General features: G+C 40.0%; 5 protein-coding genes and 1 long non-coding RNA gene across 20 annotated transcripts in view; 4 read left to right on the forward strand and 2 right to left on the reverse strand.

The window, feature by feature from the left end:
* Window positions 1-3,042: 3,042 nt before the first annotated feature.
* si:dkeyp-34c12.1 (uncharacterized protein LOC570187 homolog) lies at window positions 3,043-5,062 on the forward strand. Its single transcript, XM_047822687.1, has 5 exons — window positions 3,043-3,543; window positions 4,213-4,297; window positions 4,506-4,627; window positions 4,730-4,828; window positions 4,928-5,062. Exons 1-5 carry the CDS (start codon window positions 3,391-3,393, stop codon window positions 5,060-5,062), a joined length of 594 nt encoding a protein of 197 aa, XP_047678643.1. The 5' UTR covers window positions 3,043-3,390.
* A 21,947-nt stretch (window positions 5,063-27,009) lies between these two features.
* On the forward strand, window positions 27,010-46,281 carry col8a1b (collagen, type VIII, alpha 1b). The gene is made up of 5 exons (XM_027168419.2): window positions 27,010-27,155; window positions 40,468-40,762; window positions 42,725-42,760; window positions 42,857-42,892; window positions 43,034-46,281. The coding sequence occupies exons 1-5, from the start codon at window positions 27,021-27,023 to the stop codon at window positions 44,932-44,934; spliced, it is 2,403 nt and encodes an 800-aa protein (XP_027024220.1). The 5' UTR covers window positions 27,010-27,020; the 3' UTR covers window positions 44,935-46,281.
* Window positions 46,282-47,323: 1,042 nt separating this feature from the next.
* On the forward strand, window positions 47,324-50,219 carry jagn1b (jagunal homolog 1b). Of its 2 annotated transcripts, none has more exons than XM_027168423.2 (3): window positions 47,324-47,430; window positions 48,000-48,097; window positions 49,461-50,219. In XM_027168423.2, exons 2-3 carry the CDS (start codon window positions 48,009-48,011, stop codon window positions 49,918-49,920), a joined length of 549 nt encoding a protein of 182 aa, XP_027024224.1. In that variant the 5' UTR covers window positions 47,324-47,430; window positions 48,000-48,008; the 3' UTR covers window positions 49,921-50,219. The 2 variants fall into 2 exon arrangements, with proteins under 2 accessions (XP_027024224.1, XP_027024225.1); XM_027168424.2 differs by having other exon boundaries at window positions 47,390-47,439.
* Window positions 50,220-82,934: 32,715 nt separating this feature from the next.
* abi3bpb (ABI family, member 3 (NESH) binding protein b) lies at window positions 82,935-109,307 on the reverse strand. Of its 13 annotated transcripts, none has more exons than XM_027168754.2 (22): window positions 109,084-109,307; window positions 104,101-104,280; window positions 101,292-101,360; window positions 101,061-101,193; window positions 99,689-99,870; window positions 99,290-99,336; window positions 98,852-98,897; window positions 98,621-98,701; window positions 98,391-98,465; window positions 97,260-97,454; window positions 95,935-96,111; window positions 94,086-94,151; window positions 90,861-90,929; window positions 89,955-90,062; window positions 89,770-89,859; window positions 89,479-89,688; window positions 88,990-89,095; window positions 88,391-88,470; window positions 86,899-86,928; window positions 86,003-86,161; window positions 85,418-85,540; window positions 82,935-84,024 (listed from the first exon to the last, which is right to left on the reverse strand). In XM_027168754.2, the coding sequence occupies exons 1-22, from the start codon at window positions 109,172-109,174 to the stop codon at window positions 83,909-83,911; spliced, it is 2,433 nt and encodes an 810-aa protein (XP_027024555.2). In that variant the 5' UTR covers window positions 109,175-109,307; the 3' UTR covers window positions 82,935-83,908. The 13 variants fall into 13 exon arrangements, with proteins under 13 accessions (XP_027024555.2, XP_047656688.1, XP_027024557.2 ...); XM_047800732.1 differs by having other exon boundaries at window positions 97,251-97,454; XM_027168756.2 differs by lacking the exon at window positions 98,391-98,465 and having other exon boundaries at window positions 97,251-97,454.
* A 20,046-nt stretch (window positions 109,308-129,353) lies between these two features.
* Window positions 129,354-131,989, forward strand: LOC113656978. 2 transcript variants are annotated; one of them, XR_007144254.1, is made up of 3 exons: window positions 129,354-129,520; window positions 130,305-130,999; window positions 131,098-131,989. It is a non-coding gene; the product is annotated as an uncharacterized LOC113656978 (long non-coding RNA). The 2 variants fall into 2 exon arrangements; XR_003444038.2 differs by having other exon boundaries at window positions 129,355-130,207.
* Window positions 131,990-132,379: 390 nt separating this feature from the next.
* LOC113656957 (interphotoreceptor matrix proteoglycan 2-like) overlaps window positions 132,380-144,179 on the reverse strand; it is a 20,226-nt gene continuing 8,426 nt past the window's right edge. Inside the window, exons 10-18 of the mRNA XM_027168443.2 lie at window positions 143,204-143,463; window positions 142,440-142,498; window positions 140,426-140,702; window positions 138,551-140,262; window positions 138,061-138,280; window positions 136,254-136,464; window positions 135,718-135,906; window positions 134,484-134,640; window positions 132,380-133,590 (exon numbers count right to left, since the gene is read on the reverse strand). Coding sequence (XP_027024244.2) covers window positions 133,507-133,590; window positions 134,484-134,640; window positions 135,718-135,906; window positions 136,254-136,464; window positions 138,061-138,280; window positions 138,551-140,262; window positions 140,426-140,702; window positions 142,440-142,498; window positions 143,204-143,463 — 3,169 coding nt within the window. The 3' untranslated portion in view covers window positions 132,380-133,506. The remainder of the gene's footprint in view (window positions 133,591-134,483; window positions 134,641-135,717; window positions 135,907-136,253; window positions 136,465-138,060; window positions 138,281-138,550; window positions 140,263-140,425; window positions 140,703-142,439; window positions 142,499-143,203; window positions 143,464-144,179) is intronic.

The following is a 144,179-nucleotide window of genomic DNA, read 5'->3' on the forward strand; positions in this document are numbered from 1 at the left end:
TGAACAACGGGTTTGATTGGAGGAAGAAATCTTTTAGGTACATTAGCTTCTAGTGCGAAAGCTAAAGAAGGAAAAGTCAGCTGATTGACAACAAAACCTTTAACAAAACACTTCATGCTTTTGATTAATTTTGGCAAAAGTGGCTCTCAGTCTCTCTCTCCGTCTCTCTCTCCCTCAGTGTGTATGGAGGGATGATCACAGTGGATGCTTGGACAATACAACTCAGCGTACTTCTGTTCCTACCATGGCAACTGGAGGGTGGAGGATAGAAGTGTGTGTGTTTCAGGGGCCACACGACAGATGCCATGGGGTGACTCCTTATAGCTCAGCAGCTGCAGGAACCTCTGCACACACACACACACACACACACACACACACACACACACACACACACACACACACACACACACACACACACACAAACACACACACACGAGAGCGCTGGTGTAATCTCTGCAGGCAACTGTGATGTGCTTGTGATGCTCACGTTCACCTGCAGGGGTTGCGCTGTCAACCTCACTCTTACACACACACACAAATATGAAGTCGCACTGTGACGTGTACGTGTGTGAGGCTGAGCGCTGGCATAATCTCAGCTGGCAACTGTGAGTGTGAGACAGCCTCGCAGGGGCTGCTGGGATTCTGCCAAGCCCAGCGTTTCCGCCCCTTCATGCCCCGCCCACAAACATTACCTACTGTGGTTTGTATGACATTCAGCATTTGGTCAAACAGCAGCAACACAAAGGCATGTTCTCACACCGTGCAAATCAAGTAATGTGACAGAACCAGATGAGTGGCTTGAACGATTCTTCAGAAGGCTCTTGTGGGTTGGCATTTTCACAAAAAGCGATTTCACACTGATTAGTGTGTTACTTAATTAGCGTTTAACTACGGACCTTTAGAAGATATAAAATTACTGTGGTTACTTCTTGGAAAGAGAACAATAGTCTGCAGCTCAAATTATTTAATAAACGAAAAGGAAAAGAGTAGGTACATTTTTAGGTGACCAGTTTGTGTAAGCCTCTGAGGTCTTCTGCTGATGTAGATCAATGTGTTGTGTGTTGCAATGCTTTTCTGTGCACCGTGGTAGCAACAGCAGTTACATGAAATAGTGTAGCTTTCTGTCAGCTTGTACAAGTCTGGCCATTCCTCTCCAACATCTCATTAACCAGGTGTTCCTAATAAAGTGGACGGTGTGTGTTTATGAAGCAGAATATTACACAAGTCTTTTCTGAATAACAACTGATTTAAAATGCTTCTTTGGATGTGCCTTTGACTCTTAGCTGTGTGTACTGTGAAAGTCGACTCAGAGTCAAACAAATTGATTCAGATGAACTGATTTGTTAGAAAGAGCCAGAATTGCTACAGCTGCTACCTCTAGAAATGAGCTGAATCAGGTTCAGGAGGCAAACCTTCAAGCTATACCGTGCTCCAACGATCGCCCTGGATTCATTTATACATCTGTGTGTCTAATCTGTTCACCTATTAGTCCAAATACTAATCATATTACTTACCGCAGGGCAAATCTGACGCACATTTCGCACTGTAGCTACAAGCTATGAGAAGAAATAGGTTAGAACAGGTAAGAAGCCACGACACTGTTTGCTACAGTTACATACTTTCTGTCATAAAAATCACAAAAAATAAAATAAAAAATCAACATCATTTTCATCATCACGACACTTCACGTGAAACTCCGCCTACACACATTAGGCCACGCCTCCTAGACAGATCTGCAAGTCTGAGATATTTCTTTTTTTATTCTGTGACTTTAAAACCACAAGTCTGCTTGAGACACTGTACGACTCCATAGAGCCGTTTTAGTCGACATTTACTGTGTGATTATTTATTTGCACAATGTCAAACAAGTTAAAGGTAAAATTAAAGAAACAACCCGAAACAAGTTTTTGCTCAACATTTACCTTTGAGGGTTTATTGTCATTAACCAAGGACGACTCTCGCAACTGGTGTGCGGCGAAGCTTTCTGATGTTGATGATACTGCATCAGGAACTGATTGGATGATATCGAGGAGCCAACGGTTCCTGATGCACCCCCTTCAGCATCGAAAGATACACTGTGACTTCAGCTCGTTCTGCTGCGTTTTACACCAGACAGGTGGAGCGCCGACAGGTGGAGCAGAGACTCCTCCTGTAAATGTTAAATAAACGGCTCCTCAAGGAACGCTTCACAAGAGCAAAGTCTAGAAGTTTTTCTTTGTTAAATAATGACAGATAAATTATTTCAGATAATTAAAAAAAGATATTATATTTATACATAAAAAGCTGTTTATCATCTGAAGTAAATTATGTAGATGGTCTGTGCTGTTTAATGTGTTGTTACTATAGAAACAGTAGTACACCAATCAATGTTCTGACCAATCAGAGTGGAGAATACAAAAGTGCTAATCACTGATTTCAATAATAAAAAAAATGTATATTTAATGATTCAGAGTTTGTAGGTTGTACATTTGATGTGTTTCATACTGTACATACATACATAAATAAATAAAATACATTTGTAGCTTAAATCAGAACACTGTCATGTTTCATGGGCTGGAAGCACAGGAGGAATCTTCACCTCATCAACACCCCACATGTCCTCTCCACACAGGTCAGCACGGTACTGCAGGAAAGGAAAGAGGTTTTAATTGTACTCGTGCCCCCTAATGGATGATGCTTCACACTACACCAAAAAAAAAAAATACAGAAATACTATTAAAAATTGACTATAATGAACTTCTTAAAAATTATTAAAAAACCCCGAAGAAATAATTTATAATAATAAATGTATATTTAAAAAAAATACAAAATGTGTTACTGTATCTAAAAATCTGTATGAGTAGAAAAATAGTGTGTTGGATTTTTTTTTTTCACACTCTCACACACACACGGGATGTAATTTATTGTTAATCGTTTATGTACGAAAACACTAAGTAGACTTTTCATTTTTTCCTTTATTTACTATTTTTAATCTGCCTAACACAAACCGCTTTGACTAATTGGGCAAATCCTAGTTCTGCATCCCAAATTGCTCCCTCTATTGGACAAACAGTGCACTAAATAGGGCGTGAAGTGCGCAAGTGTAAGGCGCATAGAGGGATTTGGGCACCTGGCGTTAATTGAGGAACCTGCAGCATTTAATTGCAGTAACCTTGTGCTATTCTTTGGGATAATGGTGTAATATTAGAATTTCAGTGTGTTTGTGTTATTCTTTGGGATAATATTGTAACGTTAGAACTTCAGTGTGTTTGTGTTATTAGTTTAGAGCTTGCGAATAGTGACAGAATCGAATAACAAGGAGTTAGTAAACGCGATGTAAGCTCGCTGGTGCGCATGCGCGACGAGCCTGGCTATTAACGCTTCTCTTAAGAAATTTCCTCTTAAAGCACCATGAGTTCTAGAATTCATTCTCAGTCCCCTTTAGAAAACAAACGCTTAAATCTCATACCTATTGGACGACAGCTCCAGAGAACTCCTCCGAATAAGAGCCAGACTACGCGTCTGTCAGAAGAACCAGCAAACGAGGAGAAAGAAGACTCACAGGTTGGTTTCTAATGCTGATATAGAACATGTCGGCATCCAGAATGACACACTTTCGTTTATAAAAGGCGCCACAAGCTACAGTAAGTCTGTTAATCGAGTAGAAGATGAGGTAAAGTACCCGGATGGAACACAAACTAATTCCGTGACATCTCGATAGAGATTTTAAATCTAGAAGCAAACTATCACTTTTTTTTTTTTTTTTTTTTTTTTACAAATGTACAAAAAAGTTCTCTCTGATTTGTGAAAATGTTTCAGTGAAATAAACTCACAAAGGCTAATCTCTCAAGAAATAAGGAATAAAACACTTATGCTGTTTTATTCTTCTTGTACTACAGTAATTTGGTGGCAGTGTTGAACTTCCTTAACTTAATGTGTCTGAAGCCTTGGGTTTATAGCGTCACCTCTGATTGTTCCAAAACACTGTTTCCTTTCATATATATTTTAGTCTTACAATTTAAAACAACGTGTGCGTGAGTGAATGAGAGTGTGTGTGTGCGCCCTGTGATGGGTTGGCACTCCGTCCAGGGTGTATCCTGCCTTGATGCCCGATGACACCTGAGATAGGCACAGGCTCCCCGTGACCCGAGAGTTCGGATAAGCGGTAGAAAATGAATGAGTGAGAGAATTTAAAACAACCTTCAAACGTTTCCTCTGTTCTCTTGTTGTAAGGATGTAGTGCAGGATAACACAACGTACCCCTCTGTGGAAGAGGAGAGTAAGTCATCTCGCAGGTCCAGCATCACGCCAGCCACCGGTGCGTCTTTTGCATAATCTGCATTGTCTAAATTTTCTTGTTCACGTTTCTGTAGTTCTGAGTAAACTTAAATCAGACTGCATTACTGAACCACCTTAAGTTATATAAAAAGTTCCAGCTGAAATTAAAAAGATGCCTTTTAATTTCATTCCTTAGGCGCAATGTAGTTTATTAAATACGACTCTTGGTTTTTTTTTTTGGTGTTTAGCGAAGATGGGGAACGCCGAACCTGATGCTTTTATTCAGGGCATGCAGGGCTACCAGTGGACTGATGCAGACCTGGAGTTTGTCTATCAGGCCAAGCAGCAGAAACAAGCTCGACAGCTGAAGGTAAACATGTACTGTAAGCCATGACGGTCTTGACTAAGTCTTTGAGCTCTATATGTTCGATCTATTGTTAATTCTATTAATATGAATTTGTTCTATCTGTAGCAAGAGTTGAGTGAAATTGAGAAAACTCTGCAGACCGAGACTCAGAGGTTGGAGCTGGCCACCACCTCTCGAGACCGACTGCAGTCTGAACTGTCTAAGGTGATGCAGCTCAATAAGACACAAACATCTATGCTCATGTCTTTGTACCTTTCTATATTGTACAGCAACATTGTAGTGATGTCGAATCATGTGCCACAGACTCTATCCTGCGACACGCTGCTGCAGCTGTGCAAAAGTGTCCTGTCCTGTTCTCGGACTTCTGATCAGCTGGATGGTTTGGGAAACAAAGACAAACAAAGGAGTCGTTTTCAGAGGTCCTGCCCACAAAGGTAAAGGCAAAACCATCAACCAAAACCGTCAAGGTCTTAAAGAAGACAGCTCTGAAAGAGATGGGTGAGACTCAAACAGCTCAGGTTGAGACAGATGAGAAAGTCCGAAAGGTAAAGGCCCCAAAAAAGGCGGCTTCAAAGAATACTGCTGAGAAGAAAATGACCCCACATGAGATGCCCTCACAAGTAAAGACCCTGAATGAAAATGTCTTAAAGGAGATGGCCTCAAAGATTGGAGCCCAAAAGATGAAGACTTCAAAGAAATCTGATGAGGTGGAGATGGCCCTGAAGGAGAAGGCCCCAGAGGAAACGTCACCGGAGAGGACTGCCCCAAAAGTAAGGGCATCAAAGCTAAAAGCCCCAAAGAAGACAGTTTCAAAGACAGTTGCTGACATGAAGGTGCCTGCAGATTTGACAGTTGAGGGGACAATTGTTACTAAGAAGATATCCTCGAAAGTAAGGGCCCTGAAGAAGACTACCTCAAAACAGAAAGACCTGAAGGAGATGGCCATGAAGGAGATACCTGAGGATGAGAATGCCCTGAAGGGCCTGAAAGAGGCATCTAAAAAGGAGACATCTGTGAAAAACAAGGTTAAAAAGGAAACCGATCCAGAGGAGACCGCTTCAGAAAAGGTGGCCCTAAAGGAAGCGGGTGAGAAGACGGTTTCGACAAAAATAGTCTCAAAAATAAAGGCCTCAATGGAAATACCTGAGAAAGAAAGAGTGATGAAAGAGAGAGTTACGAGGAAAAGGGTCTCAAAAGAAAAATTGCCCAAGCAGAATGCTGAGAAGAGCCCAAGTGAAGATGAGGTGCGTGTGCTTTCGAACCTTTTACAGCATGATACTCAATTCGCACACATAGTATAAATAATTTCTTCTTTTCTGTAGATACGTTTAGACGAACGTTGTCAACAGCCGTCAGTAACAAAGGTTTCTCTTCGTTATTTCCGTTTCCTGTTATGCCTCACGTCCATCAATCAAATTATTAATTCATTACATGGTCTACTGTACTCGTCTGGTTTTTCTCAGAATACCTCAGATGCATCACAAGCACCAGGAAGAGCCCAAAAGTCTGCCAAACCTCCAGAATCTCCAGCAGAGAGTGATGATATTAAAACAATACGTCGCTCGAAAAGGAACACTGTAAAGAATCTGACTCCGAGCAACACGATCCCCGAGAGAACAACCCGCTCTAGGCGGAGATGATCCTCCAAGGTACTGAAAAAACAAAACTTTTAGATCACTGTTAAATACTTATTTCTATTGTAACTCAGGTACTAGACATATTTTGGACGATTGACAACATTTCAGGATATTTTATTTTTAGTTGATTATTCATTTATTGACTTTTTTGAGACCTTGCTCAATTACCTCACGGGTAGAGCGGAAAAGACAGGATTTTCAGTTTTTTAGTGTTGATTTTCAGCTCTCCGTGAGCATTTACCGCCATCTAGTGGACATCGGTTCAAAATGGCGTGTGGGATTCATTTCACAATACATTTCACCTTCATAGATTTAGATTTTTTTTTTTCCTGTTTATGGTGTTTTTGTCCAGAAAGTTAGACGGATAACCATACAGACTATGTCCATCTTTTCTTATCTACTTTGGCTTTTCCTCTATGCTGTAAAAAAAAAAATCCTTTCAGCTTCTCAAAAATGCCGACACCCAATTTTCAAGGACGTGCACAATTCCAAGATGTGTATCATCATGCTGCCAAAACAAGCAAAAATGTATAGAATTTCATTTTGTATTTATTTCTAGTTGGTCCACCGTGTTCGTGCTTGTCCTCGTTTCTCTCAAATATCCGTGATTTTCAGCCGATCACACCGCATTTCCTTCGCACGCTCAGCAGGACTACACAGAGTGGTAAATACAGTGTAGAACATCATGCCAGACACGGAAAGCGAGTGTGAGAGATCAGAGCGTTCATGCCATAATCAAATCCTGTGTGATTTTATTAGACGGGCGGAACCAGCTTAAGTCAACATTTCTGTTGGATGGGAAAAGATTGGTGTTAAAATCGCTAACACTTTCAGAATGACCTTTTAAACTTCAGCTCAAATTGTCTCCATTGTAATGTCTTCCAGACTTTGCACGTCTGACTCGGCGCTATCCGAAGCTACCACACGTCCGCTTTTAGCGTGAAAGTTTATCGAGTTTTTGTTGTTTTAAATTTTCAGTGTTTATGTTGTACTCCAAAACGTTTTTGACTCGAACATCAGGACATATTCCAGCACTTCACTTTTGTAATGACTTACTGATGAGATGGAATCATTTCGCAGGCCACAACAATTACGCATACATGTGTACGCTCACATCTTCAACATGAATATCTTTTAAACAGAAACTTTCCCATAACTATAAGGAACATAAATGATTGAAGGTTAATTATTACATTAATGGTTTGTACTAATTAATCAATGACTTAATCAATGACAGTAATCCTGTCATTTGTTATATTCCTATATTAGCCTTATCACATAAGGCACATTAGATATTTATCTTAATTTATTCCTACTACTATATGATTTCTATTCTACCACATTTCTGAATAAATATAAATTAAATACAATAAATCCATACCATCTAGGATGTTCATAACTGTAGCAGGTTCTCTGAGAAATTGAAAGTACAAACATGTTGTCTTGCTAGCGTCAGTAGAAAAGAAATCTGTAACAACTTTTTTTACGTAATGTATTTTTAGAATAAAAAAAAAATTCAAAACGTTTTCATTTTCCTGAGAGAAATTTATGCATGCTGAATTGATTTCTTTTTTTTTTCTTTGCTGTTGGACTATTCAAGATTAAGTCCAGCTAGAGAGATGAACCCCCAGTCCTTGATTCTTCAGCTTGATCAACATGCTTACTGCTCGTAGACAAATACCTACATGGACAGCACCATAACTCCTAAGTGGCATCTTGGACCCTACCGTAACTCGTCCTTCATGATGAATTGTCCTCCCACACACAATAAAACATGTCTCTACCTGCCTTAATTAAGAAAAATCTCAGATATGGCTCTGATGACCTTGTGATCAAGGAAGATGTGTGGGTTTTTTTTCCCCCCGTCGTTCGCACATCTGGTAACCAGACAGATTTCATTACTGGAAGGAGAAAACGACATCAAAGGGGAGTGCACGAATTCCACGGCTTTGAGCGCCGCTCTGAAGAGGAACTCAATGCCTTCTGTTGGAGGTGCAAAATAATTTGCAGAATCAGATCAACATGTAGTCATAGCTTTGTGGGTTTAAGCACATCTGCTTCTCAGTTGTATATAAAAACCCAATTTGTTGTATTTAACAGGTCTAGATATTTCATAAGAAGATGGATTACATTCCAGCTTTTAAACACCATCTTAAAATCGAAACCTGCAGGGTTTGACCTCTGCTAATAACATGATACAAGAAGTTCCTTGTAATTTTACAGAATTTTGTATTGAGACAACCTACACAGAACTACAGTGTTGGTTGGTTGGTTGGTGTGTGACAGCTTTATAGTAATCTATCAATAAATCAAGATCAAATCAAGATTTTATCAAATCGGTGCTATGATGACCATCATTATGTTATTCCTAAGATGGTATGGATGAAGTGTTTTCTGGCATATCTACTGTATAGTACGTCTTTAGCGGTGACTCTGAGATCGCCTCACAGTTGGCCTTGCGCTAGAGGAAAGCAATAAATGAGTTTCAGGAGATGGAAGGATTGTAAAATGATGAGTTCACTACCTCAGAGATGCCAGAGATGATCTGTCTCCGGTCTTATTTTTTTTTAGAGGTGTGCTCGCTTTTGTAGTTTCGGAACAAAGTTTGGAGTGTGTAACCCTGACTTGCGCAGCCTTGAATTTTGAAGTGTTTGTGGATCTTGGAGATCATGAACTTTTTGTCTGCCCAAGGTTGTCTGTCTAGGCCAGGCTCGGCCTTTCTATTTGATGGAATTGAAGCCTGTGATTCTGGAATGTTTGCGTTTACATCATTCGTGCAAGACTTGGACAAGTCTTGCCTTTGCCTTGACCTCTAAATGAAATTTTGAACCTGAAGCTGTTAGAAATAACAGTGAATTTGTCCGCTTTTTTTTTTTTTTTTTCAAGCTACAGTGTATATTTTCGAGACATGATGTACTTTGGGGGTGATGAGGTTTGGGGTTCGAGTCTCGGGCCGGCCACGACTGAGGTGCCCTTGAGCAAGGCACCGAACCCCCACCAACGGCTCCAGACAGAGTTCTGTTTAACACTCTCCACCAGAAAGACACTCTAGCTCCAGGAAGGATAAAAAACATAGGAGAAAAATATCCGTCCTGATGTGCAACTGACGTGTGGTATCCATTCCCTGCTGACCTTAAAAGTCCCTGAAGGTCTGGTGTGTCCACTCATTCATCAGCTCAATCCCGATCTTGATCCCTTGATATAAAAGGTCTTGTGAAAGACCATTATTATGATGATGAATGGGCAACAGTTTGAACGGTGTGTTGCTATAAGGATTAGCTTCTGTTTTCCTAGCATTAGTGGTGAGTACTCAGCCAGCAGCCATCCTAGAGATCTCAGGAAACCAGCGCCCCTCCTTTCCAGTGAATGTGGAATCATCAGAAGTGATTTGAAGGTCATGGTAACTCTCTGCTGAACTCATTGGCTTGGATCAGCTTCTTTTGAAAAGAGGGGCATGCATTCAGGTTAACTTGTGTTCATGCATTCACAAGGAATTTTGGATATGAGTGATTTCCTCCCAGACATGCCTTTTGGTTCAGGATGGAAGCTTCAAACTCTGCTGAACCCCTGATTTGGAAAAACGCCAAAGGGTCAGCAGAATTGTGGCTCAAATCAGATTTCAACCTCATTTATGCTTTTCTTAATGGAGCTCCTGTCAGTTCACACCAAGTCGCTGCCACTAGAGGGCAGTGTCACATCCAGGAGCCATCTGTGTAAACCTCAAGAAACAGCGGAGAAGAGAATGCATGCTGGTACAGCGTCAAGTTTGAGAAGGATACGAGATGACACAACTGTCTCTGTGATGTTTGCCCATTTTTTTTGGAGACATCTGTATGTCGCTGTTCGAGCCAAGGAAAACCCCATAAAAGTACATTAGCAACAAGAAACAGCTTCACACTAGTATGTGCAAAATGTGCCACATGTAACTGCAACCATGCCAAGTCTAAACCCAGCCAGCTCGATGTGTGAAACCAGATCCTGCAGCCTTAACTTTCTGTGTCCTGCCAGCATGGATTCAAAGAAAGCTTTGGCCATGAGAAATAGCGCAACATTGGTTTTTGATTATCTCCTTAAGTCTCACAGAATTACAGCGCCATTAAGCCTGTTTCAGACCACAATAAGTTTGCCAAATACACAAGGTGTGACAAGATTTTGTGAGTATCTAATTGTCTGGTTCAAGGCTTAAGATATTCCCTTTTAATTCATAATTTTAGTTGTGCAAGCTGATGGTTTATTCATTCATTCATTCGTTTTCTACCGTTTATCCAAACTATTCTCTAAAATGGAGTGAATGTTGCTGTGATATGGATTTTCTCCAAACAAACAGCATAGTATACTTCCCTCATCCTTGCCAAATAATTCACTGTATTTGACATGAGGTTGCAAAATACAGTATAATAATTCACAGGGTCGAGTTAGACAATCTGACAACGTGTGGTAAAAGCATACAGAGAAAAGTCACCTCAGTGGCTCAAGTTCATTCATTCATTCATTCATTCATTTTCTACCGCTTATCCGAACTTCCCGGGTCACGGGGAGCCTGTGCCTATCTCAGGCGTCATCGGGCATCGAGGCAGGATACACCCTGGACGGAGTGCCAACCCATCACAAGGCACACACACTCTCATTCACTCACACACACACTACGGACAATTTTCCAGAGATGCCAATCAACCTACCATGCATGTCTTTGGACCGGGGGAGGAAACCGGAGTACGCGGAGGAAGCCCCCGAGGCACGGGGAGAACATGCAAACTCCACACACACAAGGCGGAGGCGGGAATCGAACCCCCAACACTGGAGGTGTGAGGCAAACATGCTAACCACTATGCCACCGTGCCCCCCGGCTGATGGTTTAACCTTTTTAAATTTAAAAACTTAATGTCAGTGATCTACAAGTCATAATTAATAAGATCGATAATGAAAATTGTACACCGTCTAAGGAACAGGTAGGTTATTGGTTATTTATTCCACAGTGTAAATTTGATGTTCAACATACAGTATAATACACGTCACACCCGTCAAACTTGTGAGCTGTAAATCCTTCAGGAAATATCGGTGAATGTGTAGAAATTGCAGCTGAAGTCATTTATTTTTGCTTCTGGACAAAGAATGCCTTGATGAAGCGGGTGGTTCAGCTGGAAAGCAGAAAAAAACTGGGGTTTGTTGAGTGAGCATTTGATCTGGCACTGACTCTGTGGAGAAGTATTCAAATAAAAAATAGGAGACTAAACATTTAGACACAGTCTATGTACACACACCCTCTAGTCTAAAAGGGAATGAGGAGAGGGGTGACTTTCTTACATTCCCAAGTACCTTTGGCAGGCGAGGGTTGATGATGGTATGGTTGAGTTTATCTTTAAACTAAAAAAACATAAAGAAATTTAAAAGAGCCATAGTATATGTCGTCAGGTTTTTAGACATGTTTTGTTTGTTTAGAGCTTTTCACATTTAATAGACTTTGATTTGGTTGTTGAGATGTTAATGGGCAGAATATTACTGAATATAGGTGGTACCCAAATGAAATTATTTGCGTTAGCGTGAGTGAAGGACTGTCTTGGCTGACGGTACTTGGCTGCTGGCAGCTGTGATGGAAAAGGACATAGCAAGCCTCAATGTCCTGAGGTTGCAAGCTTGTAAACCTTCTGGACCGTTCTCTTGGTTTTGTCAATATTTCCGATTATAAAATTTCACCGTGGGCCTTTAAATGGGGATCCCACAGGAGCGAGCAGGCAATTAGCCACAATCAGAGGTTCTTGTTTAAATTGTCCCTTTTGATTTAGAATTGCAATGTTTTTTTAAGAACCTGATCAGTTTGTTATTGACAAGGGTCTGCTCTTGTGTAATCTGAAATTGGACATTTGTTAGCCTTGGCATCATACTTTCAACACACAAGTGCTAGTTCTTGGGTAATATTGGTTCAGGGGTTTAAGCTTGCGACTTGAAGTCGCGGCACTTCCAGGATGCCACAGTTGGGTCCTCGGGCATCTTAAAATTCAGCGCTGTATGGACACAGCATGTCATGGCTGATTCTGCACTCTGTGCCCAGCTTCTTTTTGATCTTGTCCATAAGAATCCAGTGAAGTGTATTAGGATCATCATTAGCATGAGCAGCTGAGGCTTGGTGCACATTTCATGGCTTGGTGACTAACCCTAAAGATTATAAAATCAGTTCATCTTCTAGTGTTTGCGAATTCTGCTTACGACCGTGTCCATGAAGCAACTGACTGTATGAGAATAAAGTTGTGTAGTGCAGGAGGTTGAGCAATTCTAAGATTTTGAATCTCGTGTAATTCATGCGCTCAGAGGTTGTGGGTGCATACCGTGACGGTAGCTGGCGCCTCACTTCCCTGCCTCACTCCCCATGGAGGTGTTTTGATGCTCTGTGGGGCCTCTTTAACATCTGTGTGGGGTTTCTTGAACACTGTAAATCCCAATGCCATGCTGTGAAGCTCTCAAGGTTGATAGACACTAGGGTAACTGGGCGATGTATACACTGGCATAGGCCCTCTGCGAATATTTGCCCAATATGGAATATTTGCAGAGTTAAGACGCCTAAGTGCTGTCTGGAGCACTCATGGGTTTGGTATTCTAAAGTAAACCTTTGGGGGGGGGCTGAGGAAACTGGGTGCACCAGACTTTGATGGGGTTCTGGTATTTTTTTGTTTGCTTTTGTGAGAAATGTTAGTTTCAATTATTACTTTTACTATTTCTTTACTTTATCATCCTTGTTCTATTGCTGTGAAGTGAATTGATCGAGGCTTGACAGGCCAAGGTTTGCATAGATGTGTTTTGCTGATTTTTCTCACCCTCTGTGGACCGTTCTCCTGATTTACAGTGAATGTCAAAAATGCTTGGGATTGCTTAGGCCTGTTATTTCTACAAGCATTTTCCACTCACCATTTTTCCCTAGTCTTTGTTGTGCCCATTTTCCAACGAGTCTATCCACAGCATCATTTAATCATTGTTCGGCTATTAGAATATTTGAATAAAATTAGATTTGCATTAGTTGATAAAGACACGTACTGTACATATTCCATTTGTGAAACCTTTGGATGGAAGCATATCTAGAGGTTCATGCTACACATCATTGGTCTTAAGCCCTTCCAAGAAGTTCAGCACAAATAAAACACATCTCATCTCATGATATGATCTTATACAATCTCACCTGTAAGTGGTAATGTGATGTTCTCTGAATCATCTTGTGGCGGACACCAGATTTTGATGAAGACCATCGCCATTGTCCTTCCTATGTAAAATCCTAACCCTAACCCACATGCACCCAATTCTGCACTTTTAAAAACTCCTTAGTTGGTTCTGACTCCTAAATCAGAATAATACTTAAAAAAAAAATCATAATCTTTTAATGTAGGATTGTATGGCTTACTTAGTAATGAACAAAATGCTACAGTAGTTAGGGCAAATGAGGTCATGCTAACTGTTTAATGCTAGGTCTAATGAGAGAAAAAAATGTTACTGAAAATCACCAACATGCTAATGAACTGTGTGTGTGTGTGTGTGTGTGTGTGTGTGTGTGTGTGTGTGTGTGTGTGTGTGTGTGTGTGTGTGTGTGTGATTTCAGGATGGAATTATGTGTTCCAAACAATGTAAAGACTGCCAGGACATTCCAAGGTCAAAGAGAGAAGTGTGTGTGTTTAGTTATTCTGTGTTTTTGTAATCTAACACACTGACTATTTTGGCCATCCTGAAAGTTGTGTTTAAAGTTGTACAAAGCAGGCAAGCAATAATAATAAATGAATATACTTCAACATGTTTGAACATGTATATGAAAAGATGGTCTGAGTTCATGCGATGCTTTGTGTATCATCTTGCCCAGACAGAATCCAGCATGTAGTCTGGTTTATAATAAAGCTGTGTTTTATAATAAAAGGGCCTCATACCTTAAAAGTATCAACAGCTATGTGTGTGTGTGTGTGTGTGTGTTTCAGTATTTGAGTTCTTGCAAAGGAGGAAAATAAAATAAGAGTGCTTGACGTCAGAAACGCTGGAATGACACGGTGGTTAAATTTTTAATAAATAATGTGACCATGATTTTATATATTGAAGCCACAAGTTAATATTTGTAAAGATCTTTTTCATGGCAATCACTTTAATCTGAGTCAGACAGAGAAATCAACTAAACCACTGTGGTGACAGGAACCTAAACATGGAGATCATCTTTAAATGATATTAGACTTTACTCTAATCTTGGAATGAGTGTTGTGGTACTCGAGAACAACCATGAGACCACACATCAACGAGCTCGATCCTGTTATAAACCCGGCTGAAATTTTACTATCGGCCTCTGCCTTCATTGTTTCCAATGACAAAATGGAGTGAATGTTGCTGTGACATGGATTTTCTCCAAACAAACAGCACACTTCCCTCATCCTTGCCAAATAATTCACTGTATTTGACATGAGGTTGCAAAATACAGTATAATAATTCACAGGGATGAGTTAGACAATCTGACAACTTGTGGTAAAAGCATACAGATAAAAGTCACCTCAGTGGCTCAAGTTCATTCATTCATTCATTTTCTACCGCTTATCCGTACTTCTCGGGTCATGGGGAGCCTGTGCCTATCTCAGGTGTCATTGTGCATGGAGGCAGCCTGTGCCTATCTCAGGCATCATTGGGCATCGAGGCAGGATACACCCTGGACGGTGTGCCAACCCATCACAGGGCACACACACACTCTCATTCACTCACACACTCCGGACAATTTTCCAGAGATGCCAATCAACCTACCATGCATGTCTTTGGACCGGGGGAGGAAACCGGAGTACCCGGAGGAAACCCCCGAGGCACGGGGAGAACATGCAAACTCCACACACACAAGGTGGTGGCGGGAATCGAACCCCCAACCCTGGAGGTGTGAGGCGAACATGCTAACCACTAAGCCACCGTGCCCCCTGGCTCAAGTTTATTTTGGTTAAATGTTGGGTCTTGACCCCTACTCACATTTTCTTTTACCAATTTACATTTCCACTGGTCTTAACACGGGATAAGGGTCTGGGAGCAAAGTGGTGGTCAAACAGTGGGTCGTTAAACATCTTTCGCTGTCTCTCATCAGTCTTTCTGTGTCCAAAGACCAACTTTCACAAGTCACAGGAATTTGGAAAACAAACGGTTGTGGTGTATCTGAGCATGGAATCAGGGACATCCAGACTCTGGGACAACAGGCGAAATGGAAAAGACCAGGAATCGTGTTGTTCATTCTTTTGGGCACACATTTGGCCTGACAGGCGTTGAATGATCAGACAGTGAGTCAGTGGTGTTCAGGTCTGGACCTGTGATCTCCACATCTTCTTCTGATTCAAATGGAAAGCGAAGCTGCAGTCAAAACAAGCCAGCGCTGCCATGTCTCCTTGACCGCAGTGCAACAGGATCCCCGCTATGCAGGCTGGCCAAATAAACAGGCCGCAAATAGTCTCTCTGAATGCTACGGTAGTCCGTCATAAATCATGTAATTATCACAAGGGGGACGGATTCTCAGGATGTTTTTTACTCTAAATTACCTCCAAAATCAAGCCCAGTTGAGAGAACGGCACCCTGGAATATTGGACGCAGTTCTTTCCTAACCTTTCTCATTCCAGAGGGTTTGTGGTTTTCGCTGTATTATCGTCCTGTAAACTAGTCACACATCCATGAAACTATGGATCTTGATGACTGTGCCAATATAAAAACAGTAAAACAGGCCCTTAAAAAAAACCTCAACCTTACAGCGTCAAGCTGGAGCCAGGATTTGAGCAGTGCTTCTGTTAAACGTTTGCATGTCGTATGACGAAGAAAATGATTATGAAGCTTGGAATGTGCCCAGATGTTCTGGAGCACCGTCTCGAGAAGTGTACAGCAGGCTTGTGGTTTTCATGCACTAAACGAATGCAGCAGGAAATGTACAGACATTGCTGGCTAAGAAACAGACTTCTCCTTTCCAAACACTGCTTTATTTCTTCCCATGTCTTGCTAAGATGTACATTATTCTCTGCTGTGATTTCAGACTGGACAAGCACAGCTGGAGCAGCTGACGCTGGGACTTGACTATAAATGGACAAAAAGTAAAATGATGTTGTTCTTTCATTAATAAAAAAATGCAATACATTTCAAGCAGCCATTACTCTCTTGGGGGGGGGGGGTGTTTCTTTGGAGTTCTAGCTTCCAAAAATGGTTCTGCTTATTACCATTTCAAGTAAAGTTCACTGAGATTATTTATCATGCAAGTTAAAAATGAACTTCAGTATAGGATTTTAGGATTTAAAGAAAACATGTTGAACACTATAACATTTAGTTATCACTCAGTAGTTCAAAGATTTCAAGCATTATATCTTAGAAGCCAATAAATGTAAACTAGATTTATAAAGTTCGTCGTGACAAACTTTGATGTTGGATTTGACGATGTGAGTATTCACAAAGGCCGGTGGCGAGTGGACATAAGGGTCGGTGGTACTTTTGGAAGCAAGTAGACAGAAAGCTAGGGTGCCAAAACATTTGGAGGTAAGTGGAGACGAGCATGTGACATCATCCGAATACTCTTGAGGAAGTTCTCAGTGTTTTGATATGTCACAAGTCCATGTTGTGCTAATTTTTAATTTTCACCCGACATCACGTGACGTCATCAGAATACCCGTGAGGAAGTTCCCCTCATTGTTCTGAGTGTTTTGATATGTCACATGTCCATGTTGTAAAAAGTTTTTTGATTTTGCATATTTTGGGGGCGGGGCTGGGGCACAACCGAAAGGACAGTCCATACACCAATTTAAACCTTTGTTCAGAGTATCACCCTAAAGATGCTGGCCGAGTTTGGTGTTGATAGTTCGAAAGCTTGCCGAGTTATAAACCTCCAAAGTTTATAATGGGAGTCTATGGGAAAAAAGGCCATTTTGAGACCCGGTACCGGAAGTACCGGTACTCGGATTGCTTAGAAAAGTAATAGCAACAAACTTCAGACCAGGGTCTACAACATACCCGAATTTGGTGCATGTGGCTCGAAAGCTCTAGGAGGAGTTACTCTTGATAAATTTTTGTCTAAGCTTAAATAGGAAAACAGAATGTTGGCTTATACAAAGCGACATAATAACAAGAAAATGCATCATGATTTACAACAATCCTTGTTTCAGAAGTCCTAATAGGCCTCTAGTTGGGCTAAAAATGTTCCAGGTGTCAGGTTTGTGTGTGTGGGGTTAGGGCTTCTGTTCACATTTTGTGTTATGTTACGTATGACATCATGAGCCATATTGTGACTCAATTCTCACTGTGATGATTTAATGAAGGCCTACCACACACACACACACACACACACACTCCACCTGAACAGTGCTCACATTCACCTCAGTCAGGTTCCTGTGAAGCAGCAGTTCTCAAATTTAATGGTCCAGTGAGAGCCCATTTATGGCTCTTTCTCGTTGTTTTTCTTATTTTTGCCTGTTTTCAGGCATGAGTGCCGTGCCACTTTACTTTCTAACCCTGCAGCAATTTAGCACAGACGACAGCTCAACAAAAATGACTCTGACGAAAACAGGGCCTGTGAAGCGGTTTTGTTCTTCACAGGATGTCAGACTTGCTGCCCAGAACCATTTAGGAAAGTAAGCGAAGAAAATAAAATGTGCTACTTGTAGCGTGCTTATTACTCAAATCGGAATTGCCCACGCGCCAGGTTAATGAGCCGCTACATGACGGAGTGCGATAGTTCCTTTTAGCCCAAGAGAGCCTGAAATTCTGAGCTAATTTGAGCTACGATGTGACAGACAGCCTGTTTATAGTAACAGCTCATTCACAGGGGCTTCCAAACCCCAACGAATCTATATCTACTAATTAACAGATGTTAAAAACAGATGTGTCATCGTTTAAGACATGTTTCTTTTAACATTTATGGAAGGAGTCTCCAGTGTCAAAGCCTTTGTACCAGTCAAGAGGTAAAGCTGAGAGAGAGGTCTGAGGAAACGACTGTTCACAGCTGCTACAATGCGTAACTCAATGTAACTATAAATAGATAAAAATGTCCTCACTTTGGTTTAATACTCCAATACCACGGTAATTTCCCAACAGTAATGTGCCCTAACTGAGAAAAGAAAAATCCACTCTAATTGGGACAGGCTGCTCGGCATTGTTGGAAAGGCCTGAATCTCAGCTGTAAGCCTGGATTATTTTCTGCCTAGATTCTTAAGTCGATTTGGATGCGAGCATCTGCCAAAAGAATAAACGTGGTAATAAATGTCTAGGTCTCGTTAGACACTCACCGTTCCACATATTAACGTAACTAAAGCCAAAAATCTCTCTCCAAAGTCCACTTTGCCCATACAGATCTTGGCCTAGCTCAGGGAGAAATCACCACAGGAAGCTGCTTCGACAGGTAATGACCCACTTCCTGCCAGCTGGGTTTGTTTTTGTGCTGCTGTTTCTGAGCTGTCGTAATGTTTTTGAAATCCTTCACTTTTTCTCTCGCACAACAGGCCACTAAGCCGCTGCACCGAGGTCTTTAGCGAAGCCACAAAAGTGGCAGAAATAGACGGAGACTGACAGCTTGATAGCGAGTAAATGTGGACGTGATTAGACCCATTTTAGTGAAAACACAAAGCCTGTCGCGGCGCTTGTTAGCATCCGTCTGGAGGAACCCGAGTGCGGAATGACGGGAAGGGTGAAAGATTTCTGATGTTGATTCATGTCACATTCTGTCTGACTATATTTAGGATGTCATCCCTGTTATTTGGAGGATGAGAAATTAGCATTTCTTTTAGGCATCTTAGCGTCAAGACTGTCTACAATTCTTGAACGCGTAGTTGACGTCTGGAAAACACCATAAGTAGCGTCCTTTTTTTTAAAAAATCAGGTAAAGTTTCAATAATCAATCTGATCCTACACTATACACTGATATCGATCTTTAACAGTGTACAAGATTTACATTAACATTTACATTTACAGCATTTGGCAGACGCCCTTATCCAGAGCGACGTACATAAGTGCTAAAATCTCTAACACTGAATACATTAATGCTGGCTCACTAGGTTACATACTTAAGATACCATGAGTTTAAAACTTTTGTTCAAAGTTACAATGAAAAAGTGTCAAAGGTTTTTTTTTTAATTTATTTTTTTATATCACTTCCTCAACAGATTTCACATCCGCAACATTCATGCTATTTCTACCTTCAACGCTCTTCATACTCTTCAGCTCGGACATCATGAATGGTGAAATATATCATTCTGTGCCACAAATTTCTGATATATGTTCCCTGTATCACTGTACAGACAACCATAAAGATACCAATATGATCAGGTCGAACGGCATTGTGGGTAATATTGGACAATATTGGATATTCACACAGAATGCAAAAAAGTTAAAGATTAATATGTGAGTCAAGGTGGATTTTTTTCAGGATGAGTGCAAATCAAAAATCATAATCCATATCAAAATCTGGAAATCACAAGGCTAGATGTTGTGAGTGAGTGAGTGTGTGTGTGTGTGTGTGTGTGTGTGTGTGTGTGTGTGTGTGTGTTTGTGTGTGAGAGCAAGTCCAGCTTATTTCCGTGCAGGTGTCTGCGATTAGTTACTGTGACCGGAGACGTGACATCTTTTTGCATGAATGTGTGCAATGTCACTGCTTTTCTGAATCTGTGTAAAAGTCAGTTCTGTGAATTTGACTCTAGGCAAGAAAGGGATCAGTTCGAGCACAGAACGGGGATCATCGAGATTTCTATTGATGTCAATCTGGTTAAAAAAAAAGATGGCCAAATAACACTCTGGACATATGCAGAAGTTTGTCCTTAATGTTTGGTATAAAAACCAAGTGATTGAAATCTTCTGGACATTCAGTAGTTCATCCCATTTTAATTTGTACTCATACAAATCTTGTGAATTTTACACTATTATACATCAATTGTGTAGTTTTTTTGAATTGTGTGATTTCTTACAGTATATCAAAATTCTTGGTTTCTTGGTGACAAATACTAACTATACTGTACAGTAATTGGAGTGTCATTTTAGCCACATGGTGTCATTTGTAAACAGATCTGAGAAAAATGTTCACATTATCCATGTAAATCTTTTTACTTTTAGGACATCAATTATATCTAAACTGTTCATATTTTCAGTAATGTTCACATGACATTTTGCCCAACTGTTGAAAGCATAAATTCATGTTTTATTTGAATAAATCTTATCTTTTGGTACTGCAATAAACCTTCAGAAGACAGGAATACACCAACTACAGTGTTCCTCCTGTACGATTTTGATCGTGTTACATTTCTCAGAAACTTTCTTTGTTGACATTCTTTAAAAAAAATAGATAAAATTCAGCCGATTAGCCAATATGCATTTAATGTCCGATAGTTTTGTTAGTTTCGATTGTGATATACCACTAATCTGAAGTTCATTTATTAATTTATTTATTCTAAACAGTGTGTCAAAACCATAGACACATGCATTAGAATTTGAATACATACTAGCTAATAGCATGAACCTGGCATTTTTCCTCTGAAGCTTTGACAGATTTATAGTATAATATTATAGCTCCATGTTTTGCTCTTCATTCTAAACACCATCCTGGTTATGGCAACATCTGTCCTCAGATCAGTGTTAGGAGAAATGCTGCAAGTCCTAAACCCAGTGGTCCAGCTGTGCCTGGTGTGAGTGGCCAGTACAAGTTTACAAGTTTTACAAGTTTAATAGTGGTGTGAGGCCATGGAAACTCTGAATGAACAAGTGAACAGTCTCAGTCTGTTTTTATCTTGTCATTTTTTGTTCTTCTGAAACACTTGATAATGATTTGTACTTAATGATGGTGTGAGAATGGTATTATAAATTAAAGGCATGTATTCGACGTCTGGAAGACGTTTCACATAATAAAAATATATTGTCATTGCTGTGGTATAAGAGAAATAAAACACTTTATGATGTGCTGGTACAGGAAATGAATAATGATTTCTTTTTTTGGAAGAAAAAATCTCCCCCAACACTTGAAATGAACCTATTTAAGGACTTGGCAGTTTTTATGTCTATTTTTCAGAAACGTTACAAACCTCCTGTTTTTGTTATTCATTAGAACGACAAGAAACTTTTGTTGTGTGTGAGATTTGACAAAGTGGTGATCGTGGAAAACTGTTCTTGAACTCCAACAAACCCCGAGTATGTTGCCGGCCTACAGCACACAGCTAAATCTTAACGGACCGTTTTAATGCCGGCTCTGAGGAATCTGGCTTGTTTTTAAGGAATTGGACTGAAACTGAGCCACAATTCACAATGACAGCGTGACACTTTTCTTTCATCTTGTTTTTTTTTTTTTTTCTGCACCAAAAATTCCTGGTTTTAAGTTGATTTTTTTAAAGTTACTTAATAGCAGTATATTGTGCTTCTTAAGAACAAATACAGTTGAAAATAAAATGTGTTTTGTTTTAGTACTTAATCTTGTATTTCCTTGTCAGTCCTGATAGGATTGGAAGGTAAGGAGTCGCACAGATGGTACAACAAGCTTTTGAACCCTTAATCTGAGAGGCAGTGACTCTATGATGCAATTATATTTATGCAAAAAATAGTTGTTGTTTTTTTTTATAAAATATTTATGCATCGTACGATGAGAAAGGTGACGGACAAGTTTGCCACTGTCCCAGATCTAACCAATAAAGTGATAATCAAGACTCTGCAGTTTGTGTTCAAACCTTGGACATTACTTTAAACTGACTGTTGAAAACCTTAACCTGATTGAAACTAAAAGCTCAGCACTCATTGGTTGTTTATTTAAGTGTGCATTTATGTCATTTACGTACTTAGCATATTTATTCAGGGATAGTTGTAGCAGAGGAGTGATGAAAGATCCATAAACATCCCCTCCTTGGAAAAAAAATTTAAAATGAACGCCAGCATTGTGATAACTTACACCATCCAGTGACTGTTTGCACGAATGCACAAGTGTTTAATTATGAGCCCGGTTACGTGATGTAGACTTTCCGGAACCGTCTGTAATGTCTGCAGTGGCCATGACTGTGTGTTGAATTGTGAATGGGGCCGTGTGACAGACTTGGACTCCTGCCTTCTGTCTCTGATCGCCAAAGCTAAGACAAAATGGGTTGCAGTGTGTGTGTGTGTGTGTGTGTATGGCTAGACTGAGTTGGTTCTGGCCAAGCCGGAGCATTAAGGGCTATAAAGGATTTTGGAAATAGTTCTGTCTGAATTTTTGAGGGAAGCGATGTGATACTGCTGATAAAAGGTTCTCACCAAGAAAGACCAACATTCCTGTATTATAGCCAAACCTGACAGCTGCAATACCAACTACAGAAGGCAGAGGGCTCTCTTACACAGAGAGGACAAAATATAGCAGAGATGTGATCCATGTGCACATTCACACGCCATAATTGATTATGTGAAAAATGACCAGATTTTATATTTTACCATTTTCTTTCTTTTTTTTTTTTTAAGGACTGGCCTCTGGACAACCCCCATAACATCTGATAAACCTGCAGTCTTGGACAACAACAAAACAACTACTTGATTTAAATAGTTCAGAGCATTTTGCAGTTCCTGCTCTCTTGATGAAATGACTGGAACTTGGTTGTAATTGCTGAAAATTGCTGACCCCAAGTGAACGGACCACTCTGCTAAACCTAACAACCTCATGTCTAGGTTCTCTTGCATTCTTAGGCTTCAGCACATGGACTGCCATGCTCGTTACTCCGTAGAATGACTACGGTGAGCCGCACGTGAGTGTAAACCGTCTAGTGCAGAGTCCATTTTGGTGCTAGCATGTTAGTGGATTAATGTGATGTTTACAGAACAGTTATGGTTTCATGCTGGTTTGTATTAAAACAAACATTTGAAGACGATCCCATCTGGGCTTGCACGGAATCTGAATTTCATAACATTACTACTCTGTGGCTTATAGCTATACAACTGATGACAGACAAATTAGTACCATTAACGTAGCGCTCAGAGCACTGATGTTAAGGGAATAGTGAGCCTCCCAGACAGAATGTTTTCTCGTGCAAGTCAATATTGTATTTTAATAATGAACAGATGAGTTTTGGCCAGTTGCATTAAAGCAGGCCGGTAAGACAAGTAAATAACCCTTCTTTTATTCTGTGGGGAACATTTCTGACTGTCCTTACAGAAACCACACAGTTTACGTATAAAGCAAATGTTCTTAATAGTCAGTAGAAAAATGCAGTGGCCACAATCACCCGTCCATTTTTACATCCTCAAACGACTGCTGTTTTGTTCTGCTTTTGTGAGACTAAAAGGAGGAACTGCTTCTGCAAATGGCTGCTTGCACGAGTCACCGATGCTACCTGCCAATCTTCAGATCAAACAACAGGAAGTTTTAGAAGCCCGCAAAATAACTGCAGTTTGGATTTTGTCTGGATTCATTTCATTCATTCATTCATTTTCTACCGCTTATCCGAACTTCTCGGGTCACGGGGAGCCTGTGCCTATCTCAGGCGTCATCGGGCATCGAGGCAGGATACACCCTGGACGGAGTGCCAACCCATCACAGGGCGCACACACACTCTCATTCACTCACACACTACGGATAATTTTCCAGAGATGCCAATCAACCTACCATGCATGTCTTTGGACCGGGGGAGGAAACCGGAGTACCCGGAGGAAACCCCAGAGGCATGGGGAGAACATGCAAACTCTACACACACAAGGCGGAGGTGGGAATCGAACCCCCAACCCTGGAGGTTTGAGGCGAACATGCTAACCACTAAGCCACCGTGCCCCCTCCGGATTAATTTCTCCTGCTTTAATTAATGGTAACTTTTACTGTGTTTGGAAAACTCTGACAGCAGGTGTTGTAGCAGGACTGGAAATTATTGAGAATGATAGTACAGTAGGTCTTATGGTAGAATGTAGTGGGCATAAAGGCAGGTCTGGGAGGTGTAATGGATAGCAGGTGATTGGGTTTGGACTTGGAGGTATGTAGGTTTTGGGGTATGACTGGGAGCTGTAGATAATGAAAGCTGGTGTTGAGGTGATACTTGGAGGTGTAGAGGATAGCAGGGGCTTGGGTAGGTCTGGGAGGTGTAAGGAATAATAGGAGGTGTTTAGGTAGCATCTTAGAAAGGTTCTAGTTTGGAATTGTTTCTGATATGTAAAAAGTCTCTTGTGTAATATCGGGTCATGCTGGGATACAGGAATTGTAGGAGTTGTTCGGTTAATATATAAATCAGTAGAAAAAAAGTTGATCTAGCATGGAGAGAATCTAGATTATGGGTTGAAGGTGTTGGTGTCTGAAAATTTGGAAAGTGGAAAGAAAAGCATACAAGAACTGAGAGACAGCTGATTATATGTACATGTATATATATATATATATATATATATATATATATATATATATATATATATATATATATATATATATATATGTGTGTGTGTGTGTGTGTGTGTGTGTGTGTGTGTGTGTGTGTGTGTGTGTGTGTGTGTGTGTTTGTGTGTATAGTGAAGAAAGCCAATGATTCCTCCCTGTCTCCTCAAATTCAATTCAATTCAATTCTCCTCTTCAATTCATCCTGTAACATTTTACAATAGTGCCGAAACTGAAAGACTGAGAAAAATCCAGGGACAGATTAGACCCCCACCCACTCCACCCACTATCCCTCTCTCTCGCTCTTGTGTTTCCCCTGAAATCAGCCGTTAACCCTTGAGTTTCCCTGCCCATCCTTCTCCCACGGTGTCTCACATTGTCAATGTTCCACCATTCACAGCAACATGTACAGTACAGCATGTTCAAGAAAGACTTTCCAATACGATTGGCTGGGATGAACCTCCCACGAGCCAAAACTGTCTCGCAACCCCTGACGTCCAGTCTATACTCTAAAGCTGGGTCTAGGGCAATACATATCCAAGTAACTTCTAGTATATTCTGTATAATGGTAGGAAAGCACTGAAATAGAAAAGGGAGGTTTCAAATATAAGGCCAGAAAGTGTTGAGACAGTTGGTAGGTACTCAGTTGACATAAGTGCTCTTGGCAGAAATGTTAATGGCCCAGGGAAGTCATGGCTTAATGGTTAGAGAGTTTGACTCCTAACCCTAAGGTTGTGGGTTCGAGTCTCGGGCTGGCAATACCACGACTGAAGCAAGGGCACCGAACCCCGGGAGCCGCAGCATAAATGGCAGATGAACAAGCAGGGATATGCTGTGGAGCTTCATTGCGTGAGCTGGAAACTGAAATGCTTCAGGCTTGTGATGTTTTATTCTCATGAACAGGTCCAGGGCTGAGAATAAGATGGCAGGTGGTAACATTACAACACAAACAAAAACAGATTTTTGATACCGACTGGAAATGGGAAGCAGCTGCTGGACACAGATCCCAGACAGATCCTCCTTGTCCTCCTGTTCATGGCAGTTGTGTGCTGCAGTGTTCTTAATATTCTTCTTCTTCTTCTTCTTCTTCTTCTTCTTCTTCTTCTTCTTATTATTATTATACAGACTATTACACTGTTTCTTCGATAAGAAGAAACAAGTCTATGACAAGTGTCCAATCAAGCTGTCTTTCTACGACACAATGATAGAATTAAACCTTGTGTTTTAGAAGGTATTACATCTGAGCAGTGTTGTATAAAGTACTAGAAAGCAATACTTGAGTAAAAGTACAAGTATCGTACTAGAAAAAGACTTTGGTAGAAGTGAAAGTTGCCTTTTAGAATATTACTCAAGTAAAAGTCTTAAAGTATCTGATATTTAATGTACTTAAGTATTTGAAGTAAAAGTAAAAAGTACAATTTCAGTGATTTTCGGTAGGCATAAGAGCAGGGGCGGTTCTAGGATTTCACCTTTAGGGGTTTTAATGAGAATTTAAAACAAGAAGAGTTATATATTATATATTATATGACTACATAGTAAGCCAAACGTTATGGTGTTATTAAATGGCAAAAGTGGACACCAAAATTTTATGCATGATGTAATGATGCCAGTCTCGAATCAAATCAGTTCATGTATGTGTGAATTCTCTACAAACAGTGTGTCCAATGAATGCAGTCACTCACTCACTCTTTTTCTTCTGCTTATCCACAAACTACCTCGGGTCACGGGGAGCCTGTGCCTATCTCAGGCTTCAAGACCAAATCAATAAATGTTATTTTTATTTAGTATTGAATGGAATGTTTGCATTAATATTTTGTTTGTGCTACAACTCTGGTAATAAGCATAGCGAAATTTCACTGCTTTTGGTCGCCGTATTTGCGGCTTTCAGCCGATTAACGTTATACATTAACGGCTCCAGCTCTGACTACGCGTGCACGCTGCACGTACCTGTGCTTCTCCGTAGAGCGTGCGGAGCGCGTAATGCAATCTAGGAGCAGTGATTCGCCAAACCTCCCTTATTGCAGTCGCACACATTTCTTCTGATTTTATTTTGTAGTAACGAGTAACGAAGATGCTTATTGGAAATATAACGGAGTAAAAGTATACATTTTATCTAGAAAATGTAGTGGAGTAAAAGTAAAAGTTGACATAAATTTAAATAGCGAAGTAAAGTACAGATACGTGAAATTTCTACTTAAGTACAGTAACGAAGTATTTTTACTTCGTTACATTACAACACTGCATCTGAGTCTCTCACTCAGTCTCTATCGCCATTTTCCATATTTACTCAAATCAATCTATCTATCTATCTATCTATCTATCTATCTATCTATCTATCTATCTATCTATCTATCTATCTATCTATCTATCTTTCTTTTCCATATTTACTTTTCTCCATCTTTCTCTCTCCTCCTTCTCTGTGAATGGGCCAGATCCCTCCCACCTGCCCATAAAAGTCTCCAGCATGCTGAGTGCGGTTTATAACCACAGTTTGGTTTTTGCATCCTTCTGCTGCAGTTCAACTTCACAGAGAGGAAAAAGAAAGAGTGAGAGAGAAAGTGAGAAGAAAGAGCGAGGGACAGCGATAGAGAAGAAAGAGGTAAGCAGAACCTGATGCATGTACTGTATAAACTGAAAACATGAGTGAAGGGAATTCTTCCTGTTTGCGATTCGGCCGGCTGTGGTTCGGATTGTCTGGCTCCTCGGAATAGTTGTGTAACACGGACACAGCCATGGGAAGCCGGAGATGCTCGGAATGCTTTGCCTGTTAGATCTATTTTGGATTCATAACCAAGGTGTTTATACAGTAGCTGCACAGGAAGCTTAGTTCCGAATTTGAGAATCAGGCCGACGTTGGCTTGTTGGTTAGATGTCATATTTGACATATTTTCCTGTCTGATTCGTTGTATATGACATAACTGATGTCTCCTTTAATCCTCTTTATGGAAAGTCAAAACACTTATTAAGACCATTATTAAAGATTTCTTAGCTGATCTGCATCAGATGCCGACTTCCATATTTGCTGCATCAATTAGCGCCAATATGGCTGATTACTAGGTAAAAACTAATTGTGAAATAGTGCCACAGTTAATGTTATAAAGGAAAAAAGAATGTAGGTTAAACCAAGGTGCAGCAGGATATATGTACTGTACAACATAAGCCCCCTCCCAGCATGTATGATGGTCAGTTCACCTCTTGGATAACCCAATAGATAAAATGTTTAAAATCCAAGCTCAGGGGTGGCCCTGGCAGTGAATGGAGCACTGCTCAGTTTCTGTCCTCTGTGTCTACGTGACTCATTTATAACAGGTGTTTTTAATAAAGCCATATTTTTATGTAAATTAAACCTGCTGGTAGCTTAATTCCTGCGAATTACATTTGTCTACAAGTAGCAAGTAGATCTTGTCTAGTTTCATTTGAAAATATGTTTTGAATTTTTAAACTTCTGTTGCTAAGGGTATGTGGAGACACAGGGATTGTATCCGAATAACCAAAGCTATTTCAGTCCTGGGAACCGACCAGCATTTTACAGTGCAGAGAAGTATCCTGAACCGCAGTTCCTAATGGAATATTTTGCAAATTAGAAATGAATCTTAAACTAACACGAGATCACCAACATTCCACCACAACATTAGCTAGCAGTCTAGCACTAAATGTTCTCCATAAAGAATTCTAGCTTTTTTTGCTATATACAGTTACTGTAGCTCACATTAGTAGGAAAAATCCAAACTTTAACAAACTCTTCAGAATCTTCAATAGCTAGTTAACATTAGAAAAGGTAAAAAAAAAAAAAAGTGTTAGAGCTAATTATAGAGTAAATCCTGAAACAAAAGCAAGCTTAGATTAGATTATATCTCCAAAACATCTCTTGTTGAAAAGTCCCACATTGGCTAATGTTAGAAATACGTTCCTCAACATACAAAAAAATATATGAACAAAGCTAACCATATACGTAATATTAGAGATGATAATTATTCGATCACGAGTAAAGTGTCTTCAAATTAAATTATCATTAAAAAAAACATTTCGAAAAGATCCATGAATGAGGCCAGGAAGCTAAAATTAGAACTTATATTAGAACTAATAAGGTCATCGAAAGAATGCTTATGGAAAAAAACCCTAACATAAAAGAGAGAATATTGCCAATGAAAGATTCCTAGCTTTAGCTCATGTAAGAAAACAATTCCTCAAATCTAGCCAGCTAATTATACAGATAATATTTTAATAATTCAGCTGTACTATCCTTAAACGAAAGCTAGTGAATAGGAAAAAATAAAACATTCTCAAACAATGCTAGTTACTGTAGCTAATTATACAGAAATCCCAGTAGAACGGTAGAAGCTGGTCCTCATATAAAATAAGTTAGGTTTATGGAAGATTCCTGAACAATGCTAGAAACTTCATGACATTAAAAGCCAGTGTAGAAAGATTTATAGGAGACATTTTGGCTGAGATGGTCAACCATCAGTGCTAAATTCTGCAGGAAATATAGGCATACATATATATATATATATATATATATATATATATATATAATTTATTTATTTTTCCCGAATCAATAACATCATGGATGCTTGGCAATTTTTTAAAATATACAGTATAAAGCACACATAATGGTTGAGGGTTAAATACTTGTTTTCCCTCTCTATCATTCTCCCTCTCCCCTGTTTTCTGTCTCTCTCGTATTTATATTTATGACAGTTGTAGTTGTTTGTACAGAACTAAACACAGGCCATAGGGGTGAAAAGCATGTGCTTATTCAACCACATGGCAAGCGTTCCTTCAGGTTCCATACCAAATAAATCTGTCACTATGTGTTTGTCCAGTAGAGTAGCCTTTGCCCCGAGAATGATTTATGACGAATAGCTGAAATATCTGTGGGATTTTTTTTATGCAACATGAAATGCGTCAGTATCCTCTAAAGTAGGTACAACTAAGCTGCCATGCTCTCCTTCTTTCCTCCATTTATCCATTTTCCAGAGGAAACACCTGTAAAATGTTTGTGTGCACGTGTTCGGGATTTTAGTGAGAGGTTCTGGATTATTATTTAGTTTGGAAAATGGGCTTGTCCTTGTTTGTTCTCTGGCTGGTGAAGAAACTTGACCCTATTCATAATGAGAATGAAAAAAAAATCCTCACCCAACTCTTATTATTTACAAAAGTACTGATGGTGGAGATTCCTTCCTTAAAGGTTCAGTCAGCATCTCTTTACATAGAATTTCACGATATTTTCAATAGATTAACAGATTAATGTAATGTATTAACCTGCTGACCAATCATCATCGAGCACCAGGGTGACAGTGAAATAACAGTCACAGGATATAACAAGACAAAATTGAACATTCTGGAACAGAAATAGAGAGAGAGAGAGAGAGAGCACAACATAGAGAGACAGATAAGCAGACAAAAAGAAAGAAAGAGATAAACTGGTAGATACATTAAGATTAGGCAAGAAAGATACAGAAAGAAAAAAGACAATTGGATATAGAGCAAGAAAGCAAAAGTGAGTATAAGAAAAATAAGGGTAAAAAGAGAGACAGGTAGGCAAAGAGAGATAGAGAGTGATAAAGAGAGGCAAAAACTGTGAGCAAGAAAGAGACAGATGGGAGAAAGAAAAGGGCACAAAAGAGAGACAGAAAGAAGAAAGAGAAGGAGCGAATAAGACAGAGCCAGACAGAAAAAAGAGAAAGAGACAGACAGACATAGAGATAGACATATATAGAGAATGCAGAAGAGACGGATAGACAAAGAGAGAATTAGACAGAGTAAAAAAAATAGATAAAGTCAGAAAGAGACAGATAGACAGACAGATGCAGAGAGAGAGAATGTTTTTTACGGCTCCAGTCGTGTCGTTGGCCCATGGTCAATTTCCGTCAGCTGATTCTACATTCCTGCACTGTCAGGATGATCACACACACACACACACACACACACACACACACACACACACACACACACACACACTGAAATATGTGCACACACAAAATGACGCTTGCTGAAGATTGTGGGTCTTGCAAAATAAAGAGAGAGAGAGAGAGAGAGAGAGAGAGAGAGAGAGAGAGAGAGAGAGAGAGAGAGTATGTGCTAAGAAGTTAAGTTTATAAAGTTGAGATGTTCTGTGCAAGTATTCTCTCAACCTCTTGCTTGCACACTCCCATTGTGTCCAGTGGTCTGGCTTAAGGTGTGTGTATATGTGTGTTTGTGTGTGTGTGTGTGTGTGTGTGTGTGTGTGTGTGTGTGTGTGGTTTTTTCCATGTTTTCCAGGTTTGTCATTATGGTCATTTTTATTCATGCTTGTTTTCTAGTAGGTCTGGTGTTCACACGGTTGTGTGGCTGTTTCCACACTATGCAGCTCTATTATGCAGAATTTCATTTCAAGTATATTTGAGTTGCACACGACACACACACACACGTACACACACAGTAGCCTAGTTTTGCACTCTGCTGACCTCTGTAGGAAAGTCTGCTTGTGTGCATGTGTATGAATGTACGTGTGTGTGTGAACCAGTTTATAGCAGTTCTCTCAAAAAATGCACTCAGATATGTTGACCAGTTGGTTCATTTTGTTGAAAGGATTTGAGTCCAGAGACACAGATTCAGTATATTATGATGTTTAAAAAAACATAAATGAAAAAAAAAAGATTAAAAAAATAAATAGTATTAAATACTAGCCTAATAAAGGGAGGGTTCAAATATTATTCAAATATTAACAAAGTATGGTAATAAAGTATTTTTACTTTTTATAAGTGAGGATAATTGAAATGAAATATTTCGACTCATACATAATTATATTTACAAAAAAATAACTTCTAGACATATCTTGTTATCTATAGTTACAGAAAACTAGTTAGCTCATATTAGTGGGGAAAAATCCACAAATTTAATATTTAACACTAGCTAGTTACCATTAGAAATAGTTTCCAATCAGTGCTAGAGCTATTTACAGCTAAACTTAGATTAGATACCATCTCCCAAAAAAAAAAAACAAAAAAAAAACTAGCTAACTAATGTTTAAAATCCCCACAGTGGCTAATATTTGAAACAAGTTCCTTGAAATACTAAAGATATGTGAACAAAGCTAACAAGCTAATATTAGAGATAACACTTAAATTATTTAATTATAAGAAATATCTAAGAAAGATAGCTAGCAATAGTGAAAATCCCCAAGCTACCTACCATAAGAAAAGTGTCTTTAAATAAAATGACTATTTTAGAAAAGGTCCATGAATGAAGCTAGCCACAGTAGCTAATATTATAACTAATATTATCACTATTTAGTTAATAGAAAAAAAATCCTAATAGAAAAAGTTAGCATACAAGTGAAAATATTTGGACTCATACATAATTTTATTTCCAAGAAAAAAAAAACATTTTTACTATTTCAGTATATTTTACTATATCATAAAGTTACTGTAACATGTAATTGCTTAACAGTAAGTTTACTTGTTAAGACACAACACAGATAAAGAGAACTATTGAGCAAATAGTGAATGTCTTTTGATAACTGTATGTCCATCAGTACTTGATAATATGTTTGGAAATGTACACCAGTTAATTTTCATCCGTCCACAACAAGAATGTTCAGTGACCGATTCATTCATGATTCTAATGGGTTTATAAGCTTTGTTTGGTCATAAATTTAAAGAGTTCCGAATGTGTGTTTCAGGAAACTGTTCCCAGTGAGTTTTTCAGTAAACTGTAAACTGTTCCCAGTAAGAGTTTCAGTAAATGTTCCCAGTGTGTTTCAGTAAACAGTGAACTATTCTCAGTCAGTGTTACACTAAACTGTTCCCAGTGAGTGTTTCACTAAACTGTTCCTAGTGTTTCAGCAAACTGTTCCCAGTGAGTGTTTCAGTAAACTGTAAACTGTTCCCAGTAAATGTTTCTGTGAAAAATAAACTGTTCCAAGTGAGTTACACTAAACTGTTTTTAGTGAGTGTTTCACTAAACTGTTCCTAGTGTTTCACTAAACTGCTCCCAGTGACTGTTTCACTAAACTGCTCCCCAGTGAGTGTTTCACTAAACTATTCTTAGTGTTTCATTAAACTGTTCCCAGTGAGTGTTTCACTAAACTGTTCCTAGTGTTTCAGCAAACTGTTCCCAGTGAGTGTTTCAGTAAACTGTTCCCAGTGAGTGTTTCACTAAACTTCCTAGTGTCCTAGTGTTTCAGTAAACTGTTCCTAGTGTTTCAGTAAACTGTTCCCAGTGAGTGTTTCACTGAACAGTAAACTGTTCCCAGTGAGTGTTTCACTGAACAGTAAACTGTTCCCAGTGAGTGTTTCAGGAAACTGTAAACTGTTCCCAGTAAATGTGTAGGTGAACAACAAAACTGTTCCCAGTGTGTTTCAGTAAACAGTGAACTATTCCCAGTGAGTTACACTAAACTGTTCCCAGTGAGTTACACTAAACTGTTCCCAGTGAGTGTTACACTAAACTGTTCCCAGTGAGTGTTACACTAAACTGTTCCCAGTGTTTCACTAAACTGTTCCCAGTGAGTGTTTCACTGAACAGTAAACTGTTCCCAGTGAGTGTTTCACTAAACTGTTCCCAGTGAGTGTTTCACTAAACTGTTCCTAGTGTTTCAGTAAACTGTTCCCAGTGATTGTTTCACTGAACTGTTCCTAGTGTGTTTTAGTAAACGGTAAACTCTTCCCAGTAAAAGTTTCAGTAAACTGTTCCCTGAAAGAAAGCTTCTGCTTTCATGTAAGCTGCTAATTCAAACCTTGCTTATAATTATAAGGCTGATAATGGTGTTTTTTTTAAAAACCTAATCGTGGAAAGTTTGGGTAAAAGAGAGTTTTTATTTGGGAATTAGGCTACAGGGTGGATCATATCGCAGATAATTATGGGTGAAATTGTTGCGCATGTTTTCCTCTGGCTAGCTCCAGTGGATTTGATGTCAAACCCCAAGAACACGAAGTAACAAAAGCTCCTCTTTTCATTTTTGGATTTGTGTCTTGGCTACTTAACTCCACCTTTGGCTCACAGTAAATAAGACCTTTAAACGATTCAGATAAATATGTTAATGAACAGACCATGAATATGACATGACTAGGCATAAACAGGCATTTTATTAAAAAAATATTACGAATTGATTTGAAAAAAAAAAGATTTAGTTCATTATGTATATATTTATTTATTTATAAAGCAATAAAAATAAGTTTAATCGTGATCATAAGCACAGACACTTGCTATCCAGCTCATCACTTCAAGAAAAAAACTATTTAATTCTGCTCAATTCTAGTGAATTTTAGTGTGTACTCACTGTTTGAAAGTCCTAGTACTATTTCAAAGGTTTGACTATTCGGAAGTTGTGGCCTAATGGTTAGAGAGTCTGACTCTCAACCCTAAGGTTGTGGGTTTGAGTCTCGGGCTGGCCACGACTGAGGATGGGTTAAATGCAGAGAACAAATTCTGAGTATGGGTCACTGTATAGTACTTAGCCGTACGTCCTTTCACTTGAACTGATGTGCTATCAGTCACCCCATGTAATGTTATTTATATTTTAATGTAATTTATTTTTTTAATTACTTCAGCATTGGATATTATAAAGCAAAAATATATATACAGTATTTTAGTATTTAAGGAGTGTTTTATTCCTTAGGTAATACAGCATAAATTGTTTTTACTACCAAATCTATAACCCTGCAGATGTACCAGTGTGAAAAGTTTGTTTTATTTTCTATTAAACACAGAGTTATGAATATTCATTGGTGATTTGAGATGTTTTGGCTTTTGCTTCATATTTTCCAGCAAACCCTTATTTATTTATTTATTTATTTATTTATTGACATGGTGCTAGTGATGCAGGAAGGATGTGCGATTCGGTTTAACAGTGTGTGTGAGATTATTTGGATTAGGATCATTTTACTTACACACACACACACACACACACACACACACACACACACACACACACACACACACACTGTGCTGCTGTGTTAAGCAATTGAACTACAGTCACACCACCATATGTTATTTGCTTGCATCTGTAATACGAATAATTCACTAACAAATTTTTCATTCTTTAAAATGTCTGCTATGAATTTATATGAAAATACTATACGAGCATAACCTACAAACACATCGTATGCTTCAACTGAACTATGATCTGATTTGTGACATATCATTGCTTTTTATAAAATTAGTGTGTCTCCAAAATTGTTAGTGTGTTAACCTTTTTATACGTTCTAAAGCTAATAGTTAAATATTATTTACAGCCATGGAACAAGGTTTAGAGATTTTTTTCAGTATGAGCTTTTTATTAATAAAACACAACATTGGTTTGTAACAGTTAATGTAGCTGAATTTGTTTCAACCGAATAATATTTTAGAAATGAATCATAAATTAACAATTAAATTAAAACTTTTACATTTTTTAAATTTCTTTATCGAACAATTAAAAAAATTAGAGAGCAAAATGTCTTCAATATATTAAATGTGTTAACTTGGAATTTCAAATAAGATAGTGATGGGGATTTCCAGCTGTTCAGTGAGTCAGATCATTTGGCTTAGCTAACTAAGAGTTGACTCTTAAATGACTCCTTACCACATTTCTTCTTCTGAACTGGAGAATATATATATATATAAAACTTTTTTTTTTTATTTAAAGGTTTAGTAAGAGTTCATGTGGAAATAAATGCAACATGATAAATTTATCATGTTGCATTTATTTCCACATGAACTCTTACTAAACCTTTAAATTAAAAAAAAAAGTTTTAAAAAACATATGGAGATGCATATATCTTGCTAATATGACTCAATCACACAGCTGAGAGTCAAACACTTGATAACAAATGACATCACTATAGTACACTATTCACGTATGTGCACAAGCAATAGAATTGCTTTTACTGTGCTATCGTGATACTGCAGTCTAAACTGTCTCTTAACTTTGTTGGTTTACAAGCTTCTTCACTAACAGTAAAATCTTGAACGTGATGACACCACGTATGCTGAATCACCATGTTCAACAACTCATGGAATTGAACTGCAGTCAAATTTGAAAGCCACATAAAAGTATTTTTCTTGGTAGTACTGTATGTACAACTACTGGAATACTTTCCTGCTCATTCACTATGCTAATTCTTTACTGCATACTGTAGTTCTGCATTTTAGTGTGGAAATGTTTTCTATCATCCCCAGACCCTCAGTGCCACTTTTGAAGTCATAAATGTGGCCTTGGATCTCTACATTATGAAAGTGGTGATCTCAAATCTCTTCATTTTCTCATATTCATCTTTAGAAATCATGCCAAGCACAAGTGATTAGCACGCTGTCTAATCGCCCAAACACTTCGTCTGTCCTCCTCTATGTATTAAACGAAGAAATCAGATCACACGTATGGCTTTAATAAATCAAACAAATTGGCAGTTGTCCGCTGTTCTGACAAGCGAGCTGAGATTTCTCCGTCATACGTAGCTGCTCTGTGGTTTAACAGCACTCATATTTTTCGTTTTTGTGCATAATGTGGTGGCTGTGGTCATGTCTGCTCCGGTGAGTGTTACATTTTGGTGAAAGCACCTACATAAGGCCTTCATAAAACATGTATCATTAATGCCATATTCGGGAAGTCATAGTACGTGACATGGTCAGATCAGTACCACACTGGGAAAATTTTATAGCTATTAATATAAGTTCTCATAGCAATAAAAGTATATCTATCTATCTATCTATCTATCTATCTATCTATCTATCTATCTATCTATCTATCTATCTATCTATTTAAAAGTAGATATAAAGTAGGTATTAGTGTTCAAAAGTTACACAGGCACAATATAAATATCTTAACTAAATATACAATCCAAAGAGCAAAACCATCTATAAAAGCTCTCAGGATTTACACACAACACAAGGTAATATGAAAGCTTTGCATATTAGAAAATATCCCTGAGCAGTTTATATAGAGAACAACAAAGACGTTTACAGTACGGTAAGTGTGTGTGTGTGTGTGTGTGTGTGTGTGTGTGTGTGTGTGTGTGTGTGTGTGAGACTAAAACCCCAAAGATTGTGACTCTCTTGACTGGGTCTCTCTTACAATTTACTGTATACTTGCTATGAAATATGAAGGAAGATTCTAACTTAAAACTGAATTGTTTAAATATTTTAAGTGTTCAATCAATCTAAATCCAGGGGTTAGGTTTAGGGTTAGGGTTATCTTAGGGTTAGGGCTAGGGTTAGGGTTAGATTAGGGTTGGGTTAGGGTTAGATTAGGGTTAGGGTTAGATCAGGGCTAGGGTTAGGGTTAGATTAGGGTGAGGGTTAGATTAGAGTTAGGGTTAAGGTTAGATTAGGGTTAAGGTTAAATTAAGGTTAGATTAGGGTTAGGGTTAGATTAGGATTAGGGTTAGAGTTAGACTGGGTTAGGGTTAGGTCAGGGCTAGGGTTAGATTAGGGTTGGGTTAGGGTTAAGGTTAGATTAGGGTTAGGATTAAATAACATTATGGTTATCCTAAAAGGTATAATGAGTGGCACTGGAAATCAACGGTGGGAGTAAATATAGAGATTAGGGCTGGGCAAGTTAACGCGTTTTTATCACGTTAACGCATTAATTAATTAACGCCGACAATTAGTTTATCTCGCGTTAACATACTTTTTATTTTGAAAGTTCGTTGCTCACTGCGTTTGAATACACATAGATAGACTGTGATAATACAACCGAATACAACACATACCATGGGTCACAGGAGGGGTGGGATGTTTATCTGTAGGCTACTGACTGCTTGGGATGAGCGTCATCACGCGTCTCAACCAATGAAAGCATTTGTTGTGTGCCTAAGAGCGCTACAGCGTGAAACAGAAAATATCTGGTGCGGACAGAAAAAATGGAAAAAGGTACCGAAATCTTCTGGACATAATTTTTTTTAAAGGTTCTGGACATAATTTTTTTTTTTTTTTACAAACTAAATAAAAACGGTAATGTTTTATTTAATAAAACATTATTGTTTTAATGTTTTATTTATACGTTAATGTTATATTTAATTTGACTACATTAATGTTTAAGTTAAGATTTACAAGAAGTGTTAATTGCTACTGCTGTAAAAAAGCACTTTATTTGGTTATTAGGTTATTGCACTTTTGTTCATACAGCAGTACTTTGAAAGAATAGAATTACACAATACACTTTTTATTTCATTATTGAATTTTGCGCATCACAGAAAAATCATGCGATTAATCGCGATTAAAATATTTAATCGTTGCCGAGCACTAATAGAGATATTTACTTTATTATTGGAAAAGACTTGGTTTTGATGCTTTCTTATAGGCCTATTCAGATCAATTTTTTATTTCTTTCCAGAAAACCACTTTTGACCATTTTTGTGGCTATAAATTTACTGTAATTTCTAGTAAACATGGGAAGCTGATAAGATATACCCTTATTCTTCAGACAATGGGGAAATTTCTCTGTTACAGCAGCAAAGAGAAAGAAATGCTGTATACACAAAACAATGTATAAATACAGAGGAAAAAAGGAAAAAAATGTTAACTATATACTTGCTTAATGTTGCCTATATTTATAGAATTCATTTAGTCAACTCAGATGATGAAATGTGGAGATCCTGCACAAAATGAACTAAGGTTATCTAGTCTGTTATATTAAATCTTTATATATATATAAACCCCTAAGACCAGTGGTGCCAACCCAGCTTGGGGATTTATGGTTCTCATGTAATCAAGCCTAAACTCATAGAAATATATGTATAAAGGTTCCTTAAGAATTCACTGGATAATTAATTGTAGCTTTGTAATAGATTCTTGGGGACCCTAAAAAAGTAAAAGGTACCTAATGGATATCTTTCTTTAGATGAGCAGTTTCTTCCAAAACAATAACGTACTATTTAAAAAAAAATCATATAATTAACTAATAATTAATTCAATATTGTTATATAAAAAAATAAAAACAATAAAATAACATGCAAAGCAGGAAAATTGTGTGATTATTCTCTAGTCTTGAAAGCTTTAATCAAGTAAAATACATTATTAGTGTTTGAGAAAGTATGAAAAATGATAAATTATATATTTTTTAACTTATTGCGATAAACATTTTTTGGATTTCTTCCAATTACACGAGTGGCAATCAAAATTTGGGGGGGGGGCAAGTGGACAATTTATTTCTGGCTTAAACACTTTTACTTGAGCAATTCATCATTTGCATTTGGAACTCGCCCAGATAAGTTCTGTTTTTCTATGAATGAGGTGTCAAAATGTGTTCCAGATTAGCCCTTGTTTCCACTGCCAGTAAAGCTCAATACAAGACATTCTCTCAGAGAATAAAGAGTGCTTACATTTGCTGGAGTTCTATCCATTGCTGTTATTTCTACACTATTCATTCAGTATTCACTGTTCCTGCTCTTGGAAATTTAAATAGTGCACCTTTGAGTTTAGTGTCAAATAAAATCAGGTGTGATAGAGCAGAAAAGAAAGTAAACCATGTTGTGTTGCTGTTATCTGGGATTTGAGGTTGTTGCGTGACTAACTCCAGCGCACACCCCTCCTCCACCTCCAAACACACACACACATTCATACAACTATATAATCTGTGAGGAATTTGTAGATTTCTAGAACACTACATCTACAGGACCTTCTGTTTAGAACAGAGACTGGGTGTGCCTTATTTCTAAATTTCAAAATTTTCTCATTCATCATAGAAGACTTTAAGTAATCCCATTTTAACCAGACTCGTGAGTATGAATCACAAAAAACAAGGAAATGAACCACAAAAAACAAGGATAGTGTTAAATTTTGTACTAAAAGTACAGGCATCAGATGGAGACTGTTTGTTGATTACTTTATTGCTAATATAGTCACAGTGTTTAGTTCAAATAATCAAGGTTGCAACCGTACATTTTCTGACACCTTTCAGACAGAGGAGTTTGTGTCTTATGTCAAGATTTTTTTTTTGCCTTCTTGCCTTAAGAGGGGCAATAGAGTTTATATTGTTTATAGCTACTTTAACATGAGAACACAGTATAATTGTTATGACTCAACCTGGACTTTGGCCATGTGCAGTTGTTTTGTTTATGTTTCTCGTCACGTGTCTGCCCTGCCTTCTTCTGCTCCTCCCTGTCACCACACCTGCTCCTCATTGTGTCATCATTGTCCTTTGTATTTTAGTGTGCCGCATTGCGCGGAATCTACTGTTGTCTTTGTCCTGTATCTAGTCCGTGTCTTGTTACGTGGTCCTCTGTTATTAAACCCTGTTTTGTTTTGCTATCCTGCGTCTGGGTCCGCTTCCTGCCCCGCCTCATGACAATAATGTATTTTAAATGTAACAAAAATATATAAATAACTTGTAGTACTTTAATACATTAAGAAATGTTGGTGAATTTCTGTCATATAAAATTAATAAAATGCATATGGACATATGAGAGCAAAAAACTTTGGGATCATAAAAGTAACTTTACCTCAGTATACCAACCCGATCATTGATTATTTTTCCCTAAGCAGCCCAACCTATTTTGTATTATTCTATTCATCCATATCTCAGCAACATATTTTAGTAATGGTTGTCAAATGATTTTGTCAAATGATTTTGAACACAAAAAGAACATCTGTGGAACTTCATTATTGCTTTACTTGACTGCAACATGACTGCGAGCTGCAGAAATGACAGCATCAACACACACAAATCCCAAATATTTATTAAGGCTACAGTTTAATTGTTTAAGCAGTTCACCTTGGCAATTTTTACCAGCTTAACTGCATACAAGAGACAAATCTTTTAAAAAGTTGTCAATCCTTTATCTTATCGAGAGAAAATGAACACCATTTGATGTTCCTTTTGACTAAAACAATGCCCTTGGGAAGCTCACAGGGGTTCATACTAGAACATTTTGGTCTACTAAATGTCAAATCTGCTATTGATATATTTGAACAGTGCATCAATTTCTCACCCTTCTTCCATTCTGCAGTACATGGCCATGCATCTCCACTCTGCCTGTGGATTTGCCTTGGTGGTACAAGTTTACCTGCTGCATCATGCTAAAGCAGGGGCATATTATGGACACCAGCAGCTTGCCCACCAAAACCAACCACTGCCGCAGTTACCTCACACACCAATGGGCAAGGAAGCGATACCCCAACAGCAATACTTAGGGAAAGAGTTGCCTCATCTGCAATATGGAAACGATATGGCTATGCTCCCCTACTATGGAAAGGAACAGCTACAGATGCCCTTTCCTTTGGCAAACCCCAGTCTAGGCAAAGGTATGAATATAGTTAAAAAAATATTTTTTAAGTAAAAAATCATAACAATGAATACAGTGGCTTAATTTTCTACAGTTGTCTACATCATATGTGTACATTAATATGCAACCTTTTGTGCTAGGACATACTGTAAGTAAAATTTAGATTATAATGAAGGTGGTGCTTTTCAGGTTTCACAATTAATTCGTTCCAGACACTACAGCACAGCAGGTAGCCTCTCAACATTTCTTCTACAGACGTTTTTGTTTTAGTCTTGCCCACATTTACGTCATTAAGCTGTTGCTTGCCATCTCATGATACAATGATGCCACTGAAAAGCTCACATTAAATTTAACGAACTTGCCTGCTTTTGCCAAAACGAATATAATCTAGGAACTGTGACATGCACATGGTTCACCCACACAATAATTCACATTCTTAACAATCATATATAATTAAAGACAATTAAGTGGTAACATGTACCACTTTAACCACTTTGGAGACTATGACATGGCCAGGTTTACACTCAGGTCTCCATCGTTGATCATTAAACATTTGATGGTTTTGGCTGGAATGAATTAGTCTTAAATCTAAAATAAATTCAGAAATGACACTGATTTATAACTAGCTAAAAAGCTGACTATATATATATATATACACATACATATATATATATATATACGTATATATATATATATACGTATATATGTGTATATGAATATATATATATATATATATATATATATATATATATATATATATATATATATATATATATACGTATATATATATATATATATATATATATATATATATATATATATATATATATATATATATAGTTATAGAACGGACATTATTTATAATCACACTTCCCAGTGTAACCCAGCTGAGAATGGGTTTCCCTTTTGATTCTGGTTCCTCTCAAGGCTTCTCCCTCATATTATCCTCATATGCCTCTTTTCCACCGGAAAGAACCGGGTGCTGGTTCAGAGCTAGCGCTAGTGCTGGTTCAAAGTTGGTTCCACTGGCGAACCTTCTAAGAACCGGTTTGCCTTTCCACCGGCTAGAGAGCCATCACAGCGCCGAGTGTGACGTCACTGTATACGTGTCACGTGTCCCAGCAACGTTAGCGCAGCAGCGGCAAACACAAACGCAACAACAGTGGCGGATGTTGCTTTACTGTTAATGCTCATGGCTTTGCGAACCTACATTGGCATCCAAACGCGGCGAATAAAACGTGTACGTGCAGCTCCGTGTAATCTGTATAAACGGAGGTTGTAATCGATAAAGTACATAACGTTATTTTATCGTTAACACAGAAAGAAATTTAGCCTTAGCATGTAGCTACCTACTATCATGTGTGCTGATAATGTATCATATCGCGGTAAAGTAAAAATGTATTAAACATTAGTATACTTAAGGTACATTATCAAATGCGTTAACAGAGCTCCTGACGCAAGCGGTTCTTAAGTCTAGACCAGCAACGTTTTGGTGCTACTTAAGTACCACTTTTCCTGGTTCAGAGCCGGTTCTTTGGCGGTCGAGACAGAAAGAACTGGTTCTAAATTAGGCTCTGGCTCCGAACCAGCACTCGAACTGCCTCGGTGGAAATGGGGCAATAGTCTCAGTTGTGTTGTTTTGTCACTGTTGCCTAAGGCTTGCTTATTAGTGATAAAATAGTTTGAATTAAAAATTACAATAACTTTCACTACACAAATGAAATTTAATTGAACTAAAAATTGTTTCAAATACCAAGTTGGGCATCTAGGACCTGTACATATACAGAAAGCTGCCACTGTGTCACTTACTAACAGTTTCAGCCTTAAACTGTTCAGCCAAGCAGCCATCACCAGTAATTATAGATTACCCATAATTAACCAATACTTATTTATATATAGTGTAAAGAAATGATCCACTGTACTTTTCTGATTATATCCCATGTACAGCACAAATCAATATGATATCACATTCTCTCCTCAGGTGAAAATGTTTTCAGAGGACAGAAAGGTCCATCAGGTACTGTAAACATGTGAATATCGATCAATTTTTCAATTACTACAAAACATAACTTTTTGAATAACATGTATTTATAATATTGGATTTTCCCATTAGGTGAGAATATTTTTCGAGGTCAGAAAGGTCCTTCAGGTGAGACACTGTGCTATGCTTTAAATATATTAATAGCAAGATGTTCTTTTTCAAAAGTTACATATATAGCACAAACACTTTGCATTCTCCTCACATACTCTACTTTTCTCCTTCTCATGTAATATTGCATTCTCCTTTCAGGTGAAAATATTCCCAGAGGACAGAAAGGTCCTGCAGGCGAAGTTGGGCCTATGGGACCTCGTGGACCTCAAGGTCCCCCTGGACAACCAGGTCAGGGAATTCCAGGACCTCCTGGGAAACCAGGGCTACCTGGTGCTCCAGGTCCCCCTGGGATTGGAAAACCTGGTATGCCAGGCTCACCAGGAAAACCTGGAGTAATTGGCTTGCCAGGGCCTAAAGGTGACTTTGGACCAGGAGGTGGTGTGGGTCCAGTAGGATTGCCCGGACCTCAAGGTCATCCAGGCCCACCTGGGTTGCCAGGTCTGTCAAAACCAGGTGCACAGGGATTACCAGGACAGCCTGGATTTCGTGGAGAGCCTGGACAAAAGGGTGCTCCAGGGATTCCTGGGCTTCCAGGACCTAAAGGTGATTTTGGACTTGGTCTTCCAGGATTACCAGGAATAAACGGACCACCTGGGCCTCCAGGGATACCAGGTCCAGGAGGATTACCAGGAGTTGGAAAACCAGGTCTAAATGGGTTACCTGGTGCCCAAGGGGGCCCCGGTAAACCAGGTCTTCCTGGGGAGCAAGGGTTACAGGGCCCTCCTGGTGAAGAGGGACAACCAGGGCCACCAGGCCTACCAGGTATTGGCAAACCTGGTTTGGATGGTTTTCCAGGGCCACCTGGTCTTCCAGGTGGAAAGGGAGAGTCAGGCCCACCTGGTTTTCCAGGGGGTCCAGGGTTACCTGGAATTGGAAAACCTGGATTCCCTGGACCAAAAGGTGACAAAGGACATGGTGGCTTACCTGGACCTTCAGGTCTGAAAGGTGAGAAAGGTCATGGTGGATTTCCTGGAATAATTGGCCCACCTGGACCAGGTGGTCTTCCTGGTCCATCTGGTCCCATGGGACCCCCAGGTGGCATTGGCTTCCCTGGACCAAAAGGAGAGGTTGGTGAAGTTGGACTAAAAGGAGCAGTAGGTCCCCCAGGTGAACCAGGTCCTCCAGGACTCCCAGGAAAATCAGGGCTTCCAGGAGAAGGTGGGCAACCAGGGCCCAGAGGCTTACCAGGACCTTTTGGGCCTCAGGGTGAAAATGGACACAAAGGTTTTCCTGGTCTCCCGGGGGCTCCTGGCAAGCCTGGACCAAAAGGGGAAGGTGGTCTACCAGGAGAAAAAGGTAGCCAAGGGCCAATAGGAATCCCAGGATTCATGGGGCCAAGTGGACCGATTGGACCCCCTGGACTGCCTGGACCAAAGGGAGAATATGGACCACCAGGGAAGCCTGGACCACCAGGTGAAGGAAAGGCTGGTTTACCAGGCCCAGTGGGTCCATCAGGAAAACCGGGTCCTGGTGGATTTCCAGGTAAACCTGGAATACCTGGCCTTCCCGGTCCTCCTGGTCCACCTGGACTTCCTTCTGGCGATGGTGCTGTTCTTCCTGAAATGGGTCTAGGACTTGATGGGGCCAAACAAGGATCCTATAAGAAAATCAAGCCTGGTGAATTCAGTGGCAGACACTTTCTTGAGATGCCTGCCTTTACTGCTCAGCTAACCACGCCATTTCCACCTGTTGGAACACCCGTGGTCTTCAATAAGATCTTGTATAATGGCAACCACAACTACAACCCTCAAACTGGCATTTTCTCCTGCAGTATACCAGGAATTTACTATTTTGCATACCATGTCCACTGCAAAGGGGGCAATGTGTGGGTGGCTCTTCAAAAGAACAATGAACCAGTCATGTACACATATGATGAGTGCAAAAAAGGTTTTCTGGATCAAGCATCAGGAAGTGCAGTACTGCCTCTGCAGTCTGGAGACTCTGTTCATGTTCAATTACCATCAGATCAAGCTCCTGGACTTTATGCTGGTCAATATGTCCATTCGTCATTCTCTGGATATTTATTATACCCAATGTAATACATCAGATGTGTCCCTCACAAGTCAGCGGTGGAAATAAAAAAAAATGCACATGCCTGCTTTCAAAAGTGATGAGTGGAAATGAAAAGCACAGTAATTCAGTGAAATTGACTTTCACTGTTCAGTGTTCTTTAGAAATGAAGATTTGTCCAAACATTTGCAGGATTTAATTTGTCTAGTGGCAGTACCAGAGGTAATAAAAAGATATGAATTGAATATATTTTGGTAAGTGACTCCGTTTGGAGTTGTATTTCACCATGCAGTTTACATATAGAATAAATATTCAAATAGCAGACACATTATTCCACATATTACCTGCCAGTATTTACATAATACAGGGATCATATCAGCTAATAACATACATAGCATATTTCAGTTTTTTTCTTCTTCCATACACATTCATTACAATAATCTATACATATGTTCAATGTACTCTCACTCTTGTATGGTACAATCTATTTGTTACGGTATATTTTGCTTTTCCAGTTATCACATCACAGTACTTTAGATTTTCTATCATCTGTGAATCTGAATTTAACGCTAAAGAAACAAGGTCAGTTTTGTTTACTGATACAACCTGGGGGATATTAATTAAATATGTATATGTGTACATTTATCGTTCATGATTTCTTTCCTTTTTTTTCCTTTCTTTCCTTTTTTTTTTTTTTTTTTTTTTTTTTAATAAACAGGTTCAACGTAGTATCAGTACCATTAGATGCTGAAAAGGTTTTTGTGGGGTTCTTTTTCTCTGTATTTATTTTAAATTTTTTTGTTTTACTACTGAGTGCTTGAATTTATAAATGTGCAGGAAGATGATGGAACATACGAAAAACTAATTCTGTTTTCTAATTTACAGATGGGTGCTAAAGATTTAATTGAGAATCATTGAGGTTTATAGTGTCGGTTTTTTAATTTTTAAAAAAAATAAAATTTAAATGATTGAAATTATGAATGTATGTGTGATCTGTGTATTGTACATAATGAAAGTAAAGATAAAAAAAAGGGATTTTCTTACACCTAGCAGAGATATGTATTTTTTTCTAGATCATTCCTGCTGATTATTTGGCAAAAGCAAAATGTTTATGACTGTTTCATTATCATAAATTCCAGTACGACTTTCGATAAGAATTACGCCGCTTCCCAAATTTCAACCATTGATTTGACAGCTGACCCCAAATTCACATGCATAATGTAATGTTTGAATATCTCACTAATGAAAATGTTGGACAGACACGCAGATGGTCAGGAAGCAACAACAGACAGACAGAAAGTCTGCAATCTGAGTTCCATAAGTCAATAAACTGCCAAAGACAGAAGAAATGGAAAATAAAGAAGTGTTTTAGCAGAGATTGTAGCCTGTATGAGTTCTTTCAGTCTCCTCTTCTCTATTATAATAAATAGTGTATACGTTTTACCCGTTTCTGTCCCGTTTTTTCCTTAGAAAGATTACTATTCCACATACATGTCCCATAATAAAATAGACACCACAGTATGCAGAATCACGACCTTCTAATAAACTACACATTCTTTCTCCAAACTTCACCTCACTTCGTTCCCCTCAGCTGTTTACACTGCTTCACTGAATTTTTATTATCATATGAATTTCAGTATACAACTTAAAATTATGGGGGGCGCGATGGCTCAGTGGTTAGCACGTTTGCCTCACACCTCCAGGGTTGGGTGTTCGATTCCCGTCTCTGCCTTGTGTGTGTGGAGTTTGCATGTTCTAACCGTGCCTCGGGGGTTTCCTCCGGGTACTCCGGTTTCCTCCCCCGGTCCAAAGACATGCATGGTAGGTTGATTGGCATCTCTGGAAAATTGTCCATAGTGTGTGTGTGTGTGTGTGTGTGTGTGTGTGTGTGTGTGTGTGTGTGTGTGTGTGTGTGTGTGTGTGTGTGAGTGAGTGAATGAGAGTGTGTGTGCCCTGCGATGGGTTGGCACTCCGTCCAGGGTGTATCCTGCCTCAATCCCCGATGACGCCTGAGATAGGCACAGGCTCCCTGTGACCTGAGAAGTTCGGATAAGCGGTAGATAATGAATAAATGAATGAATGAATATAAAATTATGGTTTCTGTACAAATCCTGCTTAAAGAAGTACACAGTCCATCAGAACCATGTCTCATGACACAGTTTGCCAATATTTTAAGGTCAGTCATATTTTAGATGTATCTATATATACATAAAACTCATACATTTAATTTTAATTCCATAATTTTTGTGCAATTAATAAATATATTCGGCAGTATGAATAACAAAAGGACTTCAACTCATTTGTAGTATTAATACGTCCTCCAGGCCTGTAGAGGGAGTCAACACAAGGACCGAAGAGGAATCGCAGATGGTTAAAACCCAAATAGAAATATAGGACACTAGATAGGGCGAATAGAAACTAAGTGTTAATACACAGTGAAGTGCGTTAATGTAGGGTTCATGGAGGTTGTTTGAGATTTAGCTTCATGTGTACTAGTTTACTTGCAAGCGCCTGGTGGTTGAAAGGTAAGTCAAGTAAGTTTAATGTCTTTTTTTTTAAATAAATGATATTAATCTGTGAATTATATTGTAGTCATTTTATTATACATTTATTTTTCACATGCTGTTCAATTTGGCATTTTGTGGTACCAGGAAAATAGCAAGTTTGCTAACGTCCTGACAAAAAAACGTGGAGTTTTAAACGAAACGTCAGCACGAAGAGTTAACAACCTCCAGAGTTGTAGTTAATAAATAACCTTTTCTGTCCTTACAGTGTAATAATAACTGTAAGGCTTTCTTTAGCAGTGTATTACCAAGTGAAAATAAGGGTTCAGTTAGTTGGGAGTCGGCTCTTTTGATTCCTGTTCCGGAACATCGAGTCGATTCTGAAGCCAATATTCATTCATTAAATTATTTATTAATTATGATATTAATATATTAATGACAATTGTAATTACCCGTAATTAGGGTTGTGTGTTGTTTCTGGATGTCTTTAATGTAAGAGGAGTAAGACCCAAAGTGTTTACAGTGACGTCATAGGACGTCAGAATTGCTCACAATACTAAAATCTCCCATGATGCTGTTTTGCTGTTCAGGGGGTTTCCATGGCATCGCGGGCCGGACCGAGAGTAGAGGGTACAGATGGAAGTGACTATCAGCACCGGGAACGTGTGGCCTCACACTATCAAATTAGGTGTGTGTGTGTGTGTGTGTGTGTGTGTGTGTGAGAGAGAGAGAGAGAGAGAGAGTGTGTGTGTGTGTGTGTGTGTGTGAGAGTGAGAGAGTGAGAGAGAGAGAGAGTGGGTGGATATGTGTGTGTGTGAGAGTGGGTGGATATGTGTGTATGTGTGTGTGAGAGAGTGGGTGGATATGTGTGTGTGTGAGAGTGGGTGGATATGTGTGTGTGTGAGAGTGGGTGGATATGTGTGTGTGTGAGAGTGGGTGGATATGTGTGTGTGTGAGAGTGGGTGGATGTATGTGTGTGTGTGAGAGAGAGTGGGTGGATATGTGTGTGTGAGAGTGGGTGGATGTATGTGAGAGAGTGGGTGGATGTATGTGTGTGTGTGTGAGAGAGTGGGTGGATGTATGTGTGTGTGTGTGTGTGTGTGAGAGAGTGGGTGGATGTGTGTGTGTGTGTGAGAGAGTGGGTGGATGTGTGTGTGTGTGTGTGAGAGAGTGGGTGGATGTGTGTGTGTGTGTGTGAGAGAGTGGGTGGATGTGTGTGTGTGTGTGTGAGAGAGTGGGTGGATGTGTGTGTGTGTGTGTGAGAGAGTGGGTGGATGTGTGTGTGTGTGAGAGAGTGGGTGGATGTGTGTGTGTGTGAGAGAGTGGGTGGATGTGTGTGTGTGTGAGAGTGGGTGGATGTGTGTGTGTGAGAGTGGGTCCATGTGTGTGTGTGAGAGTGGGTCCATGTGTGTGTGTGTGAGAGTGGGTCCATGTGTGTGTGTGTGAGAGTGGGTCCATGTGTGTGTGTGTGAGAGTGGGTCCGTGTGTGTGTGTGAGAGTGGGTCCATGTGTGAGAGTGGGTCCATGTGTGAGTGTGAGAGTGGGTCCATGTGTGTGTGTGAGAGTGAGTGGGTGGATGGATATGCGTGTGAGTGGGCGGGTGGATGTGTGTGTGTATGTGTGTGTGTGTGAGTGGGTGGGTGGATGTGTGTGTGTGTGTGTGGTTCTGTGTGGGGGTATGCAGCTGGTTTTTAGGTAAAATCACAAAGCAGGTAATCATTATTTTAGTTTGTTTAACTTTTTCCACCCTTTTAGCTAATCTTTATTTGGAGTTAAATCAGAATCATTTCGTTGCTCACGTCTGTATGATAATTCCTTTTGAACATGAGATTGAATGTGATTGGTCAATTCAGAACACAGCCACACCTCCAAATAACCAGATTAATGTAATTTTTTTTCTTAGCGTTTATTATTGATTCTGAGTATTTTTCTCTTAATTTATGTGTGTTTTAATTTTACATTGAGGGTGGAAAACGTTAATGCTACCTAAATTACACAATGTAAATATGTAAATGCTACAACTCTGCTGACTGCCAAATTTCCTTCACCAGTGTTGCACTGAAATCAGAAATCCGAAAGCTGAACATGGTTCACGTGGCACTGTGGGTGTTAGTTTTGGCCCAGGTGGCGGTGAGCCAGCTGAATTTACTGTCCCACAAAGTGGTGTCCAGCCCCTATCAGTGGGAGTACCCTTACCTGCTGAGCATCATTCCCACCGTGCTGAACTTCATGGCACTGCCCAAGAACACCATCGGCTACCTGGCCGTGTCCATGATCGGCGCCGGTCTGTTTTGTGTAGCACCCATCATCTACGGTGCCATGGAGATGTTCCCTGTGGCACAGCAGCTCTACCGGCACGGCAAAGCATACCGCTTCATCTTCGGCTTTTCTGCAGTGTCTGTCCTCTACCTGTTTATTGTGGTGGCTGTGCAGGTACACGCCTGGCAGATTTACTACAGCAAGAAGCTGCTTGATGCCTGGTTCACCACACAGGACAAGAAAAAGAAATGAAACCAGCTACAAAAATTAACATCTTCATATTTTCACGTTACCTTTCAAGGATGACCCTTGATCATGCAGAATGGTCTGAACTTGTGAAACTAAGCTCTCGTGTTTCCCCTTCACCGACCAGATTCTGATTAGTTTTGAGACTTCCTGTTGTCCTGGCATAAAAAAATGTTAACGTGCATAACATCCACCCATTAATATTTCTATATTTCTAATATTTCTATATTTCTAATATTTCTAAATGAACAGAAAATAGAATTGTAGTTATTTAAAGGCAAAATAAAGTTTGGATTTTTAAAGAAGTCGTTGTTACTGTTTGTTCATTTCTGTGATATTTGGAATGAAAAATAAAATCTGGATAATTACTGGCACCCCAGGTGGTAACCTAGTGGTCAGAAGTATTCAAGACTCACTAACTGGTCATCTCCAGAAATCCACTAAGTCACTCACAACTAAAAATAAGTGAAAAACATGAAACGTGAGAAACCTTTTAGAGGAAAATAGAAGAAATGTTCATTCATTGAAACTCCAAATAAAGATCAAATGTTTCTTTAATATAGCACGTTTGCCTCACACCTCCAGGGTCGGGGGTTTGATTCCCACCTCCGCCTTGTGTGGGTGGAGTTTGCATGTTCTCCCCGTGCCTCGTGGGTTTCCTCCGGATACTCCGGTTTCCTCCCCCGGTCCAAAGACATGCATGGTAGGTTGATTAGCATCTCTAGAAAATTGTCCGTAGTGTGTGTGTGTGTGAGCGAATGAGAGTGTGTGTGTGCCATGCGATGGGTTGGCACTCCATCCAGGGTGTATCCTGCCTTGATGCCCGATGACACCTGAGATAGGCACAGGCTCCCCGTGACCCGAGAAGTTCGGATAAGCGGTAGAAAATGAATGAATGAATGATTGTTTCTTTAATATTTTCTTCACATCTCCTTGTATTCATACGATCGCTGAAGTCAAAAAGCACGATAAACCTGGCAACCCTACCGACCCTGTGTTTACCCAGGACACACACTCCTAGAGGATGGGGTATAATATCAATTGACATATGAAGTTTAATTTCTATATAATATTTAGATTAAGCATTTAAATTTTTATACTCAGACTAAAAGCTAAAATTGTGAGTCAACCGTTTACTGAATTCGACAGCAATGTGGATTTAAAATGAACTTTATATTCAATATTTTACTTTATAGCCTACATCCACTAGGGGGAGACATACACTAGGGAAGAAAGAAGCGTCTATTCTTTTTCAGAGACTTTATACAAAAAAACAGAAAGCCTTGACTCTTGAAAAGGAAACATGATGCATTGGCGATTTCTGTAGGATTCCAAATAGATGTTTGTCTGATTTCACAAATCGTCTATTTTAATGCTGCATCCGTCTTGAATTTAACAGTCAGCTGTATGCATGAGCTCAGACACTTTGAAAGGAAACGAGATATGGAAAGAGCTCTGAATCATCCTGTGTGTGTGCACGCTCTCTGAAGTCTTTACTGACACTCAAAACAAACTCCCGCTTGACCTACAAAACACAACAGTGCGTTTCCATAGTAACTATGCTGTCCCAATTGCAGGTCTCAGACTGTATGTAGGACTTGACATCAGCGTTTTCCTATCAGACAGAGAAGCTTGTGGAATCTAAAAAGCCCTCTACATTACCGCATCGAATCACAGAGGGAACCAACAAAGGGACAACTGAAGAACTCATTACATCTCTTTCTCTCATTCTCTCTCTTCCTCCGAAGAAGTTCTGGCGGTTCTGTAGGTTTCAGACACTTACCTGCGGTGTGACATGTCCTACGGGGAGCGTCAAACCATGAACCAATAGGAGCACCGAACCGGATGACACACTTAACGCAAAAACTTCAAACCACCTCAGGGAAGATGTTGAAACAGTCATATGGACAGTACAGAAGAACGTCAGATGGACGGTACAGAAGAACGTCAGATGGACGGTACAGAAGAACGTCAGATGGACGGTACAGAAGAACGTCAGATGGACGGTATAGAAGAACGTCAGATGGACGGTACAGAAGGACATCAGATGGACGGTACAGAAGAACGTCAGATGGACGGTACAGAAGAACGTCAAAAAGAAGAAAGAAAAGCCATTTCTTTGCAGATCTTCACACCTTGGCTTGAAGAGTTCTGCTTGGATTTCGTTTTTCGTTTTTTTTTTTTTCAAATAAGTGACACACCACTTATTTTTTTCACAAATAACGAGGGCATTAATGTTGGACATTTGTGAGACCAGACGCACATTTCGAGACATTTCAGACTACTGAGCCCCATCCTGTGCCTCCAAAAAAGAACAGTGTGTGCAAAAGCATAGTGAAAGGTCAGAATCCGCCCCGTGTGAGAGCACAGAGGAACACTTTGGCCTGTTGCAGAGCCTCAACACATGTTAGTCCATTTTAGTGCCTAGAGAGAAATAGTTTGTCTGTGTTACAGAACCGTGAACTGCCTGAGATGACAGCAGGAGATAAAAAAAAAAAAAAAGCGGTGTACTTGAGGCAGGGGGTTGTTATGGAACGCTGGGAAACACAGATTTGTGTGTTCCTGTGTGAGATTCATGTTGGGTTTATGACAATGTTTGTTTTATTTTTAATTTTTTGCATCATGTGTGCTCTTTCTTTCCATCTCTAAAATCTGTGCGTGTAACAAATCCAACAGCGATCTGCTGTATACAGTATACAGTATGATCCAAGCATGGCTCAGGAGCTCTGCTACAACAAGCAACCAGCAGACAAATTTCACAAACATTCATTCATACATTTTCTCCCACTTATCCAAACTTCTCGGGTCTCAGGCGTCATCGGGCATAGAGGCAGGATACACCCTGGACGGAGTGCCAACCCATCACAGGGCACACACACACTCTCATTCACTCACACACTCACACACTACGGACAATTTTCCAGAGATGCCAATCAACCTACCATGCATGTCTTTGGACCGGGGGAGGAAACCGGAGTACCCGGAAGAAACCCCGAGGCACAGGGAGAACATACAAACTCCACACACACAAGGCGGAGGCCGGAATTGAACCCCCAACCCTGGAGGTGTGAGGCGAACATGCCAACCACTAAGCCACCGTGCCCCCCATTTCACAAACAACCCAAAAAAAAAAAAGGACACCAGAGAAGAGACAAAGCTGACAAGTCATGCATTGAGTTCATGTACGTGCTTTCTTCTGCTTTCTTCATGTGATACAGCATGATGGATAGGGGAATGGATCCAAGACTAAACTACAGAGAAAAAATGTAAAACAGTTAGTTTAGAGGTAAAACTCTGAGCCTCCACTGCGTCTGTGCCCCCGGATGACCTTTGAGCTTGACTTCACCTTGTTTAGTCTATCTCAGAGATTTGTTTTGGTGGAAAAACGGTTACCAGCAGTTATACTGTTACATTTTATTATAAACAGTGTGTGTGTGTGTGTGTGTGTGTGTGTGTGTGTGTGTGTGTGTGTGTGTGTGTGTGTGTGTGGTTAACTCAGAAACTGGAGAGTCCCAACAACTGTATTTATCCAACTGGTAACAAAATCTCTCTCTTTTCTTTTTCTGGCTCTCTCACATCATCACTGATTCATAAACAGAAGTGTTAATGAAGCTGAGCTGCATTATTTACGCGTCCTCGTCTGCCGCTGATACGTACAGTAGCATCATCACTCGCTGTCATTGTCCCTGATCGTATTTAGCAGCGTGTTTAGTTACTCGCTTGCGGCGTGACACGCTTTTCTCGGCAGTGATTACCAGTAATGATCCTGCTGCGTGTTTTGGCTGTATTTGAGCGCCCTCGTTCCCAGAGAACCTCAAACGCCCATGATGGACGAGGACTTTTGGGGATTACTGACAAACAGCTTGGAGCTTCTGTAGCGACAGGAGAGAGAGTAATGTGGTGCCACGATGCTGCTCGGAGAAATAACAAGGAGAATATTTGCCACTGTAAAAAAAAAATAAAAAGGATGCAATAAATAAGACACTTGGGTGATGTAGCACAGCAAAGTCTTTTATTCCTTTATTGTTATGTGGAGCATCCGCAATAGTGTACAAGCTGTTACTATGGAAACGATAACATACTAGAGCAAGCTCCTTAATATACAGCTGTGATTTGCGGCTGCGTTTCTGTCGACACCTTCAGAGCAGAGCTTCACCAAAAATCTGTTTCATCCTGAGAGAAAACAAACACACACACACACACACACACACACACACACACACACACACACACACACACACACAAACATATATACACGCACACAAACACACACACACACAAACATACACACACAAACATATACACACACACAAACATACACACACGCACACACACACACAAACACACACAAACACACACACACACACACACAAACATACACACAAACATACACACACACACAAACATACACACAAACACACACACGCACACACACACACACAAACACACACAAACACACACACAAACATACACACACACACAAACATACACACACACACACAAACACAAAAACACACACAAAGACAGACACACACACACAAAGACAGACACACACAGACACACAAACATACACACACACACAAACATACACACACACACACAAACACAAAAACACACACAAAGACAGACACACACACACAAAGACAGACACACACAGACACACAAAACCACACACAGACATACCCACACAGACACACACATACACACACCCCACACCCACAGACAGACACACTCACACCCCACACCCCCACACAGACATACACACAGACACACCCCACACAGGCAGACACAACACACACACACACACACACACACACACACACACACACACACAAAGACAGACACACACACGGACACACACACAGACAGATAGACACACACAAGGACACACACACACCGACAGACAGACACACACACCCACACACAGACAGACAGACACACGCCTTTGAACCCCCCCCCCCACCCCCCCCCCATCTGTGTACAGATCCTATACTTTGCCACATACTGTGTTGTTGTCATTTGAGCCTCTGGTTTATGAGCATGTAAATTACAGCTGTTACAGATCGTCTGCACCTGTCTAGAGATTAAAGTTTGAAGTTCAAAGCTATTTATTCACACACTTAGTAAGAGTGTGGATTTAACCCTAAAGTGCTTCTTAGTGTTGTTAGGGGCTGAGTGAATGTCATGTGTGAGTGAAAAAAAAAGATTTCTGAAGTGTGTGGAGAGACTGAGCTACAGTATGATGTAGTGTGTGTGTATATGTGTGTGTGTGTGTGTGTGTATATGTGTGTGTGTGTGTGTGTGTGTGTGTGTGTGTGCCCATCTGACCTTTACTTGGGTCATTTCCATTTCCATTACTTCCAAGAAAGTCCATATCCATCTGTCCCTGGCTGTTGCGCCAAGGTACCCAGACACACCAAAATAAAGACGGTGAAGCACTTCCTGTCTGAACGTCTTATTTAAAGCTATTTATCTGAGGTTATTTCCTGACCACGGCACGAGGTCAAGGCACCACAAAGCCACAGGCGTGGTGTCCGGAATTTCACAAAAAAGCAACACACCATTTTTTTTTACTCTCACTTGTAAAAAAAAATGTGAATGCGGCCGTTTAACCCAGCTGGAGATTAACATAGCACGTCTGTTTTGGCCCGAAATCTCGGGGAGAAAAAAGCAGGAGAAAGTTGTTTTAGGCAGTCAGAACTTTCACATCTCAAAATTACACACTAATCGCTGTCAATTGCTTGGTGAAACTTTCACATAAGTACAATAGCCGAATGAGCCAAAAGCTGCATTTCCTCAAAATGACTCTTTTCCTCGAGGCAGATTTTAGACTGTGCGATCGATTTCAGCTCACTTTCATCATCTGTACGACAAAGTAGCCGTATTCTATAACTGAACGTCTGATAGTGTGTTCTTCTGGTCAGACTACAGGATGAAGGTCCTCTAATGATCCTAAACTGCAATTAAAGTAAAATTACTACAGATGTTCTGCTTAATGGGGGGGCATGGTGGCTTAGTGGTTAGCACGTTCGCCTCACACCTCCAGGGTTGGGGTTTCAATTCCTGCCGCTGCCTTGTGTGTGTGGAGTTTGTATGTTCTCCCTGTGCCTCTGGGTTTCTTCCGGGTACTCCGGTTTCCTCCCCCGGTCCAAAGACATACATGGTAGGTTGATTGGCATCTCTGGAAAATTGTCCGTAGTGTGTGAGTGTGTGAGTGAATGAGAGTGTATGTGTGCCCTGTGATGGGTTGGCACTCCGTCCAGGGTGTATCCTGCCTCTATGCCCGATGACGCCTGAGACCCGAGAAGTTTGGATAAGTGGGAGAAAATGTATGAATGAATGTTTGTGAAATTTGTCTGCTGGTTGCTTGTTGTAGCAGAGCTCCTGAGCCATGCTTGGATCATACTGTATACTGTATACAGCAGATCGCTGTTGGATTTGTTACACGCACAGATTTTAGAGATGGAAAGAAAGAGCACACATGATGCAAAAAACACTGTGAGTGTGTGAGTGAATGAGAGTGTATGTGTGCCCTGTGATGGGTTGGCACTCCGTCCAGGGTGTATCCTGCCTCGATCCCCATGACCCTAGGTAGTTCAGATAAGCGGTAAAAGATGAATGAATGAATGTTCTTCTTATGTCATCAATCAGTGTGATAAAAAAAAAAACCAACACACGTGATCTTCTGTGTGAGCTTAAGCTTAAGGTTTTATGGGTGTTTTTTTCTGTCCATTAGAAAGACAAGAACCAATAGAATATTTAGTGGTTTTCGACGATCGTAGCCATATTTGCTGTTTCAGTACATTCACTAGCGTGTGTTTTCGACTACATTTCCTGACTTTAATACGCTGCACATGCCCAGCCCCCCCTTTAGGTACTGTAAATGCAGTGCACCTGCGATTACACAACAATCGTGAGCCCTTAAGATGGCATCAATAGCAAAACAAGTACAGCAAAAATGGATTAGATAAAAAAATGAAAGGGAACCCAATGTTTTTAAACCCCTCAGGTTTATCAGAGCTAAGAACAGCAGCACTTAGTCGAACCTGTAAAAACATTTTCTCTTAGATGTGACACAACTGACAAGTCCTGTATTTATGTTCCTGTGGTACTGAAGAATTCACGATGTGATTAGTGACCAGGAGAGCTGCCATCTCTGGGACGTAACAACGACGAATGCTACAGAGTGATGTTTAGAGACATCCATGAAATGTAGAAGAGTTGGAGCGGCTTTGGGCTGAGAACTCTGGACGAGTGATGACGGATGATTCGTCTATCAGGCCTGGTCTGGTCTCTGGAGTCTCTTAAGGAATCCAGAATGGATTAGCAGGATTTGGTCCCGGTCCACTTTGGATACAGGTGCTTCAGTGTTAACACATGCTCAGGTCCTGAGGGAGCAAAGCTGAACAAATCTGAAGAAGAGAGATGAATTCTGAGGCCTTGGCTTGGAAGTCAGACATGTGATGCTCACTTGGTAATTAAGGGGGTCATAAATAAAAGGATCTATTCATCCATGGTGAAAGAAAAAGGTATTCTTGAGAGTTGGCAAGTCAAACAATTGCTTTCTCTTTGCCCGCTTGGTACATCTGAAAGGCTTTAACTGCTTGTAAGGAAAAAGACGCTCCCTTAAATTACCAGACAGATGAGATGTCTGGCTTCCTCCTCTTTAACTTGTGTGTGTTTTTGTGTGTGTATGTGTGTGTGTGTGTGTGTGTGTGTGTGTGTGTGTGTGTGTGTGTGTGTGGCCATGGATTAATTTGTTTATCAGCCTCCATCTCATCACTGTTTCTCTAACATTAAACATGTTCTTTCTTGAAGCATTTTCGTCTCTTTGAGTCCTTGTCCATGTTTAATCTTTGCATAACCTTCGCCACTCATATGGAGCCTTGCGTAAGTATTTATCCCTTGAACTTTTCCCCATTTTGGTGTTGCAACCTGGAAGTGAAATGTGAACATTCATAAATCATCCTGTGGTATTAAAGCATGTACTGGAGGGATTTATATTGTTTATATTGTTTCTATTAGTTTAATAAAGGCAACCTGTGTGCAATTAAAGTGTGCTAGAAAATCTCTTGAAAAATAAAAACGTCTGCTTACTGTATGTAAAGTTTCTTAGAAAACATGCCTAAAGAAACCACATTAAGGAGACCAAGGAGCTATCAGAAAAGTCCAGGCTCAAGTTCAGAAAAGCATCAATCAGGATTTATTCATTCTTTCATTTTCTACCACTTATCCGAACTTCTCGGGTCACGGGGAGCCTGTGTCTATCTCAGACGTCATCGGGCATCGAGGCAGGATACACCCTGGACGGAGTGCCAACCCATCACAGGGCACACACACTCTCATTCACTCACACACTCACACACTACGGACAATTTTCCAGAGATGCCAATCAACCTACCATGCATGTCTTTGGACCGGGGGAGGAAACCGGAGTACCCGGAGGAAACCCCGAGGCACGGGGAGAACATGCAAACTCCACACACACGAGGCGGAGGCGGGAATCGAACCCCCAACCCTGGAGGTGTGAGGCGAACATGCTAACCGCTAAGCCACCGTGGCCCCCCCCCAATCAGGATTTAGTCAGGAAACAAAAAATCCAAACTTTACATCAATTATTTAAGAAATGGACGCAACCAAGTCTAGAGGAAGTGAGTTCCATTTAAAGTCAGAGACGTAACCTAGAAGCCTTTAAACGTTTAATACGATGCTTCCACCACCATGTTTCACTGTACAGAGCAGGGATGGATTTCTAAATCCGAACAGTTAAAATTTGCTTCTCATCAGACCAGTAAAACATTTTCCACATGCCTTTTAGCTGCCAATTCCAAAAATATTTCATCTTGATTACCCATAAAGCCCAGCTTTGTTGCATCTCCAGGTCATGGTTAAATTGTGAACAGCTTCTAGCATCTGAGCTACACAACTTACACAACTTCTGCACTATAAACATATTTTTAACTGGTGTATGCGTCATATATTTGTAGTATATATATATATTATTCATATGTGTTGTTTTCTACAACAAACTTGGGCGAATTTCCAATGTTGAAATAAAGTCATAAAGTCGCGGCTTGACAGTTTCAAATAGTGGATAAATAAATAAATTACAGATTGGCTGTTTTCAATCAGCTCTTGCATGTTGGAACAAACTGCAGACAAGTTGATTTCCCAGTCCTAAAATCATGTTGTTTTGAAAGTTGACTGATGAAGAGATCAGATGCGGCATACCTGAACTGGGGCCATGTGGTGGAAATAAACGAATGTGAGTTCTCTGCATGTGGGGACTGAGATTGTCTGCCATTTGGTGTGTGTTCAAACACAAAAACACACACACACACAAATTTTTTTTGACTGAATAAAGGCATGTGTGCAATCAATTCTTTCATGAAATATTCTAGCACAGAATATTCCCCAGTCCGCTAGAGGGCGCTCTCTCAGTAAAGAACTCGCTTTGGTTATATTTCCTATTTATTGTTGAACTGCTATAAAAATGTAGAGGCTTGCACTTTATTTTGTGGATAGATTCTTTACATTTGACCTTCTCTTGCTTTTCTGTTTTGAAGCTTTTCTGCTATTTTGGCGTTTTTGACCCTGCCTGGCATTATGAGTGATTCTGGACATTTGTTGCTCAATTAAATGTTGTGGACTGTCTGTGAAAGCAGATATCACAGTCGTTCACTCCCGAGATGTCCAAGTCTCTTAAAAAGTAGCTGCAAGTGCTGCTGTTCTAGAAAATGAACCAATCCGTTTAAAAAATTCGACAACACTGTGATGTAACTGCATGTATATAGTGAATATACCCAGCGCAGACCCCTAAGACATTGTGATAGAATGCTTTGCTCCACACTGTCTAAAGTGATAGATGTTAAATGTAGTATTTATCACACAGCATTGCTTTATCTGGCTATATCTCCTGGACCAAGATTTCCACAAATCTCCATTATACAGTACATAGATCTCCATTTCCGTGCTGTCTGTAATGAGCGTTCGAGATTAAAAGACGTCCCTTGCTTTCTTTTTATATTCATTTCCACAATACAAAGTGCCAAATCTTCACTAAGCACATAATAAAACAACCCCTGACTTGTACTCTTTTTGTTGCGTTAACCAAATGCTGTAAACGTAAATTGCTTCCTTTCACCAAACACTCTGCTTGTCATAAGAAGTTTTTCAATGTGTTGAACAAGACTAGTTTAAATTGTAAAATTACTCCACAGCATTGAGAGTCGAGTTTGATTTAGTTCCAGTGTAAGAAAAAAATGCGTAGTGTAAAAATAAGACGATGATGTTGAAGATCTTAATAAAGAACAAGAAGTTTATTCCAGCATAGCAGTGACAAAATACATGGCACACTTTGGGTTTGTCGGAGTCAGAAAGAACACGAACCCAGAGCAAATTCTGCTCAAACCTTATATACAGTTTTCCCTTTTGGTAATTTAAATGAAGTTTCGCTTTGAATGTGTATTGACGGTGAGAACTGAATGTCTCCCAAATGGCTGGGCTACACCTTGATGTCTAGCTGATAATAATGTTATTATTTATTTATTAATGATCTTTAAATGTTAATCATGGTCACGTACACCTTGTCTTGGTATTATTAGCACCCAAGTGGTCACTTTAAATGGTAATCGAGGCCACGTAGACCTTGGCTTGGTATGGTTATCAACCAAGTGGTCACTTCAAATGGTAATCGCGGTCACGTAGAACCTTTGTTCGTGGTGATCCCTAATGTCCTGCCGCCATCCCCATATTTATAATTGAATCACATTTATACGTTTAGAGTCCTAAACGTATTACCTTATGATACTTCTTAGGAATGAGCTCTTTTTAGATGTGTACCTTGGAGTGGAATTTGGGTGCAATTTCTGTAATTTCTTACAGTCCCCCCTTTGATGCTTTTGGCCCTGAAGCATCACATCACTTCCTTAATACAGATCACACCTCCCATTTTTTTTTTTTGGGCCGGTGCCCAGTTTCGGCGAAGCCCTTCCTTAGGTCATTCCCCTTCGGCCCTCAGAGAATCTTACCCATCATCGGAACTTCACCTCACGCACACTGGTTTTAGCTCCACTCCATAAGGCAAACATATCACAGGTTTTCTTCTTAAAGAATGTTCTATGTAAAATATTACTTGGGTTTGGAGCAGAGACATTCAGAAACCATCACAGCCAACGGGAACGTCCCAAATTGATCATTGAATTATCTGCAATTTGCCGTTTCAATATAGTACACATACAACATAACACAATGCATTGACAAAGAATGAGAAAGATGCATACACAAACAGCCGTTTTGAAAGTTACATCCCAAATCAGATCAGAATAGGCAATAACCAAATCACCACCATGCATTTGTTTAGTCAAGACATTATCTTTTCCCACAAGATCTTGTTGAGCTTTAACAATATGGACGTCTTTTCTCTGCATTAGCGACATTAGCATATTATCCAACTTTGGTAACTCAAAATCAAATTCTGGGATATCTTCCACAAAACCTAGTTGTTCCTCTGGATTCAATGACAGCGTTTGTTGGGTGATATTCACATATGGGAAGTAATACTGTCCTATTGACCAAGCTGTATCTGGTGTTATACAAAATGAGGTATCGTTCATCTGACAAAGTGTCTGGTTATCATTAACAAAGACAGAGAAGTGATCAAGAGTTGTGGTGACACATGTTTTCCTGTTTGAAACTATTACTCTTGTAAAATTATTGTGGACATGCATTATATTGATTTCACAAGCCTCATAATTAGTGTGGGGTGCCCCACATAATGGTTGTTTTTCCAGTTTTGTCACAGCGTTCCATGTCCAGTCCTCGCCATTCTCCTGATGGTAACTGTGTGATAAACCTAAAAGTCATTAAAGTCCATTCTTTAATACATTCTTCTGTAATATTCCCAAATTGTCTATGCTTAGAATCCTTTCAAACAATTCACCTTCCCATTAATACAATTTTCCCTTTTGGTAATTTAAATGAAGTTTCGCTTTGAATGTGTATTGACGGTAAGAACTGAATGTCTCCCAAATGGCTGGGCTACACCTTGTTGTCTAGCTGATGTCTTTAAATGTTAATCATGGTCACGTACACCTTGTCCTGGTATTGTTACAATTGCTAGCACCCAAGTGGTCACTTTAAATGGTAATCGCGGCCACGTAGACCTTGGCTTGGTATGGTTATCAACCAAGTGGTCACTTCAAATGGTAATCGCGGTCACGTAGACCCTTTGTTCGTGGTGATCCCTAATGTCCTGCCGCTGTCCCCATATTTATAATTGAATCACATTTATACGTTTAGAGTCCTAAACGTATTACCTTATGATACTTCTTAGGAATGAGCTCTTTTTAGATGTGTACCTTGGAGTGGAATTTGGGTGCAATATCTGTAATTTCTTACACCACTGTGACCAAAGATCTGGTTGAAGCTCTGCCCTCACCTATGGTCATGAGCTTTGGGTCATGACCGAAAGGACAAGATCCTGGATACAGGCGGCCGAAATGAGTTTCCTCCGTAGGGTGGCTGGATGCTCCCTTAGAGACAGGGTGATGAGCTCAGAGTAGAACCGCTGCTCCTCCACATCGAGAGGAGTCAGCTGAGGTGGCTCGGGCATCTGTTCCGGATACCTCCTGTTCCGAGCATGTCCAACTGGGAGGAGGCCCCGGGGAAGACCTAGGACACGCTGGAGGGACTATGTCTCTCGGGTGGACTGGGAACGCCTCGGTATTCCCCCGGAAGAACTGGAGGAAATGTCTGGGGAGAAGGAAGTCTGGCTGTCCCTGTTTAGACTGCTGCCCCTGCGACCTGGCCCCGGATAAGCGGTAGAAGATGGATGGATGGATGTGACCAAAGATGGCAAGGGCCAAATTTTAGGCAGTGCAAGAAATATTTTTTGTCTAACAGCAAAGTAAGATGCCAGACTCCAAAGAGTTTGTCTGAGACAAATGGCAACAGGAGATTCAGGCTATGTTTCATTCTATAAAAGAAGCCAGTGATGTCAAAGAGTCGGTGATGGTGGTTGAAACGATCCCAAAATCTTTATTTGACAATCAGTGAATTTTAATGCTTTCATGAAGCATCTCAGAGTGGTTAGAGTGACCGTGCTTACTCTTGTGCACCACTAAAAGCTGCTACAATGATCATTAGAACTAGTCCATGGAGCAGTAAATGAAAAAGGCCTGGTCTGATGAATCACATTTTCTTTTACATCCTGTGGATGGCCAGGTGTGTGTGTGTGTGTGTGATGTTTACCTGGGGAAAAGATGGCACCAGGATGCACTATGGGTCAATGGAGGCGGTGTGATGATCTGGGATGTTCTTCTGAGTAAGCTTAAGTCGTGGAATTCATGTGGAAGTTTCTTTCACTAAACATTGTATTACATAATGACCTCAGTCCGGAGGATGATGTTCCCTGAAACACTGGAAGAATTTTGGATCGTGAAACCTGACAAAGAGTTGAAGGTGTTGATTTGGCCTCCAAATTCCCCAGATCTAAATCCGATCTAGGTTCTGTGAGATGTGCCGGACAAAAAAGTCTGGTCTAAGCTGGCTTCACTTCACAACTTACAGTACAGGACTTAAAGGATCTGCTGCTAATCTCTTGGTGTCAGATACCACAGCACACCTTTAGAGGTCTTTTGGAATTCATGCTTCAAAGAGAGCTTTATTGGTGGCACAAGGAGGACTTAAAGGACAATGGACAGGTGGTTTATATGTTATGGATAATCCATCTGTTTGTAAAAGAAAGAACATAAACAAAAGGAGTGTTTTTCAGAGAAAGCCCTGCATCTGTATTTCTAATAATTCTTAAGATATCGAAGGCCTGTTGGGGACGTTTGAGATGACTCTGGAAATCTGTTAGTATATTACACACACACTTTATAATTGCAGGCAGCTGGGGAAAAATATATAAGTGCATGAGACGAAGCCAAAAGGAGATCAGACCATCATCATGTTTTGGTCTTGTTAAAAACAAACAACAGTTTTTATGGATTCGCTTCAACACTGTAGTCTGCCCTCATAAACGCTAACTACAGTGTTGTTCACTGTGATCATTAGTCATATCGCTTGCAATATAGATTCACATGTCTACACTATCAGGGATATATTAAGCAATACGATGAAAAATAATGAAGATTAACGACACTCCGTTGCTAGCATGGTTAATCTGTCATGACGTTTTTTGTTTTGTTTTTCCCATTTCTTTTCTTTTTCTTTCCATGTCCCTGGATTCCATTTCAGACCACCAGTTCAGAGCAACCAGGTGTTAGTGCAATTAGAAGGATTATGATGCGTGTTGTACTACGATTTGTGTTGTTGGGAAAGATTTACTCCATGTTCTCTTGTAGCTAACTTTTTATGAGTGTCGCATATTTGGCATCGACGGTTGGTATTTCTCACTAGACAAAACCTGTGACTTATGGTAACTCATAAAGTTCTAAATGCATTAAGAAACCAGAAAAAAAAGGCAACACCACCAAAAACTGACCCTCACCATCATTTTTTATATAAGACCATCCTTAAAAATATTTTGGTTTGCGGTAACATTAAAAAAAAAGGGTCGGTAGGTAGTTTTTCAAGTTTCACTGTAAAAAAAAATGGTACAATTTTGTTGATGGTGATTACATAGGTATGACTTTAAACAAATTAGAATATCGTGACATCACTGACTGGGTCTTCAACACGTGCCTTCGGGCGCATCATTGCAAACCTTATTTTGATGCTGGACAGTTTTTCCAGAACTTCGTGCCAAGTTAAAGCGGTGTCGAGCTGTTTTAATGACTTTTTCAGATGTATTATGGCACCCGAACCCGTATGACTTTGAACGGTGACCGCGAACGTTTTGTTCACTGCAGCCGCAGCCATCATTACCGAGCGCGAACCGTTGACTCTAAGTGAATGAGAGAATGAGACGAAGCAAACGCACAGGCCATAGTGTGACATCCGGTAACCAATAGTGTAAACATAGATGACGTCACAGGTTTTTATTTAAAAGAAAGAACGTAGCCTTCGTTTGTATGTTGGCCTAGGCAATTTATAGATTTACAATATTTACTAAAATAGCTTTTGTATTAGTTGTTTGTAGAGTAAAAAAAAAACTGGTCGGTCTTAAATTGACAAGGTTGGTTGGGTTACGGCAAACAATAATATTTTTAAGGGTGGCCTAATTTATTAATTTCACTTACTTTGGACTAATTCTATTTTCTCACCCTCTATTCTGCAATTTTTGGTGGTCAAAAAACACAAGCCATCTCATTAATATTAACATGCTGCAGCCAATCAGCAATCATCATCCCAGGCTCACCAAGCTGCCCCTGCTGGGCCCCTGAAAAAGGATCTTAACCCTCAATTGCTCAGTTGTACATTCATTCATACATTCATTTTCTACCACTTATCCAAACTCTCAGGTCACGGGGTGCCTGTGCCTATCTCAGGCGGCATCGAGGCAGGATACACCCTGGACGGAGTGCCAACCCATCACAGGGCACACACACTCTCATTCACTCACACACTCACACACTACGGACAATTTTCCAGAGATGCCAATCAACCTACCATGCATGTCTTTGGACCGGGGGAGGAAACCGGGGTACCCGGGGGAAACCCCCGAGGCACAGGGAGAACATGCAAACTCCACACACACAAGGCGGAGGCGGGAATCGAACCTCGACCCTGGAGGTGTGAGGCGAACGTGCTAACCACTAAGCTACGATGCCCCCTTCAAAATGAAAGTCACCCTGGATAGGAGCATCTGCCATATGCCGTTCAATGAGGACTTAGCCTTTCTTTTCTTAGTTCACGCTAACCTTCTGATATATTGGTTTTCTACTACATACCACGTATTACGCCTTGGTCTTTACAAACACAAGAAGATATTTTACTGAATTACATGACCGCACTTCACGACAGCTGCGATAAAATTTTGCACAGGTCAAAAATCCAGTTTCCTGTACTGGACAATTCATTCTCCAGACTGCATTTTAATTTATATATATTTTTTTTTACCTCAGCATTTTATTGCATCGTATAGGCAGAGCTGCTAAACCATACATTTCTGTTCTGTCGTTCGATGTCTTTACGGCCGTCCGTCGCGTTTAGACGGGGCCGAAACACTCCAGCATCTGATGGCGTTTAGTTTCTTGGCATCTTTTAACGTTCCTCTCTAGTCAAGAATCCAAGATTGGCTCGGAAAATCAGGCTTCCAGTTATTATCTTTTTTTTTTTTTTTAAACTTGGAAAAGAAAAAAGCAAAGTTTGGATAGGAGTTTGATTAAGTCCAAGAAAATTGCACCTGTCATGAGCAAAGGTAAGATGGAATTACGATTCTAGTTTTGTCCATTAATGTGCATTTTCAATGGATTCTGAAGCCAAGCTAAAAATGTGCTCATAAACCGAAGAGATTTCCACAAAGCCCTCTAGTCTACCTATCTCTCCATTGACATTGGCGTGAACATATCTCAGAGGCCTGCTCTGAGCATTTTTCAGACACTCTGGCCATATTTAGTCCCCAAATATAAAGAACAGTTCAGTCTGCCCAGCAAGAATTAGCTTCAGCGCATGCAGTGTGTATTGCTAGCGCAGCTGTAAGTGATGTATTATCTTGTAGTGCCAGAATTCTCCAGTAGAGTGAGGTTTGGGTGGACCGGTTGATTTATAGGTCAACAGACGTCATTGTCATCTTCTCTGACTTTCAGCACTTTTGAATTTTTGCACCTGTTTACCTGAAAGCCTGTTTTTTTTTTTTTAACGAGAGCCCTGAGAGGATCTGGAAGGTGTGCTGTTTTTCTAACAACAGTGCAGCACGCTTCCAGGATCGTAGGCTGTCAACACGCCGTTCATCTCCACACACAAAACGTATCTGTCATCTTTAAGAATGCCAGAACTCCTGCTGGGATACTCATCATGTGTGTGTGTGTATGTGTGTGTGTGTGTGTGTGTGTGTGTGTGTGTGTGTGTGTGTGTGTGTGTGTAATGGCTTTCTGAGGTAGACTCTTTTGGGGAATACAGCCATGCCAGTTTAAATCGAAACCCCTAAACCACCACAATTAGCTCATCCCCTAGTCCATTGCACTTAAATCATCATTTGGGAACGTAAAAATAGCTCTCAGATTTCATCTTGAAATCTCTTGTTTTGAACTTTTTAACCATGACGACTTGACAGTTCCTTCTTTTGCAGTACGATGGGCATGAGACAGAAATAAGTCTCACTAGGAAAACTTTGACTGGAACGTGTTCTGTTTAAAGTTACACAAAGGGCTCAGTCACGTCCAGGAGTGACAGCGGTTTCCTTACAGGCTGCTCGAATTTGAAATGCAACCAAATCTAATTTTGGCTACACTAGACTTAAATGGTAATGCTTTACATCTGAGTTCATTTAACTAACAAGTGAACACCTTGATGAATTTTTGTGTGTTATTAATAATATAAATGTTATTAACTGATTTATAGCTGCACTCCTGTCAGAGCTGCTGTTGGAGAAATTCTGAGCACAAACAGAATTCCAACCCTGAAGGAGTAAAACACTTTTTTGTAGCTGGACCTCAGGGTGTTCCTGAAGGATCGAAGTTCACCTCTGTGAACCTGATGCCCCATGTGGTCTTTGCTGGCAAAGCTGTAGACGAGGCCTCTGTCGGTTCTCAGGCTGCCAGCCGAACTGCCCAGACAATGCGGTTAAATTCCTAACTGATTATAATTGCTTCCATCTTGGACCATCTCTATTTTTCATCTCTCAGCTCATCAGGCTTTAGTTTCTGTGCAAACTCCATTACACAAACAGCTGGGTGAAAGAATGCCTAGATATAAAACGGTTATAAATCGACTCACGGCTGCTCGGATTAATATGAATGGACTTTAACACATCTGCTTGATTTGGTGTTTGAATCTTGTACCTGTTAGAGAATCCATAAAGTATGAGCCACTTTAGACATATTAATGATATTTATACATGAAGTCATTAGCCCCAGCACTCACTTACTATTTAGCAGAAACAAAGGAATTTGATGAACATTGTTTCTATAAGGGGGGGGGGGGGAGGCACGGTGGATTAGTGGCTTAGCACGTTCGCCTCACACCTCCACGGTTGGGGGTTCGATTCCCACCTCCACCTTGTGTGTGTGGAGTTTGCATGTTCTCCCCGTGCCTCGGGGGTTTCCTCCGGGTACTCCGGTTTCCTCCCCCGGTCCAAAGACATGCATGGTAGGTTGATTGGCATCTCTGGAAAATTGTCCGTAGTGTGTGTGTGTGTGAGTGAATGAGAGTGTGTGTGCCCTGCGATGGGTCTGCACTCCGTCCAGGGTGTATCCTGCCTCGATGCCCAATGACGCCTGAGATTGGCACAGGCTCCCTGTGACCCGAGAAGTTCGGATAAGTGGTAGGAAATAAATGAATGAATGAACGTTTCTATAGGAAAAGCTATAACTAAGTTTTCCAGCATCTCCAGTACAGAAGATTTTAGTATGAACTGACATTCTTTGATTCGTTTTTAAATATTTAAATCACTGTAAAACATACGACAATGAAATCTCTCGTGACACTCTGTTATAAGAAAAAAAATGAACTTCAGGGTGGCAGCTTTTAAAATCTGTGAAATTCTGTTTTCCCCATTGATGGAGCATGTGTTTTGGTGCTCAGTCGAATGTTTGGTTTTTGGTTTGGCTTCAGAGCTAGAACTCCTATCAGTACAGCCGTATTAGCCACAAGCCCCGGTCCTCACGCCTGTCCCTGCATGCTATCATGATAAACTTATATTATTCTGCATTTTTGCAGTCATTATTGTGTGCGAGTTCTTTTCCGTCACACTGGACTTGGCTCGTCATTCCTTGTCCAATTAGCACACAAGAGCTACAGTCATGTGACCCTCTGGAGTGGCCCAAGGGTTTTAGGTTTTCTTGAGCGGTATGTACGCCTGAGGAAGAGGGCGTGCGCCTCGCCGCAGCTGCTTTACCAGGCCGCGTTTCTGTCATTAATCTCAATTGCTTTCTCAGTTCGTGACATTTTGTTCGCTCGTTTCGGTGTCGTAAACCAAACGCCATGGAAAAACATTTAGTCTAGTGGAAAATATGTTAATACCACAAAGCGCACTCATCTGTAATGCACATTGATTGAAAAAAAAAAGTGCTCTGTTTGAATATCCGTCGTGATGCAGACATGCTTTATCGAAAACATTAGCAGAATAATACAAACTCCAATCACACGACGTGTTTCGCTAATTCGGAATTGCTTTAATCATTGTTTCAATGCTGTCAAACATGCTTTATAGAATTGCTAGCAGCAATATGCAATCATTTGGGTTTTATCTGGATCTGGACTGAACCTGTCATACTGTATGATCTTTTCAAAGAAAAACCGTACAGCTGTTGATATGAATAGCAGAAACAGGACTCATGAGACAATATCATACCTCACACCACTGGGTAATGTTCTGTTAAAGTGGCTTTTAATTGGCTTTCTGTTTTAGTGCCTTTTAAATGTACCTTATATTACGCTCCTCAAAACCAAAAAAAAGATTTTGTCAGGAAAAAAAAATATTTAGAATGTTTCATAATGGGAGGCACGGTGGCTTAGTGGTTAGCACGCTCGCGTCACACCTCCAGGGTTGAGGGTTTGATTCCCGCCTCCGCCTTGTGTGTGTGGAGTTTGCATGTTCTCCCCGTGCCTCGGGGGTTTCCTCCGGGTACTCCGGTTTCCTCCCCCGGTCCAAAGACATGCATGGTAGGTTGATTGGCATCTCTGGGAAAATTGTCCATAGTGTGTGAGTGAATGAGAGAGTGTGTGTGTGTGTGCCCTGCGATGGGTTGGCACTCTGTCCAGGGTGTATCCTGCCTTGCTGCCTGTGACCCAAGAAGTTCGGATAAGTGGTAGAAAATGAATGTATGAATGAATGAATGAATGAATGAATGTTTCATAATGACGGTGAAAAGATAAATCTGTTTGTGGCCTTTAAAGGAAAGCAGAATTGAACCATGTGAAATGTATTAATATATAAAATAATATATTTATATAATAATTATATAATATTAAAATCACAGCCCAATCGTGTCAGTTACCATCCTGTCCAATGCACCTAAAAATGGGCCTCTATTAGCGCTTGCTGCAGTTCCCATTTTTGGGTGAATCGTAAATATATGAAGCTAAAAGGGACGATGAGCGTTATCAATGAGACCATCTACTGTAGAAAGGTGAGCAAATCAATGCAGCATCTGCTAATATGCAAATAGCAATGTCATCAGTCCCTCAATGGAATTTCGAATGTACAGAATATTTCGTCTGTCGATTTTGAGTCGAAAATATTTTCATGTGTTTTGTTAAAGCATGACATAAATGATGGGGTTTTTGTATCAACTGCCCATATGGATGTGCCACCAATTACATTATCAGTGCACAGAATACACACAGTTGTGATAATTGTGAACATCACCTTGAAGCAAAGCTGTACATTATTCTTCATATTCATAATTATGCTTATATAATGTTTTGAACACTCAGAGCAGCCCTGCTGTGTCTCATATGTGTGTGTAAGAGAGAGAGAGAGAGAGAGAGAGAGAGAGAGAGAGAGAGAGAGAGAGAGACCAACCTGTTCTCCAGATGTGTAATATTTAATTGAAAGGTCCACATCCATCTCTCCTGGAGTGAAGCTGGAGTCAGGTCTGCACTCCCTGTGGATTTATTCTTGGCTCAGACAAACAGCTTGGCATTTGCACCGGGTTGCAACATTGTCATGGCATCTTCCTTTTTTTTTATTTAATCGTATTCTTTACATAGGAGAAAAAAACAATATAAAACATAGACCCTGTGTCAACTTTACCTCACAAAAAAATCTGCCTCAGATCGAGTGGTTAAAGCAACTGGACTGTATACATGGTGAAAAGTCCATAGAGAACAAACAGTTCAGATGAAACTTAACATTCATTTTCGAAGGTTATTTACAATTTCTTTTTCAAGTGAGTTCCTGTGTTCGTATCGTCTTGAGCTCTTCGTCTCACTGCGGTTGTGGTTTCCGAGGAAATGAAAGCCACATGCTTTTTTTTTTTTCTTCAATCGATCGGTTTGTTACCTGATTGTGTTCCCCTGTTCTGTGTTAATCCATGTTTGTGTACTTGGACCTTGGTGTGTCAGGTCAGATTATAACGGTATAAGTCTTATTGCGCAGTTGTGTCCTGTCAGTACCTTGTGTTTCCTGACTAGATTTTTGCTTCCTCTGGTTTGTATTAGAATCACGGACTAGCCTGTGCTCGCTCTGTCTGCCTGGTGCTTGACCCCTGCTCTGGATGAATACGATTCCTAGATTTCCCCCACATAAAAAAGCAGCACTGAATTCTTACATTTGTGTGCTGTCACTCACTGCACGTTACACAACTGATCTTCTTGATTACTAACCCAGTCATTTCTCAGTCCTTTTGCCAGGAAACCGAGTGAACATAAATTATATAGCTGGAGTTCCTCCATTTGCTGTGTGCTTTGCTGTATTTAAAGTCTCCTCTCCTTCTGTTTTTAGTAGTATTCCACACTAATATAAGTGAAAAAACATTATTTCTGATCCATAGTTCACATTAAAAACAGCAGTTTTTGGTATAACATTATTGTGTTTCTTTTTAGTAAAAAAAATTATCTTTCTTGGCACTAAGTAACTAAAGTCTAAATCTCTTCGCCAAACACCAGAATTTGCTTTTAATCCGTTTTAAAATGTATCTACCTTCTCAAATCATCACAGAAACATTTGGGACCCGTCTCCATGCATGCATAGTGAAGGCTTTTATCTTTTTTTTTTAATGGTCAGTGGTCCATTTTCTGCTTGGGAGTTCTGCATTGAATTGGCCAAAAATATTATTGTAGCAGCTCCTGCGTCATTCAACACACTGTTGCTGCTAGACTCATAAAGGGTCCCTGTGGACCTGCTTACGCAAATATCTTCATGCCATCTGTAGATATAATTCTGAGTTTCCTGACATTAAATACTACGGTGTAGAGTATGTGAGACGGTGCTGGGTCGCGCTGCCAAAGGCTTTCTTTTAGCATCTGGGACCTGCATCTCTTTGAAGTATATATCAAATATTTTATAAGCTTTTTTGTTTAAAGTTCAATGTTTAGGAGCTTCTCTGCATCACTGGTTTCCTACTGCTCCATTGGACAGTATTTCTTCGGGAACAGCTGTGAATGCGAGTGGGTCTTCTGCAGAAAACCTCTGGAAGAAGAAGGCAAGAAAATAAAGTCTTAACCCTTGTATGTTGTTCGGGTCTGTGGGACCCGTATTCATAAACATCGATAGTTTTGAAAAACTATATATGCTGTTTATATTGCTTGTAAATGGAACGAAGTAAACATCTGTAGAGTATTTTAACATAAAATTTTTTGATGGTGTTGAATTAAAAACCCAAAAATTTCAGCGAACACTGGCTGAGTAACAAATTTACGAACAACATACAAGGCTTAAAAAATGTTATTGAAACAAAAAATATTTCCAGACCCACTTAATATAGGTTTTTGTAAAATTATTGATGTTATTATGGAAAATTCTGTAACATTAAACCTGATTTTGGCGATTTAGCATGCATTAGTCCTTTATCACAGTTAATAAAAATCTATCGAGCAGCTAGGACCTTCAGTGTTATTGTAATGAGTCTGTCTGTGTTTTCCTTTGTTTCTGTCTGCTGCCTTGCCCTGTTAATTGTTTCCGCCCACTCATTTGTTACCATAGACACTAATTGCACTTCATCTCTTCCCCAGGTGTTTTGTCTTTGTCTCTGTTCGTCTCTGCTTTGTGATTGGTTCCTGTTTACTACATTTACTCTGTTTGTTCACGTCCCTACTGTTAGTCGTTGTTGGTATAGGTCCAGGTCCAGTTCCAGTTCCGTGTTGCCTGCCTGTTCATTTGTGTTTTGTTTACTAAATCTTTAAACTGCATTTGGATCCTCACTCGCCTTTGACTCACCGTGTCTCATCGTGACAGTTATGTAAGCTACTGTATACACATACTTTGTCCTTTTCTTATAATTTACCTTAATAAGAAACAAATATATATATATATATATATTATATACACACACACATATACAGTGTTGCTTGAAAGTTTGTGAACCCTGCATAAATATTTTCACACCTAAAAGTGTCCTAAAAAGTAAACAAAGTGAACACAATCGAACAAATGAGCCAATGATATTATACTCCATTTAATTATTAAGAAAAATGATCCAACATTACAGATCTGTGACTGTCAGAAGTATGTGAACCTTGATCTGTTCTGTAAAACAGCTTAGACAAATTTTATTCCATTCCACAGTACAGAAGAGCTTCAACACTGGGATTTTACTGTGTCCTCATATGAACTGCTTGCTTTCGGTCCTTCTACAACATTTCTTTTGGACTAAAGTCAGGACATTGACTTGGCCATTCTAAAACATTATCTTTGTTCCTCTTTAATCATTCTCAGTTCCATCAATGATGGCAAGCTGTCCTGCCCAGATGCAGCAATACAGTCCCACAGCATGATACTACCACCACCATGTTTCACAGACTGTATACTGTAATGATCTTATGATGGAATTCAGTATTTTCCTTTCCTCTAAAATAATGCTTCTTATTTTAAAACAAAATGTTTTATTTTGTTTTCATTCCTCCACAAATTATTTTTCCAACAGTCTTCAGGCTTGACACATGATCTTAGTAAATTTCATGTGCAGCAATGTTCTTTTTTTGGAGAGTCGTGGCTTTCTTCTTGTGACTCTGCCTTGCACACCAAGGATGTTCCGTGTTCACCTGATGACAGACTGATGAAGTGACGTGACATACGGCTAAGTATGGTGACTCATACTCAGAATTTGTTCTTTGCATTTAACCCATCCAAAGTGCACACACACACAGCAGTGAACACACACACACACACAGAGCAGTGAAAACACACACACACACACACACACACACACACCCAGAGCAGTGGGCAGCTATGGCACCCAGGGAGCAGCTGGGGGGTTTCGGTTCCTTGCTAACCCTAACCCTAAGGCACCTCAGTTGTGGCCGGCCCACAACCTTAGGGTTAGGAGTCAGAACTCTAACCATTAGGCCACGACTAATGAACTTGTTGGTTCACCACTTAAGGGAACGTGCCAATGCTCTTAAATTTCCACTCCATTTGCTGAGTTTCACAGGAACAAATCCCCATTGGTAAAGGAAGCGGGCTGCAGGTACATACCATGAGTAGGCAGCAACAACGTTTCATCCTGTATTCTGGAGCCTCTGAATAGTAGTGATGCCCTGTTACTCTACGTTTATGTGGACTAATGGAAATATCTACTCACTGCATATGCACCACACTTCTATCGGAACTCTTTACTTCTTCCCCAGAACGTTTGTAAAGGTAATCCATGGAATCTAGTAAAGATAGTTAACCTGGAACCACATGAAGGGATATAGTCTGGTGGATTTGGGTATATTTCAGTTATAGGCATACCTTGGTCAGATTATGAAGACATTCTTGAACTTGGTCTGAATGTAGTTCCTCATAATAGAACATAGTTGGACGACCAGGAAAGGCTTTGTACATACAGTAACAAAGGGCACTCAGACAAGATTGGTTCCTGGTGTGAGATCTGAGCTGATTGGCTGCACATCATCGCATCCTCTCCCAGCTTCTTCCCTTGTCGTATCTTGCCACTCTCGTTCACGCTGTCAACTGTGTCCTGCGTATTGTGTTCGAAATTAACTTTTTGTTAAGCTGTTACAATGCCTCCGAAGTGCCATGCCCATGCGGAAGATTCCTCTAGTGAGCCGAAGAGGAAGATGATGACCATCAGTGAAAAGGTCAAATTTAGAGCCAATCCTACTTTGCGGATTTCCACCTATCACGAGGGGTTCTGGTCCCCATTAACCGCGATAAACGAGGGATCACTGTATTTGTTCAGTAAAATATACTCAGAGACTGAGGCCATGATCTGTCTCAGGTTTTGTTATGAGATTAAGATAGATAGATGGCATTGGTACAGCTCTAAACCACAACCCAAATTTCTTTGTGAAATCTCGACAACGCCACCAGGGAATTTCACCCAGGGGAATGTTAATCCAAACCTAACCCTAACCCGTCACAGCTATATTTTTATTATACGTTGAATGCAAGAACTGTGAATATAGTTCCAGGATACAAAATCTTTATTCAAGTCATTAAACAAACACGATATTATAATGTTACATCTGGCATCAGTTTTAGGAGAAACATAAATACAACAAGGATACTGTTTAGATAAAGACTGAAGTAGATACACTACACAACATAAACCAAGACAGTACATGAACAATACCAACACACAGGGCTGAGGATCCCAAGGGAAAGAAACTACACCTGGTTACCTAAAGCAGTTATCCAAAAGCACAACTCGCAGGTCCCTGTGCACTCAGATCAAACCAGCACACACACAAGGGTCACATAGGACATACTGAAGAAACCACCACCTCAAGAGGATAGAAGATCCCTCCACCTGTGGGGGCCACAGCTACTTAAACAAATCAAAAATGAGTCAGTAAATCATAAACACTGGACATGAAAAACCAGACATGACACATAACCAGTTACAGCCAATTGGCTTTTAAAGGAAAAGATACTCCCACTGATAGGTGATTAAGACTGTCAATCACTGCTCACTTAATTCTGCTGTGTGTATATATTATTCATTCATTCATTCAGTCATTCATTCATTTTCTACCGCTTATCCGAACTTCTCGGGTCACGGGTAGCCTGTGCTCTCAGGCGTCATTGGGCATCAAGGCAGGATACACCCTGGACGGAGTGCAAACCCATCTCAGGGCATGTATATATTATGTACATACTATATGTATGTGCATAGGTGGTGCCAGAGAGGGGCTTGCACGTGTTTCAGCATCCCAGAGAAAGGACAAAGGTCCCCTATAGCACACCCAATAATTTAGTTAATAATTTAAAAAAACGTCACTCGACGTTCATAGTTGCAGCTATGTGGTAGCCTAGTGGTTAAGGTGTTGGGCTACTAATCGAAAGGTTGTGAGTTCGATTCCCGGACACGGAGCAATATGTCAAAGGTTTTTCCACAGATGCCAAAGGCAGCAGCTAGAACAACGGCAAGTTCCTTGTGGTTTGAGACTTAAAATATTAACTAGCAACTATTAAGTCGAATCTGGTAAATATAACCCCAGTTCTATAGGTGTTTATTGTATTGCCATTGACTAAAATTCTGAAATTTGAATTCTGCAAAATCATTTTATTTCGTAATCTGAGAGCTTCTTTAATTTCATAAAATGAAATTCTCTGGCACTGCCCCTGTGTGTGTGTGTGTGTGTGTGTGTGTGTGTGTGTGTGTGTGTGTGTGTGTGTGTGTGTGTGTGTCTGTCTGTCTGTCTGTCTGTCTGTCTGTCTGTCTATCTATCTTTAAAAAGGGAACATTAATGAGATGTTGGTTGCACCAGATAGCATCACAATATTTTCATAGTGCCTATTGTAGTAGAAGGCAGCACATCCTACTCACCATCTACTCTCTCCTCAACATATTACAGCAACAACCTACCCTTACTTGTTCATACAGCAAGCTATAATTTCAGTTTTTGCATTGAGATCAAGTCAGCATGCCTGACAAATTAACAGCAGGACTTTAATAGCCATCAGGTTGGACTAAACTGGAGGATTGACTTGCCTGGTTGTTTTAATGTTCGAGCCATTAATGAGCTCCCCTGATATACAAACCTATTCCAGTGTTGATTAAATGTTGTCTTTTGAGAAGCGAGTTAGATTTAGTAACATCCTTTAGTGTATATGTAATGAAGCAATTTGGAGGAAATGGAGACAGCAGTAATGGAAGACTATGACACAATCTTTGACTGGTTTAACATAGATCATCCATTTTGTTGTCATATAAATCAAGATTGTCACTGTGCATTATGTAGCTGGAAGTGGTTAAACATTTAGTACTGCTTTACAGAATACACAATTTATTTAATCATAGCTAACCATAACCCATGAACACTGGGGTCAAACAGGGATGTTCTAATCCAGAGGGCAAAGTGAGTTTGTTGTAGCTGAGAAGATATTAATTTTGTACCGCTTATCGGAACTTCTCGGGTTCTATCTCAGGCATCATCAGGCATCAAGGCAGGATACACCATGGACGGAGTGCCAACCCATCGCAGGGCACACACACACTACGGACAATTTTCCAGAGATGCCAATCAAACTACCATGCATGTCTTTGGACCAGGGGAGGAAACCGGAGTACCCGGAGGAAACCCCCGAGGCACAGGAAGTACATGCAAACTCCACACACACAAGGCGGAGGCGGGAATCGAACCCCCAGCCGTGGAGGTGTGAGGCGAACGTGCTAACCACTAAGCCATCGTGCCCCAGATATTAAACAAAGAACTGAAAATAATTGCCTTCAATTGTAAATTCAAACACTAATCTCAGGGTGCAATTCTGCCAGGGTGCTCAAGCTCTCTCTAATGGTTAGAGAGTTTGACTCCTAACCCTAAGGTTGTGGGTTCGAGTCTCGGGCCGGCAATACCACAGCTGAGGTGCCATTGAGCAAGGCACCAAACCCCCCTCAACTGCTCCCCGGGCACCGCAGCATAAATGGCTGCCCACTGCTCCGGGTGTGTTCATGGTGTGTGTGTTCACTGCTGTGTGTGCACGATCGAATTCTGAGTATGGGTCACCGTACTTAGCCGTATGTCACGTCACTTACCGTCACTTCGCGACATCCACGCTCGCATAGATTACACAGTTGCAAACTTGCAACATTTACCTTTTAGTACTAGCACACACACTGAGTCACCCAGTCACATTCACCTCTAGGGGCAATTTAGAGTTTCCAATCCATCTACTGTAAGGGTATTTGAGGGCAGAGGACAAGGATCTCATCCAGAAGGCAAAGTGAGTTTAGAAGAGATTCAACAAAGGGGTCATTGAGGTGAGTAAGAGAATGGAAAATTCTTACAAAGTATGAATCCTGTCTTCCTTTTACCCTTGTGGCGTTCCCTACCCAGTCTGTCAATGCCATTCCATTCCACCCATCTTCCGTTCGCTGTTCTGCTACACTATTCTTTCTGTTTCTGTGCTACCAGGACACTCCGTTCTTAGGCTGAAGTTTCATTTCTTTGTTCTATCGAGCTTCCAGACACATAATGATGGTTATTTGAGCAGTTTTACACAAAACCGGTTCTGAGCCGTTCCAGACAGAAGGCATCCAAATACACAGCGATTTTAGTATTTTGGTATTTCGTAGCAGAGGCTAAACAAAAGCAGAGCAGCCCAGAGCCAGGACGTGTCTATGCGTCTCCTGCTATTCAAAAGCATGAACTTTCAACAAGGACTCACTCTGTCTTTGGTTTCTTTCATTTACATGTTTATCTTAAAAGACAAATACGCTAAACTTCGTGTTATAAAACCCAGATTGAAGATGTCCTGTCCACTTCTGTCAAAAACAAACCAGATTGTTGAACATACAGACGTTGTAGGTGGAAGAATCCATAGGTTGAATGGATGTACTGTATACTTTGCCTTGGGACTTGAAGGGTTAGGGTTAGTATGTATTCATTGTTAAAAAGCCCAAACATCAGTGTATACACTCTTGTTCCTCGTGTTTACATTTTCTTTGCACACACATACACTACATCAGTTCTTTCTTTCTTTATTTATTTTTTCCATGACAGCTTTTCTAATTGGGGCACCGTGCAAAAGCACCTAACAGAGACAGATAAAAAAAAAAATAAATAAAAAAATCAAGAACACTTTGTGCAGGTCAATCGATGAATCTGAACACATATTAAACTTGTAGAATTTTTTTATTTATTTATTTTTTGGTAGAAGAACGCTATCAAATTTTTGTTGTTGATTTGAAGCATTATCAGAGAATTTGCAGACAATATGCTCAGGATGAAATGCATCTGCTTATTGAACTTTTGCTCCCATCTCTGTAAAAGTCTTTATTTTGTTTGACCCACCCCCCCACCCCAGTCGTGCTCCTGGAAAGTGGTTTGGTTTAAACACCAGATGAAACATTTGTGAAGGAACTATTTGGCCAGCATTTGCTTATTTTAAAAGTCTCTTTTAAACTTTGGCTCTTTCACTTTTTAATGGCTAGTTTGGGTTCTGCTGGTTTGAAAGGCAATGTTACTTTGTTCTTGTGTGTGTGTGTGTGTGTGTGTGTGTGTGTGTGTGTGTGTGTGTGTGTGTGTGACAAGCTCAGTGGTATTGAGGGATCTTGATGTTTGCCAAGTGTTGATTATTTGAGCCCACGTTGGCTTGTGTTCAGTTCCTGACCTCCTCGGGGTCACCGGACCCATCATTTCTCATTACTAAATATTTCTCTCTGTGTGTGGTGTTTTGGAGTGTCTTACTTTTTCGGCTACGGAGCGTTACTAATGTGATTAGCATTAGATTTACTTTGGCATTTTTATTAATAATGAAGCATGTCTCACAAAATAGATAGAGACAATTCATCTTTTTTTTTTTTTTTTTTTTATCAAAATTCTCCATCCAGAAACAGATTCGGGGGAAAGAATCAACAAAAGCTGATGTAAAAAACTTCATGACAGCCTTCTCCTGCGTTTCTTCCTTATTGATTCTGCATTTTTTTTCTGTCTCCTTCCTTCATGATTAATGACCTATTGGACCACATGTTTTGGCCTGTTTGCTGGAAAAATTTTCTGTCCAAAATAGAAGTGTGTGTGTGTGTGTGTGTGCTTTGCTGAATAGAGAAACAGTGTTTTTGATTACATCCCAGTGAGGCTCTGTTTTGGAAATCTAAGGTTTGTTAAGGTTTTTCAGTCTTGTTGTCATGTTTCTTTGGCTGCTTTAAGGTTGAATGGAGAAGATGGAACATTCCAGAGGAATCCCCGTCATAAATCCTTAGGAGAATGGGATAGCCCCGGCAAGGGAACACTGGCGATATCTCATTGCTAGGAAAATATATCAAAGCTACTGAAATTATTAGCATGATCTCACAGGTATAATTCAAGCTCGTTTATTATTTTGGACATCACAAGTTCACCAATCTAAATGGTTTTGTCATCCGGGAAAGCAAAATCTTGAAAGGTATGGATCTGAGAGCCGCTGGCGACACGGCTAAATAACTCATTAATAAAAAAAAAAAAAACCCTGATCAGCAGAGTATGTGCTGTGACATGCAGAAGTAGCACACGTGTCACATCTGATTTGATAAAGTAAATGAACGAGTGGTGTAGTCCTTTCGTTTCACTCTTTGTTAACTGTATAGGGTCATGAGTTTTAGAGGTTTTAGCCGGTTGTTTTGTTACAACTACGGAAAATAATCACCCACGTTAATGTAAACCGGGATTGTCCTCCGATGGTGTGTTCTCTAAATTCCTGCCACTTCGAGCTGTGATGCAAGCATTGAAATGTAAATTAATGTCATCATATCTTTTGGCAGGGATGGGGGGCACGGTGGCTTAGTGGTTAGCACGATCGCCTCACACTTCCAGGGTTGGGGGTTCGATTCCCGCCTCCGCCTTGTGTGTGTGGAGTTTGCATGTTCTCACCGTGCCTCGGGGGTTTCCTCCGGGTACTCCAGTTTCCTCCCCCGGTCCAAAGACATGCATAGAAAACAAAAACAGAGCTATGGACATATCTGTGCAAACAGTGCAGGACAAAAGTCAGTCCACGCAAACAAAACAAAATCATGTACATATTCATTCATTCACTACCACTTATCCGAACTATTCTCGGGTCACGGGGAGCCTGTGTCTATCTCAGGCGTCATCGGGCATCGAGGAAGGAAGGATACACCCTGGACGGAGTGCCAACCCATCTCAGGGCAAACACACTCTCATTCATTCACTACCATGCATGTCTTTGGACCGGGGGAGGAAACCGGAGTACCCTGAGGAAACCCCCGAGGCACGGGGAGAACATGCAAACTCCACACACACAAGGCGGAGGCGGGAATCGAACCCCCAACCCTTGAGGTGTGAGGCGATCGTGCTAACCACTAAGCTACCGTGCCCGTGTACAAAAAAACTATCTTTAACCCCGATCCTAAAATCAAGTTTAAAGTTTAAAATAAAGTTACTATTTATTTCTAGCAATTATGGACCGATTACACAGTTGAATATGCTGTTATTGTTGACCTTATAGTGCTTGCAAGAGGAGGGAAAATTTTCGAATTGCTGTAAAAATTAATTCTCTGTGACTTGAGCTCGATGGCCCAAGAAGACTTGACTGAGCTATGAACACTGGTGAAATGGTCCGATCATTTAAATCTTTTGTGCTCTAAACATCACAGACAAAATCTTGTGATTACTAAGACAACACACTGTAATAACCAAGACAAACAAGTCACACAACACACACCATGTCTGGTTTTCCATTCAGGAAGAACAGGCAGCTTTCATCACGTCTGATTTTATAATAGATCATTCAAAGGCTGGTAGTCACTGGCTGCCAAAACAAGCATATGTGTGTGTTTGTGTGTTAATGACAGACAGACAGACAGAGTCAGAGAGACAGACAGAGTCTTAAGGTGAAGATATTCATATTTAGTGTCTCTCTGTTTTCATAATTTTCATTTCAGATGATTCTTTCTTCTATCTTTTATATTTTAACTCTCCTACTTCTTCAGGAACGAGTCAGACGTCTAGACGGTGTCTGACACTCTGCCCTATTCACTGCATAATGCACAATTTTCCCTTTTGTACTCGTTTCGATCCCATAATCCCTTAGTGTGTAAAGAAGCACGAGAAGCAGCTACAAAATACATCGTCAGTGGATGTGTCTTGGTTTGTTAATTGGATCCTTTCTTGCTTGCGTTATTTTGTTAACACAACAAACGTCCGAGTGCATTTCCATGTGCGTTTCCATGAAACCTGCAGTTTCTCTCGGACATTCTTGACCGATCCGTTTCATGCAGTTCCTTTTGTTTTTCCAATCTTAGTTGGTTCTAATACTTAGAATATAAAAAAGAAACTATATATACAAGAAAACCACCTCTTATGTTCATGAAAAGCACTTTCCTGTGTTCAGTGAGTTTAATATTGGACCACACACTCATGAAAGTATGAACCACCTGCTCCTGCCCATGTAAGATTAAAAACAGCCCATGTGACGGTAAAAAGTGCATGTTGTAAGAACCTTTTTTTTTTTTGTGGACACCCCTGTCTAATGATCATATAATTGTTGATGTTCTGAGCCTGTACCTTTGAGTTGCACACCAAGGTGTTTCATTCATTCATTTCCTACCGCTTATCCAAACTTCTCGGGTCACGGGGAGCCTGTGCCTATCTCAGGCGTCATCGGGCATCAAGGCAGGAGACACCCTGGATGGAGTGCCAACCCATCGCAGGGCACACACACACACTCTCATTCACTCACACACTCACACACTACGGACAATTTTTCCAGAGATGCCAATCAACCTACCATGCATGTCTTTGGACCAGGGGAGGAAACCGGAGTACCCGGAGGAAACCCCCGAGGCACGGGGAGAACATGCAAACTCCACACACACAAGGCGGAGGCTGGAATCGAACCCCCAACCCTGGAGGTGTGAGGTGAACGTGCTAACCACTAAGCCACCGTGTCCCTCCTAAGGTGTTTTATACAACTTAAAAATATCTATTTTCCTGGCTATGTGGTTTTCTTTAAGAAGATCTTTTGTATTTGATTTGGCGGTACTTACTCTGTCTGTCTCTCTTTCACTGGAGCTGGAAAAGTGAGTAATGTGTGCATTTAGGTTGCGTTGTCTAATACGCAGGCTACAACATTGTAGGAGAGTTGGGAAGGCTGAAATTCCTCGAGATGCCTGGACTTTAACTGTTATCCTTCAAGCAATCTTTCAAAATGTGTGCAGTACACCGAGCGAATAAAACAGAACCAATTATCAGTAAAGTTTTCTTTTTTTATTAAAAAAAAAAAAAAACTGGAACAAATGTTCCGGTTTTTATTACTGAATAATAATACACTGGAACGTTGCATTCAAACCAACAATGTAATTTCATCCTTTACAACTTCGTGTTTTTTTTCTTTATATATATATATATATATATATATATATATATATATATATATATATATATATATATATATATATATATATACACTTTTAAGTGACCTTTTGCTGGGTAGAAGAGTTTACTGTACAAAACATGCTGTACTTGTCACTGCGAGCCATGAAAAACAGTTTCTGTTGCTTTCATTGGCCTCAAACCCATTTGATGGCCTTTGCACTGATAGAGACGTTACTTCGCAGTTCAAAAGCACGAGGAAATCCCTTTTTGTTTAATATGTTTAATGAAAAAATATTCTCTTCATATACATATAAATAGTTTTTTTTTTGTTGTTGTGCAAATTGCAAGTGTAAGGTCTTTACAGTCTGGAGTCCCCCAGTATACCAAGGGCATAGGAAGAAAGTCGTGATAAATGAATGTAACATGGGAGTGAATGAATGAATGAATGAATGAATAGGGTGAAGAATCAATGAATGAATAGATGGATGGATGGATGGATGGGTGAATCTAATGAGTATGGAAAATCTCTCACTGGTTTCATCTGAATGAAGAACACTGTGTTTTTCACTCAGAAACAAGGCACCGCAAACTTTACACAATAATAATAATAATAATAATAATAATAATAATAATAATAATAATACACAAAATACCAAAATACTTTTAGGGAGCCAGCTTCCCAATATTTTAACTAAAATCCTATTTCAAAACATCCATGACTTACATGTAGTTGACGTAATTTTTAATATAGTTCTTTGTTCCATTTTTTGTTGTATTTTTTCCCCCTAGCTTGTTGTTTAATAATGATAAATAAATCAGCGAGGCACGATTTGTTCATATACAACACAAACCTGCTAATAAGTCCCTGACTCTTCAACAATGTACACCTTTATACATGTTTTGGACTTTGGTGCTGGAGGTTGAGGTATCACACACCACCAAGACATTGGTGAAAAATAACCAGCATGTGACCATCTCAGCCAATAAAAGTCACTTCTCTCCCTTTAAGACCTGTTTTGGGCTTCTACCACTTTCCAGGGATTGGTGTACCGCACTCGTACCATGCTACATAAGTGATGTGGGAATTGCCTCCGATTTGGCCGAAGTGAACTGGTTCTTGCCTCACAGCTCTGAAAAAACCTGAGAAAGAGAAAAACAAAGGATATATTATGAGTTCAATGAAGAGGAGCAGAAATAACTTGTCATCAGGACTAACTGAACAGTGACCGTAGGACTAACTGAACTGTGGCAGCAGAACAAACTCATCTGTGGCAGCAAAATTAATCTGTGGTGGCAAAACTAACTGAACAATGGGATCAGGACCAACAACACTGGCAGCAGGACTAACTGAACTGCCGACGGGCAGTGGTGCCGACGGGCAGTGGTGCCGACGGGCAGTGGTGCCGACGGGCAGTGGTGCCGACGGGCAGTGGTGCCGACGGGCAGTGGCGGCTCAACTGGTTAAGGCTCTGGTTTGTTGATCCGAGGATCTGGGTTCAAGGCCCAGCCCAGCCAAGCTGCCACTGCTGGGCCCTTGAGCAAGGCCCTCAACCCTCCCTGCTCAAGGGGCACTGTATCATAGCTGCCCCTGCACTCTGACCCCAACCTCCTCAGTTGGAGTATGTGCTGTAATGTATATGTGGCGATAATAAAGGCTTCTATGTTCCCGTTCTATACTCTTCAACATTACAGCGATGCCTAATGACATCACTGACATTTAATTTTGTATAATCGCACAGTGTGCATCTGCATTGTCTTGTATAGTAGCGCAGCAAATGATGTAATTTTTATTGTCATGTCAAGAGGACGAGTCAAGCATCGTGACCACTAGATGACAAACTTTCTCTTACTGAACACTGAGAACCCAGCTTTATAGACTTGGCATCTTTTGGCCTTAAATTACTCATCTGTGACAGACATAAATTTGTGAGTAATGGTGACTTTCAGGATCTTGTGCGAAATTATTTACATTGGCCTATAAGTTGGTCTTATTTCCAGGAATTTTGCACCCACGCAAGCTCTCTTCCAATTCGCCAAACAGTGTAACGTCAGCAGCTATCCATCAAGTTTAGACAGAGAACTGGCATTTGTGGCGATATTCCATAACAACTTAGCTGACCGGGTTCTCTGTTGTAGGTAGAATAAGATGTTATGAACTGAAGATATAGCTTATCGCTATTTGAGTGAGAGGTGATTTGAGATTGAGAGTGTTGGTTGAATATATATATATATAAAAAAAACATTGTACAGATCAAATATCTTAGCAAGCATATTTAGTTGTTTAAATACAAACACAACTTTAGAATTGTCTAATAAAAACTTTAGCATTTTTAATGCTATGTTTCCAGCTTCACTTTTTCACTTCAGGTACCGATTGGGTACAGGATGGTTTCCATGACCTCGACGTATACAAATTTAAACACATCAAGATTGACCTGAAATTCTTATATTTTTAAATGTCTAAGATTTTAAAATTTACACTTGTGCATCAAGTTGTCGGATTTGCTCAGATGCTGTTACAAGATGTTTGTACCTGGTCGAGGCTCCAGCTGGTCTGCAGGCAGCTGTGTCCCAGTCCTTCCATCCAGGAAGGAGTCTACAAACTGACAGTGGTCCTCTCCGTGGCCTGTCTGGTCCCCAATATTGTAGAATTTACCTGAATGTACAGTAGATTGCGAGCTGTTAGCTACAGCTTGACTAGAGTCCATACATTTTAGCATGTTGTTCCTGTCAATCTTCAAGTTGCAAATTTAACAAGCATGTTTCTGCGGTACTGGTCCTGGAGTTTATTTATTTATCTATTACACCCAGAAACTATGTTTAATCCTCCAGAGTTCAGTTTCAGTCTTCTTCCGCCAAAAGTCTATTATAACCCTGATCTTTAGATCTACCTGTCAGCAGAGTTCCGCCTCAACCCTGTTCCTGGAAAATCTATCACCTTGAAGATTTTATATCCAACAATAATCTAATACTTTAATTAAATCATTTTTGCCAGCTGGATCAAATTAGATTTGGAACTAATCCCTGACACACCGTAAAACCCCAGACAGAGATATTCACATTTAGTGTTGGACTCTCCTAATATAAATATCTTAGAAACTATTTTTGGAGAACTGACCGTTCAGAGAGTCGCTCAGGTAGATCTTATATCGAAGTGAGTTGCAGAGCTGGATGCCGACAAACTTGCGATACCATGTTCTCTTAACATACTGCTTGCCGTTGCACTCTGAGTACGCGTCTGTCTTAAATGGGAACTGCGTCCAGATGGCGTCCTTGCCTGAGACGGTTACAGAAAGAACCGATCATTTGACTGCATTCTGTTCACTTGTACTGCTACTATATTTAATTTCATTTAATTCAAAGAAGAAAAAAAAAACATTTGTCAATGGTTCTACACCCTTAAACCCTGCTTTCTTCACTAAAAATGTTAAAGAACCCCTGAAAACTGTTTGTTATTCAGTTACCGCTACAAGGTACTACAAACAATCTATTTAGTAAAGCAGTCTTTAGAGTGGAGAATCTTGGGTTCTAGAGTGGTGTTTCAGTACAAACTGCAAGTTCTATTAAGCAAGTTAATTAATGAGTTAGAATTAGAAGAGTTTTTGCAAATTATGCATACCATTATTCAATAAACTAACCCTAACCCAAACCTCTGTGTTCTAGAACCCTGAGTTCTCTAGAAGAATGTCTTTCACAGTGGAAGCTACTGTGTGTGCTTTCATTTCTACACTTGAGTCTTTATGTTCTGGAGAAAGGTCTCGTGTTGTCATGTGGGTTCTTTGGCATGTGAGAGTGGGGATTTTTTTTGTTTTTTTTGTTCTAGAATCAGACCTTTTTCAGGTTAGATGAGGGCAAAATGCAGTTCTCACATGCTTTCAAATGTTTTGCCTGGATAAGAGACACGTTTTAAAGGAAGAATGTGTTTTTGTTTGAAGCGAGTTTCCAGAGACGTTTGAAACGTATTCTGTTCTCTCTCAATCTCTCTTCACATTAAATTGTGCTCCAGAGACTTACCTGAAACGTACTCACTCACTCTGGGATCCGCTGCAGGACACAAAAAAAAGAAAGAAAGAAAGAAAAATAGATGAGATATTTGCAATCATTGGTTCGTTTGAAAGCGACCGTGTAGAAGAAGCCATCAAAATGATGTGTGGGCGATAGGAAAGTTAGCAAGACTACCGTTCCAGCTCTATGTTGGCTAAGCAGAGGTGGGCAGTGTGCCTCAGGTATTAAACTAAAATAAATTCCATCTACCATAAAGCAGCGTATTTTTTTTTCCTTCCAAATAATCTTTGAATCTCTCTGCTGAGAACAGTTCCACTGGCATGGACAAGTCTGGTGAGCTTTATGAAGCTTTAGGAGACAATGATTCAGTTGCAGGAATGGCTGAAGGTTAAAAATGACTCCCGTCTTGATGAAGTCTCTTTCAACATCCCATTTCACAAAGGCACACCCAATTACTGTTTATGCCTGCCTTTTGGTCTCTAGCTGGCACTGATATTTCTTCTCATCCATTACCTCTCCTCCCTAATTCCTTTTTTTTTGCAGAACCGAGAGCTAGAGTTCTGTGTGGTTGCCATAATTTCGCTAGCTCAATGAAACATATTGTATTGCAAGCTAACATAATGTAACACATACCTATTGTAGCATAACGTAACACAATATACTAACCCTAACCCTATGTTATATCATAAACGATCTAGCTTTCATATCGTCTTAATGTGTTTGCTATGGCTTTATGTTTTGTTTTTTATTTTACACACCCATTTAACCCTTGTATGTTGTTCGGGTCTGTGGGACCCATATTCATAAATGTCGATAGTTTTGAAAAACGTTTCTTCCTTGTAAATTTGTTGATTTTTTTTTCCACTCATAACTTGTTTAAATTTGATTTTCTTTTTTTTTAATTACATTTTATTAAAAAACAACAAAAAAACGCACTTTAATTAAAAAACATAAGGTAATAAAGGTAAAGGGCAAATATTAACCATATATGCTGTTTATATTGCTTGTAATTGGGATGAAGTAAACATCTGTATTTACTTTTAACTTAAATGAATGTAGAATTTTTGATTGTGTTGAATTAAAAACCCAAAAATGCAGCGGGTCCACCAGACCCACGAACACTGGCTGAGTAACAAATATACGAACCCCATACAAGGGTTAACCCAAAAAAAGTTGGGCTGTGAGTGTGCCGTGTTGGTGGCTGGATATTTCCTCTTGTAATGCAATTAAGCGCTTGTTCAGTTTGAATATCGTTATTCGATTTTCTGACTTGTCGTTGTGTTTTCGGATTTGTTAATGTGTTTTCGGATTTGTGAATGTGTTTTCGGATTTTTTAATTTGTTTTCGGATTTGTGAATGTGTTTTCGGATTTGTGAATGTGTTTACAGATTTGTTAATTTGTTCTCGGATTTGTTAATGTGTTTTTGGATTTGTCAATGTGTTTTGCACTTCTCGGCCACCGTAGTAAGCAGTGCATTTTTGCCTAGTTTAATACACATACCTGATTCTGTGTTAAAGGTCACTGGTTCGCTGGGTGGCCCCTCACCCAGTTCGTTCTTTGGCTTCACTTTGAACTCATAACTATGTGGTAAGGTGAAAAGAAATGTAATGAGGAGTAATAGATTAGCAAATGGAATGTGTAAATGTATATGCCCTGCTTATGTCCAAGCATTTTATCTCAAGAATTGTAAGTTCACTTGATCTGCTCTTACTAAACTGGATATATTTTATAATCTCAGTGAAATGAGCTGGTCTTACTCTCTATCCACTAAACTGTGATACTTGATCCACGTACTCTGCAGATGGTGAGGCCACTTTAATAGATCCTCCATGTGTGAAATGATCTCCACACACACACACACACACACACACACACACACACACACACACACACACACACACACACACACACACATACATACATACACACCAAGTCCCAGGTTTTATGGAGACTTTCTTAACACTCTCTCAGCACTGTGTTCAGTCTCATTATTGCTCATATTGCTCATAACTCTGCATTCCTTAGCCTAGTGTTTAAGGTATTATTTTCCGTGTGTGTGTGTGTATGTGTGTGTGTGTGTGTGTGTGTCATAAGCATACCTGGACTCAGGTTTGAGGTTCTCCACAGCTGTGTGTGTTTGGTTGGTGGTCAGGATGGAGACCTTTTCTCCTTCAGGTCCTTTTGTGGTGGAGATGACTTCATACTCTGTCAACAAACACGATAAAAACGCCTTCATTACTTGACTCTATTAAACACGTTCATTTAAAAAAGTACATAAATCATTAAAAAAATTCCACACAACCCCCAATTCAATTTTAAAGCAAAAAAAAAAAAAAAAAAAATCACAGCAAAAGTTTTCAGCAGCCGTGACTAATCCTAGGAGTTATTTTTCAAGGAGACTCATCAGTTCTTGGATAAACGAATGAAGGGACAAAGAACTGATCAATCCCTCAGGAGAGCAGTAGAACATTGTCAGGTTTTTATAATATCAACTTCTCTTGACGTTTTACTTTTATGATCATGTAGTCGACTTCGAAACACGATACCCATTCTTTATAAATGATGGGGAAACGTTTCTGACCACTTACCTGTGGTTTCGTTGTCGGTTTTATCCCAGTCAAGAATAACAAATGATGGACAACCTTCCACTGTGACCACGGTAAGGTTAGATGGAGCTGTACGAGGAGGACCGGTCACTGTGGTTTCCCCTCCTTCTTCTGCTGGGAAGTAGCTCAGTGATGTAGTGATGGAGCACGGTTCATCGGGTTTCTTATCTGTTTTATATACCACGTGAGGAGCTGCAACAACAAACACCTGGTTCAAATCTCCAAGCACAAACCTTCTAGATCTTATTTATCAATACAGAAACATTTCTTTACCAATGAATCGCTCTTTGCCCAGGGCGTCGATTTTGGATGCTGGAACGGAACTGAAGGAAGACGAGTTCTCCCATGTTTCAAACTGAGTTGCTGTGAAATCATGTGATGAATTAAAATCAAAAAGTCACTAAATTATACATATAACACGACAAACAACTTTCTTATACTATTCTTCTTTTTTTAACCTGTCACTGGAGAAGCAGTTGTTCTTGGTTTGACTGGTTTGGCGGTCACAACGGGCACTTTTGGCTTCAGGATAGATGATTTGTCCTGCTGCAGGTCAATCGACTTGTCTGGTAATAAAAAAATTAAATAATATTGTTTATGACTTTAACAATATTATAACAGAAATTAGATCAAATGGTATGTTTCCTGTAACAATAAAATTCAGAATTTCTCCATTTTAATATAGTTAACCTCCTGTGAAGATATCACAAATTCACAAAAAGTACAGCAAGAAATTCATTCATTCATTCATTCATTCATTTTCTACCGCTTATCCGAACTTCTCGGGTCACAGGGAGCTCTCAGGCGTCATCGGGCATCAAGGCAGGATACACCCTGGACGGAGTGCCAACTCATCGCAGGGCACACACACTCTCTCATTCACTCACACACACACACACACACTACGGACCACTACAAACCCCCAACCCTGGAGGTGTGAGGCGAACATGCTAACCACTAAGCCAGCAAGAATTTGAATAATTATATGAATTATTCAAGCCAGCAAGAATTACTAATAATTATACCTAGTGTTTTAATTAATTTAAGACTTCTGTTTATTTTCCATTAAGGGTGCCAGAGCTAAATTTCTGCAGAGCTAAATACTATTTTATTATTAAACAGTATTTTAAAGGATCGGATACGTAGTGCAGTGCTTTGTTTTACAGGGATAGCTAGAGTGAAAATGAGATTATCACCTCTATAATGATATATAACTTGTACGTCTTTACTTTTGGTACTTTTGGTACTTACTATCCGTTTTAGAATAACGATTTGAGCGGCGTTCATATCCAGCGATTAGATGTTAAAAAAATCAGTAAGATGATATTAAAAAGTGAAATGTTAACCAGTGGCAAAACCCTCACCGATTCCACTGGGATTGCCAACCAGGTTGGGCTTTTTATTGATGGGGAAAGAAGGTCGAGCAGGAGAACCTGAAGAACAAAACCAAGCCGTTAACAGTATAACAAAAGAAAAACATAACATTTTGAATGGCAACACAGAAGATAGTTGTTCCAGATCCAGGTATGTGCTAAATCTTTCCTAAATCATACATTACATTAACAGGTTTGGATTTCCTGCATTTCTATTTTACCTCCACAATGAAAAAATAAAAACAATAAAAAAAAAAAACACAATTACACGTGTATGTGAATCCGTGTCATGGCGTACAAGTCTCTCTGAATGAGCTGTTGCTATAGATACAATAATGTATTGCGACCAGTGGCGGTTCTAGGATTTTTCTGTAACAGGGGCCATTAAGGGGCCACATGTTACATTCAGGGGCCAAGTACAGGGCACACAAAATAATTTATTCAGTACGGTGAGGCAAATACATTTCGGCAGTCATTCCTTTTTCAAACGCTCGAGTGCCGCCAATTGTTTGGGGTGGAATTGCATCTGTGATCGTTGTGAAAAATTCTCCAGTTGCTCTTCTCGTCGACGATTGATGGAACAAGGGCCAATCAGATTTCAGCAGGGGCAAGGGCCCCTGTGGCCCCGCCTCTAGAACCGCCCCTGCTTGCGACCAATCAGAATCCAACAGCGTTGTGGAACAAAATGAAATTACGGACTGGAGAAACGCAACACTAATGTTATAGTTAATGAACAAAGTCTCGGTGCATTTGATGTTGATATCGTTTCATAGCGACTGATTCGGGTTATGTTTCTGAGACGAATGCCGCTTCAGGTGTTTAGACGAGAAGGTTTAGATTAGATGTTTTTACACTGAACTTGATCATCAATTTTAAAGTAGATTTTAAAAGCAGATGTTAAAATGTAATGCATTTTCTTGAAACCTATGCAAGTTGGATTTTTTCGGATATTTATATTCCAAGTCGGATATTTAAAACTCAGAGGAATCGATCCAACTCTTTTAGAGAATCAACTAACTTGTGATGATTTAAAGGTTTAAAATGTATGTCATCAATCAAATAATTCGTAATAGAAGAGCAACAGCAAAATGTTTTCATGCAGAACAATCGGGTCTGGAAACTCTTTTGAACAGTCTTTAAGTTTCAAAAGTTCACAATGCTTTGTTTTCTCAATCTGCTATGACTAGTCAGAGTTGAACCGTCGTAGCGTCGAAACGTCTCATTTGAACAGAAAACGTCAGGTGGTGTTTGACTTTGCATAATTGATCTTGCAGAACTTGTCAAATAAATGAGACAAGCTGAAAATTAAACAAATGTTAAACAACGGTAAATTAGATTTAAGGGGAAAAAAGACTGACAGACTTTAATTCCAAATGAAACCTAAATACTGTTGGTTTAGCAGAAATTTTCCCTTTTTTCTGTTCCTCCAATGTAGCGTATGAGGAAAATAAAGCCTAAAGCAAACTGGCTTGATGTAATGGACTCTAGCGTGGAAAATTTGTTCAATCTGTTTCAGAAGCTGCAATAAAATCACTTGCTCTTTAACAGAGTCCAGCTCCTAGCATCTTGTGGCAAGAAGAAAATAAAAAAGGGTGCAAAAAAAAAAAATTGGGCACAAATCAAGCTAAAACTTCATTTTCCTAAAATAAAGCTGAAGACCAGCTGACGCCAGTATTTTCCAAAGACTCAGCTGGGGCACGCCGAAGAGCCGGCCCGATGGTTTTGGACAGACGCGTGTGGGTATCATGCATCTGGTGATAAATTGAGGGCGACCAGGATGAATTGCAAACGAATCTGTCTGGGCCTTTAATGTAGAATGTTTCTCAGCAGAGTGACTGGTCTCACCATGACAAACCACAGAAACCTGAAATTCTTTTAGTAAAATAGTCTAAACCTCACTTATATAGGTGAATTTTCTTTACCTCCTTTTTTGACCACCGAATTGGATCGATTTGAAAATGTCCTTTGGAAAATGCAGAAAACACTGACATATGATTCTCACTTGATTTTTTTTTTCAGTTCTACCATAAACTCCATTTGCTGTTTGCTTTCCTAGGGTATAACTCAGAAGTCACAGGTTCAACATGTGTTCCAGAACATGTCATTGAATTGGATGCATGCAATTACACCCCTAGGTATGAATGTGTGTGCTCATGATGCCCTGTGATGAACTGGTATAAGATCCGAGGTTTATTCCTACTGTACCTAACACCAAGAGAGAGTCTTATAGAAGATTAATTCATGAATCAGTACTGTGTTACATTCAGTCTAAATGTCACGAGATATTAAATTTCATGTTTTATTGTGAAGTGAAATCCCATGTAAAGTGATCTGCCAGGTATTTGACCACTCCCATGTAACTGGAGCGATATTTATCTATCTAACTAAATCCCTGGAACGAACAACCAGTCTTTGATTGAAACAGATTACGATATTACACAGTAGAGCAAGACGATACACAACATATTGAAGCTCATGAACACCACATGGTAGTCATGCAGCTACACATGCATACGGTATATTCGAGGAAAAAAAACAGCATGAAGAACCTTACGTTTTTTCAGAGCACAGAATTCCCAGCATAGTTGCTAAAACAAAACCCATGCATAGGCGCCAACATCTGAAATTCGTTTGGGATGCTCAGTTCTGGGAACAATGTACAACTTCATAAACAACGCACAGGAAGTATGCACAGCATGGTACGTTTATAATTGCGCACTGCCCGAGAAAAATAGCATTATTTTACCATAAGTTGCTACCATGTGGTTTGAGACTCAGGCTTTAAAGCTTTTAATCGTAGGTGAGATACAGTAGTACACTCACACACTCAATGTAACATTAGTGTTTAAATAGACCAAAATTGAATGAAACCTTAAATATCACAGAGCATCCACAGAGCTGGCGCCTATGCCCAAGAAAATCCAGTGGCCATTATTGCTAATTCCTTAAAGGATTAGAATCCATGGGACAGAGCATCACATGGTAGCTTTACAATGGCCACAACAACAGAAACACCATGAAGCATTTGCATCTGAAGCTTGCGAGAAAAAAAAAAACACCAACATCGAGTCAAGGACATATAAGGCAATGAAAGGCTGCCGAGCAAATGGGCTTAAAACATTTGAATGGACAGAGATGGGTAAAGACACCAGCATGGAGAAATGCGGGTTAATGGTGGCTGACAAAACACAGGGGCACGGGGTCGGCTCATTTTACCCATTCTGGCTCTGGACCACATGACTGGTTTGGGGAAAGACAATCCTTTATGATGCTGTCCGTTCACTGTTGGGAAAAGAAGGGATGTTATGCAGAAACAGCACAAAAACACTGGGTCTTGGGGCAGAACTCTTGTTAGCATGAGCAACCAAAGGGGACTGAGATTGGAGCGTAGGACTTAAAGGCAGGGTCTGCGATTTTTGAGAAATGCTTTAGAAGACGGGCCGAATAATAAACAAAAATCAAAACAAAAATCAAAACAAACGTGTTGTCAATGAGCAGAAAGTGGCGGGGCTTGTCAATATGCGGCGGAGAGAGTGTTCAGTACATGTGTGACATTAGCAGAAAGCGGTTTTTGCTTTGTTGCACAGAACTAATATATGCCTTTGTCCTTTGCATGATTATGCTTGTGTGTCATTTTTGCTTGTTTGTTTATCTGCAATCGTATTGTTCTTCCCTTCAGCTATGATAAAGACACATTTGGGTGGAGCTATCGATACAGGGGTGGGACCCATTTGGATTAGGGGTGTGTTTGTTTGGTGATTTCAAAAGGCTTTCAAAAATCGGAGACCCTGCATTTAAGGACTTAAATAACTGGAGAGAAAAGGAATGGTACAGATGGCGGGCAGGCAGTACCCATCAGTCTAAATCAAACACACTTGCCCTCTGTGTAAAATTGTCAGGGAATAGGCAAGCGTGACTGCTGGTCTTCACACGCACCACATGTTGCATCGAGAAAAAAATAAATTGGCTCAGAGGCAGCATTCATCACTTCCAGCTTTTCACATTACTACCCTGGTTTAATGTTTCCCCTCATTCACTTCATTCAACTCAAGATGGCTTCATTACGATAACTAGTAGGAATACACATGATACCGATACTGGTGCTGATTTATTTGTTGCTCTATGTGACATGAGCCTGAGTGTATGACTCCATGCTAATGAACAAATAACAGGAAACGACAGCGATCTGGATGTAATGAAAGTTAAAGTTAAAGTGTTCTATGCATAACATCAAGAGGAGGAAGCAAAGCATCTTCAGACAATTCAGATACCTTATAAAACATTAATTTCAGCACAAGAAGTTCATCACTAAGTGTGGAGTTACTCTGGGTGAGATAAAAATGTCTGCAGATGATGCTAGGTGTGTAAAAATAGCAGCTCTTAGTCAAGTTCTTGACAATCAGTTGTATTTGTCATTGATGACAAGGGTTTATAAGACACTACCAAAAAAAACTATAAAGAAAACGATCCGAGCTAAGTCCTGAACCCTGCCAGTGCACTCCGTATAACATCTACTAGCTAACCTGATGAAGATTGACCTAAGAGCAAGAACATGTGTTTGGTGCATTTTTCATGGCCACCATATAAACCAGGGAAATGCACATAGAGCTAAATAAAATGTCCCATGATGTTCCAATCTGTAATACTAAGAGGTTACTCACTTCGGTATCAGTATCAGTATCAAAGCGTACCAATAAACATGTACTTGCACTCATTCTAGGTCTGAAGCAAAAGGCATTCATGCTTCCTCAGCTGATGCTATACACACAAACAAACACACACACACACACGGCACCATTTTATTTTTTTTAAAGGTCAAAGACCAAATCATGCATCCCAGGATTGAGTATCACAGCTTTAACTGGGGTCTGGGAGCAAAATGTTGCCAAAATGTGCACAGGTGTGTGGGGCTTGCTGCTTTTGGACATCATCCAGCCACTCGAGTCAATGAGAAAAATAGTTCGGGTCTGAAAGAATGCTAAAGCTAGAGAGACCAAGAGAGTGAAACTGAAAAGAAGGTGTAAGACATTAATATGGTAAAAAGGAGTTAGAGTGGTTCCTTTACCCCCATATCTTCTGGATGAATCGTTGGCCCTGGGGAAAGAAGATGGCCGCATGCCGTTATAGAAGGGATAGAAAGGACTTCTGCCCACAGCCGTTCGGTTCCTGGTGCTCACTGCTACGACTGAATCGAAGGGTTTGGGTGGAACTGACAAGATCGGGTCTCTCAGAATGTTTTTACCTGGATAAAAAAATACAACAGCACCTCTGGTTACTGTGTGTAAAGAAGGTATGAAAGGAAAAGATCTGGCAACATCTAGGTCAAACAATTTGCTTGTCCGACCACGAAAACCGTTAATGCTTCTAAATAGAACCATTTAACAAAGAGTTTCTATCAGAATGAGTACCAAGTAGAACCTGTTTTCTGGAGGTTCTTAGCCTCTAGAAAAGAAATACTTTGTTGTAGGGTCTTTAAGTGACAAATCAAGAATTCAGTCAAAAATTCAAACAAGCTAGACTTGCTAAAGAGAGGAGTGTAATAATATTATTGGTCTCACCCTTTGAAAAATGTAGCTAGGCTAACTGTTGCTAGCTAACATATTCCAGTCTATGAAACACTAATAAAGAACTCGATCACGATCTGTCCTAAAAGTATATCTAGTAAATAGTGTTGGGAATTAGATACTGCTATGTAGCTAAGATATATAAATAACGTCATTGCTTATTTTTTGCTTTTGCTGAAGGTTAAATCATTGGTACATGGATGTGATCAATGTTTCAGTGCAGATTTTGAGGTGTACAGTAGATGTGTTTCCGCAGTAAGGTGCATTTGGTGCATTTTCTGTGGAAGCAAGACATGGTGAAGTGAACTGAACTGTACTGAAGTGAAGTGAGACTCCTTGAGAATAGATTAGAAATAGCTGTGAGGTCACATATTAGTTCTGGCAAGCTACCGTAGACCTCTCAAACAGTCACTTGGGTGCTGGCCATTTATCTGCCAAAAAAAGAAATCAGCAAGAAGATTACTGCAGTGAGGTCAGCCCTCTGCTCTTTATTGTTACTGGCTGTCTCTCGGAAGGGTTTATCTGTTTTTTTTTGGAGGATGAATTCACAGGATTAGAAGATATAGATTATTTCAATTGTAAACAATAATAGATGGATGGTCACCATCATGGGGCATTCTGTAAAGCACTGAAGTACAAAGTACTTGGGGGTAATTGTAAATCTAAGAACAAGGAAGATGCCTGTTTTGGTCCAATCCAGTTTAGATAAAAAGTGCAACACAGCAAAAAACTCTGTAGACATTGTAAAGTGAACGAGACTGCACTCCTGTAATTAAAACATTAGTATTAGAAACAAACCAACTTAAAGGTTAATTACCAGAATTACCAGATGAACTATAAGTCTTGGGAGTGGCACTTGGTGCCTTGGTTTGGGAGAGGCCATGTCGTCGGTCACTCTTGGAGGGGGTCAGAGGGGAGACCGTGGTTGTCTGGCGAGGGGGTTGAGTGGACAGGAGATAATTCAAATTGAGAGAATTCCCTCCAGCTTGAGAAGACGCGTTTCTACCAAGGCTGTCTGGGTCTGTTTCAAAAGAAATGGAGCAAACCAGCTTTGGCTATTGAGACCACTAGTTTTTTTGTTCGTTTGCTATCCCACCCTGCTATCCTGTCACTATAGTTTACACCTGAGTTCAAATGGACTCCATCAATTCCAGATGGCAAATATCTGGTGTTCAAATATCTAGAGATAAACAACATCCCCTCCTTATTATCCTGAAGCATTTGGATCCTGTGTTAGTCAGGTGTTTTTTTTTAGCTTATGGTCTCATTAGCTAGCTGGTTTGAGTAAAAAGAGAGAAAGAGAGTCTGTTGTTTTATCCTGAGTCTGGGAGACAGAGGGAGACATGAATGGCCTCCTGATCACTGCCTTTCCCATCTGATACTGGAAGAAAATGTAGTGGTTTATGAGCATGCGTGGATCACATGCAGACTGAACCATGACCAGCAGCTGAAATGCAGTATAAAGAATTCGTCCTCTGTGGAATGTGAAAGATGAATCAGTGTATAATTAGGATGTAATATGAAGTTCACTGAACCTCCATAAAAATTCAGCAGCATTTTGGCAAACGTTACCGTCGGATGGATGGATAGACGGATAGACGGATGACAGGCTTTGGCTTAATATCTTGGATGGATGATGATCACAGAATGAAGAAGTGCTCAAACCCATTTACATTCAAGAATGGACATTTTGCAAAATCAAGACAGCATGCAAAACCTGTATGCATTCCTCTGCATTGCAATCTAAAAAGAGACTTACTCCAACCAGGAATCCTCCACTCCAAGGAATCAGGACTTTCTAGCTCTTCATTGGTTCATATCATGCCAACATGCAGCCAATCGGAGTGGGGCAATCTCAGTCACTGCCCCAACCCACACTTGCTTCCCTTCCCCATCCCAGCAGCAAGATTGAGTGCAAAGCTGTGTGACTGGAAATATAAAAGTCTTGCTATTTTACCCAGTGTTAGCTGAGGTTGTTTGGGCTCATTTGAGCCAGGGGCAAGTGCAGTTTCCTGCTCGACCACAGGAGATGCTGTAGGAAATAATGCAATGTTTCATAACTGGGGAATGACACAAATGAAGGTGCTTTGGTTTATGTGTGTGTGTGTGTGTGTGTGTGTGAGTGAGGAGACAGTAATCATGAATGCAATAAATCTCAGAAGACACTGAGTTAGAGAGGAAATTTACCAAAAGATGTCTTTGGAGCTCCAGGGAGAGCAGGATTTGTGTGAAGTGGGGAGAATCTTAGCTGGGTCCTATTGTGCAGAGCTAATAGAACAGAATTAATTAGATAGATGGATGGATGGATGGATGGATGGATGGATGGATGGATGGATGTTAATGCTTATTACCCTAAAATGATGGATAGACCAACATTTGCTCTTCTATGTTTAGAAACATAAAATTCGAGAGACTTACCTGGCCGAGGTGGTAACACCGTACGTGGTCCCGGCATCACAGGCTTCTAAACGGATGAAAGAAATCCTGATCATGTTTTTTGTGCATTGTTTTGAGCTTCAAAATATTGTTGTAATCTAGTAATCTCAATGCTATTGAATTCTAGATTCTGATTGGTCAGAAGGTTATGATTCATTTCCTATATTATACAGTATAGAATAATGTGTTGACATAGTAAACATTTCTCTATGGAGTCTCCATAGAGAGGAATAATTGATAAGGACCTAGGGTTAGGGTTAGGGTTAGCAAAGCAATGGCTTTGAGCACAGAGGCACTGAAGTTCTTATCAATTATTCCTTAATCTATACTTATCTTTTGCACCCATTAAAACAGTCATGAACACTGATGTTTTAACAGATATAACCCTCACTCAAGTTGAATGAGAAGTCGAGAACCTACCTCAGGCTTGGTCTGACTTGGCTTGTAGGGATTGTGCATGATTTTGTCTGGAAGATAAGAGCAGAAGATTAGAGCTGAGTGCCTTCGCCTCGGAAGGTTTGGATTTGCAACACATGCTACATGGTCATTCGGTATTTTCTATGGATTTCCTTCCGACATTTAAAGGATCAGCTGTGGTTTGTTGAGTCAAAACAGTTCTTGTGGGTTCCTTAGATGGGATTATGTCACATGTAACAAAAAAAAAAAACTTTTCCCCCAAAATTAAACACAATATAAATCAGACAAGCTGAAGTCTGGAGGTAAATTACAGGGCACTTTGACAGTCGTGGTTAGCTAAAATACCATTTGTGGACTGGATTGGGATTACTTGTTGCAGGTTAGATCGGTTAGCGTACATACCCCCCATGTTGGTGCTGTGGATGACAGGTTTGCTCCACATGCCGCTGCGGTCATCTTTGTTGGTTCGGACACCAAATTCATAGTGAGTGTTTGGTTTCAGGTTGTCGATGACTGTGTCACTGGTGGGACATGTCTGATAGATCCACTTCTTGTTCCTTTCTCTGTAGCGGATTGTGTAGTACCTACAGGCAGATTTTTACACACAGTGAATAAAGGAGGAGGAGGAGGAGGAGGAGGAACAGATGGAAAAGTTAACAACAGGGTTGTCAGGGTCACTGCTTCATTTATTTTGGTACATTTATCAAGAACTGGTTTAACATCAGGCATATTTTTTTCTTCCAGAAAAACATTGATGAAATAAAGAAATGAAAATTTATACAATATCACTATGTTTTTTATTTATTCAATGTTTTTTTTAACTTGTTTTTCATTAAGCTTTGAATTCAGGTCTAGCTAACCTAGCAAAAATGTAAAATCTTTCCAAAACAGATGCTCGCTCTCTTCAACAACACACAGCTTGTGGGTTCTCCTGGTTCCAGAACTACTTGACTCGCTTGGGTGCAGTTACAGCCTGGGTAGAAGTGCTGAGTCTGTCAGATTGGATTTCCTCTGCCTCATGAGGCTCTATTTTCGCCATGCCCGTGTTTGGTAATGTGCATAATGGCAGCCAGGACATGCACGACATTAGGTTTTAATAAGAGCAGGACTCATGCAAAAAATCCACTCCACCACATCGGTGCGAATCAAGCTTTCCGATAGTGGGTCCAACAGTTCTCCCTTTCCATTATGCCAAAGAAAAATACTATAGCAGTGTATGTGAGAAACTGAGAATGAGAGACGTGCTGAAGACACACCTGCAGTGGAAGCGGTCCACACACCACATGATAATTTTCCACTAAATGTCGTTCTTCTCAATTGAGAAGTCATGCGTCATAAATCACAACGTTTTGTCATGCAAAAAGAATGTATAACAAATTTACAGGCTTTTTTCTTTCCCTCCAAACTGGTCCAATTGTTTCACCTAGCTGTTGAGGGTTGAGGTTTTGCTAATGTTTTGCTGATTGTGGTCACAGACACACACAACATGAATGAACATTGTATTTACAGTACACAAGTTTCATTGAGTTAAGGCTTAATCACTTGTCCTTCTAGTGAATCCCTTAAGGATTTCATGCAGAAATACTACAAAATAATTGCTATTTATTATATAATGCTAAATACGATAATATTTGATTGGTAGCATTGGTCATTATTTAGTCTTATCCAGCCCAGTGACTGCTAACTCTGTCTATAATGAATGACAAACTTTTTTTGCAATCATGAACCCAGATCAGTTACTTAGTGTGTGAGAGCATATGCATATGTAACACACCCATCTTCCAGGCAATCGTTCATGATGTTGCCCTCATAAGGCACCTTTGTATATGGCCCCCAGGACAGCAACACTGAGGTGGAGGAGACTGTCCCAATCACCAGGTTAAGAGGCTTGTCCAGGTTGACTTTACCTAGATGAACCACATCAGGTAAAGATAACAATTCATCATCTACTGTAATTTTTGTCACTCTGAGTGTAAACATCCAGATCACTACAGTGGTACTTTACCTGTGCATTGTTTCTTTACATCATTGGGTTTGATTGGCTGGACAGCAACTAGGTACTTTGGTTCAGCATCTAAGTATGAGAGACAAGAAATCTAAACAATTTTTACATAATCATTTAAAAGCTGTTGTGTAGAATGATGTGCATGATGCATAATACCAGTTGGTGCTGTGTTATTGTTAACTTGACTTAACTGTCAGGATGCATTAAGTTCTTCTTTATAAAGTTCCATTTGGTGCAACACCATTTTAGGATATTATTGTAAAATCTTAAGCCACGAAGGAAAACATCACCAGTGCATACAGTACGGCAACAACGTCTTATCCTTCGGGAACAACAAACATTCAAACACCAGAGAGCCTCTCCACATGATTAAATGAAGTATTACTATTCAGGAAGAGTGCCGCATTGATGTCAGTCAAATGGCTTAAGAGATTTGATATCTACTTATAGTGAAGCAGGTCCTTAAGTCATTCAAGCTGCTAAGTGCTTCCATGCATTTCTATAAGTGTGACTCTCAGGGAAAGAAACCTCCCATGCAGTGAAGTGTGCTCAGGGAGTACAGATATACATTAGACTTGTGGAACAACAGACATTTTGGCAGCTCAGGAACTAGAGCTGATGTGTGCCAAGAACCAGGCTGATTTATGTCTCAGCTTGATTTATGTACAAGCAACTGCAAAAGGAGAGAAGCCGTTTTATTTAAGTTTTTCAATTAACTTTGAATACCTAGAACTCTAGCAAAATGACCAATCCCCCGATTGAGTGCAATGAATTTTGAGATGTGTACTTTTTGGATAATAACCAAATCGTGGTCTGACTGTAATACCAGTTAGTGTGATATAAATTTTTAAACCTTAGCTGTTTTGGCCATGTGCACTACACATATAACTGAATGCTCACACGGCACCTACTGTTCTACACCTACTTCAGGTGTTCCTTTTAGAAACCATTTCAAATAAAATCCCTTTAGAAGCCTAACAAAAGAATTCTTGTGGGACTACAAGACGTTCTTAAGGATGAACAGACCTTTTCGAATCATGTTAACATGTTAATAACTCTTGTGAACCATGTTAATAATGTCTTTTCCAAAAATAAACCTGCATAAACTTGTCTATAGAACTCTCCTAGTCATTCCAAGCAGAACCATTATTGAAACTTAAAACCAATTACCATCCAAACAAATGAACCATCCAAAATCTTTCCTGAAGAGACATTCCACGGTTTATCCAGGCACTCTTGAAGTGAAGTGACGTACGGCTAAGTACGGTGACCCATACTGTACTTAGAATTCGTTCTCTGCATTTAACCAATCCAGAGTGCACAAACACAGCAGTGAACACACACACCGTGAACACACACTGTGAACACACACCCGGAGCAGTGGGCAGCCATTTATGAGGTAGTTGGGAGGTTCGGTGCCTTGCTCAAGGGCACCTCAGTCGTGGCCGGCCCGAGACTCGAACCTCCAACCTTAGGGTTAGGAGTCAAACTCTCTAAACATTAGGCCACGACTTCCCCATCTTATGTACCCATGATGCTTTAATTCATTAAAAGTTCAACATGGAAGCCTACAACCCTAGGGTTTTCTTTCAGAAAATGTTCCTCCTTTAAAAACCTAAACCTATTAACTGTGCAAAATATTCTACACAACTATTCTCTGTTAACTGCTCCAAGTAGCACCCCTTTAGAAAACTAAAGCTTCTAACTGTAAAGGATTTTTTAGAAACTCTTCCACGTAAGCCATTCTTAAAAAGTGATTTAGAAGTTTGTCCTAAAGGTCTTTTTTTCCCTCCACAAGTTTGGTCACGCCCTTGCTGAAAAAACATGACAAGGCTTCGACCGAACACCGGTGAAAGATAACCAGGCTGATGTAATGTTCTGGAACAGGGCCTGGTAGCCTGAGCTGCCTGCAGGATCTTGTGCTTGTCCACACTCGTACAATAAAAGTAACGAAGATTTGTAAGCTTTGAACGTATTAACGTTTTGGGATTTGTCAATTAATGACCTGGGCAGAATAGATGTTGCTGAGTAAACATAGAACAGAAAACTACTGTAAATAAATAATGAAAAAGCTACTGAAAAAGCTACATACTGTTGAAAAATGGGTCCTAAAGAGATTTGCGAAACAGCACAAAGAGTGCTTTAATATGCTCTAAGATGTCAACCCCCTGGAAATTTGCAAAAATTGTTCGTCATTAAAACTATTCAGAACATGTTACCTAACTTTTGGTCTGTTTTCTGTAAATAAAACAGCCAAAAAATTGTTAATCACAAATTCTAGGCCAAGACGGAACTCACGGGATAGATCCTTTGGCCATTAGCTGACCCTGTACTGATGAGATGCAAATAATTAAGCAAAATAACCAGATGTCATTAATAGGTTCAACTTTGAAATATCTGTTGATCTACAGAAAATATCTGGAGGGCAACAGTAAGAAAAGCTTAGCAATGCATTTGGCCACCTGACCGTCATCTAGAAAACAAATGTGGGTTGTCTTGATCTATTGCAACATAATTTATCTTACTGTTTTTCCAAAAATAACACTGTCCATTCCTAACATTTGTGGTTTTGGTCAGAGCATTTTCCAGAGAACTTTGGGAGGCGAGAAGGCAGTTGTTCTAAGATCCTTTAAGACTAATGCATTGTGGTTTTGTGGTTTTGCAGCATGTTATTTGAACAAACCTTACTATCCCCATTCTGTGGTTTGTGGTATTTTTTCTAACCTTCATCTTGTGAAGAGTGAACACTTAAAAACCAGTTCCTGACTTGCTTATTTTGATGAACGTCATGGTAAGGTCTAAGACATACCGATCTCTGTCTCATACTGTTGTCCGTTCTCTGGAAGCTGAATGAACTGCTTGGAGAACATGCTAGAACCATAGCCCAGAATGTAGCCCTCAAGCTTGATATCAGGGTTGGGGCGGAGGAACTTTAGGACGATGGTGTCACCGGTGGCGTTGATCCGAACCTTCATATTCTGTCTTCTGACTATGGTAGAAAAAGAACACATTCATACAGGGCTATGAGTGAACTGTTCAGAGTTATGTACATACATAGTTTTGAAATGAAATGGACATTGTTGTAAAGATTATTTATTATTATTATTGGTTCCGGATTAATCGGCTTGTGTTTATACACCACGGTGTATTAAAGAACTAAAGAAATGATCAACTATGCAAAGAAAATGTGATTTATTTTACCACAGGGCTATCATTTATTTAATTCATTTATTAGACGGTAAAAAGAATCGTTTTTGACAGCTTGTGAATAAAGTATGTAACCGAGTTCTACCCAGCATTTGAAGAGTTGTCACCTATAGAAGTTCTCTTTCTGAAACCCTCTCTGTCCTTTACAGGTTCCTCCACAAGAAGTGTGGAGTCGATCACATTAGACCTTCGGTATTATGAGCCACCCAAAACCTGGCAGGGCCACAAAAAAAAACTTGTCTTCTTGCATGGGTTATCTAACGCTGGAAGAATGCGACCCTTCTGTTGATTCACAATTTTCCTCTGAGTACTTTGACAGCTATGAGCTTAGCATCTCTAAGGCTAATTTGCAACAAGGAGAATGTTTGGAACCGCTTTCACTTCCCCTTCCGAAATCCAATAAGCCGTGGTGGTTGAATGTAGATTTTGCTTTTCCACCACTATCCCCCATCAATCAGAGGCCTGGCTGATTACACTGGGCTAAATGGGCCAAAACATATCTTCCCTAAGCTGATGTAAATGTGGCCTTGTACCAGGTATTGGGAAAGCGTTGCAGCAAAGTCTTAAAATTAGCAGGTCATTACAAGCTTGGGAACTCTGGATCATCGGTCACATCGATCATGCTCCTTTACACTTTCCCACTCTTTAAATGTGTTTGTTAGTGTTAATGATATTTAACAATAGATAGTTAATGAGATTTAACAATAATGAGATCGGACCTATGATGAGAGCTGATTTGGGGCAATTCATTTGAAATGTTTCTTCACATATGGTTATAGTTTATGTTTATTTTTATGGATGCATCGAAACTTTTTTTTCGTGGGGTTTTTTTTTAGTACTTCATCAATTCTGTGAAATTGGAAGGTGGAACATTTTAGTTCATGTAGGTTGCTCCCACATAATTTCTCCATGCTCATGAATACCATTGCATGTGCATGTTTTTTGGCTCCTTTTCTAATAATGCTGTATGCACCCAGGGGGGCACGGTGGCTTAGTGGTTAGCACGTTTGCCTCACACCTCCAGGGTCCAGGTTCAATTCCCGCCCCCACTTTGTGTGTGTGGAGTTGGCATGTTCTCCCCGTGCCTCGGGGTTTCCTCCCCCGGTCCAAAGACATGCATGGTAGGTTGATTGGCATCTCTGGAAAATTGTCCATAGTGTGTGAGAGTGTGTGTGTGCCCTGCGATGGGTTGGCACTCCGTCCAGGGTGTATCCTGCCTCGATGCCCGATGACACCTGAGATAGGCACAGGCTCCCCGTGACCCGAGAAGTTCGGATAAGCGGTAGAAAATGAATGAATGTATGCACCCAGGTAGGACGTCCTCATGGCATAAATATGCCTAACTTCGTTACTAGTGTAGGACTACAATGTGCACATCTGATGCGGAATTGGATGGAATTTTAGAATTCTTAAAAGAATAACTATTAGATCGAGGAAATATCATGTTTCAATAAAAACGTACATCTGTAGCTGTTACATCAGCCTAACGACGGTTTAGGAATTTACAGCAGACCTGTAAGGAAATTACAGTTGAATATTGAGTCATCTATATGACCTCATTGGCTTGTCAATCCATAAAAAGCTTTTCACTTTAGTTTTTTCTCCATAAACTGATTTATATTGTGTTCAAAAAGTTCCTGACCATTTCACTGACTTTAAAAGTTTGTTAGTTTAGATACAGTAGTTGATATGAAAATTTGTGGAAGGATTCTCCAGTGTCATCACTTTGTAACTTTACTTATGTCTTCTGACATCATGACAGAGGAGTTTTGGCAGATTGGCTGGTTATAGTAACGGAAGTCAAAACAGGAACGGAATTTTGCAATTGTTTCTCACATTCCTGTGGTATATGAGAATAAAAGAACAATAAAAAATAAAAGAGTGGAAACTAATCAGCATCGGGATGATAATCACGGTAATCCTAATGATTGACTGTAATTAACTGATTATTTTTTTGATTATTAAAACATCTGATCACTGGTCAGGAGGCTCTAAACCATGTTCAACACTCTCGGGAACAGAAATGAAGCGAACAGATTGAGAACGTTTCACTGTCGCATGTGTGATATACTGTACAAGCTGAACCTGGCTGCCTCCTTTTGGGGGGAAACAGAAATGTGCCGATGATGACTTGTTCGTTTTCCAACAATTAACACCATTAATGGCTTCAGAATGACGGCCAAGAAAAACGTTCAGTCATTACACTGATTCTGGCTCGTGCTGTGTTTAACGAGTGCTGCTCGTATAACTCACCGGTACTGTACGTGACCTTGCAATATTTCAATATTTATTTTCTCTCTTTTTTTTTTTCATGTTCATTACTCTTGTCTCCATTTTTCTAACAATTCTTAATTTCTTATTTTCCTTTCTTAACATTTTTCATTTTTTTTTGTTTCTTTGTTGCTTGACACTTCTTCTTGGATTCTAATTTTGTCAAAAAAAATCTCAAATTTGTCCCAAATCATTAAATATCAGTTATTTAAAAAAATAATAATTTCTGTTCTTTTTTTAAATTTTTTTCCCCCCTCAAGTGCTGGTGTATTTTTTTCTGAACACATGAACATTATTTTTCTCAAAACTATGCATTTTTTTTTTTTTTTTTAAACCATGATCATTTAATTTTTTCCTGTACTCTAGTGGGCTTTTTAGGACATTAATATGCACCACAGTCTTCACTGATTCTATTCAGTTCATTATGAATCAGTGAAGATATATTTATTCTCCTCAAATTCAAGATTCTCGACAGAAAACCTGCATATTTGGCTTCGGGTGATCGATTTCCGTAAACATTCCATAAATATATCACTGGTATCACTAGTTTATGAGGTTCTCAAAAAATGCTTGTGTTCATGTGTGTGTTCTAAAAATGGGTTTGTGTGTGGTGGTTGTTTATCCATACCTCATGAGGTTGTTAAATGTGTGTGTGTGTGTGTGTGTGTGTGTGTGTGTGTGTGTGTGTGTGTGTGTGTGTGTGTCCTTACTTCAAGAGAATGTGTAAAAATACATTTGGTAAATACAAGGTTAATGTTATCTCTGTACCTTGTCTTTTGATTTGGAGGTTGGAGTACTGTATGTCCCAGGTGCTGTATTAGATGTGTGTGTGTGTGTGTGTGTGTGTGTGTGTGTGTGTGTGTGTGTGTGTGTGTGTGTGTGTGTGTGTGTGTATTTGTTTATCCTTACTTCATAAGGTCCTCTTTCAACTTTTAAATCTGAGCTCTTTACATTATCAACCACACACACACACACACACACACACACACACACACACACACACACACACACACACAGGCTCTCTCTCTCTCTCTCTCTCTCTCTCTCTCTCTCTCTCTCTCTCTCTCTCTCTCTCTCTCTCTAACACTGTCAAGTTTTCCAGGTCTCTAATCCATATTTTCCTTCTCTTTTAAGCTGCACTCATCCGTGTAACACACGTAAAAGTTACCGTTGCTTTTCTAAGAGCTCTTCTTTCGTCTCCTCCGTAAACTCACACTTCACTTGCACTTTGACACTTCTGATAAATCCACAGAGAAAAATTCAATCGTCATAATGTTTCCACTGACTTTCTGGTTTTCGAAATAGTTGAGGACACACGCACAAAACACACACACGCACACACACACACTTCTAATACAGCACCTGGGACATACTCCAACCTCCCAATCCAAAGACAAGGTACAGAGATAACATTAACCACTGAAGGTGGAGATAATGCAGAGATCAAATATACACATATACACACATATATACACACACACATGTATTTTTACACATTCTCTTGAAGTAAGGATAAACACACACACTTTTAACAACCTCATGAGGTACGGACAAACAACCACACACAAGTACTGTACACACAAACCCGTTTTTAGAGCACACACACGAACACGCAAGCATTTTTTGAGAACCTCATGAACTAGTGATACACAAATGCACATGGAAATGTGAGAAAACAGACACGTGAGAAACATTTTTGCCAAAAAGTTGCATGCACATGTGCGTACACACACACACACACATGCATTTTCATGCTCATGTGTATTAGACATAGCAACCTTGGCTCAGTCTGTACATTTTCTTCTTTATTACTCTAAACCTCGCCTCAAAATGACTGCATTTGTTATAAACCTTAGAACACCGCCGTTACTCTCACCGCTCTATTAAAGCCACGGCAGATTTTTACAGACTTTTTTCTTCTGCTTTTGCCTTGCACTTGAGCCAACACAAACATCTGGATGCAGGATGTGTTAGCTCAGCAGAAATGGACTTTTATTCCATTTCTATCACGTTTGTAAAATAAAAACAAAGCTGCGCATTAAGGTCTTTGCACATCTTACACATTATATGCTTCTTTCAGACTCTGAAACCTAGAGCAGGTAGCAAAATTGACAACACACTCTGTAAATGCACCTGCACGACCAGAGACCTGATGCTTTAGGCATAGCTTTACTGCACATAAAGGAAAAATTTTACACAAGCATCAATGCTGGCTGTTCGGGATACCTAGCAAGAGTTACCCAGAATGCACTTATGTGCATTTGTGCTGAAAATTAGTCAGAATTTTTAGAAAATTGGACCCAAGTGCACTTGCCTCTGATTCTCCTCGCAGACGAATTTGAGAGGAGTAGAATCCCGGCAATGGAGAGCAGGAGGATGCAGCGGAGGAGTCCTGGCACAGACATGGTGCTCTGAGCACAGGTGAAATACGATTCACTTAGAAAAACAAACAAGCAACAACAGCCCTTCTTCTCAGGAGACTCAGGAGGTGCTCAGCTCACAGACTGGTGGACCTCGAGCATGTCCGTCGTAATCTATAGTGACCTGGAGGAGGGAGGAGAAGAATGATGTCACAGCACACACACGGAGACATGCTTGGACACACCCACACACACACTTCTACACACACACATATCGAGTAAAGAGAGAATGGGGTATGGCTTTAATTTCCCCTCTCTGTCCCTCACTTACTGGTTGTTGAGCTTTTTTTCTTCTTCTTTTGTTTCAGTAAGTGTGCAAGAACAAGAAGCTGACTGGGGCAACAAGAACGAGAGAGGTATCCATGACAAGGTGAGGGACATCCACCTTGCCCCACTGAGCACCAGTCATGCAGAGAGGAATAAGTCATCAGCATATTTATCAAACTGTCACATATTTATCAAACAGCATCAAAGACACAATATCATATCTTATTCTACACCAATCACATGTATCACTAAATGTTCATACAATTGTGTAGCATTTTGGGAGAAAGTACACTGTAAACGGTGGTTCTGCATCTTTGCTTGATCTTCTTTAGACTCTTTTATGGTAGAGGGAAACACACAATATTCTTTTTGCTGACTTGAGAAGTTGTGAAACATTTGGATGAAATCATATTTGGAGGGGAAAGAAGTGGGGGAACGCTTCTCTGGAACTTGGCATGACATGGAACAGGAAGAGATGAAGATGGGGAACCACCCATGCAAGTTCCAATGGGGAAACACCAACTCAAAGCCAAGATCAGGCTGACTCGTGAGTCATACAGGCCAAAGCTTCAGCCAGAGATGCAACAGTCATAAAACCACCCAAAAGTCCCCATACAGAATATCTGTTTAAAGAGAAAGCACAAACTGAAAAAAGACGATCTATGAAAAAATACAAAAGAACGTTTATTTCCTATGGTATCCATGACAAGTAGATGGGAAACGATGAGTTAACTCACAGACCTAGGGTCAGCGGTGTGATCATGAACTTTTGTTACTATCTGTGTGTAGTATCTCTTCATGTTCTCCAGTTTCCTTCCACCTCCTGCATGCAAGTAGGTACATTTGCAAATTGCCCCTTAGTTATGAAGAAGTGTTCCTAGGATATGCTCCAGATCCACCATCAAACTGTCAACGATAAAGGGGTTAATCAGTCTAAATGAGTTGACCATGAGTTGTTCAAGAGAACTGTCTACACCAAATGTGTGTCTTATCTCTAGGACCGACAAGGTCTCAATGAAGTCCTCAAAAACTTGGGGAAAGACAGCAGGGTTTCAGAGTTTCAACTTTAGTGGTAGATAAACTCTCAGGTTTGATGCAGGTGAACCCTGATTACCGCTTCCGTGATGTCTAAACCTGCCCACATGCTGAATAATTCTTGCCTCAGACTTTGTGGCAGCAGTTTGCAGAAGACTAAGATTTTTAGCATTCAAGCACAAAGCTCTTTTCATAAAGTTTCTGGGGGCAGACTGGAAGAACTTCACTGGCCTGCACAGAGCTCTGACCTCAACCCCTGTCAAAGCTTTTAGATGACATTGAGTGCCATTTGTGAGCCAGATGTAATTGCCCAACATCACTTTTAAAGTCACTAAAGTTCTTGAGACTAAATGGAATTGATCTTTGGCAGCAAACTTTTCAACATCTATTGGAAAACGTTCACAGAAAAGTGGGGACTTTTTTCAGCTGTATCAAGGGTACAATTCCCCATTAATGCCCTGATTTTGGAAGACGTTGGGCAAGAAAGTTATCCAGATGCTTTGTGTATCGCTGAGAGTGTGCGCTGGGAATATGCAGCTGGTACATATTTTAGTATGTGTGGCAATTTCTTGAAATAAAGTGGTCTGGCCACTTAAAGCAATTTCTCATAGATTCAGGAACATTTTCAGCTTATGCAGTAATGAAACCCACAGTGTTTAAAGGAAAAGAGTTGACTATATTGTTTCACTTGCCCCATTTCCCCTAGTTCCATGAAGTTTTTTTTAAACAACTATTAACTGAGAACATTTACTATTAACTGAATAGGTAGCGGTGCAACCTCAGAGTCAAGGTCTTGGGTTCAATCATAGGCTTGGGTTAATCTCAGATGAGGCCCTTTTATAAAAATACGGTGGCACGGTGGCTTAGTAGTTAGCACGTTTGCCTCACAACTCTAGGGTTGGGGGTTCGATTCCCGCCCCTTGTGTGTGTGGAGTTTGCATATTCTCCCTGTGCCTCGGGGGTTTCCTCCGGGTACTCCGGTTTTCTTCCCCCGGTTCAAAGACATGCATGGTAGGTTGATTGGCATCTCTGGAAAACTGTCCGTAGTGTGTGATTGCGTGAGTGAACGAGAGTGTGTGTGTGCCCTGTGATGGGTTGGCACTCCATCCAGGGTGTATCCTGCCTCGATGCCCGATGATGCCTGAGATAGGCACAGGCTCCACTTTGACACGAGAAGTTCGGATAAGCGGTAGAAAGTGAATGAATGAATGAATGAATGAATGACATACAATGTACATAGGTAATGTCTTCGTAAGATGATAAATTAGGGCTCAGGAAAGATGTTTAAGTTCAGAATAAAAGTACTGGAATGGGATCACTTTAATCTTTGTTATATGGCAGGAAAAAATGGCCCCGGGTCAGTATTCGTTCTGCAAGATCCCGTATGTATCGTGTTTCTCAAAACAAGACTGGTAGAAGATGGTGAATGAGTTTAGCTTCTCTTGGCTGAGATGTCATTCAGTACCCTTTTCTTTTTTTTCATTCATCCAAAGCAGCTCTTCCATCAGCCTCAGGTTATTCTTAGAGTCCTTATTCGCTTCAGTGTAGAGAATACTACTCACAGGATGTGGTGCACTCATAAATCGAGAAACACTTGTAAATCTAGAGTGTTATAATTTAACCGGGGGATAGGAGGCAAATGTGACACAGAAGCCGCTTGGAGTCAGGTGAAGGGTGATTTATTAGTGCCCACACTCAGTAAGACCATAGCATTTACTTGGTACACCACCTACAAACACCAACTGTTACAATAACCCACCCAGACTGACTGTGTGTGAGCCATTTTATTCTCTTAGTCCCGCCCCTGCATCTAACCATTCTAAAATTGGTAGGGGGTTCTCTCCTCTAACTATAGGAACATGGGCAACAATCATTGGCCAACAACATCTAAATTAATGAAAATAAATAAACACAAACATACAATTCAACACATGTCCAACCCCCATTAAGACTTTCACCACCAAAACAATACATTTTTATACACAGTGCCTTAGAACTCATCTTACACTGTGACATAGAGAAACATGAATTGTCGTCTTCTTTGTACGTACCATCGACTGTTTTTTTATTCACACAAGGTACAGCTTGCAGCTTTACAAGCTCTTCAACAGATGAGTGCGTGCCTCAGAAGAGTAGAACAGGCAACAGTGTAAGCTTGTAAGCAACAGATAAAGAACAAGGAGCGCAGATCTGACTTGACTGCCTTGTGAACAGCCAGAGCACAGACGGTGTGTGTGTCAAACATCAGCACCTGCAAGACATCACCATGATGAGAGCTGAAAACATTGTTTGGGGGTTTGTGTGGTGTTTTGATGAGAGAACAAAAGAAAGACTGATGCAGGAATCATATAATAATTTCTTAGTAGTCTCCAATCTTTGTGTCATTTCACAACAGTACCATTGTCCTTCAGGGCACTGAGAAGATGTGGAGAGAAACCGAAAGAAGTGAAGCCACCATTTAATACTAAATATGTTGACAGTCCTTCAAACGCTGGCTGGTTTAAATGCCATATTCCGTGAGCTCACTGTAAGTTGGTATTTCTGGTTCCCTTGTATCACCCTCTTCCTTCCTCTCTGTTTTGGCTTGGAGTTTGTATCAGCCAGCTGGACGGCAAATTTATTATCACGCTCTCTGTAACTCACTGTTTTTTGCCGACTGGAGCTGCAGGCTGTACCTTTCCCTAGTACAAACGAACTCAGATTTAAATCTAAGCTCATTCAGGCGCTTAAGAAAACCTAATGCAATCTGTCAAACATGACTTTATTACAAAAACAGATTACAGGCGTAACGGAATAGTTGTTTAAACCGCTGTTATGTGTTACGTCTTGCAAAGGCAGTATTCTGAGTAAGGAGGAAAATAAAATGCAATACACTTTGTGTAGGAAACATGGTGGTGTGACAAAGGTATGGCTACTGACCAATCAAAATCCAGAATTCAGTAGTCTTTTGGCATCGTAGCTCTACCATTAACGTACAAGGCTGCCGCCGATGATGGACTCGGGAATCCATTTTCAAATTTGTGCTAGACCCATAACGAGGAAGTACATTAGGATGACGAGAGTGAAGAAAAGAAGCATTGTCAGCACCATCTGTAATTCATTTCACACACATATTAACCCCCTGACTCAAATAGCCCTAAATTACCCAAGTTCACACGTTCTACTTCTCTGTCTGCTCTTAGACTGTCTGATTTATTATCACCACACACCATTATGTGCTTCATTTTTCTTTGCTTTGCTAGCACTATAGGTTATCTTTTCTGAGCAATGCCAACTAAAAAAAAAGATTCATCGTGTAACATTTTTTTTATTAATACCTTTAATCAAATGGTGGTGGCTAACAATAGATAAAAGCTATCAGACATCAGACAGCATGATTTAGGTTGCATTTGTTAGCAGTGATGCTAATAAATAAGGGTGAATACCTAAATAAATACCTTGTAATAGCTTGTACTGTGACCAAACGATGATATTATGGATTATTGTACACAGATGCTGGTAACGGCATGTTAACATTTTCACATAATGCATACTGTTATGTTTTATTCCATATTAGCATTGTTATCCACTGTTTTTTCTGGATAAGACATACTGTACAAAGGTCAGAACCTAGTCTGTGTTATGTGCTCAGCATGTCTTGGTGTTTTGGCCTCCGGTGCTGCTGCTTATGCCTCGACCCCAAGAGCATGCTAACCCCTGGATATTCCAAACATATGCTTGCAGCAATTACCTTGTAGTAAAGCCTCATCCATCTCCATTACGCTCGTCTATACTTTATCCGTACAAAATATCTCCGTTTTGTCCTTCCGATTCGCCGGAGAATATCACTCAATCCATACAGCTGGATTTATGTTTGGTGTAGGAACAGAGGAACTGAGTGAACTTCTACATAGATTGTTAACACTGTCATTTTTCTTATAGATAGACCATATGTGTACATTATAACATCCATATTATTACTATATACTTCTTTTAGGATATGCAAGCTACTGTAAAATACTTCGCTAAGAGTTGACTCCTTAAGATGTCACCCCACCCCACCCCCGGCCTCACCCCCTCGCCAAGGCTGCACCGAAGTCTCCTTTGTTGATCTTTCCCTGGCTGTCAATTAAATTGTTTAACAAAAGCGTGCTCTGCATTCCGATATCCTTTGCACTAGCATGTGTAAAAGCTTGTATATAAATACAGGCTAAAGTACTTCTCTGGAATTACTTAGACTAGCATATCTAAATACTACATCAATCCAACACTATCCTATCAAAATAAATCTAGTGTACTTCGAGTTTTCTTTAAAAGTTTTGCATAAAAAGTAGGACCCTAACCCTAACCCTTAGTAGTGTACTTCTCTTAAAGTGGTAGCATTTAAAAGTGTACTAAAACTAGCACTAGCACATAACACACACTACGAGTACTCTTACATATGCTAGCATGTAAAAAGTATACGGATCACAGTCTCTCTCTAAGCTCTTTAAGAGATATAATCTAACGTACTTGTCGACATCCAAATGCTAGCATATAAAAATCAATGCTAGTAAACTTGGTAGTAGATTTAAATGAGCGTAACATAATTTCCTGGGCTGTTCTGAGAACAGCGTGGGACCTTCCTGAGTTCTCTACCGAAACTCTAAATGAGACATCTGACAGATTACTGGTGGGTTTTTACCTAAGCAGAAACTTCTAAGAGACAGTCTCCCTTTCGATCTCATTACTGTCTGGGAGAAGAAATTCTAAAGACAACCAAGAGAGCTTGTAATTATTTCTTTTCAGGCACATGGGATTAATTTATATCTAAATTTATGATGCTGTATTGGTAGAATAAATTATGGCTACTGTGTGGTAAAAAATCTCTGGAGAATGGATCTGCCTGTTTAAATGAGTTAAAAGGAGATGTGACATACTGTTATTCGATTCCGTCATTCTTGTTGGAAAGTGATTTCAGCTTAGAAATTGTGCACTTTGAGGAGATTCTGCTGACCGTTGCAACACTTCTTCATGGACATATATGAAGTATATGCACTATAAGTGCCTGTAGACAGATGGTATCCATTCTACAGAGCTAGGTGGATCTGGAGGTACTTGAGCCAACTGAGTAGAGAAGGGAGTGTGTTAATGGGGCTTTATATCCACCTGGAGTCGAGTAAAGAATTATGGACTGGGCCCAGGAGCAAGAGCTCTGGCCTGGATGGCTTTTTTTTTTCCATTGCATGTGTATAGTAGGCTGGAAGATGAACGCTGGCTATTATAGGTCAGAGCTTCAGAACATTCTGCTTTAGCAATGCAGTTTTTTTTTTTTGAATTTCCATTTATTTTATCATTTATTCACAACTGGCTCATTTCAGACTTTGGGATTTATTACCTTTCACACTTAATCAAGACCTTCAGTAGCATTTGGATATTAGAGCCAGGTCTTTTGCAGCTAAACATGGCAGGGTGGTAGATCTTCTTCGAACACAGCAAAATAAACAAACAAACAGACAAACAAATTGGCGCTCCTGTAATTATTTCCAAATATGCGATTCTCAAGGCTAGATTTCATTTGGGAAGGCAGATTTTGTGATCTGAAAAGCACTCGCAGATGTCACCCATATGGGCCAGTCCTTAGCCTCAAGCACAAGCTCTTGCTCCACCAGTTGCACCATCCACCATTGGGATGACTGGAGCAGAGTTTTTCCACTTCCTAATAGAAGGCTGTTAACTCATTAATGTACAGCTGCTGTGAAATAACAATTGTGACGACGGACAAAGCTTGATGTACAGTAAAAGATGAGGAACAACACCAGTATTTTAAAACCCCATGTGCTGGCACAATGTGCTGGCAGCAGTGAAGCTGCTAAAACATGCACTCAGTGACAGAGCTTTGGCTTTCAACCCTTGATAAAAATTCCACGGTTCTATTTTTAAAACTTCAAGAATATTTTTTCAATAAAAGATAAACAATGTGAGTTTAAGGACTGGTAGCTCTTACTGGAAAAGGTATATCCATAACATTCTAAACTTTTCAGACATGGGAACGTCTTTTTGTTTCCTCTAGAGTGGGGGGTGGAGATGGAAACCAAATACTGGTGTTTTTTTGTTTTTTTTAGGTAATTTTGTTATGGCTGGTATTCTGTACATTTTTATGTGTGCAACTGCGGTTTCTTATAAACCGAATAACAAGATGACGTTTCAACCAGGGAATCGAAACACCAATTAAAAGTTGACCAAATTGGCATAAATAAGGTCTAATCATTCGCTTATATAATACAAAAAACAAACACACATACAGAGCGACAATTTGATTGGCCAGACATTTTCTAGTAACATCCGTCTTAACCAACAAGCTGATTGGTTCTTTTTGTTAGTTACATGACATATAATTTACATGACAGTTATGTAGACCATCTCAGCTAAGCATCAACTGAACCTCACTGTCTTAGTAGATTCTGCTAGTTTTCATGCTAATTAAAGAACACGGCTGTTTGTTGTTTTTTTTTGTGATTACCGTTTTCTTTGAATTATTCATTCATTCATTCATTTTCTACCGCTTATCCAAACTTCTCGTGCCACAGGGAACCTGTGCCTATCTCATGCATCATTGGGCATCAAGGCAGGATACACCCTGGATGGAGTACCAACCAATCGCAGGGCACACACACTCTCATTCACTCATACACTCACACACTACGGACAATTTTCCAGAGATGCCAATCAACCTACCATGCATGTCTTTGGACCGGGGAAGGAAACCGGAGTACCCGGAGGAAACCCCCGATGCACGGGGAGAACATGCTAAACTCCACACACACAAGGCGGAGGCGGGAATCGAAACCCCAACCCTGGAAGTGTGAGGCAAATGTGCTAACCACTAACCCACCGTACCCCCTCTTTGAATTATTTCCTTCAATTTATTTATTTACCTTTGTATAAAAATACATATCTAGGCAGATTAGAATTCCACACTCCAGTGCTCTTTAATTATATCCTAAAAATATTTTTTTCCCTTATTTTTTGTAGTGCCAAAATGCTATTCCAAAAAAAACAAAACAGAAAAAGATTAGACTGCTTTTCTGTAGGCACTTGTATAGCGAAAGCTAAAGCACAATGAACTCTTGATTTAACGTCTCCTCATTACTTTAGACAGGGACATGTGTAATCTTCTGCCAGAACATTCCCTCCCTTAAAAGCAGTAGCTCCTGAGGAAGCTGTAAACCATCAAGCCATATGACAAGGTTAAAACTTGCTGAGCGTGGCTTTTTGATAGTAGGAATATTCTTTTAGCTTCTGTTCCTTAATTTCTCAACATGCTTGTTGTTCCTTTCCTTTCTTTATGACTTCATACTGTATGTACAATATCGCCTGTGCTTGAGGTTGTAATAACTTCTCGGTATAATTTCTAGCTTCATGAAATAAAGTATTTTTCACACAGTAGAAACTGGGGCAGAACTGAAAGTGTCTAACTCTTAAGAACACAGTTAAATCATTCAATCAGAAATATAGTATGCAATAAGATACGATACGATAGTAAAGAATACCAAACTAACCAAAAAACAAAACAAAAATTGCTTTAAAGATTGAACTCTTGTGTTCATTCTATTAATCAAGCAGCAGCTTGGTTTGTTGGTGTGTTTAAACTTGTGTAAGTTGCTTGTGCTTTATTACCCTGAGGCTGTTCATAGTCTGTGAACGTCGCTACTTCAGACTGATGTACAATGTGAATCCATCTTTATACACCAGCCGGGCTTCTTCATGTTTGAGTATTTAATGTGAAGGGGGCACGGTGGCTTAGTGGTTAGCCCGTTCGCCTCACACCTCGGGAATTGGGGGTTCGATTCCCGACTCCGCCTTGTGTGTGCGGAGTTTGCATGTTCTCCCCGTGCCTCGGGGTTTCCTCCGGGTACTCCGGTTTCCTCTCCCAGTCCAAAGACATGCATGGTAGGTTGATTGGCATCTCTGGAAAATTGTCCGGAGTGTGTGAGTGAATGAGAGTGTGTGTGCCCTGTGATGGGTTGGCACTCCGTCCAGGGTGTATCCTCCCTCGATGCCCGATGACGCCTGAGATAGGCACATGCTCCCCGTGACCCGAGAAGTTCGGATAAGCGGTAGAAAATGAATAAATTAATGAAATTTTGTGAATCAGATATCTGACTGAGGCTTTCCACCACCATCATCTCAGATATCGTCATGGTCGATGTTGACAGCTGAAGAAAGCTTGAGCCATTAAACAAAATTTCAATTTCTGTTGAGGGAATCTGCCATCTATGCAAAGTTCGAATGTGTGTTGACAAGCAGTTCTTCAAATCTTGTCCATTATCAAAAGTTCTTTTCACAAATAGAAAGAGACATTCCCACAAATCCTTCAAAACATACACACATAACACATACTGTATGTAAAGGCCTTTGCACTCTATATTCCATCACAATATATAAGATTTTAAAGAAGTTTGAAGGATCTCAAAAGCTGGACAGCTGACAGTTTTCCAGTAGCGGGACTTGACGTTCAAACAAACGCAACCATGCAGTCTTGCGATGACGAACCATTACCATGAATAATATTTTTATGTTCCATGAAAAATAACAAAGCCAAGGACAAAACGGTCTAAACTATTCTAGTTGCCATGTAAATCTACAATGCGTGCATCCCTAACGAGAGCCTGCGCATGTTGTTACGGCAAATTAAAACCTTTCCAACTGTCATTGTGAAGACATAAATTTCCTGACTCATAGATGGACCCGTAATCTGTTTTTTTCTGGTCCCTTAGCGCTGTGCTTAAAAGAATGCCGTTTGATGTAAACTCAAAAATATTTTTAATAAGAACGTTCCTCTATAAATTAATAATAATAATAATAATAATAATAATAATAATAATAATAATAATAATAAAGATTTATTTTCAACATTTAATTTAACTAGGGCAAGCGAGAGCTAAAGTGAAACCAGCCCGTGATGGCAATAAACATCCTGAAACTGCAAAACTACTGTGCTAGCTGAGCTCTGACACTACTGCGAGGCTAATTGGTAGCTCTGAAGTGTGGAATTGTAAATCACAGCACTATTCCGTGGTTTAACTACCCTATCTAATTCCTTTCGTGCCATTAATTCGTGTGTAAACTTATTACACTTTATTATAGTTTATTAGGAACGTCTTTACTCCTGCTCCTTCATGCATTTATCCAATTAACCAATCACATGCTTTCTCTTGTGTCTATATAAGAAACAACAAAACCAATGTCTGGACCTCAGAATCTTCATACTTACTTAAAGTGAATGATGTCTGGTTTATTGATGCCAGGAGATGGTTTGTACAATGTTTCTCCGCCTCTATAAGCTGTACATTAACGTTGCCGTATTCCTGGTTTAGAAACGCAAGAATAGTGCGAAAGACGTTATCCAGACCCTTTCACAGGCCTTCTGTTTGGGTACAAGTTTGGTTTTGGGCTCCATACTTCATGCATAAGATATTTAGCATTGTATAAGATAAATGAACAACGTCTGGAGAATATATGGCGAGACTGGACATGGAGGCTTTGCGTGCCAAAATGGCAAACGACCAACATGAGATTTTTTATATCATGCTTATTCTGTGATCCTGCTTTGGCTTGGGCAGAGCAGATATTTGAATATACAATTTGAAAAATAATGGCAGTGATTAACAAGGTTCTGGTAAGTGTAGCTATCTTTATTATCCGATTCACGTTCACAGAATCATGGCTTCAGTGGTGTTGATGTGCCAACAGGAACAATATGGTGTCACGCTTGCAAGTTCATAAGAACCCAACTTTTTCGAAAGCAGAAGCAGGTTAAGGAGCCAAAAGCATTACTGTATGTATCATTCAATCCATGCAGCATATGCTCACTCTAGAAGGTAAAATATTTTACTATTGGACCATTCATTCATTCATTCATTCATCTTCTACCGCTTATCCGAACTACCTCGGGTCACATGGAGCCTGTGCCTATCTCAGGCGTCATCGGGCATCGAGGCAGGATACACCCTGGACGGAGTGCCAACCCATCGCAGGGCACACACACTCTCATTCACTCACACACTCACACACTACGGACAATTTTCCAGAGATGCCAATCAACATACCATGCATGTCTTTGGACCGGGGGAGGAAACCGGAGTACCCGGAGGAAACCCCCAAGGCACGGGGAGAACATGCAAACTCCACACACACAAGGTGGAGACAGGAATCGAACCCCCAACCCTGGAGGTGTGAAGCAAACGTGCTAACTACTAATCCACCATGCCCCCCCTTACTATTGGACCATTTTAATAATATCTAGGATTTAGCCGTTGAAAACTTGTAGCTGGAAAAATATAGCCGAATATATGTTCGTCTTATTCATTTTTGTGAATAAGAGAAAATTTCTTTTTATGAGGTACAAATGATCGAAAAAAGAAAGTTATGTATATGTAACAGCGGATATAGATTTTGTTTTTAAGGAGATTCGGCATGACGGAAGCCGTCACGTTCTAACTTGCGGTCCTGGGATTACAGCCAGCGACCTTTTCAGGTCCTATTAGTGATCGTCGACTGCCTGAGCCATAACCAAAAGCTTGAGTGAAGTCCAAACCAAACACTGCTGTATTGTATCTGATTTAATCCTTAGGTTTATTCCACAGAAGGGAACCTCTTCAATGATGATCCTTAAAAAGCAGCAGCAGCAGCAGCAGAAGTACAGCATACATGCCAAAGTAGTTCTCTCAATGATCACCGAAGACATGCGGTGGCTTGCATAAGTATTCAGCCCCTTGAACCTGTGCACATTTCTGTACTGTTGCAACCTGGTGGATTAGTCAGAAAGGTAACCGAGAGAACGAGCAAAGGTTAAATCTGAAGATCAGACAGAAGAAGCTGTTTACAGGACAATAGAGTGGTGAGCTATGTTAAGTTCTTTTAGGGGTTTGAAAAAAAAAAAAAACGGTTCTCTGATCTCATGAGACCAAAATCGAACCTTTTGGTGAAGCATGGTGAATTGTGAAGCATGGTGGTGGTAGTATCATGTTCAGTGTTTTCTTAGACTTTTCGGACTAATCCTTTTGGTGGACATCCTCATCTAGGCAGTGTTGCAGACGCAGTGTTGCAGACGCAGTGTTGCAGACGCAGTGTTGCAGACGCAGTGTTGCAGACGCAGTGTTGCAGACGTGTTGAGTTATTTTTTTCAGCTAACTCTGATTGATCTTCTCTAACACACCTTGATGTTCTCTAACAAACACTGGGTTCTTCCAGAAACAGGTGCATCACTGTGATCTCATGTCATTACACTTTAATTGCACATAGATTCTATATGTATACATCATGTTTGAATTTTGGGGGACACGGTGGCTTTGTGGTTAGCACGTTTGCCTCACACCTCCAGGGTTGGATCAAAAACAAAGAATAGTCAAAAGTAAATATCTCCACTTTCCAAGAAAGACTCCCAAGGGCAAAGAATGCTGCAGATATGTAGCGCTATTCAGAAGTTTTGCTATCAAGAAAGACACTTGCTTCTTTCAGGCTTCCAGTTTGACATCTGCTCTTTGACACTACTCTTGTAGCTGTACTTGATGAGGTTTCCTGTCAGCGCTGGGATATCCTTCACATTGCACATCATAGATCTGCAGGGAAACATATCCTCTGGGGAAACAGTGAGGATCTATAAGCTTATGGGAGATGATCATGACACTGAACAGTTCTCTTTCCTTGAAAAAGTTGGCATTAAATTAAACAAAGTACAAAATACTACTGTACACTCTTTGTTAGAGATATGTGTATGAGCCAATCCCTGCTTCATTGTTTGTTTTTGGTCTTATTATAACCAAGAGACAAAAAATAGACTGTTTATAGCTGCTATAATGTAAGCAAGAACTAAACTGTTTCATGACACTTAACTATAACTGGATAAAGGTCTGATTTACACTTGTGCTGATGCGCAGTGAGGCTAGCATGCTCTGGTCTTCTTAGGCCTAGGGTTAGGGTTAGGGAATTGTGCTAACCCTAGGCCTTGCTGTTAGAAATAAACCATTTCTTAATTCACACTGAGCAGCACATTTATAAACCACAGGCTACGGCTTTCGGTCGGCTCTCTTGGTGTTTCCCGTCCTATAGAAGTGGTTTTTAAGGTTTACACAAGGTAAACCAGTACAGTATTAGCACGACCCCATGGAAACACAGCTAGCCACAGGCCACCAACCGCTATCATAAATGTGACCTCCAACAATAACAAGTTGTGCTTGAGGTAAAGGCGCAGAGTCCAACGGCGGAACGGTTCTACGACTGTGAGCTTTCAGAGACACATTTCGTATTTTCTCAGCTGTTCTTTTAACCTGTGTGGTTTTTTTTTTTGGTTTTCGTTATTAGAAGGTGATTTATCCGTCTTTTACCTGAGCAGATGCCAGTTCATAAAAGTCCACCGAGTGTGAGAATGACATGTGTCATTTTTTTATGCATTTCAGATATTATTGTGCTGCGTTGTTGCTCCGGTGCACCAGCCACCATGTAGTGAGTCATTTAAGATGCAGCTAATGTCTATAACTACTTACATTGTTTTGACTTTTATGGAAGGAGTTAGGATTAGGGAGTCCAGTGTCAGTATCTACAGCAGGGGTTCACAAACTTTTCAGACCGCGACCCCCAATATTAAACTGCTGACGACTCCCCCACCCCCCTGTGTTTTCCTCCAACAGCTTGTGAGGATTTGTGATTTGGTTACAGACTTACAGAGCTAAAACAAAAAGGGAGACAATCTCTAAGCCAGGCTACTTTATTAACAAATTATGGACAAAAATAAAAAATAATAAAATAAATACATCCGATAACTGTGAAATGTTTACAGACAGAATACGAACAAGCTGCATGTGAGACACGTTGGCTGGTGCCTTGGAACAATTCTAACTTCATAACCACCGTTTCATTTTTGATCAAGTTTACATCTCAAAGTAGACCGATCGCTGTTTAGCAAAACACCAAATGTGCATCTAGCTAGCGCATGTTGTTGTGCTGTAAACTGTGATTGACGTCGTCACTTAACTGTCGTGATTAATCAAAGCAAGCAAAGTTTTATTTCCAGTTTATTTTAATTATCCTAAATTTATACTCACATCATTACAACCTTTTTAAACATATAAATAATAATAATAATAATAATAATAATAATAATAATAATAATAATAATAAATAAAGTTTCTGGAAATCATCTCGCGACCCAACCCCCCACCCCCACCCCCACTTTGGGAATTGATGGTCTACAGGTCCAAGGAGTTTCCACCTTATAACATAACAAACTATGTTTTTTTTCTTGTTATTAAGTTCAAGAGAGAGAAAAAAGAGGCTGATAAGGAAAAAAAATGTGAGAACGAAGAATAAAGCGTCATTGTATGTTATTCGTTTGGTCGGAAACTGAGCACCTCTGTAACAGGACTTTTAAATATTATCCCAGATCAGTGAAATAGGGAAAGAAGAAACATCAGTCCACTCTGTATTTATGCGAGTCTGATCTATATACATTTGTCTCTACAGTAGATATACAAACAGTCTAGAATTTGGCAGCGATGAGGATACTCAGCTCCTCCTACTGAACCTAGCAGAAAATCTCAACACCATCATCCATCTCTCTTTCTCTCTCTCTGCCTTTTCCTCTCTGTCCCTCCTTCTTTCTCGCTCATCTTTCATTCCTTCCTGACAGTCCAGGGTGCAGGCAGTGCAGGCCAGTTTTTTACAACCGGTTGAGCCGTTTATAGAGCCGTCTGTAGTAACCATTACGGGCACATCAACGCATTTTGCTTCTTCACAGAAAAAAAAAGGATTTTTAATTTTTTTTTGGTCCGTCTGTTCAATTTCTTACAACCGTAATTACTGCACATTAAACATTCCTGCTTTCCAATAAATATCCTGGTTCCGAAGTGCCATAAAGGGACACTTGAAGCCTAGAAGGAAAACAAAACAAAAAAAAAAGAAAACACAGAAACCTTGACAGCCGTCAGCAGAGTCGCTCGGGCCTACAGTGAGATCACAGCTGAGGCATGCAGGGATACCACAAAGAATCCCAGCCGTCCACACACACATGGAGTTTCACGTATGATCCCATTCCTGCTGTCCCACCAGAAAAAAAAAACAGAGAGAGAAAGAGAATGAAGAGCTTTATTCACTTTGGTTCCACCATGACGTTTACATTGAATCAGAGCCTGATAATTAAAAAAAAATACACAAGGTCTGTGTTTCCATGGTTACGCTTCTCCAAACCGTATCTGGTCTCATTTCATCCATGTGTTGGAGAAATACAGGACGTACTTTTCATGAGCTGCTTATCACTCAACTGCTCTACATCGTCAATTCCAGTGACAATAGCAGCACATCTGAGCCCTTTATGTCCCACTTAATTGTAGGCACTCCTTTGCCTTCCAGTTTTAGGCTTATTTTATTTTATAGTCTTTCCATTCTCAGCTTTATGCCAGTATTTGAACTTTATATACTGCAGATTAATGTTTAGTATATTCTATATGTACACTTTTCCTCTACTTGACATCAGGGAGTGACTGTTCCTGTACCCTCAATGCTAATTTTCTCACTTCTCACATTAATCTTACAACTGTCACTTCACACTGGCACATCAAGTCTGATTGTAACTTGTTTTAGAGAGATACAGGACAGGGATTTTCCTGTTTTTATGAGTTCATGATGTGTGGGTTTCATTACAGGCTACGGAAACTGTGCAAATGTGGAGATGAAGCAATGGAGATGTTGGGTGGGAAAATAGAGAGAGAGAGTGAGAGAGAGAGAGTGTGTGTGTGTGTGTGTGTGTGTGTGTGTGTGCCATGTCCAAGTTACCCAAATGTTCTCTTCTCAGGCAGAAGCTACATAGCAAAAGCTGGCAAAACACTATGTTGGAAAAAAGATGATTGTTAGCATGACGAGGCAGCGGGAAGTAATGTTGCACATTGACGTTTTTACTGTACTCGAGTCAGGTTTTTTTATCTGAGCATATACGTTCTCTCAGAAGATGTGTCGTATGCTCAAAACTATCAAGAAGTGTCACAAAAACGCAATGAAAATAAAGCATTTCAAAATAAAAAAGAAGGCGAAGAACTTGAAATAAAGGTGGCAGGCACTAAATTCCAGGGGTTTCCCACGACGTAAAAGTGGGCGTGTTTCCGGAGGTCTTGGAAAAACGCGTCCTTTAAAAAAAAAAAAAAACAACAGCATACTACGAAGGACAAAACAGTCATACAGGTACAGTAGATTTATTTTAGAAAACAAGTAAACAACCAAAAACTACGGTTATGGGTTAGGGTTAGGGTTAGATTATCAAATAGGCCACGCCTATCTGATGACGCAATATCTGTTACACTCTACTGTGATGATGCCCCAGGTCATGTAATGTGACGTAAGAATCATGCTTGCCATCAAGTCAATCATCAAGATTTCCACATTCCTTGACAGCTTTTGCTTTACGTTTACCATCAGGAACATGCGTTGTGTTTTGAAATCGCATCTTCTGAATCTTCCTTAAACAAATTGAAGTATTTTTAACCTTTTTTGACATAAGTGAAGAATTCACACCTCTACTTCACTTTTGCCAAAATATTTATTTTAGAGTATGGAACTTTAGCACCTCTGTTTGAAACAAACTGTTTTTTTTTTTGTTTTGTTTTGTTTTGTTTTTTTGGACTAGATTGTGCGAGGTAATTGTGAGTCTGGTTTTGGAGCTTTCAAACGTCTGTTACACATGGAAGTGTTTGCTTCTCCAAACTTGGCAGCACTGCACAGTTATGGTCCTGATCCCAGAAACTCAGTTTGTTAACACAAACAACGCTCCAATAATCTCTCTGTCATTATTTGCATTCACAGGAGGCCAAGAATGAATGATCTTTCCGTGAATCAACAAGAGCAGCCAAAAATGGAAGTCGCTGTCGATGAGTGAGAGAAAAGTGTTAATCTTGCGTTCAGCTGGAAGATTTCAACAACGCCACAGCCACCGCTGGAAAGTGGAGCAGAAATAGACTAACAGGCTAAAATCACCGGACTCACACTGGAAAACTAACACACATTGCTGGATGAAGCTTTTTCACACATTTTGAGACAAAGCAGCCGAGTAGCGAAAGCTCCAAAAACTTTCCACCGGCACATGGAAATGTAACCGCCGTGGAAATAAACATTAGCTCTGCGCAAAAGAAAAGGTGGCCAAGATGCTGCCATGTAACAAGATTGGCACTGCCAGCTGCCTGGAGCCTCCGTCCGTATACGCAACGTGCTTTTAATTAGTGCTGTGTTCGCTCACGTGAAAGCTGGCCCAGTGTCGCGAGAAAAGTACAGAGGGATGGAGGTTTAGATTTCAAATGTCAAATACTGATGATGACCCTCTCGAGAGTTCAGCAGAGCAAAATCCCACCTGTGAGGGGGAACCGCACACAGAGATACAGTACAGAACTCAGGGCTCCAGTATTCCAGCAGGACCTTATGATTAGGTTGAGAAAATAAGCAAGAACAGCTCTGCCTGGAAGGTCAAAGATTTCTTAGGAAACTATTTAAATAATAATAAAAAATCAAATTTGGAAATCCTTAAGAAATACTTCCTTTCGCTTCTGCACGGTCCTTGAACGGAGAAATAAGTTACTAGAAATATATTCGATCTATATATTGTCTTTTTAAGTCCTTATTGTCATCCAGTGACAGGTTGTTGTGGTCTTTCTATTCAACATAAAATGGTCTCAAAATTTCTTTCACAAAGAAGAGGAAGCCGAGAAACCTGACTTTTCCATGCTCTAATTCTATCTTTCTTTCTTTCTTTCTTTCTTTCTTTCTTTCTTTCTCAGCACCTTGTTTCTCGATTCCAGTTAAAGCCTTAGGCACAAGTTAATTTGCGTTCTTTCTTTCGACAATAACTCTATCTTGCCGTCCTTTTCCTATGCGGGTTTGTCTTCCTCGGTTGGTCACCCTAGCAACTTCATTTTCCCGTAATTCAGCTCAGGACTGCAGAGGAAAATTCCAGCCACCACAATCGCTTTATGTCAAACTCACCTGTTGACATTTGGTATTTAGGAGTGTGTGATGATTTTCATGATGGAGCAAAATTCACCATGAAGGGTTAGGGTTAGGGTTAATATGACTAAACCTGATATCATAGTCCTTGCTAGCTATCTGACGTAAATTGTATAGATGTTTTGATTAGATTTCATACAAAGCCTTCAGGGGTGGACAAACCCACTAGGTAGTCCGTCGGACAAGTAAGCATGCAGACTTCCTATGGGATTTTAACTGATGGAAAACAGACAGAGAGTAAAGCTTCTTGTTTCGATGCCATTTGCTGTCACTGTCCTTCATCATCTTTAATCTCAGCTCCTTTTTCCTGGATCCAAACTTCAAGATGTCCACAAATGTATGTTGAAATGATACACACAAGGACTTTAGAATACTGTGCCTGATTATCTGAATTAGTGATGTAGTTTTCTGCACCGACTTGAGTTGGTATTGGGGCATTGGTCTTGGTCAAAACGGTCTTAGTCCCAAATAAGGGTTTTGTTTCACATGCACAAAGCAACAAGGTGAGGCAAAGGCTGGACCGTATTAAGGCTTCGATTTGCTGGTTTTTGGTTTCGATCTTGGGGGCACGGTGGCTTAGTGGTTAGGACGTTCGCCTCACACCTCCAGGGTCGAGGTTTGATTCCCGCCTCTGCCTTGTGTGTGTGGAGTTTGCATGTTCTCCCCGTGCCTCGGGGGTTTCCTCCGGGTACTCCGGTTTCCTCCCCTGGTCCAAAGACATGCAGGGTAGGTTGATTGGCATCTCTGGAAGTTAGTGAATGAGAGAGTGTGTGTGTGCCCTGCGATGTGTTGGCACTCCGTCCAGTTTGTATCCTGCCTTGATGCCTGAGATAGGCACAGGCTCCCCATGACCCGAGGTAGTTCCGATAAGCGGTAGAAAATGAGTGAGTGAGTGGTTTCGATCTTGACTCCCTTTCATTTGGAATTATTTATGGCTTCTCCTCAATCCCTTTAAGTCTGGGTCCTGTGTTGACTAAGTTCCCCTTCCTGGTGCTTGCATACAAGTTTGGCCTCTAGTTTTGATCTTTAGACTCCATGGGTGTTTTTACTGTGCTGAAGTGAAAAAAATTTAATGTCCGCAACACAGTTTAAGCTCCAATATTTATTAATTTATTAAAAAAGCAATTAGCTTGATCGGGTCTAAACAAGCCTAATAGCGACACCCTTAACTCAATTGAGAGAACACTTTCATAGAAAAACACTACAATGGAAGAAACAGCTCCATACAAGTCAAGTCACCTTTATTGTTACATCACCACAGCACATGTGCCATGGTGAGTGATATTCTTGGGAGCAAGCTCCAGAAATTGCAGAACCATTTACGTACAGTAGTTAAGAAACATAAATTAGAACAATTTACAAACAGGTTAAAAAATGTGCAAAATGCATAGTACCAGTTGAAATGTGCAAATGCGGAAAATGTGGAAAAGATGCAATGTGCTCATACATAGTCAGTACACACAGTGTACTACTAGACATATTTACAATGCACTACCCACTATATACAGTATATATATTTATACTGTATATAGTGGGTAGTGCATTGTAAATATGTAAATATCTTGTGTGTGTTTATATATGTGTATATACATATATATATGTGTGTGTGTGTGTGTGTGTGTGTGTGTGTGTGTGTGTATATATATATATATATATAAATTATAAACATAAATAATATATATACACATACACACAAGCCCAAAACAACATGAAAACCCCACCCCACCCCACATATGCACAAAAGACCACCGAATAATAGTCTGTTTCTTTGCTGACTCTTAATTGAGTAAAGGGTGGGGCTATTAGGTTTGTTTAGACCCAATCAAGCTAATTAAAATCACAGGGTGGGGCAGTTGATTGCAAGGCCTATATATGTCCCTTCTAACACACGATCCATTTGCCTGAAGAAGACCCGGTAGGGTCGAAACGTTGCTTTTTAATAAATTGGGGGTATAAACAGTGTTGCGGTCATTACATTTATTTTTTTTTTTACTTTAGCAGTTTCTTTTGTCCTGCACCTGCTAGAAGGTGGGATATGTACACAATTACTTATTTAACTGTTTTTGCTGTGCTCACATATTTAAAACAAATGTGTACCTCCAACTACGAGCAAGCTATTCAGAACAATATCATCATGCTTGATCTCAGGAGTAACTCACAGAAGAAGTCCCTAAAACCAAAACAAATCACAGCATACAGCTTGAGACACACAATCTCTCACTAGAAAAAAATGAGTAGAACTTCAGAGGATGCTGGAATTGTTGACTGCAGCCATGCAGTGGAGGTTTCACTGGGTCTGTTGGAACTTTCATTGATAGGTCAACCGCAAGTTTTGTGTTCTAATTCCCCAAAACTTGACTTTCTCATGAGAGGAGCAGCTCCTTATCAGAGAGATCCTGTGACCATGAATAACTCCCCAACCAGATGGAGAGAAGTATGGTGTACTAGACTAAACTTCTAGAATGTTCCTGTACATCTACCTAGTCTTTTTTGTTGGAATGTGTTAGCCACACCAGACAGTATCTCTGCTCCTCAAGTGAGCTCCTTTATGATTAGCCACACTGAAGACTAACTATTAACAGCAACAGTTACATGGATTACTAGCGATTACTAGTGATTTTCAGTGAACACACACACACACACACACTTTTGCTAGGACCAAATCTCCATTAATCACCAGCGTTCACACGGGATCGGTGCCCGTTATGAAAAAAGGTGACACAGCAGCCTCACAATTGTACACATTTCTATACAGCACTGTAGTAACTGCAGAACATGGATCCTATTGTGAACATGTGTTTTTGTTTCTTAGGGTCTTTTCTCTGAGTGGGTCTTGTTTGGCATGCAAAACTCCCAAAGGCTTTTGGAAGATTAGCGTCTGCATGTCTGAAAGATACTTTCGATTTTTTGCAGTTTTTCTCAGCTGGAGGGAACTGAGGAAGTCCATCTACACATGGCCTCTTGTGTCTCTCTCATGATGGAGTAAACTGCTAGTGAAGCCTGATTAGTAGATGAAGAGATGTAGAGAGAAACAAGATATCAACCACATCACACACTTCCACACAAAGAAAGATTAAACTTACTGCAGATGTACATTTCTCCAAAACAAGATATAAAGCATTCTTCATGCTTTATACACACACACGCACACACACTTGGACCACACCAGGTGCTGTAGGGTGTGATGGAGTTGTTTAGCTCATAAGCAGACTTGTGTCTCTTCTTCAGAGGCATGTGTGGATGAATAGAGCAGTGATCCTGTAACGTCACAAATGTTTCCTTCAAGGTTCTGGAACCATCTGGAACCATCCTGAAAAAGAACTAAACAGTTGTTGCAAAATTTTGGAACTTTTTTTAAAGGACCCAGACGGTTCCAGAAAACTGAACAAGAATCACTCAGTTTCATTTTTGAGGAACTGACAGTTTCAGAATAATCTAGATCAAGCATTTTAAGTTGCTTACAGATCTACAGATCTTGGACAGCTTCATAACCTCAAAAAACTACATGTAAGTGTCATCACTATTTAGTCATGTTAGTTGTTTGTAAGCAACAAGTTGTATGCGTCTGGACATTTACAAATTTTAGTCGAATACTCTTGATCTAGGGCAACGTCTTCAACTTCTCCTCAGCACTAGTTAAATAAACCAGGGAGGTTAGAAGCCAAAGATGAGGATTCAGCTGACATCTGGATAACCTGAACAATGGCAATGTCCTTTCGATTGGTCCAATTGCAGCACAGCCGCCTCACAGCTCCAGGATCCGGAGTTTGACACCGAGCTACGGTTACTGTACGTGTGGGTTTCCTCCAGGTTCTAACCACTATCTATATTATGTAAGTTCGGCCGAGGAGCCTGAGGGAATGACTGTCCTCTCCTGCCAGCAGCTGGAAAGGGACAAAGCCATGTGCTAGAACTACTGTAGAGTGAATGGAATTGAAAAAATATAAATATTTTCCAGATAAAATATCGTTTTCTACTGCCTGAGGAAGAGAATTAGTCATTCCTAATCTGCTTTTGTCATTTGCTTCCTTGTGGTCAGAAATATGTTCCTAGACACGTTAGTGTATGTGTGTGTGTGTGTGTGTGTGTGGGCAGCCTAATGCCTAAAAAATATATATGTATTTTCTTTAATAATTGGGATGTGTATAAATGAAATAAAGGTTGTTATTTTTAATGCTATCCAAATGAACTCGTTATCTTGTTAATGTACAAGAACGTTTCTTTATCCTGGCCCCGAATACGGGTTTGCGTAGACCAGCAAACTGATACATTCACTAGTAAAAGCTGTGTGATGTCTAACTGAGGTGGTGGGAAAAAAATGAGGCAGATGGTAAACAAAGCAATTTTGTTTGTATTTTGCTAGTCTAAGAAGATTTTAGACTAGATGAAGCTGAGCTACTGTACATTATGTGTGTGGGGGGAAGGGGATTTGTTTGTAATTGTAAAGTTTTAGAGACAACGCATGATCAGTCTGTGTAATCACCTGACACAATAAAAACCTGCATGAATCTACTGTTTCTACTGAACCAGACTCGCATCTCCTTGATGACAGTTGGCAGTGCCGTTGCACTGGCTTGCAAAAATATCAGAAGTAATATAGGTGTAGAAATCCCGAGAGCAAAAAATTCCTAAAAAATAATAATAATAATAATAATGTCTCTGACCCAAAAGACGCATGTGATCCAGAGAACAAGTTACTGTTAGTTCACATAACAGAAATAAGTGTGTGTTTTGTATACCAGGCACTCAAGCATGACTGGACACAACCAAACCAGCATGGAACATATTTGAACGGAGAGGAATTGTGCTTCCTAAAGCAACTTAAAACCAGTAAACAACAAAACCAACCAGTACAAAAATGATGGCAAAAATACAGATGCCATTAAACCTGGTTTTATTAGATCATAAAACCTGCATGTTACCACATTACACTGCACTCTACACTTAAACAAGGAATAAATAAAGCCCGATACTTGACAGATAAACGTTTTTCGTTCGTAAAGACAGAAAACACATCACAGGCCAGAAGTGTGGAAGCGAGCAGCCATTTTTATAGTTTTGAAAATATTTCACAATTTGCCAAAGACCAGCCCAAAACAATTTTACTGACATGTGGTTTAAAGTGTTTTTCCCTCAAGAAATATTCCTTTGGTTTGCAGTCATGAACTTTTCATGCATTATATGAAGAAAAGAAAAAAACTTTAGACTGATAGATTTCCTTTTATTTCATACACAAGTGAGTTCAAGTTTCCAAGAAGTGTTTTGCTTCCAAACCTTTGACTTGCACTGTGTGTGTGTCCTTATAGATCTGTTCAAAATCAGACAATACAGTAAACTCCTACAAAAGTAAAGTCAACAACAAAATCTAAATTCGCCTGATCCGTTACAGTATATATTAACTACCCAAATTGTGTCACTTCACAAATACAGACTTTTAACTAAAGTATGGAAAATTCAGATCCATAAATAGTTTTTTTTCCTAAACTCCTCTAAATTTGTCTAAACATATTCATTCAGCATCTCACACTATAATAATAACAACAGCAAAAAAAGAAAGGCACAAAAAAACCCAAAAAATTGTACATGGTAACCTTTCTACAGAAATAAATAACTAAATAAATAAACAACCAAATAAACAGCGATTTAAATTATTTTATAGAACCACATGAGGTACACAAGTTTATCATTCGCCATACAGATCCCTGTGAACATCCCTGAGCCTTTACTATGAAAACAATAACACATTCGAACAGATTAATTATATAAACCCGCCCTAGCGTCAGAGCTGCTGTTATAGAGAAAGAATCAACACCTTTTGACCAATCAGAATCCAGATTTCAGCAGCGCCGGAGAGAAAATGAATATCGGCGCAAAATGTAAAGTCAGGATGTCAGATAAGGTGTGATTACAGTCTGCAGTTCGGCTCGTCTGGTGTCTGCGGAGGAAATGAAGAATAATGTTTTTGGAAATAAATGTGTGTCGAAAAAAGAAAACACTGGTGATCCTGGGAAATCTCAAACTCGAAGCTGCTGTGCAAAATCAGCAAACTGGTGGTCTTTGGCGTTGAGCTCGAGGATCTGAACACAATCTGGGATTTCCTGCAGGAAGACAAAGTGGGCGAAAGGGAAAGGGGGAAAAGGTGAAGCGATTATTTAACCTCAGGCATGTTTTTATCCTTGAGTTACTGTTCTCTGTCTGAGCTCAAACAGGGCTTGCATTCGAGCGCACACATTCCATAAGACTGTGAGTTGCGCTACTGTACTGTAATGCAGCGAGTCTGTGGTGGCAGATAGGCAGGCAGGTGAACAAATATTAATCATTCAACATTTTGAGTGAAAAACAATAGAAAAAATGGACAAGTCAACGTTCCATTGATTCACAAAAGTTTCCAGATGCTGATGAACCTTCCTTTAAACTCCTAGCAGTGAAGACACATGTGTAATGACTTTCTCTGGGAGCTGTGCTTTCTATGTTCCACACACCTGAATAGAAAAGATTGAATGTCTGTCATGATGAGGTCATATGACCCAAATCTGCGTAAAATCGTGGTCATTATGAACCATTTCAAGCTCCTCTGAATATCATGGCATTTGCTTGATTGTGTGTTAATTCATGAACCCCTGGAAGGGACTGGATAGCACAGCCTGCTAGTTATTATTGCACCTAGTGTTCAAAAAAGGAACTGCAGCAAAGAGTAACAGAGGCCCGTTGGGGAAGGAATCTCACTGCCCCGTGTTTTGAGATTTTGTTTTAAAGCAAAAATCTGAATGAAATCATAGATTTTCACAAGCAAAAGGTGAAGTATAAATGCAGGCATATACAGTATAAGTGTCTACTACTACACAAAAGGCTGAGAAAGAGATTACAAATGTGTCTTCCTTTTTTCCAGTGCTCAGATGTTTTAAGCTACGTTTGAATTTTTATCGATTATTGAGTCCAACTCTGTCACGGCTTCTGACCATAAATGCTAGCTTTACACATCACCGCACACCTCTTGCATGAGCTGAACATTCTCGTAGATGTTCCCCATCTCATCCCTGGCGTTGAAGTACGTCTGTCGATATCTGCCGCTGCGTGTGATTACATCACTCTCGTACGCGGGGTTGAACCTGTTCCCTCTTTCCAAAGATGGAACGACGTCTTTAAAGCTGAGAAAAAGAACAATTTGTGAAAACTAATACATCAGGATATCAAACTGGTAATGAAACCAATAAAAAGTTCATTATTTCATTCTGCAAATGAGCAAATAGTGAAATATATATTTAATTATTTATTAATTAAAAAAAAACAGATTGTACTTTTTAACTCTTTTTAAGTCTGAGAAACCTGCCGCACTAACGAGCTTCACGTGTCCTCTGAGAAACGTTACTCTAATTTCTCTCAAAGTGAACAGAAAAATCTCAGCTATTTCAAACGACTGTGTTGCTCATTTCAAATCATTCATTCATTCATTCATTCATCTTCTACCGCTTATCCGAACTACCTCGGGTCACAGGGAGCCTGTGCCTATCTCAGGTGTCATCGGGCATCGAGGCAGGATACACCCTGGACGGAGTGCCAACCCATCGCAGGGCACACACACACTCTCATTCACTCACACACTCACACACTACGGACAATTTTCCAGAGATGCCAATCAACCTACCAAGCATGTCTTTGGACCGAGGAAGGAAACCGGAGTACCCGGAGGAAACCCCTGAGGCACAGGGAGAACATGCAAACTCCACAAACACGAGGCGGAGGCGGGAATCGAACCCCCAACCCTGGAGGTGTGAGGCGAACGTGCTAACCACTGTGCCACCATGCAACCCCGTACCCATTTCTAATCAACAACTGCATTTATTAATCAGGTACAACATATCAGCCAGGTTTGCTCCAGGTACTTTGGCTCTAATAGATTGAGGAAAAAATGTGAATTCTAAACATTTCTTAGTGCTTGTTTACAGCCCACTTGTGAGTGTTTACACTCTTGCCTTATCCTATTAACACTCACTAATCGGTGAGCGTAATGAGATCATAAATTCAGCACGCAAATAGTGGGCATGTTGTAGGTCAAATCAAATTCACATTTTATTGGTGGCATAAACAAGAACACACAGTACGGCCTGTAGTCGACTACTAGGATGAGGTGATGACTAAAATGTTCATACTGAACATTGGTTTATTGTTCGATTATTAAAGATTTCCTCACACTGCAGTTCTACTCAGCATGTTGAGTTATTTACCGCAGCGGATCCTCTGAGTCGTCTTTGTCGTATTGATCACGCAGCATTCTGGTCAGGAAAAAGATGACTCCGGCGGCAACGAGCAGGAAGCCGGCGACAGAGCTGATGGCGATGCCGACCACAAGAGGCTTGGACACGTACTCCTCACAGTGTTCACCACGATACCACCAATTCTCCCCAACACGACACCTGCACACGTTTTTATACTTCATCTGATTTTAAAATTAGATTTTTTTATAATAGAATAGAATCTAGAATTTGTCATTTTCTTTATTAAGTAAAGAATAAAATAATTCACGAAAATAAAAAAATCTGCAATGTTCCAAAAGGTTACATGTGCAATGACTTGTTTTTCAGATTGAATTTCAAGTCCTAATTTTAGCATATACAAATGGTTTGCTTTTAAGTGTGTACACTTTTAAACTTCCTTACTTAAAAATGATCATTTTGACCATTTATTTTCTTCTCACCAATGGATAATTTGTGACCAAACTCATTTGGATGCACAGGTCAAAGGTGAAACATGTCCCTCTCACCTGCATATGGCCCCTTTGCCAGGTATGATGTCACACTTGCCGTCGTTGAGGCAGAAATCTTCTTTTATGTCGCAGATGCTCCGACAAGGCAGACCGTCCACACTGAAGTACCCGGGGTCGCATACACACTCCGCCTCGCCTCTCCACTGGTTCACGGTACACTTAGAGAACTTGTTACATGCCTGGAACTTACATGGGTCTGCCCTGTCACCTGTACACAATCATCAGCTTTTATATTTAAAACGAATGGGATAAATGTCCCCAGTCTTAATTACTACATTGTCATTTCACCACAAGATTGGAGCTTGTCATGTTCTATATATATATCTATATATAAAACCTTCATAAACCTTCAGCCCCTCCCTTCTGTCCAATCTGAATCAAGATTTCACAAAGCATGTTGTCGATATCTCAGAATTAGCAAGCACATTTTTTGGCAAAATACAAATTAGGTTTAAAGAGATCAAGTACACTTTAATTATCCACACATTTGTGTTCAATAAACCCTTTACCGGAGTCTAATCCCAGAACAGTGGCCATAAGGTGGGAATGCACCCTTTATAGGATCAAAGTTCATTGTAATTACAATGTACAGTATATCCGAACTGATTGATGCTTATCAATTTAATCGGAGACCTACACAGTTGAAAGCCTTAAGCACTACAAGCAAAGTGCCCAGTACGAGGAGTCGTTAATACGCAAAAGGTAATTGACTCACTGTTTGGTCATTCAGGTGAAGTGTGTGTTAATCCCATATGCTCAGACAGATTATACATGGTCCTAGCTCAGCAAAAACACACAACACACACACACAAACACTCAATCAGACGTCAATCGGTGCCACAGTTCTAAGCTGAGACGATGGTGTGTGAAGCAGCATTCACGTTGCTAAACAATTCCAAAACAATCACAGATCAGATATTGCTCGGATATTGTATAAACGAATCAGGTCAGGCTTTTTTAACCTATCGGATATCTGGGCAATTGACTGAAATCTAATTGCTCACATCTGTTTTATATGTTTGTTGTTATACAGAGTTTTTTTTTTTTCAACTACTTGGCGGTCAAACAAGAAAATAAATTGCGGTAAGAGGTCAACGGAGTCCAGATTAAATAAACAGTCTTATCAATCCGTCTGGGGAAGCAACCATTAAAAGAAAACAAGAAATGCTTTAGAGTAGCAACAGAAATTGAGCCGTCTACAAGGATTCAGCAGCGCAAGTACACAGTCGGTCAAGGACTTAAGGCAAAATCCTAACAGCCTAAACTGCAAAGGAAACAACAATATTTGAAAGACTTGCTTTTCTACAACCAAACTATGATGCTCTAGGTAACATGGCTGGTTTTACCGAGTGCAGTAAGGCAGGAGTATATCAGACTGGGTTGCATCATAGACGCTCCGCCCACTTCCCTCAACCATCTCATTTACAATACCGAGTTAGACATCTATTAAATATACTAAACAGAAATGCTCGTGTTTTAATATCGAGGCCCAATCTGATGATAATTGCATCTGCTACCAATTACATTATGACTGCCACAAAGTGTAAAAACAATTCAGCCTTGCCATGATTTATGTTGAGCAATTTTTCCAAGATTTTCCAGAATACCTCCTCCTGGTACACTTACATGTGGGTGGATATTGGGACAAATGTGGCGTTTTTTTTAACAGGTGATCATTTAGACCTAGTGGGATCACATCCCAGTCAGTTGTGAAGACAAATCATAACAGTCATTGCCTAAAGATGAGTTTCACCTTGTCAAATTTGTGAAAATACTTTTTAAAGTTTTTCCTGTTGCTTCTCACCTGACTCAACATCCAGAGAGTACTTGTCTATAGCGAGGTTCATCTTCTGGTACGCTGTGTTGCAGAAATTCTCTAGAATAAGGTAGACCGCAGATGTCACTTCATGGGGAACTGGCTTCCCAAACTTCATCCTGCTGTTCACTACAATGCTTCCATTCCTAAAATTTAGGATCTCCAGGTGCTGGAAGTTGCTAAGATTGGACTGTAGATATGGGACCAGCTGGTGGAACAAAAAAAAACATTACAGTAATGATACATTACAAATAATATATATTTTCTCCAAAATTTGTACCAAGTTATGCCAAAATTCTCTTGTGCTTGGCAAAAGAAAAAATGCTGCCTCTAACAATCATCTTGAAGATCAAATTGTATAAGTGTATGCACATTTTAGCACTGATATTTTGTACTTATTGTTGGTTTTTGGACTATTTAGTATAGTGAAAAAGAAACAAAAAAGAGACCATTTAAGAGAAACTTGGTGATATCTTACCAAGTCCAAAAATTGTCGTTCAAGAGTTTTGTATTCAGAGGAGCTCTTGTTGAACAGATCCTGTGAAAATTTCATGTTGGTGACTCGAAGACTGAAAAATACCATTAGAGCCCGACCAGGACTCGGTGGCATAGCAACACTAGCTATGTCATTACCATGATTGAATCCGCTGCCATTGTCATCATACTGGATAATGTCAAAGGACATATCAAGGTCAGTTATGCTGGGATTGCCTGGAATGAGAGACATATGTGCAGTGCTGCTATGGTTCTCTTTGTTTGCATGGAAGAAAATGAGATCAGAAAGACTAGGGGTTGATATAAGATCATTCTTTGGTAGATGATCATCTCTTGAGACTACGGTATCAACAATCTTGTCTGAAGGGTGGAAGGTCGTTTGAAAGATTGGGAGTACGGTTGTAGATGCGTGGTCTCTCTCAGAGATATTGGTGCCATTAGGTGTGACAGAATCTATGGAATACTTAGATGCTGTGGAGAGTTTGACATTATTTGTGCTTGTGTCTGTTGGTCCAACAACATCGATTTGTGTGACAGTGTCTACAGTTGGGTAACTTGGAGCCTGTGATGTAAGCTCCTCAGGAACAACTGGGTCAGATGTATGACTGGGTAAAGGCTTCACAGTTGACTGTAATAAAGATGTGTCCTTAACCATGGTATAGTCAAATATTCCAGTGAATGGAGACTCCTTCTCGGTTGATTGTTGGGTTGACACATCTACATTCGGTGCTTCCCTGACCATTGTTGCAGGTTCTGCTGTCACCACAATTATTTCATCTTTGGTAAGATCTTCGTCTAAAAATTCCAAAACTGTTGCTTGAGTTACTTTAACTGTAATGTCCTCAAGAATCTCCACCCCATCATTCGATATCTCAAACTCAAAAATCTCTGGCAAACGTGTTATAGCTTCAATTATAGGTTGTCCCTCTGTTGAAAGGACAGTGTGAGCTTCTTCTAGCGTATCAGTCTTCATGCCGAAAACAGAATGGGGTTCTGTTGCCTGTTGTATTGTTTCTGATGCTTCTGTTACATCCATGACTTTTGGTGAAGAGGGACTAAAGTTTTGATTTTCAGGATTAATTTCTGAGCTTTGGACTGTTGATCCTTCTTTGGTAGGACTACTGGTAGTAGGATGCACATGCCTCGGTACTTCAGTTACAGTAGCAACAAAAATGGAGAGTTCACCTGGATAGTGATCAGAAATCTCCGGAGTTTCATCGGTCTGCATTGAAAGCTCCGCCATCAGGGTAGACATAGGTAAGAACAATGGGGCCTGTTCTGTAGTTGTGTCTTGAGGGAGAGTGTGAATGTTTTGAGTCCTAAGAACATTGTCTTGTAATAGCACTTCAGATGTGGTTTGCGGAACAGAAATATCTGATTCTCTTTCTAACTTTTTCTTTTCATAGTCTTTCTGATCTTCTTCAGCTTTTGAAACAACCTTCTCTGAGCTTACTGAAGGCCGATCTGTTATCCATGGCCATGTGTCAGGGATTTGGTCACTGCTGGACAACCCAGATCCTATATCTGTGTGTATATCTTCTGCTGAATCTTTTAGTCCTGGAGGTTTCACGAGAGGCATTTCTGTTACAGTACTCTTAGCCTGAAATGGTGTAGGATGATCCTCCTCAATCACAGTAACAGGAATAGGGTTAGCAGGGGTTGTGTTTTCTAGAAAGCCCTCTTCTTCAATATCATCTAGAATGAAGGAAAATAATGTGTAAGAACATGAATAAACAGATGGATGAACTATGAGAAGATTATTTAAATAATCCAGAAAATCTACTTAATCACCTAACCAACCTAACATAAACCGACTCGAAATATATAATGGGAAAAGAGACTAGATATAAATGCATACTTTCTGTGATGAGTGTAGGATCTTTGCTGGTATCATCAGCTTTGGAGATCCTTTCTGTATCCATTGTCCTGTGAACTGGGATCTCCGTAAGTGGTGTAGATGGATTGTCTTCAAAAATAATGTCATTTTCACTAGCCACCTCAGTCTGAGTGCCCATCCAGAGGTGATAAGGATGCAAGCTGTCAAACATTAAATCCTCATTTTTGATGAAGACATCGTTACTGGTGAGATCCAGTCCAGGGATATCGGGTGGCTTTTCTGCAGCAAGCACGTTGTCCTGAAGTTCAGAGGCAAAAATGATACTGCTTAAAATTTATTACAAAAGCATGTTTATGTATGTATATGTAAACTAAAGTTATTTGTTTAGACATTGGTTTATGCAAAATTACAAAAAGATTGTTAGAAGTAACTGGCAAAAATGTCTAAATGACACAATTAATACATTTTTGGCATGGCCCATGTTTCTGCTCACAATCTTTTGACTAACACGGGCACTTACCAACATACGATCACCACAAAGTGTGCCAAATACTTCACTGAAGTTTCTGAATACATTTTTACACATATTCACAGGTCACAAATCCCGGCACACACAGAGGAAAAACAGTGCTCTTAAGACCTAAGTGGAAGAAATTTTCCTTAATCTCCTTAGTGAGCTGCGGTGGAAAGATATCTTTCCTGGAGTAACTGTGGAAAACAGACATTTAACCATAAAGGATTTCAAATCCACAGCCAACATGAAACCTGAATCGCCATTAACTATATCAACAGCAATTCCTCTCGACCACAGATGCCAAACAGGACATAAGTTAAATCATACAATAATGCTTTTCTTCTTCCATTACTCAACATACTGTCAAGTGTGTTAGAAAGGTGTCAGGCCACCACGAGCCGCCAAAACAGCTTCAGTGTTGTCATTGGAATTCATTCTAAATCTCTGTGGACCAGTGCTGGAGTACTGAACACCATTATTCTGAACACTTTTCCCCTCAGCTGGTGTTCTGATCATGATGATGATGATAATGATGATGATGATGATGATGAAGAGTGCTGTCTGTCTAACATGTTGTTAAAATCCAAAAAACCTCCCAAGGCGTTCAATTGAGCTGCTGAATATGAAGGCCAGAGCAAATGATTTAGATCAAACCACTGGGATGGGCTGTTGAGGTCATCCTTGACGAATAAAAACCCTATGTAGGATGAAGTTGATCGGTGTGATTGACTTGCAGAGGCAAGCAAGTGTATCCAAAGCATGATAGTAAGAGTAAATATTAAAGCATCCCATATAGTACAACATTGCCACAGTGCATTCTGTCCCCTTTAATTTGTCACCCATCTGTAGTTCTTCTGGCAACCTCAGGATAATTGACTTTATTTATGAGCTGCAAGAACAACAAGGCAATAAATGTACTGTAGTGTCAGTGCACCGAGTGAGCCATGGGTGACACAAAGCAGCTATTAAAAAACAAGAAAAATATCTTTACAGCCTGCGAGCCAGCATTCCTTGATTCAAGATTCTCCATCATGTATCATAGCAAACAATTAATAACATGCCCAAAGGAAAAAATCACAACAAAACTAAATAATAATCAGGCTGGTATGTAAGAAGGCGAGAACCTGTCATAAAAAATATGCCACTAAGCAGAGAGGAGAAACAGAGCATGTAAAATCTGACATCTTGGCTGTTTGCTTTTCAGATGTGTCTCACTTTTAAACTGTACTCAGGATCATAATGAGAGTAAAAACACACACAAACATATCTGGTATATGGAAAATATATGGATATGCTAATGACTGCCTTTACAGGGTATTGTTGTTTTTTTTTGCCATACAGTTTCCAAGCTGCCTCCAAAAAAATAAGGTATTATTTGCTTCTGAAAATGTGTCCAGCAGACCAGAGCATCTAGAAAGACACACACACACACACACACACACACACACACACACACACACACACCAATAGAGGCATGGTTTTCTAATATTTAGGTGGTCTTACCAATGACCACTAACTCACCATCATGTTATTGGAGTCGAGTGGTCTGCTGGTTGGTTTGGAAAGCTGCAATGTCTCCACTGAGAAAGTAAAAACAGAGCCAAATAAGATCGGATTATATCCTGGGAAAGCAGAGCATAATTTATAACCATGGCATCATTTTGAGACCCGAGACTGTTGGATTCTCCAGCTGGAGATAAGAAAACCTGTCATGCAAGAAGGCTGGAAACTGATAAAGCATCTTTCAACTTGTTAAACTATACAGGTTAATTATTACATGGTTGAACCATCCAAGATAAACATCTGCACAGTGGTGTAACAAAGTGTCACTGTCTGTTTCTGTTTAGTGTTCCAAAGAGTCAGATCTTAATTTGTGTTCAGAAATAAATGTATTCGGAGGTGGGCTTGGTCAGAAGACCAGATGTTTTGTTTTGTTTTAAATCGATTCAAATGCATCCATATTCAGTTACACCCCTAAGAGGTACAAATCTACCTCACTCAAGTTCATAATTAATCTAAATCCCTAGTCCACCCTTTCTGGTAAGCTTCTTTAAAAAACAAAATCTAATAGTACACCACATATGAATAACTTATTCGTATTCGGTTACATGTCTACTGCCATGAAACAATCATAAAAAGGATTAGGAGTCGAAAATGGCCTGGTTTATATTTCTGGGTCTATTTTGAAACAAGATGGAGCGCCCTCAGTTATCATCAGAACCTTAATTCCTTTGGATCCCAGCCAGAGACATGTGTACTGGAACACTTTTTAGAGCACTTCATACCATTTTCCAGCTGCAGCGAGTCAGGGTCCACATCCAAACTGGTGTTTCCATTGTTCCCAAGGCTCTCTTTGTGCAGTGCCTGAGTAATGTAATGGCGTAAGTCGGTGACAGTGTAGACCACGGTGGGCAGTTCCTCCAGTTCTGTGTAGGATTTCTCCACCTGGTTGGACCTGAATGTGATGTCAGTCATGGTCTCGTTATTAATGCCTGCTACGTCTCCTTCCAAGATAATGGCGTAATGTACCACCACCGCAAGGCCTCTGCAGAATCAAGGGCAAAAATCCTGTAGTTCTAGCTAACAATTTTCGGCTTGCAGAAGATTATATATATAGCTTTCCAAGAATCTGAATGTTCTGAAAAATGTTTTGACTCAATGTTCCTTCAATAGTTCCAGTTGTTTGATTATTAAATATAACATTTCCAATGCTTTTTTTGTTTAGTCTTTCTAAGTATATCCAAGTTAAATTTTCTGTTTGTTTGTTTTAATTAAAACAGGATTTTTTACAAATACAATTTTGTTTGCAGGATAATCAGTGGTATAGATCTTTTTTTTTTTTCTTCTTTTTATCTCATTTTCTCTAATTGTGTGCAACCCTGGGCGGTTTATGGCTACATCTATTTTCTCTCCCCTGACATCTATAATCTCCTTTAGGTCTTATATGTTTGTCCCCGCAGGCAACGACGCAAAGCCAGTATGCTTTTATGCCTCCTGTGTGAATGTGCTAAGGTGCTTTAATGGTCTTAAGGAGCTCACAACATGCAGTTTTTACAACAACTAAAAAAAAAAAATCCAACAATTGGTGACAATGAATTAAATTGTGCTGCTCATAAAAGCTCTGTTGGTGGGCAAATAGGGTTTTTTTCCTATTTTGGAAAAAATAATTAGAGAGAAATTAGAACCTCAATCCTTTTGAGAGAAATTTTGAACTTTTTTGCCATGCTGCATTGGGCTTTGCTACAAAAACAAACGCTAGCT

The sequence above is a fragment of the Tachysurus fulvidraco genome, chromosome 1, assembly GCF_022655615.1.
Source record: "Tachysurus fulvidraco isolate hzauxx_2018 chromosome 1, HZAU_PFXX_2.0, whole genome shotgun sequence".
In the NCBI taxonomy this organism is placed as follows: Eukaryota; Metazoa; Chordata; class Actinopteri; order Siluriformes; family Bagridae; genus Tachysurus; species Tachysurus fulvidraco.

Coding starts and splice junctions, on each gene's coding strand:
- jagn1b (XM_027168423.2), top strand. CDS start 48,009: ATGGCATCGCGGGCCGGACCGAGAGTAGAGGGTACAGATGGAAGTGAC. Junction 48,098..49,460: donor GCCTCACACTATCAAATTAG/GTGTGTGTGTGT, acceptor TTCCTTCACCAG/TGTTGCACTGAAATCAGAAA.
- abi3bpb (XM_047800732.1), bottom strand. CDS start 109,174: ATGTCTGTGCCAGGACTCCTCCGCTGCATCCTCCTGCTCTCCATTGCC. Junction 99,337..99,688: donor CCACAGCACCAACATGGGGG/GTATGTACGCTA, acceptor CTTATCTTCCAG/ACAAAATCATGCACAATCCC. Junction 97,455..98,390: donor ACAACCTCAGCTAACACTGG/GTAAAATAGCAA, acceptor CTTTTGAAACAG/ACCCAGACAGCCTTGGTAGA.
- col8a1b (XM_027168419.2), top strand. CDS start 27,021: ATGCTGAGTGCGGTTTATAACCACAGTTTGGTTTTTGCATCCTTCTGC. Junction 27,156..40,467: donor CAGCGATAGAGAAGAAAGAG/GTAAGCAGAACC, acceptor TCCATTCTGCAG/TACATGGCCATGCATCTCCA. Junction 40,763..42,724: donor AAACCCCAGTCTAGGCAAAG/GTATGAATATAG, acceptor TTCTCTCCTCAG/GTGAAAATGTTTTCAGAGGA.
- si:dkeyp-34c12.1 (XM_047822687.1), top strand. CDS start 3,391: ATGAGTTCTAGAATTCATTCTCAGTCCCCTTTAGAAAACAAACGCTTA. Junction 3,544..4,212: donor AGGAGAAAGAAGACTCACAG/GTTGGTTTCTAA, acceptor TCTTGTTGTAAG/GATGTAGTGCAGGATAACAC. Junction 4,628..4,729: donor AACAAGCTCGACAGCTGAAG/GTAAACATGTAC, acceptor TTCTATCTGTAG/CAAGAGTTGAGTGAAATTGA.